Source organism: Schistocerca gregaria, chromosome X (assembly GCF_023897955.1).
Source record: "Schistocerca gregaria isolate iqSchGreg1 chromosome X, iqSchGreg1.2, whole genome shotgun sequence".
Taxonomy (NCBI): Eukaryota; Metazoa; Arthropoda; class Insecta; order Orthoptera; family Acrididae; genus Schistocerca; species Schistocerca gregaria.
The window spans coordinates 519,502,895-519,647,073 of record NC_064931.1 but is presented as its reverse complement, the minus strand read 5'-3'; the positions used below and the strand labels follow the sequence as shown (position 1 = coordinate 519,647,073).

The 144,179-nt window shown below is 41.4% G+C and overlaps 1 protein-coding gene and 1 non-coding gene across 2 annotated transcripts; both read left to right on the top strand.

Annotated features, from left to right (window-relative positions):
- Positions 1-61,924: 61,924 nt before the first annotated feature.
- LOC126298036 (ero1-like protein) lies at positions 61,925-137,583 on the top strand. Its single transcript, XM_049989357.1, has 12 exons — positions 61,925-63,049; positions 66,136-66,255; positions 66,351-66,434; positions 86,426-86,497; positions 95,383-95,444; positions 106,117-106,305; positions 106,463-106,509; positions 106,595-106,687; positions 106,766-107,024; positions 107,146-107,299; positions 116,841-116,986; positions 134,809-137,583. Exons 1-12 carry the CDS (start codon positions 62,957-62,959, stop codon positions 134,882-134,884), a joined length of 1,395 nt encoding a protein of 464 aa, XP_049845314.1. The 5' UTR covers positions 61,925-62,956; the 3' UTR covers positions 134,885-137,583.
- Positions 83,743-83,847, top strand: LOC126300044 (U6 spliceosomal RNA). The gene has a single exon (XR_007552865.1). It is a non-coding gene; the product is annotated as a U6 spliceosomal RNA (small nuclear RNA).
- Positions 137,584-144,179: the final 6,596 nt, after the last annotated feature.

Here is a 144,179-nt window from a genome sequence, read left to right as displayed (position 1 = left end):
TTAGTCTTAGTCGTAGGAAAGAGGAAATTTTATTAAAAGACAATGAACGCGCGGTTGAACGATGGAATCAGGGGCCGCTGGTGGAGTGTTGAAACAGTCGAAAGTTAGTAGGCCAGGAAATGCAAACATGGCACTCGTGAGCGCGGTGCTGCGACGGCGCTATTGCGCGCACGAATTGCTTTGTGTGAAGCAACAATGAGGCAGCAAACCACAGCGTTGCTTGAAGTTATTGCGATATGAGGCGAGGAACTAGGCCAGAGCCAAGTCGAGACTTGAAGATGGCTGACGTTTGGGAAATGAGGTCTGCCATTGTTTCTCTCTCTCTCTGACACTACGTCAGAGGCGAGGGGAAAGGCAGTTTAAATAGTGAGGTACTTTTACCTTGGAACAAGGTATGCTAGGCCAATCGAGCGTTGGGATGGACCTGTGCTGGACCACGCTTACAGGGGCCAGTCTGGCAGCAATGCTGTAAACATCCTATGCAAATCTTACTTTATTTCTATGTACTTGTTTGGGCTGTATTCCGCTTCTGGTGATGCAACACCGGGGCGCGACCGAACGGCACCTGGGTACTTGGAGATAGCACGGCCAGCCCAAAGGAGGGCAGTGGCAGCGGTCTGCAGCATCCAGGATGGGCCAAATTCACTTCCCACCTGGCGTACTGGGGTCCAGGCGAAGCGTACGCTACGGGAGGCATGGCAGTGCTGGAACAGCGCCAGAGACAGCAACGGGGATTGCTATCTGGCAAGCACCGCTAGTGGCAAGTTGCAGCACAGCCCCCAGGAGAGCGCAGGTTCGAGTGCGGTCCTGTCCTGGGAGCAGCAGAGGCCGAGGGACACGGACGACCAGTACATCCACCTTCGTCACATGGTCAGACAGAGCAGGCCAAACGGGGCGGAGGGCGGCGAGGACCAGGGACTGTAGCAGTCCCTGATCCGAAATAGTGGGCAGCGGCATGGCGCCAGCCGCTATGCCTTGGCAGGCGAAGGCAACCAGGCGAGAGAGGATGAGTTCCAGCTGAGCGGCCTTGCAGACAGCAGCAGCGATGTTGTCATACCTGGAGTTGCTGAACCAGCTGGACTCGCAGCACAGCGCGCGGGCAGCTGCCGACACTATGCTGCACTCACCGAAGCACTGTAAATTATGAGAATAAAGTAATGTCACCAAATACCGCTGTATCACACTGCACTGCCCCTTGACACTCTTGAACGTGCTCGGCCTCATGAAGAAAGACAGCGGTAGATCCCGGCTTCATCTCGGCCATCTGGAGTCCCGGGTTCGACCATCCCGACACCCCCGCAACAGCAGAGTACAAAGCGTGTTTCAAACAATGATACAGGGTCACAGGGAGCGTTTCTTGTAACTTACTGTGTAGTCTGTGAAATACGGCCATCAGCCTATAGTAGGGGGGCATAAACCTTGAAATGCCCTCTGCAATGGATCAAAAGCAGTATCTTTAATAGGATCGTCCTACATTGGCAACAGCAGCAGTTTAACAGGTAAATTCGATGAGGGACGGGGTGTCCCATTAGGAATTCTATTCTGGGAAGCATTGCAACAACTCTCTCTCCGCCCCGGACCCATATCGCAGCAATGCGTCATCATGTTTGCAATGGCGCCTAGGTGATTTCTACATCGCATGAAGTTAGTGGAGCTTTTATGGTTCGTAATTTTTCTCTGTTGGATGGTGCAAAATAACGATGATAACATGTTGGGGAGATAGATGTGAATGGACGCGGATCTGCTTTGGATTGTAGTATCTGTTTCTAATTTGGAGGCGCATCACATTGCCCGCATTTCCATCAAATGGTCAAAACACACTCTTGTTGCACTAGCTCAGGTCGTCCTGTTTCTACATGTGTTGCAGAAAGTGGAGGATATGTCTTTCTCTGACTTCTGCTCAGTTACGTTCTGCTCAGATGCATAGTGGGGCTGACTGAAACTAGGTTGGAATTTTACTGTAGCAGACATGTTCGAGAAAGGTGTCTAGTTACGAGATATGAGACTGCCAGAAATAGGATTCACTTGTGACTGTGATACGACGCAGATATGTGGTTGAATGGGACATCATTTCTAGCAGATAGTGTAACAAGAGAGATCTGAAAAGCTAGTGTACATTTTATTCTTACAAACTCAATCAGCACATCATCTACTACTACTCTTTGTGTTCCTTCTCAACCAGTGATCGTCTATACCTCAGTGGATATATTGCAGAATCTCTGATATGGTTTTGAGTCATAATATGTTAAAAGTGCTAAAGAAATATCTAGCTGGGGGCATCTGAGAGAGTCGCAAATAACGATTACATACCATGTCCCTTAGCCGAATCACTTTCAAAATTCAGCGATTTTGTAATGAGGTTACATCGTGGGCTATGTGTAACTGGAGTGCTGGTCTGATAATATATACTCCAGTGATCACCGTCTCAGTATTTGTCAAGATAGAAAAATCGCCTCATAGAGAGGTAATGTCGTACCTCGATTTGTAAAGCCAGTATAGCTTTTAACATGGATATTTGTGTGCACCTGTAGAACCATGACCTCTTGTTACTACATACAGTAGTTGTTGGGATTGAGCTTTCTTAACATCTGGCCGATTACAGTATCTCTTTCTAGGACACGGTGGTAGCACTCGCAAGAAAAACTTATGAGGCATGTCCACCCATGATTGATTTTCTCTCAGTATTATTTCGTATTGCCAGCGATCAGTTATTGATGAAGTATTATACTTAGTAGTAGAGGGTGCGTGATATGTTGGCATTTGAGCATCAGGCTTATAGAGTATGTGTTTGTGTTCTGACATGTGCAAAGGAAATGACTGTTGTCCAGTCATAAGGAAGGTATGGATTTGACATAGAGTACTGTGATAGCATGGGAAGAGTATCTCAACTCATAAGAATGATGCTGAGATTTCTGTTCCAGACCACAACTGTCAACAGAGTGTAGTTCCAATACTTCGCTCATTGTCGAATGTTGTTCAACTGATACCACGATTGCAACATTTAGTTGTAAGTACAGGGATAAAATATATATGTGACCAATTTCTTCCTACGCATGTTCGGCCTCCAGTACCGGTAACCTGTGCGGGGGTGATTCACATTTCCCATTAACGGTAGAAGCTGTCAGACTGGAGATGCCTGTTGGAGTGTAGGAATGTAGGTGAATTAACCGTGTTGCCCTCTAGACGACCGAATAACGAGCTAATTCTTAGTATGTGTTGGATAGCTTTCGTGATTGCGTGGACATCTGAGAAGATTGAATATATGGGTGCGTTTGTGCTGGACCGTTATTCCCTCCCGTGTAAATTGTTTGCCTGACTGGTTCTGCACATTTTGCGCCTTTTTTTGGTTTAGACAAGATAGATTGTGACGTGTGCAACTAGCATGTCGAAGACATGCTTGCCGGTTCTCTAGACGTGAGAAACACCTTAGTTGACCTTGTAAATCATAGGGATGATTTGGAATCTGCTACATCGCTGGCAAGGGTATATGGTGGAGATATCAGCTGCCCCCCTTTTTTTTTTTTTTTTTTTTTTTTTTTGAGTTTGCGAGTAAATGTCTTTGCAGACATGAGAAGTTTCTAGTTAGTCAGTGGTTAACCTCAGGCCCCACCTAGCTAGAGTTTCGGGTTTCTAGAGATATAACTTCCAGTCTATTTCTTGGGAATTGTATTGTGCTAGCGATTGGTAGGATGCTGCATAGTGCTTGATATCGAGAAATACTGCGAAAATAGTATGATATTATGGCAAAGCATGCGAAATTAGATATGTTCTTGTAATCCTAAACTCTGGAGATGGGTGTAGAAAAGCGAGCAAGCAAGCAAGCAGGTCCGGACCAGAAACAGTAATACGTTTTTGTCGATGGGGGAAACGAGGCCGAATTTGTAGAACAGTTCTGAGAACGACTTCAGTCCACTGAGGGCGCTCAGGTGGCGCATTGGGGGTGGATAACTTGTGATTGTTGGCTGCAGGAAAATATCTAGTTCTGTAAGGAGTATATTCAGTACTGTCTATCTTCATGGTATATGTAAGAATGATGTAAAAGGGATGATTACGTTTGGTGCAGGAGACGAATTGTATGTTTACTGCATTGACACTGTACACGGTGATATATATATTCCTGGGCTGGAGATCGGTTTCGCGCTCTAATATTCAATCTTCTGTCCTCGGCGGGAGAGCAGTGTAATTGAGTGGGAGTCTCCTGTATTTGACGATATGTATGGCATTTTGCAAGGTTTAGTTTTAGGGGCAATATAGCGATCAGTGTAAAATAGTTTTTGCCACTGAAAGTCACGCCTGTAGAAAGAAAGAAAAGGAAGATGGTGCTTCCCTAGGACAGAGTAGAAACATGCCATACAGCCAGTGTGAGTGTAGGCATACCATAATTTTTTCAGGTGCTGTACAGATATAAAATATAACTGCACTGCTTGTGTAAAATGTGTATACAGGGTGGTCAGAAAATGTGTGAAATGCTTGTAGGGATATTACAGGGCAGGTTGTACTGAGGCATAAATGTTATGAAAAATTCGATACATTGCGTCGTTTCCGAGTTATTTAGCATTGAAGTTAGCCAATCGGGGTGTCGCGAGCTTAAATTCTAGTTTCAGCTAACGAAACAAAGCACTCGTTGGGCAAAACCGCCCCTGGCAGGCAGCTTGAGTGTGAGCGAGCGACGCCCCGATTGGCTAACTTCAATACTAAATAACTCGGAAACAGCGCAACGTATCGAATTTTTTTCTTAACATTTATGCCTCAGCACAACCTGCCCTGTAACATTCCTACAAGCATTTCACACATTTTCTGACCACCCTGTATAATGCACTGTAAAGTTACTGTGGCTTATATTGTGTAAAATGTGTGTATATTGATTGCATTGTAAAGTTACTGTGGTTTATGTTGTGGCATGACAAGGGAAGATGACTGCATGTATTATCATGAGGGATGCATAGATTCAACACATCGATAACCGCAAGGGTATGAGAGAGAGCTTTTACATGGAAAGTTATGTACACTATAGATACTGAGATTCGTTCCAGAAGCACAGCCATCACAAGGAGACATTACCTGTACATTGATAGGTGTCGGACTGTAGCGGCAATCGTAATATTTAATTGTAGTTACACTGGTAAGCATGTTCCTGGCTTCCAATATTCTCGTGAGTCTCGTATGTATTTGATGATCTGTAGACAACTTTGCGGGCTTAACTGTCAATGCAATTTAGCGAAATGTGCAAAATAATTTTACCACTGAAAGTCTTGTCTGCAGAAAGAAATAAATGGTGGATGGTGCAGTAATTCGGCAGGTAAATTCGATAAGAGCCAATCATAATCCTCGAGTCATTCACAAGACATCCTTTGTGCTGGGACATACGAGTCTCCACATAGCGGTGGGAACGTTTGTGTGTGTTGAAAGCAGGAAGGGTAACACGTGATGGACGGGGCATCACGTTAGCACGGCTGGTAAGAGTGCATTTGATGTTATTCTGCGCTATTTTCGTGAACAGGTTCTGTTAGGGCTAGAATTTCCGTACATACAAGCTGAAACATCATGAAAACTCCTACACAAGCTCACATTAAGTATGCGTCAGCTCCATTAGAATCGCTAGGGAGAAAGCAGCTTGTGCTATTCTGGAACGGATTTCTGCAGCGTCGCTTGGCAATAAGCTCTTAGCCGGACTGCAGGTAGAGGGAGGGTTCACGCCTGCAGCAGCAAACACATGCATGCATGGCCCACCTTGGAGCATCTGCACTTTGAATATAGGTCTTTGCTCCCATCCGCTCGCCTCATCAACGGTGCCTACGTGAACATGTATTTTGAGAGGAATTTCTCAGGTACCAAATATGAAAGGGATGTCGCTGCCTCATGCTTGAGGGCACCTGCACGTGGTTTTACAGCTGATGGCCACGTCACTTTGCTGGAGCTGCCTGTAGCCTCCTGTGCAGTCTAGTGGGTGCTTGCACGTGTTGATTGCAGGTCTGTTGCATCACTTTGTGAGCAGGTTTGTAGGCTGTGCTATGCGTTATTTGGACAGTTTACAATTTCGTCTCTGCACATCAGTGTATTGCGTTATTTAGGAGGAGGTTGCATGTCTGTGCTGAAATTATTTCGGGAAGTTAGGAGTTGTTTGTATGTCTGGAGAGCATTATTTAGAAGTAGTTTACAGGTCTGCAGATGTGCATTGTGGCCCCAAGCATCTTGGATGATGTCACAGCCGCCATCTTGGATGATGTTGCCAAGTATACACGCCGCCATATTTGATGACGTCATCGCCACCATCTTGGATACATCTAGCAACAGTGCAGAGTGTGCTAGAATCCGCCTTGCCCCAATACTTACAGAAGCTCATGGTTTCAGCTGCTGTCGGTAATACAGCTCATTCAGATGAGGCTGTTTTAATAATCTCTGAGAGAGAGAGAGGTATCATCAAATAATTGTGGAGACAGTGGTTCAAGAACTGCACAAACCAGCACACAAAACATACCCTCATAGGCATTTTATGATTAAGGGTTTGGATGTCTTATGGCAAGCTGGACTTGTAGATATGTGGGAATATTTACATGAGACTAATAGATTCAAATATATTTTAATGGTTATTGATACACACTTCAAATTTTGCTGGTCATTGCCTGTTAAAACAAAAATGGGTAGAAATGTCATGGATATTTTTGAGCCTTTGCTACAGACAGGGACGAATCGATGCCCACACGACCTCCAAACCAATCACGGAGGTTAATTTTACAATCGGTATTTCAAGACCGTGATGCAGTGATACGGAATACATCACTACTTAACATTCACTCACCTGAAGCCAAGAATCATGGAGCGTCTGAACACAACAATAAAAGGTTGAATGTGGATACGTTTTAGCCTTCACAGCTCATACAAATGGACAGATATCCTCCCAGAAATAATTGCTCAGTATAATCGAGATAAATATACCACAATAAAAATGAGACCAATCGACGTTCGTGATAATGGACTCATGGTTAAAGTGTACTATCGCATTAAAATGCTGGATCCACCCAGACAGAAATTTATTGTTGGTGGTTTGGTACATATCTCAAAATACAAGACGGAATTTGAGAAACCATACCTACCAAACTGATCAACAGAGATATTTACAGTTTCAAAGGTGCAAAGAACGAATCCTAGAACTTATATATTGACGGATAGTAAAGGTGAAGAAATTGCAGACTGCGTGTGCACAGAGGAGTTGCAGAAAAGCTCAGAACCGGATGTGTTTCTCGTGGAGAGAGTCATAAGACGTTGGGGAAATAATGCACTGGTCAAATAACTTGATTTTCCTACTACACAAAACAGTTGGATTGATGCCAACGCTTGCTATATAATGGGGCTGTGCAGTCCACAACCACCACAGTAGCATAACATGCGTCCTAGGGGACACATTAGAGGAGGTGTTGGTATTCTAGATAAACTGTCAGTGGAATTACACACCCCTGGGTGTATCTACTGTGTACCTGGGACAAAGCTTCAGAAACATTTGGCACGAGGTGATAAGGGGGTTAATCTGCTCGACAAAGCTTTTATGGAATGTGACATTGCATATGCTGGAAATAAAGATCTATGAAGTCGTCACATTGCAGATAGAATTTTAGCTGATACGGCTAAGGTGATACGGAGAAGAAAGGATATTGGTATAGTTCAATGCATTGCAGCATTTGCAGTTGATAAAGCCATATGAGGAAAAATTAAGTTGGGTTGAAGACTGATGAATTTCAAGCGAGTTATGAATGCTGCACGTTGTGCACTAAACGAGAAGGACAAGGGCGGGAAGCAGAGCTGACAGTGATGTATGCAGCTAAAACCGCACTGAAGCAGAAAGGTGCAGCAAGAAGAACAAGAGGATCGGTTAAAGCACCTCGAGTTCTACCAATACCCAAGACATCTGACAGTTTTCTTCCATTTCTCATCCCCGCCCTCTCCGCGCTCTCGGCGGTAAGGTCCCCCACTAGTGTTGCTGCAGCTATTGCTAGAATGGTCAAGAACGCGCAAAACTCCCAACCTCAGTTAGATTAGGCATGATAGAAGCCGCAGCCATCGGAAAAGGGCTATAACTGAAACAGCACAGGAAAGGCCTTGATCTATTCATAAATTTAAAAAAAAGTCCATTCGCGGTCCTACAGATCGACCACTCAAAAATACTGATCTTGTGTGTTTTTATGTGGGAAAGATTACCGAAGATTATATGGAAAATTGGTGATTGTGTCATTGTGAATTTAGATGCTGCCGGAGGCCCCGGTACCCACTGGGTATCACATGTTTTGAAAAATGCGAATACCGTCTACTATTTCGACTCATTTTGTGACCTGCAGCCACCAGAAGAATTACAACGCTATTTCGCTCACAGGAGACGTGTGTTCTACAATTATCTGCGCTATCTGGACTTTAATACATACCTCTGTGGACATCTATGCATCATGTTTCTCTAGACGTTTACAAAGAACAAGAAGCATGCTATATAAGGAGTAGCTTTAAACATTCCTTCATCAGTTGAGGTTCAGATGCAATGTCGTACACTTTGACATAAAAAGAACGATCATCTGTATTGCGTGCAAATTACTTCCCACCAGTTGATCTGAGCATTGGTGAATGGAGTATTGCATTGATTGGACTGAAGACGTACAAAAGAATCCCAAATATCACTGAGCCTGACAACAAACTGCATATGGATATTAATGGTGAAAAACACATTGTGGTTGTGGGTTGGTTTGGCGGAAGAGACCAGACAGCGAGGTCATCGGTCTCATCGGATTAGAGAAGGAAGTCGGCCGTGCCCTTTGAAAGGAAGCATCCCGGCATTGGCCTGGAGCCATTTAGGGAAATCACGGAAAACCTAAACCAGGATTGCCGGACGCGAGATTGAATCGTCGTCCCTCCGAATGCGAGTCCAGTGTGCTGACAACCGCGCCATCTCGCTCGGTAAAGACATTGTGGAAATAGAACCGGGTGCATACAGTATCAATGATTTAAACGAAGTTTTGAAACAGTCTGGAAAAGGTACAAAGCTACGTGCAAACATCAATACACTTAAATCTGAAATAAGGACTGTAAATGCAACGAGTGACTTTAACCAGGAAGGTTCAATAGAGCACTTACTGGGTTTCACAAAAGGGCAGGTTTTGAAGAATAATCCAAGTAAATTTTAGAAGTCAGATCAGTGTGCGGACATACTTCTCGTCAGGACAATCCGAGTCGATTGTAACATTGCAACTAATTCCTACCTCAACGATGGTCTGATTTATATTGTTTATGGATTCTTCCCCTCAGTTGCAACGGGGTATAAGATTGTTGAGACCCTTGCCAATGCAATATACCTTCCAGGGACAGCACAGATATTGTCGAAATTTCATCTCATTTTATTCACATTTTGTGGATTACAATGCATAACCACCTGTGGGAAAAGAAGGGTGTTCTGCTGGACCCATAGATAACAGGTTGTGTGCATCACCATTTGTCTATCACACTGGTGGAGGAATGCAATGATTTTGATACATCCAGGTGAACGTGGAATTATTATCTATTTTCCTCATCTTCACAATATTTTCCATCAATTTTAGAAATTTCACGAGGTTTTAGATAATTGACCCAATTACTCGTTGTTATATCTATGAGTAAAGCCAAGTCTGAACTGCATTATTCATAACAAGCAAGGAAGTGTTAAGGCATTTTAATAACAGAAAGAGGAAACTGTAAAAGAGACGATAGTAATGTGTTTAGGCATGGCGAGAGGAGCCGCAGACCCAGAAGCGGGCTGGGTGGCCGACGCTAGGCAGATGGGCACCTGTGCTTGATAATGAGATAAGAACTATAAGCTATAAAGACACAAAGAGTGCTCTGTATTTTGACAACGGAGTCCATGATAAGGCTTGAAATTAAAGTTAATAAGCTGACAGCTCTTCTGGTTAGAGAGAGAGCGTGGGACGAGAGGGAGAGAAAGAGATGGCCTTCAGGTGGGGACAGTACTACGTCATGAGGAACCAATACAGGGCTTAAGGCGCAGTGTGTGACCATATTAAGAGAGGTGTCTCTACCCCTCCACCCAGCGTCTGAAGAACCACTGAAGACTTGCGTAAAACGATAGCCAATAAGGAGGCAAATAGACCTCGACATTACGTCATGGCAACAGCCAGCGGGGTCGAAGGGGAAAATGATACAAAGCTCGGCAGCAAGATGCTCCATGAGACAGGCAGTTGGAGAAGAGTCAGAGGAGAGTTAGGAGCAGTCTATGCGTGAGGAATTGGTAGACCATCCGGAAATAGTCTGCAGGAGTCGATAGGGGGCAGCCATGGGACTTTGAGTTTTCGTGTGGATCGCATTCTAAGAGCAGACGGAACTGCAGTGTTATTACTATGTCTCTGTATCAGACTTGGCCGCTCATAGGGAACATGTCAGCCAGAGCAGTAGGATTTCATTCTGTACAATTTCAAATAAACATCAGATCGTTAAAACGTTTCTGGTTGCTTGATTATCTCCCAGCCTTTTGCTACTTTCACACCAGATATTGTCACTTCTTGCCCAGATCTAAGTCTTCCTCTCACTGCGGCCAACCAGCTAAGTTGTGGTTACGAACAGTGTTTCTCAATCACATTCAAAACCCGTACTGCTCTCGATGACTTTTCAGGTCAATAAAACAACTCATCGCATCAATCACGTGATGCTCACAACCAAAGACATTGCAGCGTGATTCTCAATTTCTGTGTAACTGCTAAACCACACCTTCATTACTAATGTATGTGTGATGTTGATTGAAATAATACAACAAACAGTGTCTCTCATGCAAACTGCTAGACTCTAAAACAGTGATGATGTACCTCGGTGCAACATGTGGAATCAATTCTCTTGGTCTCTTTAAAACTGGAACTCCGAGACATCTGCTGCATCGTCACTGTGGAACATGAGATTAAATTTGGAGGTCATCACGTTCAGACAGCAGTATAAATGCTCCATAACGTTGCAAACTCTTTCAGTTTCCATATGTTGTGACGCCGTCCTCATTTTTGCCGACACTGCCTGGGTTTTTCATTTCCACCACCTTGTGTGTTGTGGGAGCATCACAGCCTACACCATGCAATGTACAGCTTACCATGAGAACCAATGGATCAACATATGTAAAATGTTGGTTTAGCAACTGACATAGACGTCAGAGTTGTGATATGAAAAGAGAATGTATGGTGGTATACAAAGCTGTAGTCATACACTATTTGAATGAGTTACAGCAAAAAACAGTGTATCAACATGATTGCAAAATTACAGCACAGGAACTCCTTGTTGTGACTGATAGTCTGTTAGGTATGGTCTTCGTCCAGTAAAGGCGACAAATCCTTACACGTGTCTGTGGAAGGGACTTCAATCACTGTCCACGTGCTCCAATGGACCAATACATGTATTGTAATCTCAACCCTCCTACCTAATTCCATCTGTTGTCCACATTAGTCTTTTATGAAGATCTAACAGGAGCAAAGATTACAATAAACTTTCTAGGTTACTTAGCTTTTCATGTAGAGTTGGCTCCAGTTCTTCTTGTTTAGAGGTCGGATTCTTGAAGCTGAAAATGTCACAGTTGGGTTGATTTAAGTAAATTTGAAGATTGTTGTTGCAGAATCTTCCTTTTTACATTACTATTTTCTCATATTTTAGTATATCATACAGTCTTTTGATTTTTCACATCAACAAAGTCGATAATTATATTGTTCACACAAATACAAAAATACATCCAGTCACATCAGAGGCATGGTAACTATTATCACACTCTGTGGAATTAACCATATTCCCAAGGGTTTATAATTTTTCTTAACTAGTTTCTGTTACGTTTTTACTTTCGATCATAATTCTGTAAAAGAATCCAGAAATAAACATAGTAACCAATGCAGTATGCGTAATTAATAATATACACTCCTGGAAATGGAAAAAAGAACACATTGACACCGGTGTGTCATACCCACCATACTTGCTCCGGACACTGCGAGAGGGCTGTACAAGCAATGATCACACGCACGGCACAGCGGACACACCAGGAACCGCGGTGTTGGCCGTCGAATGGCGCTAGCTGCGCAGCATTTGTGCACCGTCGCCGTCAGTGTCAGCCAATTTGCCGTGGCATACAGAGCTCCATCGCAGTCTTTAACACTGGTAAGCGACAGCGTGGACGTGAACCGTATGTTCAGTTGACGGACTTTGAGCGAGGGCGTATAGTAGGCATGCGGGAGGCTGGGTGGACGTACCGCCGAATTGCTCAACAAGTGGGGCGTGAGGTCTCCAAAGTACATCGATGTTGTCGCCAGTGGTCGGCGGAAGGTGCACGTGCCCGTCGACCTGGGACCGGACCGCAGCGACGCACGGATCCACGCCAAGACCGTAGGATCCTACGCAGTGCCGTAGGGGACCGCACCGCCACTTCCCAGCAAATTAGGGACACTGTTGCTCCTGGGGTATCGGCGAGGCCGTCTTCCGCTCACGCCCCAACATCGTGCAGCCCGCCTCCAGCGGTGTCGCGACAGGCGTGAATGGAGGGACGAATGGAGGACACTGAATAGTGCACGGTACATCCAAACCGTCATCGAACCCATCGTTCTACCATTCCTAGACCGGCAAGGGAACTTGCTATTCCAACAGGACAATGCACGTCCGCATGTATCCTGTGCCACCCAACGTGCTCTAGAAGGTGTAAGTCAACTACCCTGGCCAGCAAGATCTCCGGATCTGTCCTCCATTGAGCGTGTTTGGGACTGGATGAAGCGTCGTCTCACGCGGTCTGCACGTCCAGCACGAACGCTGGTCCAACTGAGGCGCCAGGTGGAAATGGCATGGCAAGCCGTTCCACAGAACTACATCCAGCATCTCTACGATCGTCTCCATGGGAGAATAGCAGCCTGCATTGCTGTGAAAGGTGGATATACACTGTACTAGTGCCGACATTGTGCATGCTCTGTTGCCTGTGTCTATGTGCCTGTGGTTCTGTCAGTGTGATCATGTGATGTATCTGACCCCAGGAATGTGTCAATAAAGTTTCCCCTTCCTGGGACAATGAATTCACGGTGTTCTTATTTCAATTTCCTGGAGTGTAGATTTTAAGTGTGCCAATAGTTCGTAATTTAAAATGTTTCTAAAAATAGTAATTTTAACTGTACATTCAGAACTAGTGCTTATCGATTATAACATCAGCACTAAAACATTTAATAAAGTAATTCTTTTTCATAAATGTTAGCGTGAAATATAACACACTGCATATAAAATTATATGAAAGTTATCAGAAAAGCAACACTGGTATCAACAAATAGTGTTGAGGAAAAGTAATGCTAGAGGAGGATGTCCTGTTACAACGTCCCCCTCACATACTATGGAAACAATGAGTACGCAATATTTTGTGACCTGCTATAAGGTTTGCCAAACGGTGTACAAAATGATACCAAAAGATAGAATACAGATGCATATAAGTATCTGATACATAACATTTTACAGAAAACGTAAGAAAAATGTCTACTATGCAAGTCATAATCTATTCATACATGAGGACATGGCATTTAGATTTTCAGATCTGTGGAACATTCTGTCCCAAGACAAATTATACAAAGTCAAAACTGCAATATTACAACACTAAACTATAAAAATAATTGCAGAGACAATGTAAAGTACTATAATTACAAATTGCAAGTTTACATCTATAGAGCCACACTTTCAAAATCATCAGAAGAGGAGAAACAAATTCAGAGCCTGAGTGTACAAAGAGTGAGCCGACTCGAAAAGCTCACAGTGACAGGTACTGCCTGGAAGAATATACTCAGTCACAAGTAGGAGTATAGCACCAAATCAGCCAGACACATATACCAGAGTATGTTGACTCATTAAAAGAGAAAATAATGAAAAAATATTAGGGGCTATGGTTACGATTTGGTAACTGAGGCATGAATCCAAACCACGTGGAGTACACACCAGAAGAACTGTTTCGACACAACAAAATGAATACAATTCATAATCATATATAAGTAACTTCAATCATATGTAAAGAATAATTAGAGGCAGCATGTAGCCTCAATCAATACTTGCACACTCTTTCCGACTGCACATAGACAGTTGCTATGACTAGGAATTCCCGAGACCGAGTTAAGCATGCGTTTTCACACAACTCACGTTCCAAGGAGATACAATGATGTAGTACTCACTATAAATACAGTTAAGCAGAGCCATAAATAGATTTCAATGACGACATAATTGTGAAGCATGAGGACGAAAATCAGTATATGAAATCGGAAATGTATACTTCTTGTTATACAGTCTATACACGATTTATATAGGCAACATCTATGATATCTTGAAATTCAACTACTAGACCAACAAGAGTGCATCCATACAGGGGTGTGGGAGTGGATCCATCCACATCTTTCACTTTCCTCATTAGATTTCTAGTCACACACTCCAACACATAGGTAACTTCCTGTCTAGCTTTCACATCGAAACCTGAAACATTGTTTTATGCACTAAGTATGCTGTTCAATACCTCCCTCACATCACAGAGCATATGTTTTGTCTACCTATATTGAAAAAATAAGTATTCAGAGTTCAAGTCAGAATGGATTAAAAAGTGTTCACATATATGGTACATTAAAAAAACAGAGCTAAATGCAATGGAAAAAAATGAACTGGTAAAATAATATACACATATATGTTAAAGATATTTCAAAATAACATTTACTTAGCAATCAGCACAGTAAAATAAATTATGTACACAAGCAAGGCAAATTGGACTGCACTAATGCAGCACCCAACAAATGCACACAAAATGAGGCATGTACCACAGTCCACGATGTACTGACATAAGGATTCTATGTTTAACACACACATTTGTTTGATTTGCACATATGAAATTCTACATACGATTCCTATATATTTACAATACACATGAATAAAACGAATCTTCATTCAATTGACCACAACAGTCATGACTTTAACCAAAAGAGTTCCTGACAATTATTTAGGTTAGCTCCTGCAGAGCACACAAGAATAATAATAATATTTAACATTAATGGCATTCTAAAACAAGAAATCTATCACTAGATATTTAATGACATTGTCACATTTCAAAATTGTAAAAGGATCTACCCATTTAGTCAAATGGCATATTTGTTTCAAAATCTAAAGCACAAATCTGTTACACAACAGAATTATATACACTCCTGTAAATTGAAATAAGAACACCGTGAATTCATTGTCCCAGGAAGGGGAAACTTTATTGACACATTCCTGGTGTCAGATACATCACATGATCACACTGACAGAACCACAGGCACATGGACACAGGCAACAGAGCATGCACAATGTCGGCACTAGTACAGTGTATATCCACCTTTCACAGCAATGCAGGCTGCTATTCTCCCATGGAGACGATCGTAGAGATGCTGGATGTAGTCCTGTGGAACGGCTTGCCATGCCATTTCCACCTGGCGCCTCAGTTGGACCAGCGTTCGTGCTGGACGTGCAGACCGCGTGAGACGACGCTTCATCCAGTGTAGGAGATTCCTCCCCACACCATGATGCCGGGTGTTGGCCCTGTGTGCCTCGGTCGTATGCAGTCCTGATTGTGGCGCTCACCTGCACGGCGCCAAACACGCATACGACCATCATTGGCACCAAGGCAGAAGCGACTCTCATCGCTGAAGACGACACGTCTCCATTCGTCCCTCCATTCACGCCTGTCGCGACATCACTGGAGGCGGGCTGCACGATGTTGGGGCGTGAGCGGAAGACGGCCTAACGGTGTGCGGAACCGTAGCCCAGCTTCATGGAGACGGTTGCGAATGGTCCTCGCCGATACCCCAGGAGCAACAGTGTCCCTAATTTGCTGGGAAGTGGCGGTGCGGTCCCCTACGGCACTGCGTAGGATCCTACGGTCTTGGCGTGCATCCGTGCGTCGCTGTGGTCCGGTCCCAGGTCGACGGGCACGTGCACCTTCCGTGTAACTTGGGCTGAATCCACTAACCTAAGTCATTCGACAGCCACCTCTTCTTAAGGATTGGCGGGAAATTTGAATTTTTGTGGTAAAGAAAGGCCACATGGGCTATCTCTACTAACCTAAGAAAATGGCAGGAAAATAGATCACTTGGGCTATCTCCACTAACCTAAGTCATCCGACTGACACCACTTCCTAGGGATTGGCAGGAATAGGATTTGGCCTGTGCTGGATGTAAGTCTTTATCTTGTATGCAGTTATTTATTTAAACAATTGGTGGCAGTATCACCATCAACACAAGGTCTAGAGTCCAACTTACCTAGTACACAGTACTGCAACCAGAGGGCGCTGTCCGTTCCATGATGTAATCCAAGATTGTGGGGGGAAATGGAGGGAAACAGTGTGGTCACCATGTGGCCTCAAATCCAACTGATCTAGTACACAATACCGTCTCCAGAAGGTGCTGATGTAACCCATGGTGGCTGTCTGGACGGGAAAATGACTCAGCCTCGCTGGGCTGCTGGAGAGAGGAAGGAGTGTATTTTATTAATTTTGGAACAATTTATTTAACAATGGATTTGAGATAGCACATTTATTACACTGATACAAAACACATGCACTGACATGCTTAGGGTCCCCGCCACACAGCCTACAGACATATAAATTACTCCTAAATAATGCATTACAGACACACAATAACTCTTAAATCACCAAAATAATTCCAGTACACAGCAAACTGAAATGCTAGCTCCTCCTAAATAATGCATGAATAATGCTCTGCAGACACAAATTCAACTCCTAAACTGTCCAAATAGTGCATAGCACAGCCTACAGAGCTGCTTGCAAAATAATGCAACAGACACGCAAACAATGCGCGCATGCACTGCCTGCCGCCACATGTCCGCTGGACTGCACAGGACGCTAGGTCTTCTCTCCCGTCCGGTTGCATCAGCAACGATGCCTAGGTGAATATGTATTTCGAGAGGAATTTCTCAGGTACCAAGTATGAATGGGATGTCGCCACTTTATGTTTGCAGGACACGAACGGGTACTAGTGCGTCACTTTGTGGGCGCTGCTGGTGCATCCCGACTCCTGGGAGCGTGTGCAGTAGCGTCCCGTGTGGTCCAGTGCACTGGAGGCAACAGGCGGTGCATGCGCTCGTTTTTTGCGTGTCTGTTGCATTATTTTGCGAGCAGGTCTGTAGGCTGTGCTATGCGTTATTTGGACAGTTTACGAGTTCATTTCGTGTCTGCAGAGCATTATACATGCATTATTTAGGAGGAATTTGCATGTCTGTGTGCTATGCACTGAAATTATTTCGGTAATTTACAAGTTGTTTGTGTGTCTGTAATGCATTATTTAAGAGTAATTTACGGGTCTTTAGGTTGTGTGACGTGACACGAAGCATGTCAGAGTGTGTGCTTTGTACGAGGTGCATTCAAGTTCTAAGGCCTCCGATTTTTTTTCTAATTAACTACTCACCCGAAATCGATGAAACTAGCGTTACCTCTCGACGTAATCGCCCTGCAGACATACACATTTTTCACAACGCTGACGCCATGATTCCATGGCAGCGGCGAAGGCTTCTTTAGGAGTCTGTTTTGAACACTGGAAAATCGCTGAGGCAATAGCAGCATGGCTGGTGAATGTACGGCCACGGAGAGTGTCTTTCATTGTTGGAAAAAGCCAAAAGTCACTAGGAGCCAGGTCAGGTGAGTAGGGAGCATGAGGAATCACTTCAAAGTTGTTATCACGAAGAAACTGTTGCGTAACGTTAGCTCGATGTGCGGGTGCGTTGTCTTGGTGAAACAGCACACGCGCAGCCCTTCCCAGTCGTTTTTGTTGCAGTGCAGGAAGGAATTTGTTCTTCAAAACATTTTCGTAGGATGCATCTGTTACCGTAGTGCCGTTTGGAACGCAATGGGTAAGGATTACGCCCTCGCTGTCCCAGAACATGGACACCATCATTTTTTCAGCACTGGCGGTTACCCGAAATTTTTTTGGTGGCGGTGAATCTGTGTGCTTCCATTGAGCTGACTGGCGCTTTGTTTCTGGATTGAAAAATGGCATCCACGTCTCATCCATTGTCACAACCGACGTAAAGAAAGTCCCATTCACGCTGTCGTTGCGCGTCAACATTGCTTGGCAACATGCCACACGGGCAGCCGTGTGGTCGTCTGTCAGCCTTCGTGGCACCCACCTGGATGACACTTTTCGTATTTTCAGGTCGTCATGCAGGATTGTGTGCACAGAACCCACAGAAATGACAACTCTGGAGGCGATCTGTTCAACAGTCATTCGGCGATCCCCCAAAACAATTCTCTCCACTTTCTCGATCATGTCGTCACACCGGCTTGTGCGAGCCCGAGGTTGTTTCGGTTTGTTGTCACACGATGTTTTGCCTTCATTAAACTGTCGCACCCACGAACGCACTTTCGACACATCCATAACTCCATCACCACATGTCTCCTTCAACTGTCGATGAATTTCAGTTGGTTTCACACCACGCAAATTCGGAAAACGAATGATTGCACGATGTTCAAGTAAGGAAAACGTCGCCATTTTAAGTATTTAAAACAGTTCTCATTCTCGCCACTGGCGGTAAAATTCCATTTGCCGTACGGCGCTGCCACCTCTGGGACGTATTGACAATGAGCGTGGCTTCATTTTAAAACAATGTGCATGTTTCTATCTCTTTCCAGTCCGGAGAAAAAAAATCGGAGGCCTTAGAACTTGAATACACCTCGTATCAGTGTGATAAATATACCATCTCAAATCCATCGCTAAATAAATTGTTCCAAAATAAATAAAGTACACTCCTTCCTCTCTCCAGCAGTCCAGCGCAAGTTGAGTCATTTTCCCCTCCAGATACCCATCTTGGGTTACGTCACAGAACAGACGACAGCGCCCACTGTTGGTGGTACTGTGTACTACGTCAGTTGGACTCTGGACCCCATGGTGACCACACTGTCTCCCTCCATTGTTCCCCACCATCTTGGATTATGTCACAGAACAGATGACAGCGCCCTGTGGTGGCAGTATTGTGCACTAGGTCAGCTGGACTCCGGACCTCGTGGCGAACACACTGGACGGTTGTACTGCCTCTAATTGCTCGAATAAGTACTGCACGCAAAATAGAGACTTAAATCCAGCGCAGGCCGAGTCCTTTTCCTGCCAATCCCTAGGAAGAGGTGGTGGTCGGATGACTTAGGCTAGTGGAGGTAGCCCAAGTGACCTATTTCCTCCCGTTTTCTTAGGTTAATAGGGGTGTGTTGCATTGTCCTGATGGAATTTGTACTTCCCGCCATTTTCTAGGGGAGGGGAAGAGTAGAGAGGGGGTTAGGTTGGTGGAGGTATTCCAATTGACTTATCTTCCCACCAAAATTCAAACTTCCCACCATAATCAGCCATTTTGGATAACGTCAAGGCCGCTGTCTTAGATGACATCATCGCCGCCATCTTGAACAACTGTACTTGGGATGGCACTGCCCTTGTTCTGGTACTGCAAGTAGACAGTGCTCTAAGTCAAATACAGAACACATTGTTGTATATGAGACGAATGCAGGTTATGTCACCCAACTGATATATCCTGACAGAACAGCGGAAAAATGGTCAAATGACCTGCGCCAGTATCTCCCTCCCTCTCTAGAATGCATCATCAGTCTGCCATTAAATTGTGCTTCGTTACAGCTCCATCTCAATCGATTACCCTGTCCACTCCTGTTCTTCAGTAACAAAGATGCATTTAAGTTTAGAGGCAGATGGTACTCCGTTTTCCTTAAAAGCATTAAATAGAGTAGTCAACAAGAGTGTATCACTGTTACCTGAATAGACATACAATTGGATGCCACCTTGACAGAAAAAAGAATAATTGTTTCCCTGTTTCCCTTCACTTCAATGTCGACGTTTTCTCGGATTCCTCTTGCTGTAGTATACTTGTTCCCATGTACAAGAACTGTTCTGCTCCAACCAGAAGACGCACAATTACTTCCTCAACCTCCCCTCGTATCGGCATAATTTCCCTCAATTTGTACTGATTTTATGTCATTTTTCTGAATTGTATCGATTTTTTATGTTTATTCTACTCAAGCGATCATAGTAAAACCTCTCGTTCCGTATTCTAAAACTGCTTGTAAATGTACTACAGCTGCCAACACCTAGCGCAAATTCACTATTTTTCTGATCAGGAGGCGTAGTATAGCACTCGATTGCATCCAGTCGCCTCCAACCACATATTCCACATTTTCAGTACCTTTGCTCTGTTTTCTGTGTGTCTGTGTATGAGGAATCACTCGAAACAGGACGCAGAGCCATCAGCTATTCCGTCACTGTGACATATGAGTTTAAATGTAGAGGTCGTAACTCACCTTTGGACTGCAGTTTGGAAACTCTCCACAACACCGCCAAACTCTTCCAGTTTCGTTAAGTTGTAGCTGTCTTTTATTTAAAATCATCCAGTGTGTATGTGGTGTTTATGGTAGCAGCAGTAACAACATGACTTATACAGTGTGACGCCTAGTTCACTGCGAAAAGCAATGGATCAGTACGTGTTAATGTCAGTTTAGAACCTGACACAGACCCCGAAGTGGTAGTGGAAAAAACAAAATGTATGGCAGTGTACAAAGTGTGTTACAGGAGAAAAAAGAACAATGTGTCAAACAACGATACAGGGTCACAAAGAGGGTCTCTTCAACTTATGGTGTAGCTTGTGGGATACAGTCATCCTCCTGCAGTACATGTGATGAAACTTCAAACTGTTCTGTGCAGTTGATTAGTAGCTGTATATTTAACAGGATCGTCACATGTGCTCGATGCTGGTACGGATGCGGTATTTTTTTCGGTATATAGGAGGAGAGAGATGCGGTAAAAATCTTATCGAGTTCTCTATCGGATGAAGTTAGTGAAGCTTCTATAGTTCGTAATTTTTCTCTGTTGGATGGTTCAGAATAATGAAGATAGAATGTTGGGGTAATAGACGTGAATGGGCCCTGAGGGGCGCGGACCTGCTTTGGACTGTAGTATCTGTATGTAGTTTGGGGATGCACCACAATGCATTTGCAAAATCCTTGTGCTTCTCCCAATTCATGTACTGTCTTCTATACTATCTAGTGCTGCAGGAGCAGGCTTCATTTGCATCGAATGGCCAAAACACAGTTCCGTCTCAGTAACTCAGCTTCGCCTGTTTTTACACAGATTGCAGTCAGGTCCGACTTACATTGGAGCGATCACATGCGGCACGGATGGTAGCGCAGAGTCTGATGGGACAGTTGCAGGATGCGTTGGGGCTACCTAAAACAAGGGAATTTTAATGTAGCAGATAGGTTCGAGGAAGGTGACTCGTTTCGAGACATGAGAGTGCCAGAAATATAACTCAATAGTGACTGTAATCATTAAAGGACTTTTCCATAGGATCGAACGCAGGTATGTGGTTGAATGGAAAGACTTGATTCGAAATCCCAGACGGCATTTCTACTGGAGAGTGTCACACTAGAGATCTGAAAAATGTGTGTACATTTCTTATGACCTAAATCAGCACACCATCTGCTACTGTTTGTGATCCTTCTCAATCACCCGTCTCCCGTAACGCAGTCGATATATCACCGAATCTCTAACATGGATTTGAGACAGAATATGTCACAAATACTGGAGAAATATCTAGCGGTCCTATGAGGGAGTTGAAAATACCAAGTTTATACCACGTTCCTTAGCTGAATCACTTTCTAAATTCGGTACTTTTATCACGAGGTTGCACCATCGTTGACATGTAATCACACTGCTGGTCTGATAATATACACTCCAGCGATCACCATCTACACTCCTGGAAATTGAAATAAGAACACCGTGAATTCATTGTCCCAGGAAGGGGAAACTTTATTGACACACTCCTGGGGTCAGATACATCACATGATCACACTGACAGAACCACAGGCACATAGACACAGGCAACAGAGCATGCACAATGTCGGCACTAGTACAGTGTATATCCACCTTTCGCAGCAATGCAGGCTGCTATTCTCCCATGGAGACGATCGTAGAGATGCTGGATGTAGTCCTGTGGAACGACTTGCCATGCCATTTCCACCTGGCGCCTCAGTTGGACCAGCGTTCGTGCTGGACGTTCAGACCGCGTGAGACGATGCTTCATCCAGTCCCAAACATGCTCAATGGGGGACAGATCCGTAGATCTTGCTGGCCAAGGTAGTCGACTTACACCTTCTAGAGCACGTTGGATGGCACGGGATACATGCGGACGTGCATTGTCCTGTTGGAACAGCAAGTTCCCTTGCCGGTCTAGGAATGGTAGAACGATGGGTTCGATGACGGTTTGGATGTACCGTGCACTATTCAGTGTCCCCTCGACGATCACCAGAGGTGTACGGCCAGTGTAGGAGATTGCTCCCCACACCATGATGCCGGATGTTGGCCCTGTGTGCCTCGGTCATATGCAGTCCTGATTGTGGCGCCCACCTGCACGGCGCCAAACACGCATACGAACATCATTGGCACCAAGGCAGAAGCGACTCTCATCGCTGAAGACGACACGTCTCCATTCGTCCCTCCATTCACGCCTGTCGCGACACCACTGGAGGCGGGCTGCACGATGTTGGGGCGTGAGCGGAAGACGGCCTAACGGTGTGCGGGACTGTAGCCCAGCTTCATGGAGACGGTTGCGAATGGTCCTCGCCGATACCCCAGGAGCAACAGTGTCCCTAATTTGCTGGGAAGTGGCAGTGCGGTCCCCTATGGCACTGCGTAGGATCCTACGGTCTTGGCGTGCATCCGTGCGTCGCTGTGGTCCGGTCCCAGGTCGACGGGCACGTGCACCTTCCGCCGACCACTGGCGACAACATCGATGTACTGTGGAGACCTCACGCCCCACGTGTTGAGCAATTCGGCGGTACGTCCACCCGGCCTCCCGCATGCCCACTATACGCCCTCGCTCAAAGTCCGTCAACTGCATATACGGTTCACGTCCACACTGTCGCGGCATGCTACCAGTGTTAAAGACTGCGATGGAGCTCCGTATGCCACGGCAAACTGGCTGACACTGACGGCGGCGGTGCACAAATGCTGCGCGGCCAACACCGCGGTTCCTGGTGTGTCCTCTGTGCCGTGCGTGTGATCATTGCTTTTACAGCCCTCTCGCAGTGTCCGGAGCAAGTATGGTGGGTCTGACACACCGGTGTCAATGTGTTCTTTTTTCCATTTCCACGAGTGTATATTCAGTGTCGCCGTATTTGTCTGCAAAAATCACTTTATTCGGAGGTAATGCCATACCTCGATTATAAATCCAGTATAGCTTTTAACATGGATACTTGTGTGCACCTGTAGAACCAAGACCGCTTGTGACAGTAGTATGGTCATGGTTTTTAACAGATGGCGGTTTGTAAGACAATTGCGTCTCTCTTTCTAAGATACAGTGGTATTACTCACAAGAAAAACTTATGAGACATGTCCACCCATGGTTCATTCACGGGCAGTATTATTTCATATCACCGGGAATAAGTTATTCGTGAAGTATTATACTTAGTAGTAGGGGGTTTGTGATAGGTTCACCATCAGCATCAGGCTTATAAAGTGTGTGTGTGTGTGTGTGTGTGTGTGTGTGTGTGTGTGTGTGTGTTCCGACATGTCGAAAGAAACTGACTACGTCCAGTCGTAAGGAAGGTATGGATTTGACGTGGAATAGTGTGATAGCAAAGGCACGAGTATGTCAAGTCATAAGAATGGTACAGATATTTCTATTTTCAGAGCCACAGCCGTCGGCAGGGTGTATTTCCGACACTTCGTTCATTGTCAAATGTCGTCCAATTGAAACCGCGATCGTAATATCTAATTTTAAGTACAGGGATAAAATATATAGAGGCAGTTTTTTTTTCCTAGGACGATTCTGACTATGCATGCATGGCGTGCAGCACTGGTGACCTCTGGCGGGAATGATTCACGCTTCCGGGTAAAGATAGTAGCTGTCCAAATGGAGAGGCCTGTTGGGGTGTAGGAATGTAGCTTGTCTTAACCTTATCATCCTGTAGACTTCTAATACTTAGTATGTGCTGCACAGCTTTCATGATCGCGTGGAAATATGAGAAGATTCAGTATGGGCGTGTGTTTGTTGACTGCTTTTGCACATTTCGCTCCTTTATTTAGTTGAGACAACATCGATTGTGGTGTGTGCATCTAGCAGGTGAAAGGTGGGTGGAAGACATGTTTGGTGGTTCTCTAAACATGAGAAGCACCTTGACTGACTTTGTAAATTGTAGGGATAATTTGGAATCTGTTACATCAGCGACATCGGTATTCACAAGTGGAATTATGAGTTTCCTCTATTTTTTTCGAGTTGTCATGTAAAGGTCTTCACAGACTGGGTAAGTTTCTAGTTACTCAGTGGTTTACAGCACACTCACAAAAGTTTCGGGTTTCTAGAGAAATAATATTCAGCCTACATCTTCGTAATTATATTGTGCTAGCGATACTGTTATGTGTTGATATCGTGAAGTATCGCGTAAATGGTATAATATTATGGCAAGTCATATGAAAATACATGTGTTCTTGTAATCCCAGAGTCTGGAGGTGTGTGTGTAGAAAAGCTATCAGGTCGGGTCCAGAAACAGTAACGCGTTTGTGCCGAGAGAAGCCAACCCCGAATTTGTAGAACAGTTCTGAGGGTCACTACTGTCCACTGAGGGTGCTCTGGTTACACGTCGGGAGTGGTTGACTTGTGACCATCAGCTGTGGGAAAATATCTAGTGCTGCGAGAGGTACATACAGTGCTGTCTGTCTTCATGGTATAAGTGTCTGGTGGTTGATAGCTATAAGAATAATGTAAAAGTGGGGATTTTGTATGCTGCAGGATATGAATCGTATATTTACTACATCAATACTGTACGTGGTGATATATAGTGCCAGGTTGGAGATCTGTTTCACGCTCTAATATTCAAGCTTCCTCCCTCAGTGGCAGAACGATGTAATTGAATCAGTGTCTTTCTGTATTTCACGATCTGGAGGCCACTTTGCAGGGTTTAATTGTCGGTGCAGTATGGTAATATGCACAAAATAGTTTTTGCCGCTGAAAGTCTTGTCTGCAGAAAGAAAAAAAAGCGAACAGTGCTTCCACACCTGCAGAATCTGTAATGTGGATGGTAAATCCAATAACGGCCAATCAAAATGGTCCATTCATTCACAAGACGTCCTTCATGCCGAGGCATAGGGGCGTCTACAAACTGATTCGAAGAAGATGGAGGTAAGGTATCTATGGAAAGTTCTGAGAAATCATGTGTTCAAAGACAAATTGAAGCAGACCATCAGTGTGTAGGGGGGATGCTGTCAGTCATCTGCCACTGCGGCATTAGGATATCTCCAGACATGTAGCTGTACGACACTGAAAATTCCAGCCATTTTTCTCTTGTGCAGGACAGTGCTTCGAATTCTGTTTGCATATTTGTTCTGATCCCCCCCCCCCCCCCCAATCTGTGCTTAGGCAGTGCTCTATTTCCAAGCATTGGAACAGATTTCTATAGTAAAATCTGTGATGTCAGTGCCCACAGGTGGAGAGAGAGTTCGCACGCTTGGCCCAGAGGGTGAGTTGGCACTTACTTAGATAGACATGTGATGTCAGTATAACATTGTGAACCTTTTAGCTGCTATACAAACATCTCTCTCGGCTCTGGACCCCCACCACAACTATGTATCATCACGTTAGCAACGCAGCCTAGGTGAACATATATTTCGACAGGAATTTTTCAAGTGTGAAGTATGAAAGGGATGTCGCCGCCTCATGCTTGCGAGACCCGAACGGACATCTGTGCATTTCTCAGCAGCTGATGGCCATGTTGCCACTTCGCAGGGGCCTCCTGTGCATCCCAACTGCTGGAAGTGTGTGCGGTAGCATCATGTGCAGTCCAGTGGACAGGGGGTGCGGCCTTGCATGCGCATATTGGTTTTTTTTTTACAAGTTGTTTGCGTGTTTGTTGCATTATTTTGTGAGCAGGTCTGTAGGCTGTGCAATGCATTATTTTGACAGTTTAAAAGTAGTTACCATCTCTTCAGTGCGTTTTACATGTGTTATTTTAATAGTTTGTAATGTTGCTGCTTTAATTTGATATAAAAGCGGTGCTGATAGACAATAAAAGTGGGTTAAAAGCTGTGAGCTGTCTGGAGAATTTAACCTTGCATTACTGAGCAACTGTTTCACTAGGTAAATAAGAACACCGTGAATTCATTGTCCCAGGAAGGGGAAACTTTATTGACACACTCCTGGGGTCAGATACATCACATGATCACACTGGCAGAACCACAGGCACATAGACACAGGCAACAGAGCATGCACAATGTCGGCACTAGTACAGTGTATATCCACCTTTCGCAGCAATGCAGGCTGCTATTCTCCTATGGAGACGATCGTAGAGATGCTGGATGTAGTCCTGTGGAACGACTTGCCATGCCATTTCCACCTGGCGCCTCAGTTGGACCAGTGTTCGTGCTGGACGTGCAGACCGCGTGAGACGACGCTTCATCCAGTCCCAAACATGCTCAATGGGGGACAGATCCGGAGATCTCACTGGCCAAGGTAGTTGACTTACACCTTCTAGAGCACGTTGGGTGGCACGGGATACATGCGGACGTGCATTGTCCTGTTGGAACAGCAAGTTCCCTTGCCGGTCTAGGAATGGTAGAACGATGGGTTCGATGACGGTTTGGATGTACCGTGCACTATTCAGTGTCCCCTCGACGATCACCAGAGGTGTACGGCCAGTGTAGGAGATCGCTCCCCACACCATGATGCCGGGTGTTGGCCCTGTGTGCCTCGGTCGTATGCAGTCCTGATTGTGCACGATGTTGGGGCGTGAGCGGAAGACGGCCTAACGGTGTGCGGGACCGTAGCCCAGCTTCATGGAGACGGTTGCGAATGGTCCTCGCCGATACCCCAGGAGCAACAGTGTCCCTAATTTGCTGGGAAGTGGCAGTGCGGTCCCCTATGGCACTGCGTAGGATCCTATGGTCTTGGCGTGCATCCGTGCGTCGCTGCGGTCCGGTCCCAGGTCGACGGGCACGTGCACCTTCCGCCGACCACTGGCGACAACATCGATGTACTGTGGAGACCTCACGCCCCATGTGTTGAGCAATTCGGCGGTACGTCCACCCGGCCTCCCGCATGCCCACTATACTCCCTCGCTCAAAGTCCGTCAACTGCACATAAGGTTCACGCCCACGCTGTCGCGGCATGCTACCAGCGTTAAAGACTGCGATGGAGCTCCGTATGCCATGGCAAACTGGCTGACGCTGACGGCGGCGGTGCACAAATGCTGAGCAGCTAGCGCCATTCGACGGCCAACACCGCGGTTCCTGGTGTGTCCGCTGTGCCGTGAGTGTGATCATTGCTTGTACAGCCCTCTCGCAGTGTCCGGAGCAAGTATGGTGGCTCTGACACACCGGTGTCAATGTGTTCTTTTATCCATTTCCAGGAGTATATATATATATATATAAGAGAATTTAAATAAAAAGAAATAAATCGGTTTATATTTGGAAATTAATTTTAACATTGATCATTGACATTTGAGCATATTAAACTTGATTCATAACTAAACTGGTGCCTTATTTAGGATTGTGAAAATGTGAGTTTGTAATCTTATGGAACACATCAAATAGGGAGCCAAGATTGGGAGACTACATACAACACTGCATTCATAAAATAACACACGAAGAACGTTGAAACATATGCAAGATGAAATGAACTACAACCAACCGATTCAATTTTCACCCAAAGAAGTTACGTTCATAGCAATCCTGTCAGTCGTGTAATTACCACACACTGGTATACTAAATTCATACTAACTCTCTGTGAAATCTTCCTGAAAAGAATAGCTGAGAGCTACTTTGATGCTTACACCACATGCTTCACGTGGTCAACTTGGTTTACACAAAGAGCGTAACTCCACAATAATTTTGATAATTAAAATAAATTAGATCGAAAAGCAATTTACAAAAAAATACTTGAACTGGTTACTATCGTCTTACTATTAACCTGATGTGTGAAACAATTGTATAAGCACGTGGTACTGGTCTCAAAAAGTACACCCCACGTGGGTTGAACATAAAGAAAAGTTGCTATATAGAAAAATATTGTCAAGACGACACGTTATAATCTGACGCACATTCGCATTTAAGATTGATGATCTCAGTTAGAGTTACTGATCAACACGTGGTTCCACTTTACTCACAAAGTAGTGACAAACCAACTACCGGAAGGTATTCTGAACTGTACACTCGAATCACACTGCGTTGCAATTTAAGATAACATTAGATATTTTAGAGCTAAACCTGAAATAAAGGTGATGAAATTTTCAGTTAGGCTGAACTTAAGGAATCCATTGTCCTACGGACTTAGCAAACACGCGCTTAGCCGGAGATCTTACCACTTCAGACGCTCGCCGCGGACAGACTGACTTGCTGGACTCCTACCAAGGGTGCTTCCGTATACAAAACGGAAGTGACCAGAGAGGCAGCTTCCTATACCAACATGACAGGGGACGGACAGGACCATACTAAGGATAGAAACCTCTTTGCTTTTAGAAAGCATAGCTAAACGTTCAGACGTTGGTCCTACTGTTCTCTAGCAGACAGGATTGTCTGCTACCATCCAGCATGCAACTACAAATACATTTGCTCATTCATCCTCTCACACAGAAGGGAAGGGGGATGACAGTTTCTTATCATATACAGTATATAAAAGAAAGCGGATGTAGGTTCCGTATGAGACTGTGTGACATGAATTACATATAAACTGTGTTTATAGTGTAGTATTGTGACAGCTCGTTCTTGTTTATGTGTAAAAGTAACACGTTTCACTGCTCAGTCTCCTCCCAGATAGTCAGAAACACCACAGTAAGTTTAGAAGAGGAATTTATGCCGTAAATGACAACAGGTTTAAGAAATTAACATGAAAGGAATCCAACAGAGACCTTTCAAGTTTACGAGTTGCTTTCGTGTCTGCACTTCAGTGTACTGCATTATTTCGGTAATTTACTAGTAGTTTGCCGGTCTTTATGCTATTTACTGCATTATTTCGGTAGTTTACGAGTTGTTTGTGTGTCTGTACATCAGTGTACTGCATTATTTCGGAGATCTACGAGTTGTTTGCAGGTCTGTGTGCAGTGTACTGTATTCTTTTGGTGATTTACGAGTAGTTTGCAGTTCTGTAGGCTGTGTAGTATGACCCCAAGCACGTCAGCGTGAGTGTTTTGTATCAGTGTTCAAAATGTTCAAATGTGTGTGAAATCTTATGGCACTTAACTGCTAAGGTCATCAGTACCTAAGCTTACACACTACTTAACCTAAATTATCCTAAGGACAAACACACACACCCATGCCCGAGGGAGGACTTGATCCGCCGCCAGGACCAGCCGCACAGTCCATGACTGCAGCGCCTTAGACCTCTCGGCTAATCCCGCACGGCTTGTATCAGTGTAATAAATATACTATGTCAAATCCATCCCCTCCCTCGAGCATGGGTGTGTGTGTTGTTCTTAGCATAAGTTAGTTTAAGTAGTGTGTAAGTCTAGGAACTGGTGACCTCAGCATTTTGGTCCCATAGGAATTCACACACATTTGAAATCCATCCCTAAAGAAATTGTTCCAAAATAAATAAAGTACAGTTCTCCCTCTCTCCGGCAGTCCAACACAGGCTGAGTCATTTTGCCGCCATTTTCCACCATCCTGGACTGTCTTCTTGGATTATGTCACGGGAGGGGCAATGGCGCCCTCTTGTGGCAATACTCTGTACTAGGTCAGTTGGACTCCGGACCCCGAGGTGAACACACTTCATGGCAGTACTACCTCTAATTGTTTTAATGAAGACTGCTCGCAAAATAAAGACTTATGCCCATCCTATACAGCACAGCCCAATTCGTTTTCTTGCCAATTCCTAGGAAGAGTTGGTGGTCAGGTGACTTAGGATAGTGGAGGTTTCCCAAGTGTCCTTTTTTCCCTCCATTTTCTTAGGTTTGTAGAGGTAGCCATGGTGTGTTGCATTGTCCTGATGGAATTTGAACTTTCTGCCATTTTCTGAGGGGGAGGGCAGGAGAGGGTAGGGTGTTAGGTTAGTGGAAGTAGCCCATTTGACCTATCTTACTGCCAAAATTTCATTTCACACCATGACGTCGTTGCAACGTTGCCATATCTATTGACGCCATCTTGGGTCCGTCATCTTGAATAAATTTGGCAACAATTGAGAGTGGGATGGTGTCCGCTTTGCTCTACTACTACTGTGATCTCTCTCTCTCTCTCTCTCTCTCTTAGTCTATGTGTGTGTGTGTTTGTGTTTGTACACAAGTTCCTCAGAGCAGCTATACACTTGTAGATCGGTATGTGGTTGTTCCTCCATCAGCAACGGTAGGACATTTTCCCACCAATTTCGAGCGTTATCATGGACTAGGTCACACAGCAACATCAACATATAGACATACGCGATCGAAAAGGGGAACAAGATCCATTTGTAGTATCATCAGCCGATCCCTAAACACCAAGGCGAGCACCTTTGGTTCATTCAGTCTGGGGTAGTGGAATAGTACGACGTTGTCCCCTGCACTGCGGATTAACTGTCCATTTTAAAAAACACAAACAGCTCCAGCACAAGCAATAGTCTGTATACTTACAGGTAATACACTTAATAAACTCCTCTCTGTCCTTTACAAACATCTTGTCAATTGAACACATTTCCTACCAAAAATAAATAAAAAAAAAGTACCTTAGATCCGATCTCTCCAGCCTTCTTCCCGCCATTTCGCAAGTGGAGGAGGAGAGGCCTCTGTAGGAAAATCCAATACATCCTTACTGTTTAGCATCTCAGCGCAGATTGAGTCTTTTTCCCGATAATTCACAGGTAGGGAAGCAGAGGATAGGGGGTTTGGGAGAGGGGAGATGAGGGAGGGAAGAGGAGGTGGGAAAGTTAGGAGGAGTGCAATGGGAGGGACATACGCATTTCCCAGAGGAGTGAGGTAGCGAGAGAGGTGGTTTCATTGATCAATTTAATTAATTAGTCAAGTAATTTGATATCAATTTGATGTGACAATTGCGCCTGGACAGCTCTTATTCCCCTACTAATGCATTCGCTATGCTGTTCATAGTAGCTTGCCTGCATTACTAGTTTCTTATTCATTATTAAACTACTCCTGCATAACTCCCATTTAATTTTGTATTTATAATCCTGTATTCATCTAACCATAAGTACTGTTCCCCACACCATAGAACTTCACTAATTTCCACTGTACATAACTTCAGCCTATCCACTTCCCTTTTTATTTTTTATAACCCACCTGCCCAATTAAGAGATCTAACATTCCATAGAACACCTGTTTTGTTTCTCCTGATGATGACATCCTCCTGTGGAGTTCCATCCAGAAATCCAAATAGGGGACTATTCTACCTCTGAAATATTCTACTCAAGAAGATGCCACCATTATACATTATACAATATATATCATTATACATACAGTAGAGCTGGATGCCCCTGTGCAAAATTTCAGCTGTAGTTTCCCCTTGCTTTTGGCCATTCACGTTACCTGCACAATCAGGACATTTTTGTTGATGTTACAAGCTCAGATCAGTCAATCGTCTAGACTGTTGTCGCTGCAGCTAGTGGAAAGACTGTTGCCCCTCTTCTGGAACCACACATTTGGCTGACCGCTCAACAGATACCCCTCCATTCTGGTTGCACTTACACCATGGCTATCAGCATCACTGCGGCATGCAAGCCACCCCATCAATGGCAAAGGTTCATGGGCGGCGTGAGGATGAGGGGGAGGGGGAGGGGGGGAGGGTAGTGCGGTCATAAAATGTATAAACAAATGTTTCAATTTGAGGGTAAAACTTGTACATCGCATAAAATGATGGGCACAGCGTTTAAGTGTATATCAACAGCGTTTCCTGTCAGATTACCATAGTTAAGTGCTGTTAGGCTGGACTAGTATTTGGATGGCTGACGATCTGGTCTGCCGAATATTGTTGGCAGACGAGGTGTACTCAGCTCTTGGGAGGAAAACTGAGGAGCTACTTGCCTGAGGTGTAGCGGCTCCGGTCTCGTAAACTGACGTATAGCTGGGAGAGCGGTGTGCTGAGCACATATATATCTATTTAAAACAGCAGATACAAATTTGCTTGATGCCCTCCTAAGAGAGAGTCCCCATTCGTTCCAAGCTAATTATGTAAGTATAGACCAAATTCAAAGATATAGTAAAGTTGATAGATTCATATAGGATAATTAAATAATAAGAGACGGGACTGATCCACCATGGTACACAAAACACGTCAGAACACTGTTGCAGAAGGAACGAAAAAAGCATGCCAAACTCAGAAGAACACAAAATCCCCAAGACTGTCTAAGTTTCACAGAAGCTCGAAATTTATTGCAGATGGCAATGCGAGATGCTTTTAATAGTTTCTACAACGAAATATTGTCTCTAAATATGATAGAAAACCCAAAGAGATTCTGGTCGTATATAAAGTACACCAGTGGCAAAAAACAGCAATACCGTTACTGTGCGATAGCGATGGAAATGTTACCGATGATGGTGCCACTAAAGCGCAGTTACTAAATACAGTTTTCTGTCATTCCTTCACGAAAGAAAACGACGTAAATATTCCAGAATTCGAAACCAGAACAATTGTTAGCGTGAGTGACATAATAGTAGATATCTTAGGTGTTGCGAAACAACTCAAATCATTTAAGAAAGTCAAGTCTTCCGGTCCAGATGGTATACCAGCCAGGTTCCTTTCAGAGTATTCAGACACAATAGCATCTTTCTTAGCAATAATATACAACCGCTCACTTGACGAAAGGTCTGTTCCTAAAGATTGGAAAGTAGCACAGGTCACACCAAGAAAGGAAATAGGAGTAACCCATTGAATTACGGACCCATATCACTAACCTCAATTTGCAGTAGGATTTTGGAGCATATACTGTACTCGAACATTATGAATCACCTTGTAGAAAATGACTTATTGATACATAACCAGAAAATATTGTTCTTGTGCAACACAACAAGCTCTTTATTCCCATCAAGTAATGAGTGCTGTCGACAAGGGATCTCAGATCTATTCCATATTCCTAGATTTCCAGAAGGCTTTTGATACCGTTCCTCACAAGCGATTATCAATCATATTGCGTACATATGGAGTATCGTCTCAGTTGTGTGACTGGATTCGTGATTTACTCTCAGGGAGGTCACAGTTCGTAGTGATAGACGGTAAATCATCGACTAGAACAGAAGTGATATCTGGCGTTCCGCAAGGTAGTGTCATAGACCCCTGCTGTTCCCGATTTATATAAATGATCTAGGTGATAATCTGAGCAGCTCCCTTAGATTGTTTGCAGATGACGTTGTAATTTACCGTCCAGTAAAATCATCAGACGACCAATTACGATTACAAAATGATCTAGAGAGAATTTCTGTATGGTGTGAAGTGTCAATTAGCACTAAATAAAGAAAAGTGCGAGGTCATCCACATGAGTACTAAAAGAAATTACTCACTGCAAAAGAAACATGTTTTTTAAACAACATAGGATAACTAGACACAATGAGCCAAGGAGATAAAAGTTTGTACTAAGCATAATACAAACTGTAGTCGATTTCTGGATCGGTTATTCTCACAAACTGCGACGTTCGAAATGTGAAATTTCTTGCCTCATTACAGTGTCACTTGAGCGAATTTCTTTCTGTATCGACGACAGCAACCTTTCAAAACAACCCATGGCGATTCTCACGAAGTTCCGGAATCTTCGGGCCTCATCTTCTGCATTATCAGGTAATATATGACCCAGCCTTCGTCCCTTCCTACCATTCAAGCTTAAACGCAATAATGTCCAGCTGTACAACGTCATAGTCGTTCTGCCCTTCTCCCAGCGATCTGAGCCACTGCCAGGGCAATATCTGCAAATATAACTGCGTTCTTCAAGTACAAGACGCTATAAAAATGTAAATTTAGACAAATATGTGATTGCAAAAACAACTGCCATAGCATAAAATGAACAACTGAGTCCATAATTTCGAACAGTAATATCGCAATTCCGTGATAGCTATATAAGAAAACGATAATTACTTAATACGTAAAAACCTTGACTTCTCAGAAGTTGTTCATCTAAATAAACAACGACTTTACAGAAAGAAGAAAAAAAAACACAATCCACTTCGAGTTTTTCACAATGAATATCTCTCGTGTATCGTGTAACTGGGCGACAAGAACCAATTTGCAGCTACAAACATGTATGTGCACTTGGGGGCTGCTGCACAGCTGTACACCTTTGGTGCACCATTTAATAAGGGCTTTATAGATAATGGTCAAGTGAGGTGAGCGAGTAAAGATAGACTCATGCTGGATATCAATGAAGTGGATAGGATGGAGACATCACTGTCAGATGGTGGTGTTTTCATACTTGACGGAATGTGGGCACTACATTGCTTCACAGTGAAAGTGAAGTTGAGAGGTACCATCTGTGATACAAAATGTCGGAATGTATGAGGGTCGTTCAATAAGTAACGCAACTTCTCAGAACATATTTATTGTTAAGAGTCAGATGGTGACAATATACATCAACATGTCTTGTCCATGTCCTATTTTTCTACGTTGTCTGCATCACGTTCTATGGCCATACGCCAACATTGTGGAAGAGCATGTATTCCATGCTGGTAAAAGCTCTTCTCCTGTGGGCGTAGCCATGTTTTCACTGCATGACTGACATTCTGGCCAACTTCAAAGTGTGTACTCCAGAGAAAATCTTTAAGTGGCCCAAAGAGATGGAAGTCCGATGGCGCCAGGTCTGGACTGTAGGGTGGATGAGGCAATGATGTCCAATCCAATTTCACAGCAGTAGTGGGGCTACAGGGCCGTCACCCCACATTCCATTGTTGCAAAATTTATTCAAGATTGCGGCACTGACGTCATCCAAGATGGCGGCATGTAGACTTGGCAACAGCGCATGACGTCATACAAGATGGCGGATTTTGGTGGGAAAATAGGCCAATTGGGCTACGTCCACGAACCTAACCATCCAGAAAAAATGGCGGGAAGTTTGAATTTTGGTGGGAAAGTAGGTAAATTGTGCTACGTCCACTAACCTAAGCCTACAGAAGAAATGGAGGCAAATTTGAATTCCAACAGGATAATGGCGTGCTTCTCATTATTATTTATTATCATTTATTATTATTTATGTTTATTTATTATCATTTATTGTTATTTATGTACATTTATTATAATTTATTATTATTAACGTTCATTTATTATCATTTATTATTATTTATGTTCATTTATTATCATGTATTATTATTTATTATTATTATTGGCCTTCCTCCACTAACATAGAAAATCGCGCCAAGTTCAATCATCTATTATTATTAACTATTATTTATTCAATACGCCTGATTCTGGCGGCAAGAAAGCCATTTCCGTTACAACCATAACAAAATATCGCTCACAAGTCCAAATTCCAACACGATAATCGGTCACACATACGAAATAGGCCACCTCATCCTACTAAGTTTGAATTTTTTCGCGGTCACTTATTATTTCACTCGTAAGCTATCAAAATCGCCTCAAATAATAATAATAAACTGCACTTCCACTCATCTAAGTCACATCCTGTGAATTCATAGGAAATGGACTCAAGTCTTTATTTCAAACAGTACGGTCATCACTTGTTCTGCAACATACTTAGTACACATCTTCGAGATGGTCACACCACGAACTCCAGAACTCCTGAGCCCAAATGGTGTAGTTCACGTCGTCGACAGCAGAGGGATCTACCTCCCGGCCCCAAAGGTCAGCGGTAGCCCACGCGCGCTCCCTGTCCAGCGAGCAAACCGCTGCTGACGTCATAGGCGCCACTCAGCTGGCGTAAACATAGGCCGGTCGGTTCGCGATCCACCACGCGGTTTTGTGGGACAAGCAACGCCCCGCCACATGTTTGTCGCCAAAGTTGTTTGCTCAAGAGTGGAATCTGCCCTGGCGTCACACCCCTCGATAGGCCAGACGCAACCTGCTTTGCTGGACACTCGAATTTGGCCACATATATCTAAATCAGCTCCTGGACATACATTATTAAAATCTCATCACTTGTATTACGCAAAGCCACAAGGTGGGGAACAGGACTCTTTATTTCAGGCATTACGGTCATGCAGGTGTGCCCCAACTGACTTTGCGATAATGCCACAACTAGCTGCAGAGCGCGGCTGACGTATGCACAGCCTACCCTGTTCGACTGAGGCGCGGGACTCTCTCCGAAGGTCCGGGGCGTCAGGTAGGGGCCTACCGGCGTCCCAGCCCGCGCTAGCCACGGCTCCAGAGGCTGCTATGTAAACATTCTGTCGCGCCCGCGAGCACTTAACGCTGGACAGGATGGAACCTGTCGACCACGTGCCGGACAAAGGACACATTCTACCCCAAATTTATTTTTCTGAACAGATTCGAATCTGCCGACACCTACCTCACACAACCGCCCGAGATGTTTGGAAAGTTCAATCATGTGACACACTAAAAGCTTAGTACCTCTGCCAGTGAATGTAACAAAGTTCGCATGACTACTTAATTAAATTAATCAATTAATTAACCTGTCTGATGCGGAAAAGGGCCACATCCACCTAGACTTGGAATCAATTTTCGCCAGTGCCACGCCCACCTGGACTTTGAATGAAATAGTTCAAGTCCCTACCGACAATCACGTCCCCTTACCGACCCATGTTCGTTGGCCAACATGTACTAATGTGTACTGCCATTTACTAACGTGTACTAACCTACATTAACCTATATCACATTTTGTCTATACAAATAAGCCAAGTTTGAATTCTGATGGTCAGTTCATGTTTCTCTACCAACACAAGAAAATTGTGGCAAATGAAGCCACTAACCTAACTCACCTGTGTTGATTCAAAATCGTCGGCTTTGCCTCTCTCACACATCAAGAGCGCGAGACCGCCCACATCACAGCCTGGACCTTTATACTCGTGTCGGACATACTCCTCTGTAAATATTCTAGCTAAACTATGACCCAAATGCTGTTGTTCAATCCAAACGGTCTAGGACATGGCCAGAGCACACCCCAAGTACCTAAACCGAGAACATCGCTCGCCCCACCTGTAGTTAACTGCTGAGAGATGGAGATATGCTGCAATCACATCCCTCACGCTCTCGTAGCTTCTTGCCTCAGCAATTCGATCTAACAAAACCTCCAAGTAGAAAAAAATAGCAACCAACTCGAACTCTCTCATATTCTATATCGTCCCACAAATACTTAACGTACATTTTATTTAGGCATCGAGTATATCTATCACTCTCGTACAAAAAACTCTAGCCTTGACGTACTTGGTGTCATGCTGCACAGTCGGCAGACACGCAAACAGCTCCTAATTTCAGTCCACAATATGAAACTGCTCCTAAATAATGCAGTACACATAACTGTAAACACCATCAATACTCGTAATCTGTCCAAATAACGCATAGCAAAATAACTCAACAGACGCCCGCAATGAACCTGTCCCGACAGCTCTCAATTCGCTCAAAGGTCTCCCTCTGTTCGACCCCTCAAACATGACTTGATGAGAGCCGCATTCACACTTAACACCTGAGAAATTCATATCACCTAGACGCCCAACATGACTAACCAAGCCAGGCCGCACGTGTCGTCTGTCACCGTCCTAGCTCAGTGTGGTCCAACACACATCTTAAGGCCGCATTCCATTGCTTGCGGGCCTATTTGCGACACATCTACACCTTCACGTCTGTTGTCAGAATAGCCGAGAGCGAGTTCACACACCCACCGTCCGCATACATCCCAGTGATGCCCTCCCCTCACAATCCAAAACGATCATCATACTATGTTAAAAAAAAAAGAGCCCAGTCAACCTCTCCGAAATTGTATAGTGCCCACCAGAAATAGTTAACGCTCCCTTTCGTGTTTTCTCAGCTTATTTGTAAATTCAAATTCTTACCCTAACAGAACGTGCTTATGAAAATAATACTGAATGCGCTCCTAACCTCCTACCCTTCCAGCTCTCAACATACGCAAATGTTCCCAACCCACCTATATCCCAGAACAACCGATTAATCATTCTTATTCCTTCTTATCGAATTTACAGGCCTAATTTCCTAAGGATCCGTTATTAAAGTACTATCCTGCTTTTCTTTCTGAGGCTTTTTGTGCTTACTTTTACAGAGATCGCTAAATTACCTCCACAGCCCACTCAATTTCCACACACACACACACACACACACACACACACACACACACGCGCGCGCGCGCGCGCGCGCACACGCACGCACACGCACACACGGTCATCCTCTCTACTCATTCCATAATATAAGCAATACTAACTTTACAATCCATTATATACAAACCCTACACAATGTAAGCCACAGTAACTTTACAGTACCCAATGCCCTCCATTCCTAAGGAAGGGCTGTGAACCTGCTCTTTCTTTCCACACACGTTGACACTCAGCTGTAATCAGCCCTTCTACATCAACGGACAAAAGTCGCTCTCAGAACTGTTCCACAATTTCGGCGATCGCTTCCCCTCAACACAAATGCGTTACTTTCTCTTCTTACTTGCCTTCTCACTTTTTTTCTACAAACATATCCAGACTCATAAACTACAAGAACACACCAAAATTTCTCGAAGTACAGCATCCTGTAAACCACTGAGTGTAACGAGAAACAAACAGAGCAAAAAATGATATTCGCACTCTCGAATACCGAAGTCGTTGATGTCATTATACTTTCAGTTAAATGCTACGATCGCGGTCTGAATTGATTGGCATTCGACAATGAGCTAAGTATCGGAAATACACTCTCTTGACCCCTGGTACTCTGGAAATATCTCTACCGTCCTTACGACTTCCTCTCTACTCATCACATAACATAAACAATATTAACTTTACAATGCAATATATACAAACGCTACACAATGTAAACCACATTAACTTTACAATACAGTATATACACATTTGACACAAAACAGTGCTCTTATCCAGTATATCTCTATAGTACCCCAATGCTCTCCAATCCTAGGAAAGCACCGTCAACCTGCTCTTTCTCTCTACAAACCCGACACTCAGAGCTAATCTTCCCTCTTACATCAGCGGACCTAAGTCACCCTCAGAACTCTTTTTACAAATTCAGTATCGCCCCCCCCCCCCCCTCCTAAGCACAAACGCCTTACTGTCTCTCCTTCCTTGTCTGTTCACTTTTCTACAAACAATCTCAAACTCATAGACTGCAAGAACACATGTAGTTTCTCCATAATATTACACGATTTTAACTGTACTTCTCAATACCATGCACTAGGCTACACCCTACCGATCCCAAGATATAGACTTCAAATTAATTCTCTACAAACGCCGAACTTTATCTACGTGCAGCATGCTGTAAACCACTGACTAACTAGAAACAAACATACGCAAAATGATATTTCCACTCTCGAATACCGGTCTCGGTCATGTAACATATTCGAGATCTTGGCTATAATTTACACATCAACTAAGGTCTGTCCCAGGTCTAGAGTACAGACAAGCATGTAACCAAGACACCACAATCGATCTTCACTCAACTAAATAAAGGAAGCAAATGTGCAGAAGTAGTCAACCGAACAATCTACATCCCATTGAATAACACTCCAACCCAAATCAATCATCTTCTCAAATTCTGACCTGATCACCAAAACCGCCTAACACATACTATTACTTCGCTGTTCGGTCGTCTAGAGGACGTCAAAGTTAACTCTTACAAATCGATACACTCCAACAGGTCTCTGCATTCGGACAGCTGCTTCAGTCATTTATTATTATTTTTATCATTTATTATTATTTATTATAATTTATTATTTATTATTATTTATATCATGCGTGTGTTCGTCATGAGGTCCATAGTCCAACTGGGTTAGTACTTATCGCCGCCAGCAGAGGGCCTCATTCAAGATGTCCGATTTTGGTAGGGAGTTTGAATTTTGACGGAAGATCATACAATTCGTTTGTCGTTGTTGTCGTTGTCTTCAGTCCTGAGACTGGTTTGATGCAGCTCTCCATGCTACTCTATCCTCTGCAAGCTGCTTCATCTCCCAGTACCTACTGCAACCTACATCCTTCTGAATCTGCTTAGTGTACTGATCTCTCGGTCTCCCTCTACGATTTTTACCCTCCACGCTGCCCTCCAATGCTAAATTTGTGATCCCTTGATGCCTCAAAACATGTCCTACCAACCGATCCCTTCTTCTAGTCAAGTTGTGCCACAAACTTCTCTTCTCCCCAATCCTATTCAATACCTCCTCATTAGTTACGTGATCTATCCACCTTATCTTCAGTATTCTTCTGTAGCACCACATTTCGAAAGCTTCTATTCTCTTCTTGTCCAAACTAGTTATCGTCCATGTTTCACTTCCATACATGGCTACACTCCAAACAAATACTTTCAGAAAGGACTTCCTGATACATAAATCTATATTCGATGTTAACAAATTTCTCTTCTTCAGAAACGCTTTCCTTGCCATTGCCAGTCTACATTTTATATCCTCTCTACTTCGACCATCATCAGTTATTTTACTTCCTAAATAGCAAAACTCCTTTACTACTTTAAGTGTCTCATTTCCTAATCTAATTCCCTCAGCATCACCCGATTTAATTTGACTACATTCCATTATCCTCGTTTTGCTTTTGTTAATGTTCATCTTATATCCTCCTTTCAAGACACTGTCCATTCCGTTCAACTGCTCTTCCAAGTCCTTTGCCGTCTCTGACAGAATTACAATGTCATCGGCGAACCTCAAAGTTTTTACTTCGTCTCCATGAATTTTAATACCTACTCCAAATTTTTCTTTTGTTTCCTTTACTGCTTGCTCAATATACAGATTGAATAACATCGGGGAGAGGCTACAACCCTGTCTCACTCCTTTCCCAACCACTGCTTCCCTTTCATGCCCCTCGACTCTTATTACTGCCATCTGGTTTCTGTACAAATTATAAATAGCCTTTCGCTCCCTGTATTTTACCCCTGCCACCTTTAGAATTTGAAAAAGAGTATTCCAGTCAACATTGTCAAAAGCTTTCTCTAAGTCTACAAATGCTAGAAATGTAGGTTTGCCTTTTCTTAATCTTTCTTCTAAGATAAGTCGTAAGGTCAGTATTGCCTCACGTGTTCCAACATTTCGACGGAATCCAAACTGATCCTCCCCGAGGTCTGCATCTACCAGTTTTTCCATTCGTCTGTAAAGAATTCGCGTTAGTATTTTGCAGCCGTGGCTTATTAAACTGATAGTTCGGTAATTTTCACATCTGTCAGCACCTGCTTTCTTTGGGATTGGAATTATTATATTCTTCTTGAAGTCTGAGGGTATTTCGCCTGTCTCATACATCTTGCTCACCAGCTGGTAGAGTTTTGTCAGGACTGGTTCTCCCAAGGCCGTCAGTAGTTCTAATGGAATGTTGTCTACTCCGGGGGCCTTGTTTCGACTCAGGTCTTTCAGTGCTCTGTCAAACTCTTCACGCAGTATCGTATCTCCCATTTCGTCTTCATCTACATCCTCTTCCATTTCCATAATATTGTCCTCAAGTACATCGCCCTTGTATAAACCTTCTATATACTCCTTCCACCTTTCTGCCTTCCCTTCTTTGCTTAGAACTGGGTTGCCATCTGAGCTCTTGATATTCATACACATGGTTCTCTTCTCTCCAAAGGTCTCTTTAATTTTCCAGTATCTATCTTACCCCTAGTGAGATAAGCTTCTACATCCTTACATTTGTCCTCTAGCCATCCCTGTTTAGCCATTTTGCACTTCCTGTCGATCTCATTTTTGAGACGTTTGTATTCCTTTTTGCCTGCTTCATTTACTGCATTTTTATATTTTCTCCTTTCATCAATTAAATTCAATATTTCTTCTGTTACCCAAGGATTTCTAGCAGCCCTCGTCTTTGTACCTACTTTATCCTCTGCTGCCTTCACTACTTCATCCCTCAGAGCTACCCATTCTTCTTCTACTGTATTTCTTTCCCCTATTCCTGTCAATTGTTCCCTTATCCTCTCCCTGAAACTCTGTACAACCTCTGGTTCTTTCAGTTTATCCAGGTCCCATCTCCTTAATTTCCCACATTTTTGCAGTTTCTTCAGTTTTAATCTACAGGTCATAACCAATAGATTGTGGTCAGAGTCCACATCTGCCCCTGGAAATGTCTTACAACTTAAAACCTGGTTCCTAAATCTCTGTCTTACCATTATATAATCTATCTGATACCTTTTAGTATCTCCAGGGTTCTTCCACGTATACAACCTTCTTTCATGATTCTTAAACCAAGTGTTAGCTATGATTAAGTTGTGCTCTGTGCAAAATTCTACTAGGCGGCTTCCTCTTTCATTTCTTAGCCCCAATCCATATTCACCTACTATGTTTCCTTCTCTCCCTTTTCCTACACTCGAATTCCAGTCACCCATTACTATTAAATTTTCGTCTCCCTTCACTATCTGAATAATTTCTTTTATTTCATCGTACATTTCTTCAATTTCTTCATCATCTGCAGAGCTAGTTGGCATATAAACTAGCTCTGCTGATGATGAAGAAATTGAAGAAATGTACGATGAAATAATTCGTTTACCTAAAAAAATGTCTCCAAGTTCAACTGTGTTTAGCTCCGATCACAACCATCAGAGCGCTCTGTCATCATGTCAGTTGATTACACAATTACCATTATTCAAGATGGCTGTACACAGTGCAAAACGTATCACCTTTCCCGAACCTGCATGCTACAGTAAAATTCCAACTTGGCTTTATTCACACCCTACACATCGTTCAGCTGATCCCATTTCCAGATCTTTGCGCATCTGATATCTGCAATTTAAGTCCGAGAAAGACATATCCATTACCTTCTGCAGCCTGTTTAGAAACAGAACGACCTCATTTACTGCAACAGGACCTTGTCTTGACCATTCGCCGGAATTGCGAGCGCCGTCGGCGGCATTTCAAAGCCCAGTATCTGTCCATCTAAACAGCCGTCCACTCAGCCCCAAGACCAGCATGCCGAAGTGGGCTCTCTCTATACCTACTCTCCAGTTACTGTCTAACCACATACACTGAACAAATGGATTCCTGAATAGCGCAGATCTCTATCCTCCCCTGCATCTCCAACTCGATATGTAAACACTCTCTCTCCCCCAGCCAGCAAACCCGACGTCATTCACACTGCGCTGACAATTTCCACTCACAAATCTTAAACACTCTCATATATAAAAGCCTATTCACTCCTGCCTTAATAATGAAAAACATTCTCCCTTTCTAAGCATATATTGGTATGCATTTAGAACAAATATGTCATACATATGATTAAAAAGAAAAAAAAGACCTCAATTTAGGTTATCCGACATTTATTTACATGTCGTAATGATACAGTCGTAGATGAAACGCTCAGTCCTTCAACACACTTTCACAGAACTTGTTCTACTTATATACCACCCACCCCGTTATAATAATTTATTACAAGCATTTACGCCCCCCACAAACAACCCAGCTCAATAGAACATAATTCCTGTTTCCTCAGATAGTCATAATCGATGAACAATTAAACTTACTGAATTACATATACATGTAGTCAAATACGCAAATACTTTTACCTACACACACACCCCTCTCACCGAGGATAGGGCATTTAATACTATACACTTAAACACAGACAAATGATAACAATATTCCAACTCGCACCTCGTCCTTGTAATAAAGATAAAATTCATTTTCCTATACAAAATAGCCATTGTACATCAATGCACCCTCAGTCGACCCAAGTCGCCCTCAGAATAGTTCAGCTAATTCGAGAACCTTTTCCCGTTAGCAGAAACGCGTTAGTCTTTCTGATCAGAGCCTGCTCCCTTTTGTACAGACATTTCCAGACTCGCGTATTAGGAGACCAAAAATATTTTTGATACAATATTATAAAATTCACCTCGTACTCGTCGATATTAAGCACAGTCCTAGTACTTTAGCGCGCCATAGACCTCTGACTATTTAGAATTCCTGCCCTGCACAGACATTAACACGGACTGATGCACGGCCTCTCACAGCAAACTGTACATTGCACCTTGTTAATCGTATTCTTAGAGTCGATAGCATAACATTGAATGATTTTAAATAAAGGATAGCCACAACAAAAGGAAACTAGAAGAGCCTGGTGGCGTTGTGGCGAATTTCCAAACTATCCCCTAAAAGTGATTGATGGCCTCTACATTTAAACTCATATGTCACAATGACTCAATAGTTGATAACTCTGCCCTCCATCCCTAGTAATTGTTCATTTTGCGCACAAGTACGGGATCACCGTTTTCGGTGCTAGCAACCCTAGCAGCTGAGGTCCATCAACCAAAATATGTTCCCCCAACTCATACAAGCATTGTCAATCAGTCATTATGTGGTACCCAATGCACGGATGGTATGGATAAAACACCACGGATCTACTGTAATATTATCCATCACAAATGATATCGCAAAAAATTTTACAGCAAGTCCAACAGTGGCCAATCAAGTGACAGCATGTTTTCCTAATTTCAGTATCATAGCTAAACCATACCTTGTTGACTTTGCAAGTATCATTGCGAGCATTGATTGATGCTCAGTACTGTTGAGTGGTAATTTTTTTTAATCTTATGGGACTTAACTGCAAAGGTCATCAGTCCCTAAGCTTACACACTACTTAACCTAAATTATCCTAAGAACCAACACACACACTCATATCCAATGGAGGACTCAAACCTGCGCCAGGACCAGTCACACAGTCCATGACTGCACCGCCTCAGACCACTCAGCTAATCCCGCGCAGCGAGTGGTAATTAATATAGGTAAATAAATTAGTGAAAACAATGTGAAGTGAAGTAGAAATTAGAAAATAAATGAAAAACTTAGTTTAGTTTAGCAGAATTACGCACTGGCAAATAGCGGGGCAGAGCAGGAGTGACAACGGCCGGTGCTTGCACGTCAGCACGTTCAGGAGAAGCCATCGCCCTCCCCACATAAGCGGAAGCTGTTGATTCAGCCGTAGGACCCTTTAATGGCAACGATGTGAACTAAACCATTTGGGCTCTGGAGTTCGTGGTGTGACCATCTTGAAGATGTGTACTAAGTATGTTTGAGAACAAGTGATGACCATACTGTTTGAAATAAAGACTTGAGTCCATTTCCCACGACTTCATAGGAGGTGACTTAGATTAGTGGAAGTGCAGTTTATTATTATTATTTGAGGCGATTTTGATAGCTTACGAGTGAAATAATAAGTGACCGCGAAAAAATGAAGTGACCTATTTCGTACATGTGACCGATTATCGTGTTGGAATTTGGACTTGTGAGCGATTTTTTGTTATGGTTGTAACGGAAATGGCTTTCTTGCCGCCAAAATCAGGTTTCTATGTTAGTGGAGGAAGGCCAATAATAATAATAAATAATAATAAATGATAATAAATGAACATAAATAATAATAAATGAACATTAATAATAATGAATTATAATAAATGTACATAAATAATAATAAATGTACATAAATGATAATAAATGAACATAAATAATAATAAATGATAATATATAATAATGAGAAGCATGCCATTATCCTGATGGAATTCAAATTTGCCCCCATTTCTTCTGGAGGCTTATGTCAGTGGACGTAGCAGAATTACCTATTTTCCTGCCAAAATTCAAACTTCTCGCCAAGTCTACATGCCACCATCTTGGATAACGTCAGCGCCGCCATCTTGAATAAATTTGGCAACAATGGAATGTGGAGTGACGGCCCTGTAGCCCCATTACTGACTGCATTGTCCCATTTCTTAGACGTGTGTGAGCGTGCATTAGCGTGTTGGCGCAAGATTTCTGCTGGATTCTTGTCTGATCGAACACATCGAAAACGGTTCTTGAGTTTATTCAGTCGCCACGTATGCCTCTGAATTGGTGGCTGACCCTCTTGGCATCATATCCACGAGAATGACACCATCACGATCCCAGAAGACTGTCACCTTGACTTTTCTGGCGGAGGGGGTTGCCTTGAATTTCTTTTTTTGTGGTGAATGGAGATGATGCCACTCTGTGGACTGCCTTCTTTTTCTGACGCAAAGTGGTGCACCCAGCTTTCGTCCCCCGTAACGTACATGACAGAAAGGTCTCTCTGTCAGTCCCAAAACAGTCCGGCAATTCAGAGCAAATGACCTTACTTTGAGTCTTGTGGTCTGCTGTGAGCATTCGTGGAATCCATCGTGAGCACTTCTTTGAACATCTGAGAGTCTCGATCAGTGCAGACGCACTTCCAATGCCGACTGACAACCGTATAGCCAATTGTAGAATTGTGATGCGCCGACCAGCACGAATAATGACATCCACACGATTCAGCATGTCTGGAGCACTGGCTGTGACAGGACGCCTCGAGAGTGGATGATAATGGAGCTCTGTTTCTGCATTTCTTGGACTGTAACTTTCTTTACCCATCGTCCAGCTGTACTCCTATCAACTGCAGCATCGTCATATATTGTACACAAACGTTTATCGGTGTTCAGGGTCAAGATTTCTCGAGAAGGAAGTGTTGACATTGATGGGAAGGATGGTGGAGTTGTCTACTGGCATTAGAAGTTAATCTTTTCTCACTGCACACACTTACAGTAACAGATATTTGTGCTTTTGTTTCTTGTTCGTCTTTATTTTATTATTTACTATGTTTTCCTGGCCAATTTCAAAGGTTCAGTGACAACCTGGATTTTTTGATATGAGTGTTCTTCCATAAATAAGAACAAAAATTTATGAAATGATTTTCATTAAAAATTTTTAATACAGTGAAAAGATCATTCATGTTGAGGAAGAAAAATACTGTTGTTTTTGACATTATTTGTCATCAGAAAGAAAAATACACAATAGTTAAGGTTTGCAAGGATCGAACGAAGGGTAGAGCCACAGGTCGTAACACATGTGAAATGTAACGTCCACTGTTCAAAGTGCCATCAATGCGAACAAGAGGTGACCGAGATGTGTAACCGATGGCACCCCATACCATCACGCCAGGTGATACACCAGTATGGCGATGACGAATACACGCTTCCAATGTGCGTTCACCACGATGTCGCCAAACACGGATGCAACCATCATCATGCTGTAAACAGAACCTGGACTCATTCGAATAAATGACGTTTTGCCATTTGTGGCCCAGGTTCGTCGTTGAGTACACCATCGCAGGCGCTCCTGTCTGTGATGCAACGTCAAGGGTACCCGCAGCCATGGTCTCCGAGCTGATAGTCCATGCTGCTGTAAACGTCGTCGAACTGTTCGTGCAGAAGGTTGTTGTCTTGCAAACTTCCCCATCTGTTGACTCAGGGATCGAGACGTGGCTGCACGATCCGTTACAGCCATGCGGATAAGATGCCTGTCATCTCGACTGCTAGTGATTCGAGGCCGTTGGGATCCAGCACAGCGTTCCGTATTACCCTCCTGAACCCATCGATTCCATATTCTGCTAGCAGTCATTGGATCTCAACCAACGCTAGCAGCAATGTCGCGATACGATAAACCGCAATCGCGATAGACTACAATCCGACCTTTATCAAAGTCGGAAACGTGATGGTACGCATTTCTCCTCCTTACACGAGCCATCACAACAATGTTTCACCAAGCAACGACGATCAACTGCTGTTTGTGTATGAAATCAGTTGAAAACTTTCGTCATGTCAGCACGTTGTAGGTATCGCCACCGGCGCCAACCTTGTGTGAATGCTCTGAAAATCTAATCATTTGCATATCACAGCATCTTCTTCCTGTCGGTTAAATTTCGCAACTGTAGCACGTCATCTTCGTAGTGTAACAATTTTAATGTCCAGTAGTGTACACAAGAACTTGATAGTTGGTCCCTCTGGATTCCCTTTCTCTGGAAGTTCCTTTGATAGCTGCGTCCAGTACATTTGTACCAGCACAGGAAACTTGGCTGTCTGAGTTTTCACCGTTAAGTTCACAGCAGACAGGTGCTGACATTCCGGAACACATAAAGGTGACACAAAAATTACACAGTCACGACATTACTTGTGTTGGCTGTATTTCTTTTCTGTGGCTGGCACCTGGAATTTGTGCTGAGTGTGAACAGTTCGTTAGTGTGTTTTTACTTCAGAGAATTTTTAAGAAGAGTGAAACAAGGAAGGTAACTGAAAGAAAGTAGTGCAGATCGAAAGCGTCTATTAAAAATCGCTGGTACATTTGGAGACAGATAAGGAAGAGAGGGAGGCAGAAAAAAAGAGTAGGACGCTAGGAAAGCACAGAAGGAGGCGAAGAAGGAAAGAGATGTGGTCGAGAAGAGAGCAAAGAAAGAACATAACAGGAAGCAACTGGAGGAAGAAAGAAAGATGACGTTATATCCAAGCAGTTCATATTATGGCAGGAAGCACCTAAACAGAAAATAGAGGAACAAGAAGATGAAAATTCAGCGTTAATAGATTGGAAAGGTGATGATGATAATTATTCAAAAGATGATCTTCCCCAAGAAAATTTGGAGAATGATAATGTTTTAGCCAGATTAGTAGTTGAAGAGATGTTGCCTCTTGCCACTAATATTAAATGTAGACGACATAAATTCTTCAGGATCAGAGCATGAATTAAAAATGTGTGGTGGAAAGGCTGTGTTAACTTATTCTAGTGCACTTTGGCTAGACTTTTGTGATGATGATGATGATGTTTGGTTTGTGGGTCACATACAAATTCCAAAGCTTTACACAGCTCAATCTCGCCACTTTCACGAATGATGATGAAATGATGAGGACAACAGAAACACCCTGTCCCTGGGCAAAGGAAAAATCGCCAACCTGGCAGGGAAACGAACCCAGGACCCCGTGATCCAGAAGCAGCAATGCTACCCACTAGACCACGTGCTGTGGATTAGCTACATTTTTGCAAACTAATTCAAACAATGGACAGAATGGCCAATGGCAGGAACAAAAACAACTGTCTAAAACTCTATCAGAGCAATAGTACTAAACATCAATTGAAGACGCATCAATGCATAATAGAGATATATGGAGACAACGATTCGATAATGAAGTTTCAGCAACTCTGTTCATTGCATTTTGATGTAAGTAGTGGAACATGAAAATTGTGTACAGGTTGGTAGTACACCCTTAGGCTGAAACACCAGAGCCTTCGGGACGCTCATAAGAGATGTACCACAGTCTAAAAAAACAATCGCGACACTCGTCTGTTTCTGTTACCCACAGCGGTAGCAGCGCGCCAAGAGGCCAGCAAGTGACACTTCTGAAGACGATATCGGATGGATGCGAATACTATCGTTTATACTGATTTGTAACATACACTCCTGGAAATGGAAAAAAGAACACATTGACACCGGTGTGTCAGACCCACCATACTTGCTCCGGACACTGCGAGAGGGCTGTACAAGCAATGATCACACGAACGGCACAGTGGACACACCAGGAACCGCGGTGTTGGCCGTCGAATGGCGCTAGCTGCGCAGCATTTGTGCACCGCCGCCGTCAGTGTCAGCCAGTTTGCCGTGGCACACGGAGCTCCATCGCAGTCTTTAACACTGGTAGCATGCCGCGACAGCGTGGACGTGAACGGTATGTGCAGTTGACGGACTTTGAGCGAGGGCGTATAGTGGGCATGCGGGAGGCCGGGTGGACGTACCGTCGAATTGCTCAACAGGTCTCCACAGTACATCGATGTTGTCGCCAGTGGTCGGCGGAAGGTGCACGTGCCCGTCAACCTGGGACCGGACCGCAGAGACGCACGGATGCACGCCAAGACCGTTGGATCCTACGCAGTGCAGTAGGGGACCGCACCGCCACTTCCCAGCAAATTAGGGACACTGTTGCTCCTGGGGTATCGGCGAGAACCATTCGCAACCGTCTCCATGAAGCTGGGCTACGGTCCCGCACACCGTTAGGCCGTCTTCCGCTCACGCCCCAACATCTTGCAGCCCGCCTCCAGTGGTGTCGCGACAGGCGTGAATGGAGGGACGAATGGAGACGTGTCGTCTTCAGCGATGAGAGTCACTTCTGCCTTGGTGCCAATGATGGTCGTATGCGTGTTTGGCGCCGTGCAGGTGAGCGCCACAATCAGGACTGCATACGACCGAGGCACACAGGGCCAACACCCGGCATCATGGTGTGGGGAGCGATCTCCTACACTGGCCGTACACCTCTGGTGCTCGTCGAGGGGACACTGAATAGTGCACGGTACATTCAAACCGTCATCGAACCCATCGTTCTACCATTCCTAGACCGGCAAGGGAACTTGCTGTTCCAACAGGAGAATGCACGTCCGCATGTATCCCGTGCCACCCAACGTGCTCTAAAAAGTGTAAGTCAACTACTCTGGCCAGCAAGATCTCCGGATCTGTCCCCCATTGAGCATGTTTGGGACTGGAAGAAGCGTCGTGTCACGCGGTCTGCACGTCCAGCACGAACGCTGGTCCAACTGAGGCGCCAGGTGGAAATGGCATGGCAAGCCGTTCCACAGGACTACATCCAGCATCTCTACGATCGTCTCCATGGGAGAATAGCAGCCTGCATTGCTGCGAAAGGTGGATATACACTGTACTAGTGCCGACATTGTGCATGCTCTGTTGCCTGTGTCTATGTGCCTGTGGTTCTGTCAGTGTGATCATGTGATGTATCTGACCCCAGGAATGTGTCAGTAAAGTTTCTCCTTCCTGGGACAATGAATTCACGGTGTTCTTATTTCAATTTCCAGGAGTGTAATTGTTACAGTAGGGAGCGTGTGTATTGGCACAAAAATTGACAATAACTAAAAAATGGCAACAAGTTTGTCATTTCTTAGTGTTCTGAGGACCTTGGGAGGTATGAAACGGTCGACTAGAGCACAGTTTATTTACTATTCTCTTTTTATACTCACTGAAGAAAGCAATTTTCTTTTAATAACAAAAAATTGCCAGTTAATCACAGAAGATATGACTTTTTATTACGTCCAGCCTTGGCATCAAATATGGGGTGTCTAGGAATCCTTCATACTAGGTTTGCATGACAGTCAAAGCAAAAAAATCGTATTAATGAGTTTCATTACAGAAAAGTAAATGACAATACTTAACTTTGACAATTGCACATAATTGTCGCAGACAAAGGGCGACATAAAAAATAAGCAGTCTTCTTCAGTATATGAAATCCCAAGTCCGAACTTCAGTACAAGCGAAGTAACAAGCGGTGACACTTCTATCCACGTCGCTAGTCTTGAAGCTACTGTTCAAATGGGGTGTCGCCAGTCGGTCGCGGCACTTATGTCCTCTTGACATAGGGCCACAGCTGTCGCGTTGTCGTCCTGCAGAGGGCTTCGTCAGCTTGCGATTGGCTGACGTCTTCTCACAGCCATCTCTTCTCTGTCGTTCCCGACTTGCGTGCCGGCACCAACTTTATGCCGTAACGTTCCTCCTCTCCAAAGCGACGGACCGTCGTTGTATATGGGACACGACAACTGGAGGAGAGGCAGCAGCGTGGATACTCATTTGGACCGGAAACTGTGGTTGCAGGGGATGTCGGACTTACAGTCGCACCCCGCCATCCAGCCGTCCCTCTGGTGGAAACGTCCAGCAGAAAACGCCCAGAAGGGTATGTGTCCACCTCCTGAGGCCCATAACCAGATGTAGAAGGTGACGGCTGCTATCGTGTGGGCAGGTCCAGCTCCATCGGTAGGACAAGAATAAGTGGAGGAGGCGAAGGCTCCATCTCCGTGGCGCCGTCCCGTGGTGTCGTGATGACACCCTCTGGTGGCTGCTGTGGCCGCGCTGTCCTCGGGATCCACGAATCTGGGGGAAGAGATACAAAAGGATCACAGTGCACGTAACAGTGGCGAATTTGAATGTGATGTCGGCGCTGCAATCCGTGTGGACCTGAAATGAGATACATACATGCACCAAGTCGACGAAGGATGTCGCCTCGTGCCCACCGTTTGCTGCCACTAAAAACCCTGAAAAACACGATATCATACGGCGCGAAGCGATACTTGTGGCTTTCCTTCGGCGCCGGATGCTGAGGGTGGTGGAGCAGGTGGAGCAGTTTGAGATGGCGGCAGCCGTGAAACAGTTCCGCCAGCGATGGTCCATCTCGTTGATAGGAGGCTAGGAAAAGTTGCAATCCTTGATCCCTAGTGTTTGCGGTGCGAAGTTTGGCCATCTTCTGCTTGAATGTTCTGACTGCCGTTGGACTGTGGATGGAACGGTGCACTAGTTAGATGCTGTATGCCATTGCGTTTACAGACTGTTTCAAATTCATTTGACGTGAACTGAGGTCCGTTGTCTGACACTATGACTTTCGACAAACCTTCGAGTCAATAAATAGAGGACAACACCCGAACTGTGCTGCGTGGTGTTGTCGAGTTCATTGGCACAGAAAAACGAAACTTGCTATAGGAGTCTACCACAATCAACCGACGAGTGTTCCAAAAAGGTCCAGCAAAATCTATGTGCACACGTTGGCATGGTGATTGCGATTTAGGCCAATTAGAGAATTTTTGTGGTGGAGAGGACTGATTTTCCGCACATGCGCGACTCTGTAACGTTATCTGTTCTAGTTAGGTGTCCATACCCTGCCAAGTATAGTGTCGACGAGCTAACTGTTTCTTGTGAACAATCCACCAGTGCAACACTTCTTTTTACAAAGCTTTGTGGATCACCACACGTGACTGTCCACTGTCATTCGGAACAAGAATCACACCATGCTATATAGCGAGGCTATGCCGATGTGCGAAGTATCGGTGCACTACCTCTGCCAGGCACTTAAATGTGATTTGCAGAGTATCCATGTAGATGTAGATGTGGTGAGTTCTCTATGCAATACAATGAGCGAGGCCAAGATGTGCGAATATATCTTAGCAAAATGTTCAAATCGGAATCAGCTTCCGTGGCCTGTGCAATTTTCTGATAATCCAGAGGAAAGGATTGCCGCAATTCAGAATCCTGAGCATCAGTGTGACAAAACGCAGTAGAAGCGTCAGAGTGCGTAACAGGGCCAATCAGAAGATATGAAAGTGTGTCCACATTACCACGCTGAGGTGTCGGACGATACACAATCTCGCACTGGTATTAAGACAGTAACAAAGCTCATCTTTGCAATTTTTGGGCAGTTCTTACAGGAACCGCCTTTATCGGATGAAACAAGGACTGCAATGGCTTGTGATCCGTTACTAAGTAGAATTTTCTGCCATATAAATAGTTGTGGAATTTGGTGACACCATATACAATATCCAATGCCTTTTCCTCTATTTTTTAATAGTTACACTGAGCTTTTGACAACACTTTTGACTCTATAGCGATATGCCTATCTTTGCCACAAATCAGTGCGAGAGCACTGCACCAATTCCGTAAGAAGCAGTGTCAACTTGCAACACAACTGGTTTGTTAGGATCAAAGTGAACCATCATCGATCACTGAACAATGCATGTTTCAGTTTTTGAAAAGCTTGTTGGCACTCATCAGTCCAAACAAAGGGGACGTTCTTGCGACGCAACTGATGCAATAGAGCTGCGATTTGTGCAGCATTTGATATGAACCGAATGTACTAGTTCATTTTCTCTAAAAATGACTGCAATTCCGTGACATTGCGAGGAACTGGCGGGTCTCGTATGGCTAACAGATGAGACTGAAGAGGATGTACACCCTGACAATTCATGACATGTCCAAAATAATGCAACTAAGGTTTTAAAAAAATCACACTTGTCCAGTCTACACTTTAGTCCTGCATCAGATAACACACGAAACAAAGCAGGCAAATTTGCAATGTGTTCTTCAGGTGTACTACCTGCTGCGACAATATTGTTCAAATTGTTTGAACAGTTTGGTACTTGGGCAATCAGCTGTTCCAAATACTATTGGAAAATGGCGGGTGCGGAAGCACCGCCAAAAGGCAAACGCAGATATTTAAACAAACCCAAAAGAGTGTTCACAACACACACGGTTTGAGATTCTTCATCTAGTAGTATTTGAAGATATGCATCATGCAAATCAATTTTTGAAAAGTAGCGACCAACGCCTAATCCGTCCATGGGATCCTCCGGGCGTGGCAATGTATAAGTATCAATCACAATTTGTGGGTTGACTGTAGACTTAAAGTCAACACTGAGGCGAATGCGACCTGAAGGCTTGAGGAGGAAAAAGAGTGGACTTACCCATTGACTAGCTTGTATGGACGCAACAGCTCCGCTATCATGCAATTCTTTAAGTTTGGCAACTCCTTTGTCACGTAATGCAATGAGAACAATTCTGGTACGGCAAAATTTCGGCAGAGCATTGTCTTTCATTGTAATATGTGCAACAAAATTGTTATTATCCTGTATTTGAAAGCCAAGCAAATCAAACGAATCAAGACCAAATATGTTCTTAAAATAGCGTGATTCTAGACGGTGAAAGTTACAGTTCGCGCATGCGAATGATACATTGCAGGCAAAGTACATTTTCTGAGAACGGGAATGTCTTGTCCATTACAAGCCGTCAGGTGCGTGCTAGTTTTAGACAGGCATGGGGAGCCTAACAGTTCATATGTGTTACGATTCAGCAATATAACAGAGGCACCCGTGTCCAACTGAAATTTCCACTAATATGCAAATTAACGAAAAGTTTGTTGAACTGGCGTAGTACTGAAGAAACTGTTTGCTTCCTACTTTTGCTAATACCACCAGCAGGCTTTGAATACACTGCATCAATTACATGGGCCTTATGACTAGATTTTTGTGAGCGGGCTGATTTCTTATGTTTGTTCTGTTCCAAACATACGGATTGTACGTGACCTTTCTTGCCACAAGCATAACACTGTGCTTGTCTTGACAGGCAATCTTGGTATTTGTGCCATGAATAGCGCCAAGGGCGTGACTTAATTCTGTTCGCCTGTGTCGAGGACTGTATATGCAGCTTGACGCCCACGGGCTGTTGCTGTCTACTGGGCAGATTGTAAGCAAGGGACGCCTAAGCTCAACAAATTGGTGGCTGCTCAAATTTATTGGCCGACACAGCACCTGAATCACACTGATCTAGAATTTGCACTGCATGCTGGAATGATAGATCTGTACACAATAACATCAGGCAATATAACGTCTGAATATAAAGCATCACAGGGGCATTTGAATTTGCGTTTCCTCGTTATAGCCTGCAAATCTGTTACGCATTCGCGATGAGTTTGTTCTGACCGTTTCTTGCAATGACATGCATCACATTCACTTGTTGGTAACAATAGTTAGTTAGAGAATCTACAACCTGATCATCGGAAATTTCACTTGGCCTGGCGTTAGGGAACAATTTCTGAATGAGGTGAGAGACTGCACTGCCTACCCTTGACAAAAAGTAATGTAGTTTCACAGTACCTGGTACGTTGTGAGCAGTGATGTGGGCTTTATACTGTTGCAACCACTCGAGCCATTCCTCTTCGTTTACGTTAAACTGGCAAAAATCTGGTACAGCACCCAAAGCTACAGTTGTTTCCTGTTGCACTATACTGGTGGCTTGATCGGCGAGTAGCTGCTGTAGGTACTGTGTTTAGCAGCGTGGCTATCTGCTGTGTCTGAAACTGAAACATTTGTGTTAGCAGTGTTGGATCTATTGCTTGCAGCTGATGTGACTGAGCAGGGGGCGGGAGAGGTGGGTTGCTCATTTCAGAAGCGGCAAATGCAATAAACAAACAACGCAAGCAATAAAAATAAGCACATAAGCAAAGAAAATTTCTGCAATGCCCACCTGCAAACTCTGACTGGCAAAAATACTATACTGTTAAGACATGCAAACGCACCCCTGCAAAGAACAGAAAAAGTAGAATTATGGCGACATCGAGACGCAAAAGCCCACAGGAAAATAAAACTGTGGCAGCCAGACACTGGGTTTTCGCGTTGGTGTTCTCAACCTTCCCTTCTCCAAATATTACGTCCAGCCTTGTCGTCAAATATGGGGTGTCTAGGAATCCTTCATACTTTGTTCACTAGACAATCAAATCAAACAAATCGTATTAATGAGTTTTATTATAAAAAAGTGAATGACAATACTTAACTTTGACAATTACACAGAAGTGTTGCTAACAAAGAGCGACATAAAAAAACAAGCAATCTTCTGCAGTATACACAATTCCAAGTCTGAGTTACATAGAGTGTACAAGCGAAGTAATGAGCATTGACGCTTCTACCCAACTCACTAGTCTTGAAGGTATTGTTCAAATGAGGTGTCGCCAGTCTTTTGGGCGCTTATGTCCTCTTTACATAGGGGCCGCTGCTGTTGTGCTGCCATCCTGGAGAGTGGTTGGTCAGAGTGCGATTGGCTGACATTTTCTCACAGCCATCTCTTCTCTGTCGTTCCTGACTAGCATGCCAGTGCTTGACTTTACACTGTAAAACGTTTTGCAGAAAGACGTCAGTGTCTACCCACCAACACGAAGTTTTGTTTACTAGACATCCACGCTAATTCACTCGATGTGGAATGTATGAAACCTGTATGAAATGTAATTGTTACATTATTTAACGTACCACATTACTCAGCAAACATGTTGCAGAAGGGAAAACCCCACAGCCATCATAATAAAAGGTCAAAAAGCAATAAAAGTGTTTCTCAACAGAAAAGAGACCAATTCCACAATTGTCACTGCATCTGAACCACAAATGGATAGAATCTCCAACATATTCGGTCTCGAAACAAAAGTAATTACATTTACAAAAATATTACTCTATCAGAAAGTCGAATAAAGTGTAAGAATGGGTGAATCATTGGGATCCATAATTTTTTTTATTTGACAAAGAAAGTGCCTGTCGCTATAAGACACAGCAACTGAAATATATACTGTTCATGCATGAAATATGTAATTATTTTCTCTCGCTGTCAGCGAAGTAATCTGAAATTATCCACATAACTGAAAACATTTCTTCATGAATAACTAGTATCTTATGTCACTAAATCAGTGAAATTCAGTTGTTTTTAAATTTATTTCAGAATGATTCATGACCCTGGGTATCTTAGAAATGCACAGAACGCAAAAATATAACAATTATTTCGTTAATTAAGTAGAAAAATAAATAAAACTTTCATTATGTAAAACTTTCACATCAGAGAGTGCTGCGATTGTTATATTAGACTGTGGCTGTACTCCGTGGACACCACACCTTGAAACCTCTGCTACAGCGAGCAAAGTGGGATTTCAAGGTGCAGCCATAAAACTAGCTACTAAGTGCTCGGAAAATATCATGTCACATCACATATCATTGTCTAAATATGTGACGTGTTCTGATAATTTAAATTCTTTAATACATTATTGAGAAATTCATTTTAATCTATATTTTGGGGCAGCAGCACCGCAGAGACTTTAATTACGAGCTGCACCAGACCATAGCATTTGCTTGGAACAATTTAGGGAAATCACAGAAAACTTAAATCAGGGTGACTGGATGTGGATTTGAATCCAATCGAGTCTAGTGCGAGTTCAGTGTGATAACCACTGCACCAACACACTTGGTGCCACTCTGTGGAACAAATATCCAAGTCGTCATGGAACATTTGAAACTATCACGAAAATCGCAAAAATCACGAAATACAGTAAAATAGTAGTAGAAGCAGTTATTCATCTGTAGATGAAAGGTATTGGACATGTCTAGTATCCAACAACATAATGCATGCTTATGCAGGCAATTACATACCTGCAGGTCTAGTTTGGGACAAGTATCTAGACATGGCTTATAGTAGGAACTGTCCCAGCATTTGCCTGAAGTAATTTAGGGAAACCACAAAAAACCTAAATGTAGATGGCCAGGTGAACATTGGGCCTCCACTCTGCCGAAAATAAGGCCAGTCTGCTTAAAACAGTGCTATCTCTTTCGGTTTATCCCTTGTGCACAATACTTGTTTACAAAGTTATTTAATAATATAAAAGGCTAGTACTCCACTATTCGTTTATTTCTCACTCATAGTCACTGCACGGACCACACACATTGTTCCATAACGTAACATTACACACACTATCAGCTGATGTCAGGACTACAATGGTGTTGCCCGGTTAGCATTTTGTGTGCCGCAAGTTCCCATTTGCTAGCTTGAAAAACCGAGTCACTCTATGATGAGTAAGATGTTGAGCTCAGAAAGAGAATAAGGTGTTAGTATTACACATTGTGCAGCTCTTGGAGTAAGTTTTTCCAGGAAATAAAATGAGAAGCAATAAAGAAGTGTGAAAATGTCGTACAAAATAATAAATGTTTTATTATCATTGTTTTTGTTGCCTACATGTGTTATGTTTTACCAAACTGCTTCGCTGTGTTGTCTAAGTAATCCGTCAATGTGCAGGCCTATAACATCTTGCTTAACAGGTATTTTAACCTCTTTTTAAATAAGTTTTTTAGTAATCTCTTTAATCTCCTTTGGAAATTTATTGTAGTTTTATTCCTTAATGCTATTTTGAGTTTTATGTTTATTCTTTCTTGGTAAATATAAGTTCAGTGTACTGTAAAATAGGGTAAATAGAATCAGCAGGGTGAATAGAAAAAAAACTTCATATAAACAGTTACTTTGAATGCTATAAGATTGTACTGGACATTAATTTTAACTATTTTTTTGGGTTGGCAACACTTCATACTTACAAGGAAATTATGTTTTGTTTCGTCGGTACCATTGTAGGTTGTTTATCTTTGTGTCAGGGTCTATAGTTTTTAAGTTGTTTTCCTACCTACTTTAAACTTCTCTAGTAGGTAAACATGTATTCTACATATGACAGTTAATGTCATTGTAATTATGAGGTATAACATCTATATAAAAGAGTAAAGGCTGGTTTTTGTTTCACTTTCAATGAAATCAGGTCTGCATATTTTCAATTTTTTTAGATTATGCTCAAAACTTCGTAGGATGAATAGAAACATTGTAGACAAATTGAAAATATGCAGCGAATGGGGCTATCCTATTGACTTTACAACCTTAAGACTTCTAGCAAAGGATTCTCTGGACAGAAGGGGGGAAGGAAGTGAAAAGATTTACGAATAATCTCTGTGGTCGTGATTTTGTGGAATAATTTACGAGGCGACACAAAGATCAATTAGCAGTGCAAATGTGCCAAAACATAAAACGCTCCAGAGCTGGTGTTACACCAGAAACTATCAACAGTTACTCTGATGAACTGTCAAAGAAATTGGAGAATGTTCCGCCATCTAATATAATAAATTATGATGATACAAACCTTACAAATGATCCAGGAAAACGAAAGGTAGTCACACGGAGGGGAAGTAAATATCCCAAAAGGGTCATGATCTTGTCAAAGGCATCAAAAATGGCTCTGAGCACTATGGGACTTAACTTCTGAGGTCATCAGTCCCCTAGAACTACTTAAACCGAACTAACCTAAGGACACAACACACATCCATGCCCGAGGCAGGATTCGAACCTGCAACTGTAGCAGTCGCGCTGTTCCAGACTGTAGCACCTAGAACCGCTTGACCATCCCGGACGGCCTCAAAGGCATCAATCTCTGTAATGTTTTCAGCAGCTACAGATGGCACTATTACTACCCCCTTATGTCGCGTATAAGGCTTTGCATTTATATCGAAGCTGGACTGAAGGTGGGCCAAAATATGCAAGAGACAATCGGACAAAATCTGCCTGGTTCGTTTCGTTCTGCTTTGACGATTTAGTCCTTACAGTTCCTGTGTTATACCTGAAAAAGATGAAAGTTAAGAAATTTCTCATTGAGAAACAATTTATGTTCGCATCTGTTCATACAATCAGTTAACCTGTGTCAGAACAATCACATTAGATTTATATTCCTAGCAGCAAATTCAACACACTTGACACAACCACTGGATGTGGCATTTTTTTCGTCCTCTTAAAACTACTTGGTGCCAAATATTAGAAGAATGGAAGAAAGACCCCGGAAGAAATGAGGCAACAGTTCCTAATGATAAATTTCCTGTGCTCTTGAAAAAGGTATGTGACTCTCTGAAGGAAAAATAATGTTATTAGAGGTTTTACGAAATGTAGGATTGTACCTCTATACCACAATAAAGTGTTGTCAATGCTCCCAGGCACTGGTACCGGTATACCAATAAATGGAAGCCAGGAAGAGAATACTGAGCGAGGTGGTGCAGTGGTTAGCACATTGGACTCGTATTCGGGAGGACGATGGTTCAGTCCCACTTCCAGCCATCCTGATTTAGGTTCACCGTGATTTCCCTAAATCGTTCTGAGCAAATACTGGGATGGTTCCTTTGAAAGGGCATGACCGATTTCCTCCTCCATCCATCTCTAATCTGATGAGACCGATGACCTCGCTGTCTGGTCTTCTTCCCAAAAACTAACCCAACCTCAACCCAGGATAACAACAATCTTGAAGAATTCACTAATGCTGTTGAAAATACTTTTAAAGAAGTCTTCCAGAGTCATAAACAAGGCCAGACTCTTAAACAAAGGAGAAAAAGGCCAAAAGTTAATGTCCAATCTGGCAGAAGTGTTAGAGTTGATGACTTTGAGGACGTGGATGGGGAGGATGTAACCCCCCATTCTTCACTTTACAGTGATCCAAGCCCTTGTACATCTAAGCAAGCCAAGACAACGGAAATAAATACCATGATAAACAGAAAACATCAGAGGATGAAGATGTATATTCAATGCAGGGCAATGATGAAGACTTGATTTTGTCCTCTTCAGATTCTTCAGACCAAGATTAAAGTACTGGTATCTCCGTAAGCCAAGGTGACTATATGGTGGTCAAAGTATATCGTAAAACATAATCTTTTCGATGTTATGTTTGGAAAGTTAATTACCTTCTTCACAATGGTTTTTATGGAACATTTTTAAAAAGAGTTCCTCAAACCAAACAGTTCACAATGACTGATGAAGAATCTTTTGTCTCAAGAAACGGTGTCGTCCTAAAATCGTCGCCGCCGATTCTCAGATGCTATGTTTTGAGGATGATCTGTCTGATTTAACAATTTGTTAATAATACAGTACGAAGCTCGTGGTAAACAGCTGTGTTCAATTTGTTCACCTTAAGTTTGAATAGATTAGCCATGTGATGACACAAACATTATTGTATATTTTACTTACTTTTAAAATTAATAAACCATTATCTTTTGAAATAAATGTTTATCTGTTTATTTTATAATAGAAAAAATGTATTCCATACCTTTTATCAACCTCACTTTGCTTTTAAAAGAAACAGTGATAGTTTTATATACATGTTTCTATTCACCACTACGTGTGAAGTGATGAGAAACACCATGTTTAATTTTTTAAAATTTATTGAAAGAAAATAATTTCATAATAATATCATAAGCTGATAAAAGCAATGCAGACCTGACTTTTGGGTAGTGCTTTTTTGTTTAAACTTGACGAACAATGAGTAAATTTTTCAACCACAGTTCAGATTTGTTGCTATTCACCACTTTTTACGGTAGCTCTTGTTCCATGATAATAGGCAAAGCTGTTTGTGCAATAATTAGCAATGTAATTTTTTATGTGTGCAATTGATTGGTAAATGTACTCATACTAAGTCGTTAATATCCCACAGGTTTTTGAACAAGTATTTACATTGTACTCGACTACTATTTTTGGCTATTATTCTTCTTGACCTGGATGTCTCTTTCCGTTCTTTTGACAGCCTAAGTGAATTCCGTCATTTGAAATGCGTTGTGGAATGTTTTGATTTTTGATTCTGTTCCATTAAGTAGGAATCGGTCTTTACTGAACGATTAAGAGTGAGACCAACAAGAAAGTCGAAATCTTGCAATATGAATCTAATAACGGTAGTGAAACGTAAAATTCGTATTTGACGTTCTTAATAAATAGAAAAACAACAAATAATACTTAAAAGTATTAAATATATTGTTTCTGCCTTTATCCTTTTGCATCTCATTTTCTTTATAATTAAATAATAGCGCATAAAACTGTTTTAATGATTTAGCGGCACTTGTGTTCAAACAGTATGGAAGCAGATGTAGAATTTTAAAGTAAGAAGAACATTAAAAACTATCTCTGTTCTTATAAATAAACAGTGTACACTCTTCCTTTGTTTGGATATGGTAAAACTTTTGCCTTTTAGATATTGGGTCTTTTTTGGTGGGAAAACGATCGGACATAGAAAGAGAAATGTCGGTTTCTGATGCAACCTTTGTAGTATGTTACGGGAAAAAGGCAAGCAATAAAGGAAATTCAAGCAAATGTGCACTACAACTACATGGATGCGGCTAAAATAGGTTAAATTCCTGGGTAGCAGACGACGCCACCATCAAAACTTTTTTCCCGAGCACATTTGTGTCTTAACGCTTAAGGCCTGTGCAAATGTCACCATTTGAAATGCATTGCGCAATGTTTTGACGTAGGTGTGGCGTGAAGCCTAGTGTGATTCGCCCGTAACGTGGAAATCTTCAAAATAATAGCTGAGAACGTCATAAACGCGTCACCACCGTCGTCGATTTCCATGGAGATAAACCTACTGTAGCTGTAAATGGAACCTGATTGGTGAAGGTGAAGGTTATGGGGGGAAGCTGTGTACAGAATTCACCAATGAGCGAGGAACACATGATAAATACGTAAACATAACTGTATTTACGTTGATGTGACAGTTTACGCGTTGGTGTGGTAGACGGGTGAAGAATTCGTTTGTTGCGTGCGTTTGCAGGACTTTTCGCTGATAATGGTTGATAAAGTGGTTGCTTCGAGTTATTGTGTATGAGTGAGTTCAAGTGGCGTTTTCGTGTGCAGCACGAATAGAAACTTTAATCTCAAAACTCGGACTGCTATTACCTAGTATTGCAACAGCTGATGTAAGGTGAAGCTGTTCTTCCAGGTATTAATTTCAGGAACAGCGTTACAGGTTGACACCAGTGTCTGTTTCGTGGTATCAAGCACAAGTCATTCCAGACAATATTGGGTTGCGCTTACACGCGTTTAAGCAGTAACGTTTTATTTACGAAAGAAGGCATTTATTTGTTTCGTTGATGTGAAGTAATAAGATTCTCATTCAGTTTTATACAAACAAATTCATTATTGCTGCGCCTAGTTACGATGAACAGGTGTATCCTCGTTTTTGCTATTTTCGTTCATGCTACAGGTATACACGGAGATGACAGTGTTTTACACAACCAGTGCTTTTGTCAGGTAAGTTGCTAAATGGCAGACAGTGTAGTGTATATATGACAAACCAAATGGATATGTACTGTTATAAGTCTGTTAACACGTGTGTGTGTCGCAAAAAAGCTTAAGAGAATAACCCACAAGTGGAGGAGGGATGGAAAACTGTTCACATGTTTAAAACTTAGCCCTATTTGAAGAAAGATTATATAGCCCCTTTCGTAATTTGTGACTGGGTGTTGTGTGATGTCCTTAGGTTCGTTAGGTTTAAGTAGTTCTAAGTTCTAGGGGACTGATGACCATAGATGTTAAGTCCCATAGTGCTCAGAGCCATTCGTAATTTGTGCATGCTTAATTGAAAACAGGTCTGTAAATGCTTCAGTTATACAAAAGAAAATGACCATTCTGGTGTATGAGCAAAGATGCAAACATACCATCTCAAAAAGATGTAATAAATTGTTACACCACAATGTTTCTAGTTTCGTAAGAGCAAACTATGGACAAGCTACTGATAATTTGAGCCCTCATCTAAACAGTGACCCACACAACTTCGACTTTACTATGGCTTACCCTTTGTGAAGCAGAATGTTTGGTTAAGTGCTATGGTGACAAAGAAATGTTGTGTATTGTGGGAATCTCGCTACTAACTCCTTTTAAAAGTTCTTGCAAAGTATGTTTAATAATTTTAGTAACTGTGTATAGTGTTTGATCTTACAGTTTGGCTCTTAACAATAATGAAAACATCATTTGTGATGAAACTTCCTGGCAGATTAAAACTGTGTGCCCGACCGAGACTCGAACTTGGGACCTTTGCCTTTCGCGGGGAAGTGCTCTATCAACTGAGCTACCGAAGCACGACTCACGCCCGGTACTCACAGCTTTACTTCTGCCAGTACCTCGTCTCCTACCTTCCAAACTTTACGGAAGCTCTTCTGCGAACATTGCAGAATTAGCACTCCTGAAAGAAAGTATATTGCGGAGACATGGCTAAGCCACAGCCTGGGGGTGTTTCCAGAATGAAATTTTCACTCTGCAGCGGAGTGTGCGCTGATATGAAACTTCCTGGCTGTGGCTTAGCCATGTCTCCGCAATATCCTTCCTTTCAGGAGTGCTAGTTCTGCAAGGTTCGCAGAAGAGCTTCTGTAAAGTTTGGAAGGTAGGAGACGAGGTACTGGCAGAGGTAAAGCTGTGCGTACCGGGTGTGAGTCGTGCTTCGGTAGCTCAGTTGGTAGAGCACTTGCCCGCGAAAAGCAAAGATCCCGAGTTCGAGTCTCGGTCGGGCACACAGTTTTAATCTGCCAGGAAGTTTCATATCAGTGCACACTCCGCTGCAGAGTGAAAATCTCATCATTTGTGATGTTTATGCCATGCTTGCTTGTGGCATGTATTTATGTGGTAATTCATCAAAGTGACTTGGTGGCCAATTGGGTGAGTATCAGACTGCCAACCTAAAGGTATGGGACTCAGTCTGCAGTTACCCCTGTTACTTTTGGGCCAACTGAAACTACAGAAACCAGATACTGACATTGTAACATAATGTTACAACAATATGGCAGGTGAAGACATACATGCACTAACAGATAAAGAACAGAATGCTGACAATATGTGCTGCTATATTATTTGTAGGATGTTTTAGGCTTCTAGGTTGTGTTGACATGCTGATCTGTAGTGTAGGCCGAGTTCTAGGTTTGTTTGAAAGGTGAGATTTTGCATGTGAGTTTGCAAAGCGGTATCAGTTGCTTCAGTTGAAGCACGTTAACTGTAGCTAACATTATGGATGTGCGTTTCCTTGTCACATTTCAGTTTGTTGTAAGATACGAGAGCCCCTGGGAAGATATCGAGGGTGCAAGGAGGATGTTCCTGGTCTTCTTGGCCAGTAAAGGTACTTTCCCAGCCTTCAGGGCAGAGTGGGCTTCTTTGGATAAGAGGAGCTGAGATGCTGCCACTCCATGCTCATCTGTTTGGGGGCAGGTTTGAAGTGGTGACACCACGTTTATCGCATACCACAATCTGAGTAATGGAATCTGTTCCTAGCTCCGTATATCTCAACAGATGGGTCTGGCAGACATCAGTTCTTGCCATCTTATGATTCTCTGAAAGACGGTGTGGCATCCATTGTGCACAAACTTTGCCGTAATGAAACTCCTTGTGGATTATGTGGTGCACAGCTTCTTTGCTCATCTATAGTTTAGCAGTAGTTTCATGTGCAGTGATTCTACAGTTTATCCATATGAGCTGCTCCACAGCCGAAATTGTGGCACTGGTGGTGACAACATGCACCTGCCCAGGGTATGGCCTGTCCTTGATGCTAGCATGTCTTCATAACACAGACACATCGGAATGTTGTGCAGGGATAATGGGTGTCCAATTCCACCCCTCCGCTTTGGGTCAAGGGAAGTGATTGATTCCAGTAGATGTTTGTGTGTAGTGGAATTTGGAAAGGCTGTGGGGTCTTGTTATTTTTGTGTTTTTTGTCGTTTGGTGTATTGGTGTGTGTTTATATTTAATTTGGCCCCTCCCAAAAAACCCCAATTTCCCCCGCTTCTCCTGTCAGTTTCATTATATTTTTGGAGGAATATCTGTTTGGTGGTTTTCCAATATATTTTCGTGTTTGTTGGCATGTTTACGTGATGACATCATAGGAGCGGTATGGGAGTTGTTGTGAATGGTCGTTTCCGCCCTATTGGTGACGTCATCGGTCAAAGCTGATGTGTGGAATCGGATGCTTCCGTTGACCCTTTTGTGCAACGTGAGGCATACTGCTCTCAGCACAACTCCATCCTGTGATGAATTTGTGAAGCATTCTCCCTTCTGCACCAAGAATGCTCATTGTGTTGATCAAGAGCAATCCATCATGCGAACTGCGTAAACTCGTCTTGAGAAATGAGGAAATTGCTGTGAAGCTGTTGTTCAACTAGGAATACACCACACCCTCTTTTGACAAACACATTCACCGATTGGGATTACATACCATGATGTTACAGTGAAGGTCTCCTTTCCAATTGGGCATATTTTATAGCTTATAAAAACAATAAATGTGTTTTGGAATAAAACTATATTTCAGAAAAAGAACAAATTCTCTTTCTAACTGTCCTATGTTTCCTTTCTCACAGCTGAAGGGTCGAATTGATGACTGCAACTGCACAGTGGATACAGTTGATCACTTTAATAATGTTAAAATATACCCAGTATTGCAAAGTTTGCTGATTAAAGATTATTTCCGGTTTTATAAGGTATGTATGTGAATGTAGATTCTTTTTGAAAGCATTAAAGTTGAACAGCTGCAGTGCTTATGTTATTGGACAATCTTTTCTTTTTCACTCTTTAGGTGAACCTTAAGAAAACATGTCCTTTCTGGGCAGATGACAGCAAATGTGCCATGCGCTATTGCCATGTACAACCGTGTCTAGATGTGAGTACCTTTGACAACATTTTTTGGGGTAAGAGGATGGCTTACAATTTTTCACTACCATTGGATGCGTGTGCTAATGCTGTGTGTTTGATAGACACAAATACAAAAATCATTTTTGCCATTATATTGTGAATTATGATGAGTGTGTGCATTTCTTTACTAGACAGAATACACCCTTCCAATTTAGGTAATATGTAACACTATGTATAGATTTGCAAATCAATTTTAGATCTGAATTCTGCAGAGCATCTTAAGAGAACATTCTTGAGGATGTTTAGTATTCCCTACTCTTTCATATCCCATCACTGCACCTGCTTGCTATTGACTAGCCCTTGATGAGTTCCTTGTTGATATGATGATGTAAGGAAAGGTGTAGAGAAGTATGTGGGAGTCTGTGTATTATTCCACTCAATGGAGAAGACAATAATGTGATGACTGTTCCCTGAGGTAAATTTGTAATCTCACTTTATATCCATATTAACTTTTGTTTTCATTTGTCAGTTGATTGGTGTTCAGATGTGTCTCACACCTACTGGGAGATGTCAGTGTCAGGAGACTCTTTCAGTAAGTGAAAGGAAATTTGTGAATGTAAGCATGGGCCTGTGTGAGAGAGGGAGGATGTGTTGCCCCATGCCTACATTAGGGCTTTGCGCAACATAAAAACGGCGTCCAGCAGTGAATGGATTGTAATACAAATGTGGTCCGTCACCACCCTGGTGCATCACTACTGAAGGCTTTTGATCTATTCAGAAGGAAGCCACTTTTTCAGCTAGTTAGATACATGTTCCACATATAATTTTGCATGAGATAGCAGTGGTGTGGAATTGGTCATTTTACATTCACATTGCAAATTAATTTGTACATACAGTTACATTCTGAACATTTCTAAGGTTTTTTTTTTCATGAAAAGAGAAAAAGATATGTAGGTGCAAGTTAGTAATTTGTATCCACCACCTTTTACACATTACAATAATAGAAACTTTTCTACTGAATAGGAGAAGTTGTCAAGGAGAAATTTTCTCAGTATGTTATCAAATTTTACTTGCTGCCTGTCAGATATTTTATATCACTGGGTAAGTGATCAGAAATTTCTGTTGCAGCATTGTGCACCCCATTTTATGCCAAAGACAATCTTAATGTGGAGTAATTAATGCCATTTTTCCTTCTGGTACTGTAATTATGTACCTCATTGTTCCTTTTAAACTGTTGTGGATTATTAACAACAGACTTCATCAGGGAATGAAGATACTGGGAAGCAGTAGTCAGAATGCTCAACACCTTACAAGATGCCTACAAGATGATTGTGGGTGAGCACCACATATTATTTGTACAGTACATTTTTGCACAATGAAGACTTTATTTCTTAAAGATGGGTTACCCCAGAACGTTATTCCATACGACACTATTGAATGAAAGTATGCAAAGTTTGTCAACTTATTGATTTGTGTCTCCCCAAGGTTTGCAATGATTCCAAGTGCAAATGTGTCTGAACTAAGTTGTTTTAGGAGTTGAAAAATGTGTTTTTTCCAATTTAAATTCTCGTCAGTATGAACCCTTAAGAAACTTGATGTTTCCATCCTGGTCATTGGTGTAGTACCTCTAGATGAGAAAATATGTTGTGTCCTTTTAAAATTGAGAGTGAGACAATTCACAGAATACCAATCAGTGATACTTTTAAGAACTTTGTTTACCATTTCTTCTGTTTCTGTACAGATGCTTGGATTGATTACAATATTAGTGACATCTGCAAAAAGAACTAATTGTGCTTGTTTGCTAGATGGAAGATCGTTTACAAATATGAGGAACAGTAGCGCACCTAAGTCTGAACCTTGGGGAATCCAATATGTGATTTCTCCCCAGTCAGAATTGTCTCCGGACGATATTACTTGAATTATTATGTACAACTTTCTTCATTCTTTCTGGTTGGATATCACACTACCCACTGGTTGGTTATACCATCAACCCCATAATATATCACTTTACCTAAGAGAATACTGTGCTTCACACAGTCTGTTCAGTGCTTGTAAAATCTGGTGAATGAAGTGTAAATGGCATTATCAGTAGAGAAACCCAAACTCTGATTTACTAAGAATATATATATATTGTTGCTAAGGTGAGATATGTTTTTAAAAATTTTGGAGAATGATGTCAGCAGTGAAACAGGTTTGTAGTTAGACATCTCCCTTATCACCTTTCTTAAAGTTGGGTTTAACAATGCCATATTTCAGTCTCCTTGGAAAAATGCCTTGAATTAATGATGCATTACATATTTCAGATATTACACGGGAACAAATTTTTCGTACTCTATTGGAAACACCATCAAAACCAGATGAGATTTTATTTCCGGGAGAATGTATAATTTTCTTAATTTTGGAAGGAGAAATAGTGATACGTTCATATGATTGAATTTTACAAAAGTTACATTTTCAACATTCTGCTATGATTTTACTCTTGAACTGTTTCCCCTAAGCTTTCTGCTATATTTAAGAAATGATTATTAAATGCATTTGCTTGTGACTCGTCATTCATAGCCTCTTTCATTGAGTTCAGTAGTGATGATGTATTCTTCTGTGGGTGGTTGTTCTGTCTCTCATTTCACTACATTCCATATAGCCTGCTGTGCTGTTGGAAGTACTGATTTCTAATGTTATGTGCATGTTCTTTGATTTTTTAATACTCTTTGTTAGTAATTTTGAGCAGTTTTTTACTGTGCAATTACTGCAGGTTCCCTGGTTGTTTTTGCCAAAAGGTACATTTGCCTTTTCTTTTCACACCATACTTTAATCCCTCTAGTGATCCATGGTTTTTTACCTGGCTGTTTCGTGTCCTTTTTGGTTAGCTAATGTGGACAGCTATTTTCAAATAATGACATGAAATTATCATGCAATAGATTAAATTTTATGTTTGCAGTTGGTTCATTATAAATTACATCCCATATCACCTACTATAAACTATTCTTAAAAATGTCCTGGAGTCATTAGTTATTTTAACTGAGGAGTATCCATACTGTAAGGCACTGTGTTATTTATCCCAACGTAATGTGCATCATGATCAAAGAGAGCATTTGTTCCTTGGTAAATTTTCTTACTTTGTGCTTCATCAAGGAAAACATTTTACATTAGGGTTCTACTGTCTTTATCCACTGTTTTGGAAATTTAACTTCTGAGACAAAATTTTGGGATACAAATAAGGTTTCCAGATCACTTTTCATACCAGAACCCTTTAGAAACTATACATTGAAGTCACCACAGACTATTAACTGCTTGCTGCTGTCTAACAGATAGTGCAGTAAGGAATCCAGATTCCTCATGAATAGTTCAAAATATCCCAGTGGGTTTCTATAGACAGTTGCAATTAAAAGTGAACTATTTTTCAGCATTAATTCACAAGCACGTACTTCCGCATGCTGATCAGTATAAAGTCTACTCGTCTCCAATATTTCTGAACTTGTGTTCTGTTGTGATGTATGTAACAACTCTTCCTTTTCCTGTGTTATTTCTGCATGGGTAACCCGCAATATAGTAATCATTCAAATGTAACTTATCTAACCTTGTGGTTATGTGGTGCCCAGACAGGCACAAGATATCTGTCTCTTCACAGCTCTCTAAATTTTCCAAACAGACAAGAATCTCTTCTATCTTACTACTCAGTCCTCTAATATTTTGATGAAATAAGCTAACCTTACATTTCTGTCTATTATTAAGCATTTTGTGGGGCTCTTCTGCTATTTTCACTTCTTTCAAGACAGGGTAACTAACCGAAAAAAAGGTGCCCCAGTGGCACCAGTAAATACAGGAATCTTGCGATGTGTGATGGTGGCCCCCTGTATATTATCTGCAAGAAGCTCAGCCAACCTATCTTTCCCTCACCTATTCAGTGTAAGCCATGTCTAGTATATTCCCATCTCCCAATTGTTGCAACTGGCACTGCACTCATATGAGATTTTGTTTCAGTCACCAGCAGCCTGCATAACTCAGTGTTCTCATGGCTCAAGGCAGTGTTTACCCAGGTCTGGTCATGGCACTGCAGGAAATCCACAAAACTGAAATTTGTGTTTGTAGTTGCTACTGTTATATCATATAGGTCACCCCTAATGCAGTAATTACTGTTCTTAGCCAGGCTGTTCCCTGCTCCACCACCTAGAAGAACCTGATCCTTCATGCCAAAACCTTTGCACATGTTACCTGTGTCCTCTGTCGCCTGGCTAAGGCTAGCACTTGGCTTCACAATACTTGTCACTTGGTACTCTGGCCCTAATTCATCCTGTACCATCTGGCCTACACCGCTCCCATGACTACTGCCTCGCAGCAAGACTTTTCTTCCTACTCTCTTTCGGTACCGTCTACATTGAGTTTCTTTCCTAGAAGTTAGCTGCACCTGACTGAGACCTACAGCTGGATGAGACGCTTCCCCTCCTACTTCAGGTAAAAAGTCAAATTTATTGGATTCCGTTACCTTGAATGTAAATGAAGTTCAAGAGCTGCTCTTCTTTTGCTCATTGCTTGTTACGTTTACCTAATTCCCAAAAGCTTTTATCCCCTCTAACCTACGCAATTAAAATTTCATGTGATCTAGTTCAGCTCGAAGGGCACAAATCTTTGACCCCTGCTCAGTGATTCTCTTGTCTTTTTCTTGCAAGGCCTACAGTTCAGTGGGAGAGCCTCATTGAGTTCCCATTCAGTTTCCCACTACAGTCACACAAGTGAAATTCCAACCCACAGTCTACGCATACCACTCCCTCTTTGACTATCCTACAGCAACATCCACTCTTATCATGCATTGCAAAACAGATTACACACTTTCGGGTGGAATTGAACCACTTAACACTACACGAATTTTCGTTACTTGCAGAAATTAGGCCTATAGATCAACGCTTCAGGTATATTATACAACATAAAGTTATTTATTTCTGCATTCAACAAAAACTTAGTACTTTCTCAACTGCAGTATCCATTAAATTATCTTCATCACAACAGAATGTAACTTTATTGCATGCAAACTGCACATAAACAACGCAGTAGTGCAAGAGTTCTAAATCAAACAAATTAAGATTTATGCTACTTTCCAGAAATACGAACTTAACAGTGAATGGACAAGCTCAAATTAAATTGTTGAAAAAAAAAAGGAAAAAAAAAAACACCCCACACAGAACAATTAAGAGAGAGTCTCTAAGTTAATTGTGCCAAAATATAGTAAAATTTACTATTGCCTTATGATCTTTTCACATTGTAAAGTGATACCTTTATTGGTAAGCTTAATAAACACACTGATACACATATTTAATGAGTGGTTTGTAGTGAACTAACTGTTATTGTAATATAAATAACTTGTCCTTACAAGAGCACAAAAACTGAATGTCTTGCTGGGCACAGGGAATAGTAAGAACTGTCACATGGTAATTGGGGGTAGGTATTGGACACAGGAGGTTAAAGTGCTAGCTAACTGCAGAGGATCTCTGAACATTTCTCAGTGGGTAGTGTTGAGTATATTGTATTGTGTGGCTAGGATTTGTTTGTTTTGTGGTTGTTTACCAAAATGCAGCACCTGTCATTCCTGTTTTCTAGTTGACATACTCTGGTTGAACGTTAATAAACCCAACAAACTGCAGGATGTATTCCTGACTGGAAATGGAGAAAAAAGGTGCTTTGAAAATGTGTCTGGAAATGGATGGTGTGCGTGCAATGAAAACAAACTGTCCCAGAACACAGTACAGAGTTGCATCACATCCATGGCACAAGAGATGTTGAAAGTAATCTCCAAGGGATGCAAAGCATGAATTCATGTGTCACATTCTGGATTACTACACATTTTTCCAAGTTCCGGCCTCTCTCTGAATAGCATCACAAGCATTGTGAACTTGCTGTTGAAGGAGATGCACATCAGGAACTGGTTGAGCATACACAATGCTTTCCAGATGCCTCCAGAGGTAAAAATCCAGGGGTTTTAAGTCTGGTGACCTAGCAGCTGAAAAGTTCCCGCTACTTTGGGAAGCATTCTTATTACTATCGATGTAATCAGTGAGTTCTTCACATGTTAAAGATTGCATCAAATAGTAATATCCGCACTTACAGAATTAAGCACCTGTTTCTTTGTCCCCTCCACCACCAGATTAACATCTGGAAAAAAACTAAAAAAAACTTCTATTTATTGAGTCAGTTTTCTGTTGCTGGTTGAGGAGCACTTAACCTAAATTCCTTTGGATGTATGTTGCTCCGCTAGGAAAGAGAATCCTTGGTTTTACTGCAGCTGGTCTTGCTATATGTGTATGTTGCAATAATAACCTGCCAAAATTTTGAGTCATTGTCGTTTATTCATGAAAAATACAAAACATTTCCACTGCCAAATTGTTCCATCAATACTGTTGTTGTTGTAGTAGTTTGGTCTTCAGTCCGGAGACTGGTCTGATGCAGCTCTCCATGCTATTCTATCATATGCAAGCTTCTTCATGTCCCAGTACCTACTGCAACCTACATCCTTCTGTATCTGTTTAGTGTATTCATCTCTTGGTCTCCCTCTATGATTTTTACCCTCCACACTGCCCTCCAATACCAAATTGGTGATCCCTTGATGCCTCAGGACATGTCCTACCAACCGATCCCTTCTTCTAGTCAAGTTGTGCCACAAACTTCTCTTCTCTCCAATCCTATTCAGTACCTCCTCATTAGTTATATGATCTACCCATCTAATCTTCAGCATTCTTCTGTAGCACCAGATTTTGAAAGCTTCTATTCTCTTCTTGTCCAAACTAGTTATCGTCCATGTTTCACTTCCATACATGGCTACACTCCATACAAATACTTTCAGAAATGACTTCCTGACACTTAAATCTATACTTGATGTTAACAAATTTCTTCAGAAACGCTTTCCTTGCCATTGCCAGTCTACATTTTATATCGTCTCTACTTTGACCATCATCAGTTATTTTTCTCCCCAAATAGCAAAATTCCTTTACATCTTTAAGTGTCTCATTTCCTAATCTAATTCCCTCAGCATCACCTGATTTAATTCGACTACATTCCATTATCCTCATTTTGCTTTTTTTGATGTTCATCTTATACCCTCCTTTCAAGACACTGTCCATTCCATTCAACTGCCCTTCCAAGTCCTTCGCTGTCTCTGACAGAATTAAAATGTCATCGGTGAACCTCAAAGTTTTTATTTCTTCTCCATGGGTTTTAATACCTACTCCGAATTTATCTTTTGTTTCCTTTACTACTTGCTCAGTATAAAGTTTGAATAACATCTGGGAGAGGCTACAACCCTGTCTCACTCCCTTCCCAACCACTGCTTCCCTTTCATGCCCCTCGACTCTTATAACTGCCATCTGGTTTCTGTACAAATTGTAAATAGCCTTTCGCTCCCTGTATTTTACCCCTGACACCTTCAGAATTTGAAAGAGAGTATTTCAGTCAACATTGTCAAAAGCTTTCTCTAAGCCTACAAATGCTAGAAACGTAGGTTTGCCTTTCCTTAATCTAGCTTCTAAATTAAGTCTTAGGGTCAGTATTGCCTCATGTGTTCCAATATTTCTATGGAATTGAAACTGATCTTCCCTGAGGTCAGCTTCTACCAGTTTTTCCATTTGTCTGTAAAGAATTCGTGTTAGTATTTTGCAGCCTTGGTTTATTAAACTGATAGTTCAGTAATTTTCACATCTGTCAACACCTGCTTTCTTTGGGATTGGAATTATTATATTCTTCTTGAAGTGTGACGGTATTTCGCCTGTCTCATACATCTTGCTCACCAGATGGTAGAGTTTTGTCAGGACTGGCTCTCGCAAGGCCGTCAGTAGTTCTGATGGAATGTTGTCTACTCCCGGGGCCTTGTTTCGACTCAGGTCTTTTAGTGCTCTATTTAACTCTTCACACAGTATCGTATCTCCCATTTCATCTTCATCTACATCTTCTTCCATTTCCATAATATTGTCCTCAAGTACATCGCCCTTGTATAGAACCTCTATATACTCCTTCCACCTTTCTGCTTTCCCTTCTTTGCTTAGAACTGGGTTTCCATCTGAGCTCTTGATATTCATACAAGTGGTTCTCTTTTCTCCAAAGGTCTCTTTAATTTTCCTGTAGTCAGTATCTACCCTACCCTTAGTGAGATAAGCCTCTACATCCTTATATTTGTCCTCTAGCCAACCCTGCTTAGCCATTTTGCAGTTCCTGTCAATCTCATTTTTGAGACATTTGTATTCCTTTTTGCCTGCTTCATTTACTGCATTTTTGTATTTTCTCCTTTTACCAATTAAATTCAATATTTCTTCTGTTATTCAAGGATTTCTACTAGCCCTCGTCTTTTTACCTACTTGATCCTCTGCTGCCTTCACTGCTTCATCTCTCAAAGCTACCCATTCTTCTTCTACTGTATTTCTTTTCCCCATTCTTGTCAATTGTTCCCTTATGCTCTCCCTGAAACTCTGTACAACCTCTGGTTTAGTCAGTTTATCCAGGTCCCATCTCCTTAAATTCCCACCTTTTCGCAGTTTCTTCAGTTTTAATCTACAGTTCATAACCAATAGATTGTGGCCAGAGTCCACATCTGCTCCTGGAAATGTCTTACAATTTAAAACCTGGGTCCTAAATCTCTGTCTTACCATTATATAATCTATCTGAAACCTGTCTGTATCTCCAGGCTTCTTTCATGATTCCTGAACTAAGTGTTGATTAAGTTGTGCTCTGCGCAAAATTCTACCAGAAGGCTTCCTCTTTCATTTCTTAGCCCCAATCCATATTCACCTACTATGTTTCCTTCTCTCCCTTTTCGTACTACTGAATTCCAGTCACCCTTGACTATTAAATTTTCGTCTCCCTTCACTATCTGAATAATTTCTTTTATTTCATCATACATTTCTTCAATTTCTTCATCATCTGCAGAGCTAGTTGGCATCCATCAATACCAGCCACGTGTATTCAACTGCGTTTCCAACTTCCCTCCAAAAACACATCTCCCCCAAAGAACAAACAATTGACAAAACATTAACACCTTTGGAAATGGAAGATTAATGAATTAACAACTAAAATTAGTAAAAGTAGTTGTCACACCAGAGAATGGATAATTAATATCTGCACATAATGTAAAAGTTATTTGAATAACAATTAAAATTAATAATTTGTAATTAAGATCTGCACATAATTTGCATGAAACCTAAAGCAGATACTAAGATCTGCACATAAAAATGGGAAAGTGGTTCCATTTGACAGCTACAGGGCCTCTGGTCCTATCCAGTGTTGGGGAATATGGGATTGAGGTGTTGATGAACTGTAATGTGGACTTGGTGTGGTGCCCCATTGTGAAGAAACGACATAACCTGTCATACTGCGAAAGGCACATCCTTAAGCAGCCCCTGTAGAGTATTACATAGGAAGTCGATGTATCTTTCTTCAGCAAGGTATTGTGGAATAATAACCAGTCCAAGTATGTGGTTGCCAAGGATCCCTGGCCACACATTGATGCTGAACTGATGCTGATGGGAGTTCACAATTTCCTGAGGATTGTCTGTAGCCCACAGTTGTTGATTATGCAGGTTGATTGTGCCAGTTTTGGTAAAGGATGCTTAGTTAGTAAGGAGGACTGATGACAGAAATCCCATAATTGTAATAGTCTCGTACAGAAACCACCAGCAAAATCCTTCCTGTAGAGGGAAATCCACTGCTGATTATCTTTGCTCTCATTGCAGGTGATAGGAGTAGTAGCGGTTGTCGCAGGTGATTGGAGTAGTAGCGGTTGTCATGCAGGATACACACAATCGTACTTTGGCGTACACCATGTTGACAGGCTACATGCCTGAAGGTTGTCCAAGGGTTCGTCTCAATATCCTGCAGAACCTGCTCCTCCAAATCTGGTGCATGCACAGTCCACAGCCTCCTTGCAGGTTCAACTGTCTAAAATGATCCATGATCATACAAACACCCAAAAAGGGCTTGAAATGTTGTGTGATGGGGTTTGTGTTTGCAAGGGCTGTCATTTTGATATAGTCGTACTGCCCTTCGACTATTTCCATCTGCTTGGCCATACACAGACACCATTTCAACTTGTTCCCAGCATGAATACCAACCATTCTGTTTCAGTACACTGTGTCAGTCATGTAGCCTGCAACAAACAAGGAACATGTGGCACATTGTTAGAGATACTTCCATTCATCAGTGCCATCTATTGTGTCAGTGATGCATTTCTGAACACATTTCCAGTCAGAAATCTGTCCCTGCAGTTCGTCGGTTATAAAAATATTCACCATGTATATGCACTGAATCTGTAGCAGATTTATTGCGTTTTATTTTCTACTGCTGTATCTTCTGTGCCATTATTATGCACCAACAGTGATGTACAGCAGCAGCATGTATAGGTTTAATGATGAAGATTTTGATGATATGCACCACATATAAGAGTTCGCTGAATGGCAGCATCTGAAGGCTGTTGCATTACTCTGTTTCTTGTGTTGCATGTTGTAGTGAGTATGTATTTACAGGATTTTTAACTTTTGTGAAGGTATTTTCACAAAAACAAAGGCAATTAAGGAAACAATGTGAATAATTCAGAATAAAATTATTACTCTGTAACAAGATACAGAAGACCGCATGTCTCTGATACCAAAATACTGAACAACCTCTGAAATTTTTAAACTTCTTGGCTGATTAAAACTGTGTGCCAGACCGATACTCGAACTCAGAACCTTTGCCTTTCGTGGGCAAGTGCTCTACTGACTGTGTTGCCCAACATGACTCACAACCTCTTGTCACAGCTTTACTTCTGTCAGTACCTCATCTCCTACCTTCCAAACTTTGTATAAATGGATGCATCAAGAGTTATCTGAACCCATAGATTTGCTGTTTGATCAATGAGTGGCTCTTGGTTTACCCGTAACTCTTCCTGCTTTTCTAGATTCTTAAGAACAGGGGCCAATATGTGATCCTGGAAATCTCTAAGTGGATCACTAATACCTGTGCGTGCAGTACAAACCATTTGTGAATGTATAGTGAGCATTGTGTCACCTACTTTTTGTCGTAAAGCACAAACAATAAAAGTTGAACAAAAACATCCAGGGGGGGGGGGGGGAGGGGGGTTTGGATGTCGGGACCCTTGGCTAGATGGATCAGTGGCTGCAATGCAGTGCTTAGCAATATTTTCATTGAATGGAGCTCAATATGACAGTGAGACTCGGACAGTAACTTGCTGTGACCCATGAATGCTCCATTGCCCACAACGGCAGCAGCACTAGTTCAACACTGTGGCCTGGCAGCATGTGTTAGGTGGTGGCATGTAGTGTTACCTCTTGCCGAACAAATTAGGTTTTGGACATGTAACTCGTGGTGTATATTGTCACAAAACATAAAGACCTGTGTTTTACACTTGAAGGTGGGGAATTCCACTTCTGACACATTATATGCAGGTGCAGAATTCCTGGTCGGGTTGTACAAGGTGTGGAATCTTTAGGAAGCTTTCAACTAGAAATTGGTTTCTTATGCACCACAAGTAAGTTTATTCCCGATACAGGGTGCAGTTGGCCTCACCCAGGTTAGTTAGGAAGGCTAACAGGCAGTCTTTACATAGCTGAGAAGTGATAATTTTAAAAAAATTGTAGTTTTAAGCCCTAGGTCCACAACAGTCAGAAAAATCATGAGTCCTAGCTAGCCTGGTGCCAACGCAGTTGAGAGGTACTGGGTTTGACTGATGCTCTGTACCAGCAGTTAGCAGTCAACATGTGATGCCTCCCATACATCCCCTATTGGCTATTCAAACAATGGAAAGGCCAGTTTGGAATATCAACAGTTATGAAAATGATGGATTGCTACTTACATTAAAGATGACACATTGAGTTGCAGACAGGCCCACAAGTGTGTGTTTTCCTTTCTTTTATGAAGAAGGTTTTGGCCAAAAGCCTACTGTGTAACAGTCTTTTAATTGCACCTGTCTGCAACTCAGCGTGTCATCTTTATGGTGAGTGTGTTCTATCCTTTTCACAATTGGCTTTTTCACTTAATGTGGAAGGGGCAGGTTCATTGTCAGCATGCCAGGGGAACAAAACCTCAGCTGAGGTAATGGTCTTACATGGCACACAAACCACAATGAATTATTATTGAATAATACAAGAAAATATTTTTAAGAAAAATCATAGCTAATAATTGGATTGCTATAATACAAATAAATGCTGCATATCTGGAGACTGTAGAACGAAATGTCAGAAAATTAAAATCAAATAGCTTCTTTCTAGTGAAATAGACATGATCAGTTAAACAGTATGTGGAGGCAAATCTCTGGCTAAGTCACACATTGATTTTTTTAACAACTGATGAGTTATGATGAGAGTTCAAAATCAACTTGATTTGAACCATGGTAGGGTAGTTTTTGCTGTTTTGGTGGTACATTTAAAATATTATTGATGGGCACATCTGTTTCGCATACAACCAGCAGATTGTTTCTGCATAGTTAATTTGACAGTTCCCATCAAGTCTTCTAAAAGACATCATAGTCAGCTTTGACTATAAAAGTTATGTATTTGCCCTACTGCAGTTCGGTCATGTGGGTGTTGTGAAGTGCTGTAATTGCACATGTAAAATCTAAAAATCTGCTAATATGTACTGTATTTACTCGAATCTAAGTCACACCTGAAAAATGAGACTCAAAATCAAGGGAAAAAAAAATTCCCAAATCTAAGCCGCACCTGAAATTTGAGACTCAAAATTCAAAGGGAGACAAAAGTTTTAGGCCGCACCTCCAAATCGAAACAAAGTTGGTCCATTGTAATATGAGACACAATTTAGGTTGAATGAATGACGATACAGCTACAGTAGTTTGGTTCGAGTCGTAAGCTTCGCAGTTAAGCTTTACCAGGTAGCCATTGCTATGCGTCAGGCGCTCCATCCGTATTTATACGGGTACCCTTCCTTTTTCACATGCTTCGTCTAGTTTGAATTGATTGCTTATTTTTCTTTGATCTGATAAGTGCCGTTCTCTTTGTTATAGGTGTTTGCGCCACTTTAAGCTGAAAATGCAGTACTGTACTGTGTCCTGCATTGTTTGTCGCATTCTGATAATGAGTCTTTACGGCCTGCCGCCGCTCGTGGCATGGCTTGCTTTTCTGTGCGCTACCGCCGCTTAAAAAAAAAAGAAGAGGAATTGTCTCATTAGCGAAACAATGGCAAGAGACTGTTATTTGTTGTTACTTACACTGCTGCTTTCTTTGATAATGTCAACAAGAACAAAATAGTAGACTGCGTATGATAGAAGATGTTCTGAACGATAGTTTAGCGAAAATTTTTCTCCGTTTGAAAATCTTTGCAGATGCCTCTTTAGTACATTACATTCTGCACAGAAATTAGTCATCTTAGATTTAAAAATCTAGTCAATTGCCGTGCTTCATTTCTGACTGTATCACTATTAGGCATAAGAGTAATACAAATATAAACATGACATGATACGTATATTCTTCCATGTTTACTGTTGTCTCACTCTAGTGTCGTAGTTTATTAGGCAGACAGGATTTAAATGAGATAGCAGCAAACACGAAAGAATACATGGCAAAATGCTTATATTCGTATTATTCTTATGGTGAAGAGAATACTGGATGTGATTCACAATTCATAAAAGTTCCTATTAGCAACCATCTCTTCTCGCAGGTAGGAAAAAATTCAGAACATAGAGTTGGCCATATTGACAAACATCCCAAACAGTCTTGCCAGTCGGATTTTCGTAGTACAATGAAATGCTGCTACATTCGAAGATGAGCAATACGGAATTTGTATTTACTTCGTTGGATAATGTATGAAAATACAGTGGTCGAAACTCGGGGCACTGAAAAAAAGCTCGTCTTCCACCTATTTTTTTTAAATTTATTTACTGACGCAGAGGTTTTGGCACCAGTATTTATCTTTGTGCCTGCGAAGCATGCCTGTGCAGCCCTACATATATTCGACGGCAGAAGTTAGTTGTGGCGGCACCTACCAACTTTTTTCAGAACTTCTGCTTACTTTGCATTCGATTCTGAGCCGCAGGCGGTTTTTTGGATTACAAAAACCGAAAAAAAGTGCGGCTTAGATTCGAGTAAATACGGTATTGATATCATTGTCATATACCTATGTTGGGTCTTTTAACATTGTTAACATTGTTAACATCTTTAACATGATTGTCACATACTGAGTCAATTGCTTTTTAGAAGACAAGAAATATTGCATCCATCTGAAAGCCTTGCTCCATGGCTTTCAAGATGTCATACGAGGTATGAAGAAGTTGGGTTTCTCGTGATGGATGTTTTCGGAATACTTGCTGGTAGGCATGAATGGAGTTATTCTGTGGGACTCATGTTAAAGATGCTAACAACATTAAAAGGTCCAACATACAGACACAATGATGACAAGTATACATGTCAGAAGATTTTTAGATTTTGACACATGCTAAAGCTCGAGTTTACCACATGACAAATGGCCACATGGCCAAGTCTGCAATACTGCAGATAAATAACTTTTGTAATTAAAGAACAATCACCCTTTATGAAAGTAATACATAACTTTTACAGTTGAATGTGAGTACGTTGACTTTTACAAAATTTTACATGACTTTGAACCTCAACCACGAGAAGTTAATCAATGAATTCGAGAGAAAAATGGTGTGCTTTAAATATGTTGCTCTTAGATGATTGATTGATGTGAAATTCCTCTTTCCTTACTGCTTGTACCAGCTTGTCCATAAACAAATGATATTTCAACAAGAGCCTTGAGATTATACTCATTGCAAATTGCACTGCGCTGTAATATTAACTCAACTTGTAAACACAAACTGCTAACTCTTGTGTACATTAACATGATTTGGATCAAAATGAATACACTGAAGTTTAGATATCAGTGTCCCCTGAAAATTATTACGTGAACCAATGATCAAACTGAATTGTAGAGGTCCTGTTCACCACATTTCATCATGTACTAACACGGTTCGTCATTCGGAAGCTGTATGCAATTCTTTTGGCTTATAACTTTTGAATCTAGACTAAGGTTCCTGCTCTTCTTGAGCTCCTTCTGATGCTCCTAGCCATGCTTAAAAGTTTTCCCCAATGATGTCAGATATGCTCCGTGTTTTATGCAGTGTTGTTTGTTGTTTAAAACTCACTGGTATGAGTTAAACTAGTTCCCATCTGTACTAGCATATCAGTAAATAATCTTGATCATGTTGAGCACCACAGCTGAAACTAATATTAATTAAAACCACCTCCACTGCATTATTACAGTTGATTTTTGTTTGTTGAACATCTTCAGCAGAATTGTCAGTGGTCAGCAGAAAGTTTATGATCAATGTTTTGGATTTGGTCTTTAACATTACATGTGACAACCAGACCCTTTGCATCATTAATTTAGCACAACTTGGCAACCTGAAGATGTTCATTGAAAAAATACGGTTGTAACACAGTAAATATGTAAAAATACAGCTGAGGAGATTTTCATTAATTATTAGTACATAAGTGTTGTGTTGTGGTAACTAGTTCCAGTAGACAAAACAGACTGAAATATCATGGGCACTTTCCTTGTCTAATCACGGAAAGATGTGTATTTAAATGATACAAATTAAAGTCGGTCATGAACCAGCTAAGGATTTCTCTCTGCCTTCCTGTGAAATGTCGTTTCACTGGATGTATGACACTAGAGGAATGTGTGCTTGCAAATAAAAATACATCAGTCTGATCATTTAACCTCCTCCTAGCCTATTGGGCTAACATTGGCATGCTTCCACCAATGTTTTTATGCTGCAAGAAAAAGTTACTTAGATTGTGATACTTGCACACCAATTTAAATGTGTCAGTCTGAAATGTTATACTCTCTTGATGAATGATTTACATCCATTTACTTTCTGTTTCATGGTGCACTGTAGAATATTCTTACAGAGTATGTGTTGTCTCTCCATCCTCCCCTCTGAATAGACATTGTCCTCATTTGAGTTACTCACAATAATTAAAATCAGATTTTGTTGTAGGACATTTGTTTTCATGTTGCACAATGAGTGATGCCACTGTAGATGTGCTAACTCAGTATGATAAAAACAGCACCCAGTGCTTAGCAATTATTCTACATATTCATAATCTGCGGACCACTGTGAAGTGCATGGCAGAATGTGTTTCACATTGTTACACATGTACGGTTTTTTCCTCCCGTTTCATGTGTGTGAGGATAGTGGGAAGAAGAACTGCCAAAATGCCTCTGTGCATGCTAGGGGTCTTTTGCATACTCTTAGACTGGGTTGCACAGGATAGTTGACATCTGTGTTCATCCACCTGCCACTTCATTTATTTCAGCACTACCTAGGACCATTTGTGCTGCCTTTCTGTGAATATAATTGGTATCCCCACTTAGTCCTATTTGGTATGGGTCTCTCACATTTCAGCAAAACTCCAGAATGGATCAGATAAGGGTTTTCTAAGTAATCTCCTTATAGGCTGATAGTACTTCCCCAGTATGTTGTAAGTGAACTTACTATGTGATCATTTGTTTCAAATTCCCACAAATTGTTACACCCAAATATTTCTATGAGCTGCAGTCAGTCCAGTTGTGACCCGTTGATACTGTAGTCATACTACCTTTTATGTATCTTGTGAAGTGCACAATATTACATTTCTGATAATTTAAAGTAAATTGGCAGTCTTTACACCACTTCAAAACATTATCAAGATCTGGTCAAATATTTGTGCAGCTTTCTCATACACTACTTCACTGTATGTACTGTATCATATGCAAAAAACGTCTGAGGTTACTGAGAATATAGTCTGTCAGGTCATTAATAACATGAACAGCAAGCTTCCCTGGGAAATAACTAAAGTTGCTTCTACATCTGTCAATAATTGTTCATCAGAGATAACATTGTGCATTGTCCTTACCAAGAAATCCTCAACCCAATCACACATTTGATACTAAATATAGTAGCAGTTGAGTTAGTAATTCTAAGATTCTACAACAGAGGGATGTGAATAGAATGGGATGGTAGTTTTGTGAGTAATTTCTCCTACCTTTCTTGTAGATGGGTTTGACCTGTGCTCTCTTCCAATGCAATCTGACAGGGATTAAATCAAGCCCTGTCCTCAGCTGTTTCTCTATGCCGGTACCACTAATATCTATATCACTCATTTCTGTACTGGTACATAAATTGAAATAAAGGAGTATTGCTGGAGTTACTCATTGCTGGAATTACCTCATTGAAGGACTTGTCTATATTGAGACACTCCATAATTATGATTATTAATAAACTTTAGCTCTTAGTGAGGAGTACAATACTGAATATTCATAGTATTCTTTTCCCAGCAAGAATCCAGAAAAAGTGCAAAAAAATTGTTGTACTCACTTTGGCAATACAAATTCTAAAATTGTAACGATACAAAGAAGATTAGCATTGCCCCTGTTCTAGGATGACACACAATCACAAAGCATTCCAAATTTTTGCTGTAAGGTCCAAATCAAGGGCTGGATTATAGGACCCCCTGCCTTTGAAAGAGTCCCAGGCTACTTGTTGAATTGACTGGATACTGGAAGAATTGTACCTCAGACTATATTTTTAAAATTAAATGTAATGACATTTTTAAACCACCACCTGGATGTTGTTAGTATTTACGTGGATGGGTCTGAGCATGAGGATTTTATTGGTTGCTCTGTCATGTTCCCTGGCATAGTCCTCCCATAGCAGTTTTCAGTTTTTTATGCGGAATTGTATGCTGTATTGAGGACACTGGAGCAGATGAGATGGCATTGTGGCAAGAAATGCCTCAGCTGTTCAGATTCCCAAAGTGCCCTTTGTCTGTTGGTCAGATGGACCCAGCATATCAGATGGTGCAAGACCTACAGGATGCTTTTTCTTTTGCAAAGGCGGGAAAAGGAAATACGTGTGCGAGTCAAATGAAAACCTTAAATTTGTGATAACAAATCGAAATTTCACGCAGTTATCGTGTAAGTTGGTAAGTGTGCTACAGACAGTGTGCAGAATGGCCTGTAGGTGGCAGCATAGTGCAGATGCACACATATCATCGCAGTATCAGTATAAAAGTGGTGACTTGCACCAAGGAAGAACAGCGTTCTGTTATTCAGTTTTTGCGTAGTGAAGGTGTGAAGCCTATTGAAATTCATCGACGAATGAAGGTTCAGTACGGTGATGCATGTTTGTCACAGCAGCAAGTCTACAAATGGAGTAGGAAGTTCGCAGATGGTGTGACTTCAGTGGAGGATGCTCCTTGTCCAGGTCAGGCACAAGAAGTTGTGACTCCATAGAACATTGCAGCAGTTGAAGCCATACTGAAGGAAAACCGCTGAGTGACACTGAATGACATTGCAGCATGTTTACAGATTAGTCATGGGTCAGCACACCACATTGTGCATATGTGCTCCAGTTTCACAAAGTGTCTGCAAGATGGGTGCCACGGCAGCTGCTGACTCCTGAAATGAGAGAACGATGTGTTGATGCATGTGAAGAACTTCTTTGGTGCTTTGAACGAGAAGGTGATGGCTTCCTTGCAAGAATCGTTACTGGGGACGAAACCTGGGTTCACTTCCACCAATTGGAAATGAAGAGAGCGAGCAAGGAATGGTGCCATTCCTGATCACCAAAACCAAAGAAGTTTTGAACAGAACCTTTAGCAGGGAAAGTTATGTGGACTCTGGACTCTATTTTGGGACAAAAAAGGTGTCGTTTTGGAGCATTACATGCCTAGAGGGTCCACTGTCACCAGTGCATCATACACACATCTCCTAAAAAATTGTCTGCGACCTGCAATCAAATCAAATTGATGTGGATTGCTGTCAGCAGGTGTCCTTTTGCAACATGACAATGAAGGCCCCACACTGCCCGTACAACAGTTGCAACAATCACAGACCTGCATTTTGAGTGTCTTCCTCATCCACCATACTCACCAGACCTTGCCCCAAGTGATTTCCATATGTTTAGACCACTCAAAGACGCAATGGGAGGAAAGAAGTTCCGTTCTGATGAAGAGGTACACCTCGTGGTGCGCGAGTGGTTGCGCAGACTACCAAAAGAATTTTTTCTCAAAGAATTTGTGTACTTTGTAAGCACTGGAGGACTTGCATTGAGCTTGGGGGAGATTATGTTGAAAAGTGATACAGATTTGTACCACTTCTGCACAATAAATCATATTTTAAAAAATATTTAAGGTTTTCATTTGACTCACCCTCGTAATTTTCTGTTGGGTTCCAGGGTGCCCAAGGATCTGGGGAACTGAACTTACTGATGCAGCTGCCAAAGAGGCTGGATTCCTTTCGTCTCCTGCTCACTGTTCAGTTCTCTTGCACATTTGTGACTAGAAGACCATATGGTTGTGGGAGGCTCAGTGGCTGGAAATGGGGAATAAGAATCGGTATTCAGTGAAACCAAAGTGTGACTGCGTCTTACCTCCTACCTACCATGATGAGCTGAAGAAGAAACCCTTACAAGACTTAGAGTAGGAGATTACCCATTAACATATGACTTTCTCTTACATTGGGGGAGCCCCCAGTGCGCCATGGATGTGGTACATAGCTATTGATACGACATATTTTAATTGAGTGTGTTTATATAATGACCTGTGAGCAAACATGGGTCTCCCACAGGACCTGCCCTCTATTTTCATTGAGTTCATGTTGTAAATTTTGTGTAATGTCCGGGCTTCTTCCCAAAATACTGTGTGTGAGATTTTAATGCGTCACAGATTGGCTCGGCCACACATTATTTCTAAGTAGTCACCCAGCCACAGTCATCTGCCTCTTTTTGAACTATCTATGTACTAATACTTTATTTTATCTAGTTATTCTGCTGATTTGTCTGACATTTATAGTTGGTCTTTTATGAATCTCACCATCTCAGGGTTGTGTTTTCAATTGTTGTGCGCGCATACAAAAAATATCAATGCACTTAGCATAATGCTGTCTGTATTTATAAGACATCTGTAGAAAATGTCTCATTTCATTTCGTTGGTCTGCTAGATAGCTATATATGCAGATTTGTTTTTGCTGACAACATTAATCTTTTTGTAGGAACATATTCCACCTGGACTGAAAGGCCATTTAGCAAACCAGAAGCCGAATACAGCACATGCTGCCTACAAAGTGAGTAACAGTAAACTATCTCAAAATGTATGTGTGTTATTTGGACTATATGTTGCTCTTAAGTAAAATGAGTCATCTTGTGATTATCTGTCTTATTTATATCAAAGTTCATATCTTTCTGATTTCACTTAATCATTTGCGATGAAATTTATATGTCTCTTACCTAGTGCAGTAATGCAGTGGTTAGTATTAATGATCCGTTAATCACAGCTAGTTCAAACATTCAGGAACTTCATTCAGTATGTTTAAAATAATATCCCAGCCAAAATTAAAGGCACTGGTTGCAAACAGTTGCAGATTGTTGCCCACCTCTGAACAAATGGTGCTGTTATGTTTTCTGAGGCTACACTAGGTCCCTGCTGACATCTGACAAAAGTAGAGCAATCAGCCTTGCTTGTAGTACATCATTGCTCACAATCTTGAGAACAGTTCTCAGAACTGGTTGGGTCTTGTGCTTTTGAGCAAAGCTGAAATCCTGCACTAAAGACTTTGGTGATTCTGTGATCATTGAAGTGTCTAGGTTTGAAAGCTAAAGGGTCTCACTAAACAGTGGAGAGATGAGTTCCCACCAGAGGAAGCTACCAATGTCTGTCCACAGAATACATACATTTATTTTAATTTATATGTAAAAGGTCAGTCTGATCATGGCCCTAGGTGGCCATCCAGCTCACCTGATCTGTCAGTATGCAATTACTTCATGTGGGGAGCTCCCAAGCCTAACATGTTTTGCAACAACCCTCAAAGTCTTAAAGAACTGCAGCAGAACATTTCAAATGAGACTGCAAGAATTCCAGCAGTCCAGTTTCGATCCATCTTCTGCAATTTGCTGACTGGGGCCCAAAAGTGCCAAGATACGAATGGTGGTCACTTTCAACATCTGCTGCATTTCCTTTCCTCCGCTGTGATTCTTTGTACGCTGGAACTCTGTTCTCAGGACCACTTTCATTTGCCCCACCCTGTATAAGCTTGTAGTGAAATGATTGATATTGACTGCTGAGAAAAAGTGTGATTCGTTCCCTGTCACACATTACAAAGAAAACTATTTTCTACCTTTCTTAACACTAGTTTTACAGTCTATAGTCACTGATGCAATAATAGCCTTATTGTCACAGATTCCCTTTCTTTGTTACCCAATTCAGAAAGTTTGGGTGTGTCCATTGCTAGACAGTCTGAGACCTTGCTCTCGGTAGTAGGTTTCCTAACTGTTGTAAGTAATATTCAGAAAAGATATTCAAAACTGTCTCACATGGTACCCATTTTAATCATGTGACTGTCTCACATGGTACCCAAGTTAATCATGTGACTTGCCTGTTCAATAGTTGGCAAGTAAAGTAGTCCCCTATTACAATAACATATTACTGAGCTTTCCTAACAGTTAAGCTCAGCTACTTTCGCTCTCCATACATTTGCTAATATTGGAAACAAGCGATCAACCTCCTGGCACATTTCCATTCAATAATTTTGTATGGAATCATTTTCTTGGGTAACTCATCATGCAGAAAGAAAGTATTGAGGAGTTCAGTATGCTGCAACAAAAATCTTTGATCATTTACCTAATAATGTAAAATGTCTGACAGGTACCGAAGCAAGTTTTAAATTTAACATAAAATCATTATTCCTGGGAAAACTACTTCTATTCCATTAATGCATTTCTACTTAAAAACTAGCAGCCATTTAAAAGAAAAAAAGAAGCTTTTCTTTAAGTCTAGTTGCTTGAGTAAGAATAAAAAAGGTGTTCATTAATGTTAACGCTAATCATACATATGTATCCTGTAAACTGACTTGTTCCACATCATTTTGATAAAAGAATAGTGCAAATGACATATGGGACATGTAACTAACATGTCAGGAAACTTACACCTCATATCTTCCAAATTTCCTGTGAGGCACTAAACCATGAAAAAAGAATCTAATTACTAAATTTACTCACCTTTGATGCTTACTTTCATCCCATTAATTCACATTCAGGATCTTTAATAACCTCAATAGATATTGCTGAGTTCTTTATAGTAATAAATATGCCTCCAACCTCTGTGCCCTGTAACAGTGAATCTTTGAAGACTGGCACTTGGCAGCCACTGAGGTGACACGACTTCATTTTTCCCTCCTCCCCTTTCCGCGTCATGACTCTTCTCCAATGGCATGTTCATGGCCTTTGATTCAACTAAGATGACTTATGGCTGCTCTTGGAGTCGCATTGTCTGCTTGTTCTCTGCCTCCAGGAAACAAAATTGTGTCTTCACGACCGCTTTGAGCTCCTGCTTTTCTTCCCGGTCCACTTTGACCTTCTCCCCCCAATGGATGGCATTCCTTCTTGTGAGGTAGTCATGCTGCTCATCTGGGATGACATTCATAGTCAGCCCATCTCCCTGACTATCTGGCTTCAAGCTGTTGCAGTCCACATTTTCCTTCCTTACTTGACCTTTTCCCTATGTACAGTTTACATTCCTCCGTCATTCAGTGTCACCAGGGCAGACTTCCTCCAGCTTATTGGGCAACTCCCTCACTCCTTTCTGCTGCTCGGTGACTTTAGTGCACACCATCCCCTTTGGGGTTCTCCCACAGCCTGCCCAGGAGGTGTCCTTTTGGCTGACTTTCTCAATCAACATAGCCTCATCTGCCGTAATGCTGGAGCACTCATGTTACTTTCAGACTCCATGAACACCTATTCCCATTTGGACTGCTCCTTCTGCACTGCCCAGCTTGTCCACCGTCTCAAGTGGCCCAGTCTCTCTGACACATACTCGAGCGACCATTTCCCGTGAGCTATCTGTTTGCTGACTCCTACACCACCTACATGCACACCAAATGCCAGCTTTTTAAGGCTGATTGGAGGCTTTAATCCACCCAGCGACCTTCAACAAACAAAATTTCCTGAGTTCTGATGACCAGGCAGAATATTTTACAGGCGTTATCCTTACTGTCGCAGAACATTCCATTTCTTGCACTTCCTCTTTACCACACCGTATCCCGGTCCCTTGGTGGACTGAGGCGTGCCACAATGCAATTTTTGTGCGAAGACATACTCTCCACATTTTTAACCATCATCTTACGGTTGCAAACTGCATTTGTTATAAATAGTTGTGTGCACAGTGTCGTGTTCTTCAGGATATCAAAAAAAGCTAGCTGGTTTTCCTTTACTAGTTCTTTTAACAGTTCCACTCCCTCTTCAATCATGTGGGGCAACCTGCGATGGCTCTCTGGGACCAAGGTCCATTCCCAAATTTCTGGCCTGACAGTACCAGATTATGTCATAGTGGTCCCTATTGCTATCTCCAACACCTTGGGTCACTATTTTGTGGAATGTCACCTTTATTGTGAGTGAGCTAGATTGAGCTCTCATTTCATACTGATCCTCTGCCCCAGGACTGGATGATTTTAACATTCAGATGTTGCAGAACCTTTCTCTTATGGGAAAGCAGCTTACTTATAGTTATTGCCCCATTTCTCTCTTGAGCTGTGTTTGCAAGGTGATAGAACATAAGATTTGTGCCCGAATCGTAGGGTGGTTGGAGTTTCACAATTTACTAACTGCTGCACCGAGTGGATTTCGAGCGTGCCATTCTGCAGTTGACCATGCCGTCACTGTGTCAACCCATGTTGTGAATGGTTTTCTGCGGAAATAGCAGACTGTAACAGTGTTTTCGATTTGCTGTAAGCCTGCAACACATGCTGGAAGACTGGTATCCGCTATACTTCCGTGGCTGCATGCCCCGTCCCCTTCAGGAATATTTAAAAAACAGAGTTTTCAAGATACATGTGGGTACTGCCTTGACGGACACCTTATTCCAGGATAACGGCGTGCCTCAGGGTTCCATCCTGAGAATCGTCCTCTTTGCTATCGCCCTTAACCCTTTTATGGCCTGTCTCCTGCCGGGCATCTATTTTGTGATCTATTGCAGTTCTCCATGGACTGGTTTCCTGGAGTGGCGTCTTTAGCAATGTCGCAATCGTCTTTACTCGTGGAGCATCGACAATGGCCTTCGCTTTTCCGCTGACCAAACTGTTTGTATGAATTTCTGGTGGCACAGTTGGTTTCTTCCACCAAATTTCTGATGATGCAATTGGTTTCTTCCACCATCTTTACACCTTGGGCCTGTTGCTCTTCCGTTCATTGAAACTACAAAATTCCTTGGGCTCATGCCTGATAGGAAACTTTCTTGGTCCTCACATGTGTTTTACTTGGTTGCCCACTGCACGCGGTCCCTCAGTGTCCTCAGCTTTACTTTCTGGAGAGCAGATCGGACCACACTACTCCTTTTGTGCTGGTCCCTTGTCTGTTCAATACTAGAGTGTTTTGTTTATGCTTCTGCACATCCATCCCTCCTATGCCATCTCAATACTATCCGCCATCATGGCATCCGTTTGGCCAGTGGCACCTTTTACACTAGCCTGGTCAAGAGTCTGTATGCAGAAGCTGCCGAAGTACCGCTGTCATGACTTTCTCCACAGCAGATACACATGGTGTTTGTCTGCCATGCCTGGTCACCCATCCTGTGCTCCCTTCTTCGATGGCTCCTTTGATCGCCAGTATGGGGCACGTCCTTCTGTTACGTCTTGGAGTTACTTTCAGCTCTTGCTCTGGCTGCTTAACTTCACGGTACCCGCCACTTTGCCAATGGGTGTGAGCCCTTCACCAACTTAGCTTCATTTGGCAGCCCATGTTCACTTTGGCCTTCATTTACTTCCTAAGGACGCTACTCAGCCTCGCTCTATCACCAAAATTTCATGACCTTCACATGGAACTTCGTGATAGTACCTTTGTGTAGAGTGATGGCTCTCGGACTGACCACTATGACAGTAACGTGCAATGTTGCAAGGTGATGGGGCCTAAAATTATACTCTTTGACAAAGTTACTGATGTCAGTGCATTTCCCCATTTGTGGTCCCGTATCATCACTGTAACCATCTGGCTTTATCTCTGTTTCATTTTATATGCTTTCTTTATGGTGTCACATAGCTGCGAGGACATGAGGCAGCATTCACTCTCACTGTGAGAAGCTGTCATAATGTTTTGGCTCACCAGTGTTTTGCAGTCTTAATTTATGATTTTGTTGCTGCTGTTCACTTCTTGCAGTTTTCTGTTCCTAGTACTACTTGGAAATTATTATCTTTAAATAAGTGAAACCAGTTCTAGGAAGTTACCATGGACACTCTTGCAGTTAATTAACCCCACATTAACATTTTCTCTCTTTGAGCTGCCAAGACAAATGTTCCAATATTAACTTGAAAAACATGCACAAAAAATTGCCATAATTTGAACAATATTGAGAAGCTGTGGGGCCCATCATATCAATGACAGCAGGAACTGATAGCCACGAGATCTACAGGACAAAAGACAGGCTTCATAAGATGAGGTGTGACATTCACAGCAATATACAACAATCATAAATCATCTTGGGTATAAATTGTCTGGCCTTGAATAGGTATCAAGAACAAGATAAAAATTTGTAGTTTCAGCCTTGTATTGCCCACTGGATGTTAGCAAAAGTAATGCAGATATTTGTGGGCAATAAAATGGGCAAGGAAGATTGTACCTCATCTTGGACAAGAGCTAGCATCATTTACTTGGAATAGTAAACATGTAATGGAGCTGTTGGTAAAGTTCAAGTGAATAGTTACTCATGCTCCAGAAAAATATGAACCTAGCAACTTTATTAAAGACGTATAAGAGAACCCTTGCTGTACAAAACATCATGAAGCATCATATGAGATAATCCAGTAATTATAAGTCATAACATAAATTTATAGATAAAAAGGACAGAGTCTGAGTTAAATTGGGGGAGGTTATAGACTGACAATGAATGTTCACATGCGTTTGGCACATCATGAGCTTCTATATTGCAAGTAGTGTTTGGGGTCCTGTGTCTTGATATGTGTGTCAGAGAAAGAGCTGCTATATACTAGATGAAGAAAAACTGTCCAAAAAAAGCAAATGAAATACTTGAGACTTGTGAAGATAATAGCATCCCCATCACAAAGTGTGTTATGGATTTTTGGCAGGAGATGTGGTACTCTTCTGCCACTGTAAATATTGCTTCTTCCCAAATGTTGGATAGAGACTCCAAATTGTGTAGAACTATAGATATACATAATCACATCCTCTGGAATGTCCAGTTTGAGTCCTTGGTGTTGGAGAAGGGAAACAGCAACTTCAGGACATTCCTGTCTGCAAGGCAGACTTGGAAGTCAGCTTCTTGAATGAAATAGCTTGATTCTTCTCAGAGCCAGCCAAAAGGGAGAGTGCAAACCAACTAATACGCACCCAGGAAGAAAGGATGGGACATGCTATGTAGGAGGGGGAATGGCTTGATACCAGGATTGGAATGCAGCAAAATGGACTTGATAAACTGACAACTTGTCTTACTTTCCAAATCAGAGTTTTCTTCTTATCTGAAATTGAGCCTGAAAGGGAGACAAGATCTTCAGTACAACAGCCATACTTTTTATACAATGTGTTTAAAAATACAATGAAAAAAAAACTGTCCCTTAGTTGGCTAGATGATGGATAATCAGTGAAGTAATAATTGTAATAACAGTAATGGAAATGAAGTGCCTAAGACAGATCCAAGGAGTAACCATATGAGCTAGAGAACAAATGTATCGATAAGGAATCGACGTGGAATCCAAGATATAAATAAATGGATGAAGACAAGGAAAAGAAATTGGAAGGATTATGTGGAAAGGGCGGGTGGCAGTAGGACCAGGTGGTTATAATGAAACTGACAGTGTTGTGAGTGCTACAGCACATGCTGTATACATCTTCGGACACTGAAACATTGTAGGTATGTTCATTGATGTACATGGTATGCTGAAAAAAATTAATAGTTCCACTTTCTGCCACCAGGTGAAAATGGCACTGTAAGCTGTCAGAATGTAGTGTGGGTGGTAGAAACTTGAATTATTATTTTTTTCAGAATACTCTGAGTGTACACCAATTAATCAACATACATAATTATGATGTTTCACTATCCTGCAATGTATGCAGCCTGTACTGCAGCACTCGGCACACAGCCAGTTTGATTGTAAACACCCGACAGTATGCCTAGTCGGGCACCTGCAGGCAGCTTTCCCTAGATTTTACTGTAAGTATTTGTTGTTTGTAGATGATTTCTCTGTCTTTCGTTTCTCCTCCAGTCGTTCAGCAACCCACCAGTTGTTGCTGACAATTTAACTTTCACCGAGCAAGGTGGTGCAGTGGTTAGCACACTGGATTTGAATTCGGGAGGATGATGATTCCAACTTGACAGGCCATTTGGATTTAGGATTTCTGTGATTTCCGTAAATTGATCCAGGAAAATGCTGGGACGGTCCCTTTGAAAGGACGTGGCCTATTTCCTGCCCCATCCTTGTCACACTCTGAGCTTGTGCTCCATCCCTAATGACCTCGAACTTAATGGGATGTGGAACCTAGTCTTCCTTCCTTCCTTAGAATTTAGCTTTCCTCAGTAGAGGATGAGAGACACTGTTCTTAATATTAAAGAAAACAGTGAGGTTTTTGTACTCTCATTTGATTTTAAGCTCACCCTGATCTGACACTTTAAAAAACTGAAAGCATGGTCCCTTTAAGCACTAAATATTTTAAAATGCATAAATCATAGTTTGTGGGGAGCAAACCCATCCAGTCTGCTCCAGTTTCACAGAGCCTTCTTGTGATACTGGCTTGATCAGGAGTGTGTGCTCTATGGGTCTGCAAAATACACACATTTAAGTGACATTGCACACCATGAGGGAACTGAGCTAACAACCGGAGCCTTTAGGACTAGCCATATTCCAAGCCTATCTGCTGAGATTGGTGAACCGCCAAACTTCAGGCAGTGACTTATCGTGGAGCAGCAAGGCTATAAAACAATACCCATGCTTAGATGTCTGCGTACCATTCTCACTCATTGTTGGAATGTTTTTTCAGGTGGTGTGGAGGTGGTTATTCATATATGTAGTTTATTTCTAAATAGTTTCATACATAAGGTTTCATGAACACCAGATATGATCTTCACAGTGCATTTCTGTGCAGTGCGTACTTCATGCCTGTACGTGGAATTGCCTGTGAAAATTAATTCCATATGACATTGATGAATATAATTATGCAAATTAAACTAATTTTGATTCTTTCATCACCAATACTGGTAATTACATGTAGAGCAAAAGTTGCTGAACTCACATTTGTGAAGATATATTTGATTGCCAGTTCAAGTTTTGATTAATATGTACACCTGGGAATTTTGAAATGGAAATATACTGTGAAAATGTAGATGAACGGTAAGAATATCAGTAAATCCAAAGAAAACAATAAAAAGGAAGAAGTAGTACCCACTTGCTCTGGAATAGGTGTAGATACAATCAGGATTTGATTGAGGAAGCCATACTGACAAAACCTTTCAAAGAAGATGGATATTGAGTCGCATTGCACCTGTGAATGAAGAAGATTAGTGGTAAAGTAGGTGGTGGATGCAAAGTGTGACAGCATCAGTGCTTGCTAAGGTTGTAGGCTGGATGTTTGGATGTGTTGCGGTGTGGTTGGCTTATGAGTCTTCAGTTTGATGATCCTTAAGACCAGTATTCTCACAACATGAGTGCTGTATCCTGACTGACATCAATACTGCTTCAGTGCGTGGTGATCTGTGTGAGTAAGGCGTGCCAACTGTTTTCATTTTTTACAAATGCACTGAAGTATATGTGTACATTTAAATATTTGTGGTAATATTTTTAATTAACATGTGAATAGTGATAGTTTCTATAGTTGTTTTGCTGCGGCTCCTTCACTTTACCACATGCTGGGAATAAGAGAGTATTAGCTCCCCATGAATATTTACCAACTAATTTTACCATCTATTATGTCATTATTTGAATGTGTTTAATGGCATTTTGTTCTCTTTTTGTTCTAGTACTTAGAGAACACACAGAGTGATTGTGACGATGAGTTGAGCTATATAAACACAACCATTAGGTGAGTGTGTCATTCTGTATTTCTTCTTTGTTATTTGCCATTTCTTATAGCTTTCAAAGTATTTTCTCATACTGCCTTTTTTTGTGGCAGTGTAAGATCAGTATTTGAAAATTCATTAAAATTGGGCTTAAGAACCTGTAATTAGACATCATTTCATTCCAGATCTCTGATTTTTATTGTGTGTCTGCAGTTAGCTTCAACAGGATGTGTACTGTGTTCCAGAGGGACGTGTAGTGTTGTATAGAATATTTTAACTACACCATCTTATTTTTTAATGCTAAAAGCTGTCAAATATTTTTTCTATTTCTGGTCATAATTTTGAGTGCTAGTAACTTTTTATGAAATATGTAGAAAAAATCTTGTATTGCTGTGTGCCATGACCATAAAATGGAAAATTTTCTTACTTTACATCTACTGTGAATTGCAATTATAAGATGCAACTTGTGGTTCATGTTAGTGTTTTCTTATAAATAAATGGAATAGCTGGCCAGTACTTATCTTTTTCATAGTGACATTTTTAGTTTTTCTGATAGAAATGCTTTAGGAACTTGTATATCCATTCTTTGATGGAGGGATTGGGATGTTGGGAAGGTGGTGTAGATACGCAGGTCTCTTGAGTCATTCTGTACAGCATGCTTAGCAAACGGGTGCCGGGTGTCGGGTGTCCTCAGGGCAGACAGTCCTGTGTCCGTTCATGTACTCATCCAGTTTAGTGGTAATCATTCTTATATAAAACATAGTGCAGTGAACACTTTAGTTGGGAAACAACAAGAGTAGGTTCTTTTGTTGCTCTGCCTTTGCTGTATGATTTGTTGAAGGTGTAGTGATGGGTAGTGTGCAAATGCGTGAGATACATTATACAATGTGAATAATTTCAAGGATGAGAATATTTGTGTAATAGTCTAGGATGCTCATATGGTTTATCAAGGAAGTTGTAAAGTTTTGGAGGGTGACAAAAGGCAATAGTGAGTGGTGTGAGAAGTACAGGGTGAGGGCAAGATCATCTCATTTCGATACTTGATTTGAGAAAGTCATAACATTGGTGGAGTAATGTATGAGGCATTTGTGGACCGGCAGACAGGGTGCTTATTTGTGGGAGAGGAAAACCTGGGATAGGTTATTTGTATAGCTGTTGAAGAATTTGGCTTAGGACAAGATAAATTTACCTTGGATGCTTGAACTGCATGGAAATTGGGAGGCAACTGTTGAAGGAGAGGATCTGTTGCTTGTCGGGTGGTTTTATAAGAGTTGTGTTTTGTGTGTGAACCGCAGTAAGATGTAGGTAAGTTAACGAAGGTGGCTTCAAATTTGAGTTTGATCATCAGCAAGTCTACCAAACCAGGAGGCAAAGATTCTGGGTGTTCAGAATTACCCCTTCCATGTAGCCCAACAAAAGGTTGCTGTAGAACAGGGTACCTTAGCTGTCACCCTTAGTTGTTTGTCTGTCTGTCCATCAAAGGAGAAATAGTAATGAGTTAGGACGAATTTGGCTTTTTGAAGAGTTTCTGGTGGGTGTTTGTGTAGTTAGTGTTAAAGTGCGGAGAGGCTGTGGGTATGCTGGTTGTTGGTGTAAAGAGAGGCTGCATCAGTAGTGACATTGTGGGCTTCAGGTAGTAGAGGAAATGGAAGTGGGTTCAAGACATTGCAGGAAATGGTTGGAGTTTTTTTCTGTGGGATGGGAATCTCTGCATGATGAGTTTTGAGGTGCTGGTATAGAAAGGTCAAGATGTGTTCAGTTGTAACTTTGAAACATGCTACACAGGGATGGCCACGATATTAATTTTGTATAATTGGGGAAGTAGAGGTATGTAACTCAGGGGAGGCAGAAAAGTCTATGAAGTCAGTTGGGAGACCTTGTTAGGGGTCTAGGGTTGTTAGGATTTTTGCAACTCAGTTTGGATGGAAGGAATGGGGTATTTATGAAGTTTGATATTTCAATGTGTTCAAAAGCTGATAAAGCATCTTTGCCACAAATTCCCCACAGTAGAGGTACTATAACTACAAAATTATCAATTTCATGTATTGACTTACAATTGACAATAACCATCAGAGTATAGGTGCATTTCTTTAAAGAGTTATTTCTTAACAAAAGGCATAAAAAACTTTGGTTTCAAAGAGCGGAACTACAAATTACGTTTACTTTCATTCAGATTTTATATTATTTTCAAGTGGCCATAAATTGCATCTACATAAAATTCAGTTTTCCAATAACTGAATCCATTAACCATGTAGGCATAGTTTGCTCTTCTGAAATTTTTTTTAATTTGAAGGAAAATTGCTCAAGGCACATACATTATTATAAAAATGTTTTATTTTATGAAATATAATATGGATAGATAAAAATCTGTTCACCAAACTGTGGCAGGAGAAAACACATAATAAGTATGGAAACAAATCAATTTCGGAGCCAGTGGCTTCTCCTCATGTCAGAAGGGTTGAGGTGATGAGGGAATAGGAAGAGGTATGAAGGAAAACAACAGATGAGATGTAGGAAATAGGAAAAGTTATTAGAAAGTCACTGAGAATTCCAGGTCAGGAGAGACTTAGTGGATGGGATGAGAAGGAAAGAGTGATGATGCCTGCACCATCTAATATTTGAAAACATGAGAATGTAAAGGTGGTAGATACGATAATAAGTAAGACAAAGACTGTATTTAAAAAAAGGTGGAAGTGTCAGTAATAGCATAAAGCTAAGTACACACACACACACACACACACACACACACACACACACACACAGAGAGAGAGAGAGAGAGAGAGAGAGAGAGAGAGAGAGAGAGAGAGAGAAATGTTGAGAACCAACCACATATTGTAAGGAATTCTGAGGAACTGTTGTCATCAGAGGGAGTATCCAGATGGTCACGTTGTACAGTGTGCTCTGCAACAGGGTATTGTATATTACTAGCCTACACTCTCTGTGATAACTTGTCATAACAATGCAAAAGGCCGAACAGTGTTTACATAACAGCTGGTACACAACATGTTGTTTCACGGGCAGATCTCCCCTTGATAGAAAATGTACTGCCAGTTACAGGGCTTGTGTACATAGGATAGGAAGGTGCATGGGCAAGTCTTACAGTGGGGTTAGTCACAGGGCTAGGAGCCATTGAGTAGGGGAATTGGCACTGGAGCAACATAGGATCTGACCAGGATATTTCAAAGATTGGTGGTGGGAGGCGTGGGGGGAGGGGTGGAAAGCTATTTTCTGTTGGGTTTGCAAAATATCAGACAGAACAGTGTTTCAAGGCAAGATTTTAGGAAGTCATAGCCCTGTTGAAGTAGTCGATTTATACACTCAAGACCAGGATAGTCCTGAGTGACAGAGATGTATTCCTAAGTTGTTTCCTTAGAGCATTCAGCAGAATGAGATATCAGAATGAGATATAATTGCTTGGAAATCTGCTTTTGAACTAGGCTGGTGGGGATAATTATGTAGGGCAAAGCCAGATGTGAGATAAGTGTTGGATTGCTGTAAAGAGTCTGCATCTGAACAAACAAGTTTGCCTCGGATATAAAGGCTGTATGAGAGGGAATGTTTCACATGAAAATCCAAAATCCAGGTCGGACCTGACTTTATAAAATTGCCAATCTAAGACACTTGTTTCATAACAGATACATCAGTAATTTGTACAGCTTCATAGTTCTTGACCTTTTTTTGTGGTGATGGTGGAGGGGGGGGGGGGGGGGGGGGGAGAAAATTGCGCTATTTTATTCAGGGTAAGATCTTATGTTTGCTATTGACCAAAGCCAGCACTCTCATGCTCATCAGTGTATAGGTTACATGAAATAAAATAGTGTTGATACGTTACTAGTAAATATAAATGTTCATACACCTGAAAAAGTACATAAATTAAATCTGCATTATCACATACTCCCCCACATATTTATTCTCTTTCTATCTTTTACACTTTTATATATGAGGTGCGTTCAATAAGTAATGCAACACTTATTTTTCCAGCCAATTTCAGTTGAAAAAAAAAAATGCAGAATTTGTTGTGGGATGTCATGGAATATTCCCACTTCAGCCCCTGTTATTCCATGTAGTTCCAATAGGTGGCAATGCTATATGTAGCATTCAAACTGGTGTCTGTAACAGAGGTGCATTTTAAGTAGAGTTCTATTGGCAGAAAACCAGAGCATCAGAGATATTCGTAGGTGCTTGCAGAATGTTTATGGAGACCTGGCAGTGAACAAAAGTGTGGTGAGGCCTTGGGTGACGTGTCACTTGTCATCATCATAACAAGGTTGCACAAACCTATCTGATGTCCCGCATGCTGACTGGCTGCCCACAGCTGTGACTCCTCTGTTGTTGGAACGCGCAGACACACTCATTGAAGGTGATTGAAGGGTCATTATCGAACACCTCAATGCACAACTGGATGTCTCTGTTGGTGGTGCGACACACTCATCCAGCAGTTGGGGTTCCCGAAGGTGTGTGCGTGCTGGGTTCCTCACGCTTATCAGAAGACCATAAAGATTAATGAAGGACCATTTGTGCGAAATTGTTTGCACCTTATGAGGCTGATTGTGACAAATGTTTGTCGAACATCATCTCAGGTGATAAAACATGGATTAATCACTTTGAACCGGAAATGAAACGGCTATCCATGGAATGGCACCACACCACGTCTCCTCCAAAGGAAAAGTGATAGTCATGGTGGCAGTCTTCTGGGACTGTGAAGAGGTCCTTCTGTTTGATGTACTCTCCAATGGTGCAATGATCAACTCTGAATTGAATTGTAATATCCTCAGGAAACTGAAGAAAGTACTTTAGGCATTTGCAGTTTTGTGGCCACAAACATGCTGTCATTGTTTCTACAATTTCCTAAGAGTTTTACAATAGACGTCTTTGTTGATGGTTTTCCTATGAGGGAGTACACTGAACAGAATAACATTTTAATCATCCCGTAAGAGTGTAGCCATGATTTTACCAGCTGAGGGCACTGTTTTGTACTACTAATACTACTACTACTACTACATCGAAGGTGATGGGTACCATCACTCAACAAACTGCTGTTTTGTTTCTAGCTCAAAGTAGGGATCCACGTTTCATCACTTGTGGCAGTGTTCAACATGAAAATTGTCACCATCAGCTTCATAACAAGCAAGCTGTTTGGCACAGATGTCCCATCTTTCCTCTTTATGCTCTTCAGCTAGTCTTAGGGGAACCCAACATGCACAAACATTTGAATACACTAACTGGTGGACAAATATGTTGGCACTACCAACAGAGGTGCCAAGTTGAACACTGAGTTATTCAGTTGTCATTCGTTAATAACCTTGAATAAGTGTCTCCTCATGTTGCAACATTGTATGCATCATAGCTGTGTGTGGTTAGTCTACACATAGGTGATCAGATTTCCTTTCCCTTCTCCTTTTTCTGATGATGACAAATGATTAGCTCTGTGACTTACTGTACTTTTAGCCATTGCCCTGTGTTTGTAGCCATTCTGTAAATGCCTGTGAATATTTGTGATGGTCTGGTTTTTCACCGAATGAAGTTCAGTGACTGTTTTTTGCTTGCAACATGCCTCAGTTGTAGATGCCATTTTGAAGACTAGTTATGGGACTGCCATCTACTAAGAGTTATTAGTAGTACATGAGATGATGCAGGAATGTTTAAGTATGTCACAAACGAAATTACTATAAGATAATTCTGTACCTTACTATTGGGTGGCCTGCAGTCCTGTGCAACTGACGTGGAGACACAAAAGATAATGTCATTACAAATTATACATTTTTTAATTTTTTATCAGTTTGTGCGCATGTCCAAAATATGAGAAAATCTGTTTCCATTAAGCTTCTGGTTTTTGTGGGTAATTAGAAATAAAACCAAATGTGAATTCTTTTTAGTGTTAATTGTTAGCATTAAATAAAGACAGAATGCTGAAAGCAATTCAATTTGCTGTGGGTATTGCACATTGATGGCACTTGAGCTAATAAATGTGTGATTCACATGTTGTTTTGTGATCATTAGCATGTCTTCTTGAGATTGAACATGTGATAGTGGATCATATATTTTATAAACAGTAGAGTAAAAAGAATTCAGGGGTCACAGGCTGTTCGAGCTCTCACACCCACTCACAAGCTCCATGTGCCTGGAGGCACAGGTGGCTTAATGCCATCATGCAGACAGTCAAGGAGCTTGGGTGCAGCGTATGCTGTCATATATGTTTGCCGAGTGCCTGTCAGCAGGAGTGGACAGATGGCTGGTGCCAGGGGCAGCAAAATGTTGCTTATTTTTGTAATCAGCATCACTGAAATCCCACAAACCCCTATGCAGAGCATAGATATCCAAAATGCGAACATTAGTCTTCATTTCCCACTTCATATTTCAGTTTGTTGACACCCTATGAAGACATGCAAACTCAAAACTCATGCAACTAGTGTCGCCAAAGATGGAACACGCTGAAAGTGTTTAGTTTGACCGAGCTGGGCAAATGCGCCGCGTGCATGCGCAGTGGCCAGTAGCGCAGTTGCTTGCAACCTAGTGTCGTGGTATAAACTAGGCTTTACTTTCAAAGTAAATTTGCTTTTACACAAGGTGAACTATGTGTGAGAATGTACAATGAATTTCTTAAATCATAGAGCGTTTGACTCTCATTTAAAAATCGACTCTTTGACGATGAGCCAGTTAGAAGAATTTCAAGCCCAAAAGATCAGACATTTATGTCATTATTAAACAATTTATTGGCACATTTGTGTGATATATCTTAAAGTGTAACAGTTGCAAAAAAGATCATCATATGTGAAAGCTTAGCTTCTCGTGTAGCTTATTAATCTATAGGTAGTGGAGAGAAGGTGTGTCAATTACGGCGATAATCACTCGCACTCCCATCACTTATGAATATTTTTATTCTCGCAGCATATAAACAATGCGTGTAGCTTAGAGTGCATACTACAGAGAACTAATCTGGCAAAGATACAATTGTTCTCGCTGCGGTATGGTAGTGTTATTATTGGGGGGTGAGCTAGTCTGCACATATCTTAGACACCAATATTTCATCTGAAAGCTTTTCTTTCCTCGTAGCAACACTATGTATATTAATTTAAACCATTAACTTTTCCTACAGGGTGTTTCAAAAATTACCGGTATATTTGAAACGGCAATACAAACTAAACGAGCAGCGATAGAAATACACCGTTTGTTGCAATATGCGTGGGACAACAGTACATTTTCAGGCAGACAAACTTTCGAAATTACACTAGTTACAATTGTCAACAACAGATGGCGCTGCGGTCTGGGAAACTCTATAGTACGATATTTTCCACATATCCACCATGCGTAGCAATAATATGGCGTAGTCTCTGAATGAAATTACCCGAAACCTTTGACAACATGTCTGGCGGAATGGCTTCACATGCAGATGAGATGTACTGCTTCAGCTGTTCAATTGTTTCTGGATTCTGGCGGTACACCTGGTCTTTCAAGTGTCCCCACAGAAAGAAGTCACACGGGTTCATGTCTGGCGAATAGGGAGGTGAATCCACGCCGCCTCCTCTATGTTTCGGATAGCCCAAAGCAATCACACGATCATCGAAATATTCATTCAGGGAATTAAAGACGTTGGCCGGGCACCATCTTGCATAAACCACGAGTCTAAGGCAGTTTGTACCGCCACAAATTCACGAAGAGTGTCCATATATCGTGATGCAGTAATCGTTTCGGATCTGAAAAATGGGCCAATGATTCCTTTGGAAGAAATGGCGGCCCAGACCAGCACTTTTTGAGGATGCAGGGACGATGGGACTGCAACAGGGGGCTTTTCGGTTCCCCATATGCACCAGTTCTGTTTATTGACAAAGCCGTCCAGGCAAAAATAAGCTTCGTCAGTAAACCAAATGCTGCCCACATGCATATCGCTGTCATCAATCCCGTGCACTATATCGTTAGCGAATGTCTCTCGTGCAGCAATGGTAGCGGCGCTGACGGGTTGCCGCGTTTGAATTTTGTATGGATAGAGGTGTAAACTCTGGCGCATGAGACGATACGTGGACGTTGGCGTCATTTGGCCCGCAGCTGCAACACGGCGATCGGAAACCCGAGGCCGCTGTTGGATCACCTGCTGCACTAGCTGCGCGTTGCCCTCTGTGGTTGCCGTACGCGGTCGCCCTACTTTTCCAGCACGTTCATCCGTCACGTTCCCAGTCCGTTGAAATTTTTCAAACAGATCCTTTATTGTATCGCTTTTCGGTCCTTTGGTTACATTAAACGTCCGTTGAAAACTTGGTCTTGTTGCAACAACACTGTGTTCTAGGCTGTGGAATTCCAACACCAGAAAGATCCTCTGTTCTAAGGAATAAACCATGTTGTCCACAGCACACTTGCACGTTGTGAACAGCACACGCTTACATCAGAAAGACGACGTACAGAATGGCGCACCCACCGACTGCGTTGTCTTCTATATCTTTCACATCACTTGCAGCGCCATCTGTTGTTGAAAATTGTAACTACTGTAATTTCGAAAGTTTGTCCGCCTGAAAATGTACTGTTGTCCCAAGCATATTGCAACAAACGGTGTATTTCTATCGCTGCTCGTTTAGTTTTTATTGCCGTTTCAAATATACCGGTCATTTTTGAAACACCCTGTATTTGTGTGTTCATGCTACTCAATAGTGATGTTCCTATTGGCTGACCACATCACGTACCCTATACTCTGAATATCCGCTGTCATTGGCTGGCGAGATCACATGACATGAGCTGTAACTTTCTTACAAAAGTACGTTGCAATCTCGATTTCAATGCTTCGGAAAGTAACATGCAGTGTTTGGTGGAATTCACATTTATACTTCCGTAATACGAAAATATGCAACATACATGTTGCTGCACATCAAAGATCTTTCCAAAACCTGTTTTTTTGCCCCCGAGTTTCATTTTCTAAAGTGCTGAGAAGTTCTATGCTAGCGTATAAAACCATAGCCATTCAAAGGATTGATGACTTCTACAATTCCAATGGAATGTATACTGCCATTTGACATGGAAAAAGTGTATTTTCACCTGGAAGAAAATGTATTTTTAACCGAGAAATCTGGGAAAATCCATGATTTTTTTTCCTTGTCCACGTATACACCCTGATTGTATGGGAGAATAAGTGTGTTAGTGGTACATCATGAGAAAGATTGGTGTCATTGGAACAAAAGTTAAATGAGTCCATTTGAAGAAGTTTAGAGTCCATTTGAGTTTGTAATAGTGATATACTATGTACACTGATCAATCAAAACATCATGACCACTTACTTAACTTACTTAAGAGTGTGTTAGTCAATCTTTGGAATGCATAACAGCTGCAGATCTGTGTGACATAGATTTGATAAATTCATGGTAGACTTGTGGCCATATCTGTCGTGCGATTCCTGTAAATTATCGGCCGGTGACTTGTGGGTGTGGAGCTGGCATTAGATAGTGCTCTACATGTGTTTCACTGAGTTCAAATCAGGTGAATTGGGTGGGCAAGATACCAGCATGAGTTCACTATCATGCTCCTCAAACCACCATAATGATGATTCTCACCTTGTGGTGTGGACAGTTATCCTGCTGGAAGATGGCATTGCACTCAGAGTCAACATCAAGCGTGAAAGGATGGAGGTGGTTCACGATAATGTTTACATAGTCCACAGCTATCACTGTGTTTTGGATTACTGCTATAGGTCCCATGGAAACCCAGGTGATGGTCCCATATAGCATAATACTGTTCCCACTGACCTGAGTCCATAGTGTGGTCATTGTTTCAAACAGCCATCCACCTGAACGATGGTATATATGGACACAACCATCAACCTAGTTTAACAAGAAATATGATTCATATGACAAGACAATATTTCCATTCATCAATGGTCCAGTCTTGATTATCATGTGTCCACTCTAATTGTAATTGACAGTGTTGTAGGGTTGACATGGGAACACGTGGAGGTCACCCACTGCAGGTTCGCACTTCAGCAGTGCATCCAGAATGGTGTGTTTGCACACTTTAAGCAGCACCAGCTTTGTACTCAGTCATCAGGTCTGCCTCAGATGTCCACTTATCCTGTTTTACAGAACTTGAGCAAACCTCTGAACACCATATTTTGTCATAAGGCATCAATATCCAACAACAAGATACTTATTTGTGGTTTTACCGTCCTACATCCACTTTTTATAGATTATAACATCAGTAGCATAACTGCCAAACACATTCACCGTTTTTCAATATGCTTGTTCACAGGCACAGGGCAAAATGATCTACACTTTGATAAGGTCACTTATGTCAGTGTATTTCCTTATTTTCAGCCCCTATCAATGCTACAGTGATCCTCTGTTCATCTTAGCTCAACTTATATACTTTTCTTACCACAAGACCTATCTCCAGCATCAGCATATGGCAATAAATCTCTAGGTGGGCAGTGGTGGTAGTGTTTAGGCTTATTAGTGTGTGTCCGTATTTGTTGGAAATGTTGCTTTCATCTATTATCTCTGTACAATTAAGATGTTTATGTTTTTCATCTTGTACTAAATAAGATTTTCTAGTATTATTTTGCTCTTATTTCGAAACCAAAGTTTTCCTTATTACAGGGTCTGTGTAGCATAAAATATATTCTTGTTATGAAATCTGTGTTCTTCACCCAGTATTAGATGATTGATGTTCACATTGGGATAAAAGATCCAAAGTTTTACAGTAAACTTGTTACTCTTATAGTGCTTCTACATATGAAGATTTCAAACGATGGCAAGAGTATGACAATAAACAAGACAATTTCTGTATGTATGATGATGAGGATGATGAAGAATATGTAGATCTTCTTCTTAATCCTGAACGTTATACAGGATACAAAGGACAGTCTGCCCACCGTATATGGAATAGTATATACAAGGAGAACTGCTTTCGGTAAGTGTGTCATTGAAATAGTGCAGTGATGATCCATATTTCTATCTCATATCTTATGTATATACAGATTTTTCTGTAGAGATCCTTTTTCTCTCTCATTTTCACATGTAGTGTATTCCTTTTGAACTTTCTTACCATGGATTCTTTTTTTCTGTAGCCCAAAGGACATCTATACTCCATACATACAGTCCTCACATCTTAACGGTAAGCAAAACAGATGAAATACAGATGAACTACCTCGTGACAGCATTGTAATTGCTGTTGTCAAATCATGATGATTACATTTCAGGCATGTGTCTAGAACAGAGGGCATTCTACAGAGCTATATCAGGTTTGCACACAAGCATTAATATTCACCTGTGTGCAAAGTATTTGCTTTCTGGTAAGTGTTTGCAGATATTAATGGAATTACTACAAAATCTGAAGTTAATGTTCTGATAATATTGTTTAAGTATTGCAGACAGAGTTTCACTTGGAATTGATGAACCGGGAGGTAAATGGGGACCAAACTTGAGCGAATTCAAATTTCGCTTCAGTCCAGAAACTACAAATGGTGAAGGTCCAAATTGGCTAAAGAACTTGTACTTTTTGTATCTGTTGGAACTAAAAGCAATATATAAAGCTGCACCGTATCTCCATGATGAGCTTTATTATACAGGTAATGAGGAAGAGGATCTTGAGGTACAGGAGGCCATGAAGGATTTTCTGAAGATTGTCCAGTAAGAACAAGACAAATTTGTATAATGTTTATTTTACCGATGGCTTTGAAGTATTGTATTTTGAAGTTTTTAATTTCATACTCATGTTTAAGTTCAGTACTATGTGTGTTTTATCTTGTAGACAGTTTCCAGAACACTTTGACGAGTATGTGATGTTTTCTGCTGGTAAACAAGCTGAAAGGCTGAAAGCTGAATTTCGTGAACATTTCCGCAACATTTCGAGAATAATGGACTGTGTCGGATGTGACAAATGTAAGCTCTGGGGCAAATTGCAGGTAATTGATGTCTTTAGCCTGCTGCACTACGCTAGAAAAGTTAAATTGTGCTGAGCCCTTTCAACAGCTGAATGTCACTCTCATTTTTGTGTTAAGTTAGCATCTGGCTTAAAATAAGTAAATTATTTGTTCTGATATGGCAAGTTGTTCTTTGATAACAGTCAACAGATACTTGCATGAGGACATATGTGCTTCTTAATTATGCTGTGTGCATTGTAAAGGATTTTGACATTAGTGATGTGTTTTGGAAAAGTGTCTTACGTGCAAAAATCTCCACATGAAATTAGAGGACACTTTGTTCCCACAGGCATCAGAGAAACTTGAAAGGAAAATGAAACAATAAATGGAAAAGTTCAGTTAGCATATGGTTAAAGTAGTAACACCTCTTGATTATGGGCTACATATGCTTCTGCCCAGAAACTGTGCATTGAAAATATTATATGAAATTAAAATATTCTTTATGCATTTGCTAAATTGGTTGTAGTGTAGATTTGGCAAAATTTTGTATGCTAGCTGTCACATTTACACAACTAGAGAGTGTGAAACTGTTGTGAAAATTATAGAAAGAGGGCGATGTAAGGTCTTTCATTTTACAAATGATAAAGATTTTTGGTGCTGCATTTGTGACCATGTTGTTTTTATTAATAATGCTCTTGTTTGACTGATTCCTGAGTATCTATCATCAATCTGGTGCCCTTACCAGGTAGGGTTGACTGTGTGTGTGTGTGTGTGTGTGTGTGTGTGTGTGTGTGTGTGTGTGAGAGAGAGAGAGAGAGAGAGAGAGAGAGAGTGAGAGAGAGTGAGGGAGGGGGGTGCGGAGATCCAATGAATTGTGGAGTGTTTTGTCATGGGATTGTTTAGTTAGTGCAAAAACTTTACAGAGATGCTCAGCAAACGCCAATGGCAGACACTAAAAGAGGGGCATTGTACTTCATGCTGAAGTTTACTATCGGTTTCACGGAGAGGTTTACTATTGAAAATTTGAAACAGTACTTTCTTGGAAGAGTCGGACAACAAATTTCTTCCTCCCACATACATCTCACAAAATGACCACAATGAGAAAATTTGAGAAATTAGAGCATCAGGGATAATACAGAGGCTTGCTGACAATCATTCTTCCTAAGCACTCTTTGATAATGGAGCGGGGAAGGTGGGCAATCAGTTAGTGGTACCAAAAGTACCCTCCGCCACACACTGTCAGATGGCTTGTGGAGTATTGACGTAGATGTAAAATTTAGAGTGGTAAGTAGTGTCTCCCTGTGTTGAACAGTGTACAGGCAATTAGAAAAGTTTATAAACAGCTGTGTCCAAAAGCTAAACAGTTTATCATTATTTCTGTATGCCTGCCCAATGCTCGGTGCCTTCTTTGTTTTGTGAGTAGTGATATATTCACCTATCAAGACATCACATCTGTACTGTCTTTTGTAGGTTGTGGTAGTAATTTTGCTATAAGTTTTGTCTGTGTCAAGGGTTTCTTGGTTGGACTGAATGGTAAATTTTTGTGTGTCCAGTATTTCTTTAATCGGGATTGTTCTTTTTTGAGAGGCCCGCAGACTATTTCGTCATGTTCAGTTCTCCAATCCAAACTTGTGCACAGAATAATAATGACATTGTTGACCATACATTGCTCTCACCTTGTCCGTGATCACCAGATAGTACTGGATATACTCCTGGGACTTCCTACCTCTTTTGATGTACATTTATTATCTGGTGCACATGCTGGCATTCTGTGAAATTTATATCCCCCTTGAAGTTTTGGCTTTGATTGATGAAAAGATTGGAAAGATTTTAGTAAATTCAGTGCCAGTTCCTGTACCTTGTTTTCTCCAAGGATATGTTCGACAGACTGGCTACCTGCAAACTTTTTCTTTACCATCTTTAGTGATCTGAGCATTTCTTAATGAATTAGAATATCAGTATCACTGTACAGATCAATCTGCAGTACAATATTTTATAATTTTTCACAGTATGTCTGTATTGTGAAGAGGGATTGATAAAAAGTAGTGGCAACACTGCTATAACATGAAGGATGTGCATCAAATGGCATGTGTGATGTCTGTAGCTGATAGCAGAAGGTCAGCTGAAGTAGTGCAGTGAGTGACAGTGGCTGTGTTTGAGATGGCTGTAGTGAGTACTGTCTGAGAGTAAGAGAGGCCAGTTAAACCACCCTAACAGGATGTTTAGGAAACAGTGTGTGTGGATAAAGATTGAAGCTGCACATGGTTGTAACACATAGAAATGTTTTCAGGGACTGTGTTTGCTATGGCAATGCTACACCACCACATGCCTCACAGTGGTGAGATGGGTGAAAGTGTTTTGCGATGGCAGGGATGTTATTCAAGATTGGTCCAATTTGGGACAACCCCAATGAACAACATGGCAGTTGGATGCCTTGTGTCCCTAATGGATGTGGATCATTGATGGACTGTGCACAAATTAGCCACAGAGCTAGGTGTCGATCAAGGTGCAGTAGTGGAATTTTAATGCTCAGTCACTACTGCAGAGAGGGTGAAGACTTGCTAGAAATGACAGTCACTATGCTCAAAACCTGGACTCGGTCATATAAATTGTGTGTACGTGTGTAAAGTGACAATCCAATGAATGGAAATGTTCGTGCTTTTCCTTGCCCACAGAATGTGCACTGTGAACCAAAGTGATCGTTATTGTGCCTTTCGATATCTGTGAGTTAATCCTGCATCATTTTATATTGAGAGGGCAGACAGTCACTGCAACCTACACCTGCAATTCCTTGCAACATCAATCCTCATCCCACACTGAGAAGAAAGCAACAGCACCATGTGGCACTGCATCCCATCAGCCTTCGTAACAATCCACTATGCCACAGGGTGAAGTTCGTGCATGCAGGAGTTCCTGTGTATATGGGGATGGGAGGTACTGTAACATCCTCCATATTCACCCAGTACGAGTCTGTATGATCTTGACCTGTTAACCAAATGAAGAAACCTCTTTGTGACATGTGCTACGACATGGGGGAGACATCATCCGTCCCCACAGGGGTCCCACAGCTCTTTTGAGGGTATGTACCATACTGCCATTGCTATTGACCCTCATATTGTACAGGCTTGTGTTTGTTTTGGTTAGTATAGCTCAGTGTTGGATAGACCGTCAGTGCCAGAGCATCTCGTGTTCCTGTTGCTAAGAAACCGAGTACACTGTTCGTTTGTTGTATATTTTTACGAGCTTCCAGCAGGAGCGACTTACTTACTTATTTACAGATACCTGTGTAGTTACTAGATTATTTTTGTAATTTCATGCGTGTTCGAGTACCTACTAGGCACAAGCTTTTATTTTAATAACAGTGTAGCATACTGTACCGCCACTGCTATCGACCCTTATATCAACACTTGGATCGTACAGGCTTTTTTTGTTTTGGTTAGTGTAGCTCAGTGTTGCTTGGACTGTTAGTGAGAGAGCACTTTGAATTCCTGCTGCTAATAAGCTGAACACACTGTTGGTTTGTTGTATATTTTTACAAGATTCAAATGGGAGCGACTGCGGTAATGTATAGGAACTGTGATTGCTGTGTACAGTTGTGAGCCGAGTTGGCGACCCTTCTCTCGCAGCTCCAGGCTGCGTTGGTTTCTGTCACACAGCTTGAGGCTGCTGCCAAGGGGCATCACTGTGAGGGGTCCGATGCAGGGATGCAAGAGATGTCGAGCATGTCCCACGTGTCCCCCATTTGTTTGGTCCACTGCTGTGGCCACCCTGGGCACTGCCTGCACTGAGGTTGGCCCCTTCCTGTGGTCGAGTGGGAGATCATTATAAAGTCTGGCAGGCAGTGAAAAACTTTCTGAGGAGCCGATTGTAGGGCCTCCCCGGTTCATTTGAGGAACAGGTTTCAGCCATTATCTGTGGCTGACGATGTCTCTGAGCCAGATGCAGTCGTCCACCCTGTTCCAGAAGAAGCTTCTCGGCCTGCAGTGTCTGGGCACTCACAGAGGGTGGGTTTGCTGGTAATTTGGCGTTCCAACATTAGGTGCGTAGTGGGGGCCCCTTAGGAAAAATGGCTAAATGGCTGCCAAGGGGGGGGGGGGGGGGGGGGGAGAGGAAGACAGTGTGCTCTCTGTGTACACACTGGGGGGGGAGTCATTTTGGATGTGGAAAGGCTGCTTCCAAATGCCATGAAGAGTACAGGATGCAGCCAACTGCAGGTGGTGGCTCATGTCGGTACCAATGATGTTGCTTTGGCTCGGAGGAGAGTCTCTCTGGTTTTGGGTGGCTAGCAGAAATGGTAAAGACTGCCAGTCTTGCTTGCGAAATTAAGGCAGAGCTCACCATCTGCATCATCATCAATAGAACCGACTGTGGTCCTTTGTTGCGGAACTGAGTGGAGGGTCTGAATCATAGGCTCAGGCGGTTCTGTGACCGTGTAGGCTGCAGCTGCCTTGACTTCCGCCATTGGGTGGTGGGTTTCCGGGCTCTGCTTAATAGGTCAGGAGTCCACTACACACAGGAAGTGACTACATGGGTAGTGGGGGCTGTGTGGAAGAGACTGGGCGGTTTTTTAGGTTAGAAGGCCTCAGGGAACCACAGAAAGGGCATCCGTCTAAAAGGGTACAATTAAAACGCAGTAAGTAAGTTAGTTGTAGAAACAATCGGTGTTGCAGTTGTAAATTGTCGTAAGTGTGTTGGGAAAGAACCAGAGTGCCAACCCCTAATAGAAAGCACTGAAGCTCAAATTGTTATAGGTACAGAAAGCTCAGCAGAAATTTTTTCTAACGATCCAACAATGTTCAGAAAGGATAGATTAAGTGCAATTGGTGGTGGAGTATTTATTGCTGTCAAAGGTAGTTTGCCTTGTAGTGAAATTGAAGTAGATAGTTCATGTGAAATAGTATGGATAGAGGTTATACTTGGCAATCGGACTAAACTATTAATTGGGTTGTTTTACCAAACCCCCGACTCAGAAGATATAGTTGCTGAACAGTTCAAAGAAAACTTGAGTCTCATTTCAAATAGGTACCCCACTCATAGAATTATAGTCTGTGGTTCCTTTAATCTACCCTCAACATGCTGGAAAAATTATACGTTTAAAGCCGGCGGCAGGCATAAAACATCATCCGAAATTGTACTGAATGCTTTCTCAGAAAATTATTTTGAACAATTAGTTCATGAGCCCACTCAATGCGTAAATGGTTGCAAAACCATACTTGACCTTTTAGCAACAAATGATCCTGGACAAATAGTGAGTGTTGTGACGAATACAGGTATTAGCAACCACAAGGCAATAGCTGCTAGGTTGAATACCGTAACTCCTACAACCATCAAAAGAAACACAAAGTATATCTTTTTAAAAAAGCTCATAAAAATTCTCTTAATGCCTTTTTATGAGACAGTCTGCACTCCTTCCGATCTGATCATGTAAACGTAGAAAAGTTGTGGACCGATTTCAAAGAGATAGTATCGACAGCAATTGAGAGAGATATACCATATAAATTAATAAGTGATGGTACTGATCCCCCATGGTACACAAAACGGGTCGGATCGCTGTTGCAGAAACAGCGAAAAAAGCATGCCAAATTTAAAAGAACGCAAAACCCCAAGACTGGCAAAGTTTTGCAGAAGTTCAAAATATAGCGCATATTCAATGTGAGATATTTTCAATAATTCCACAACAAAACTCTGTCTCAAAATCTGGAAGAAAACCCAGAGAGGTTCTGATCATACATAAAGCACACCATTGGCAAGACACAATCAATACCTTCACTGCGCGATAACGATGGTGGAGTCACTGATGACAGTGCTACTAAAGCAGAGTTATTAAACACAATTTTCTGAAACTCCTTCACCAAAGAAGACAAAGTAAATATTCCTGAATTCCAATCAAGAACAACTGCCAAGATGAGAAACATAGAAACAGATATCCTGGGTGTTGCAAAGCAGGTTAAATCACTTAGTAAAAGCAAGGCTTCTGGTCCAGGTTGTATGCCAGTCAGGTTCCTCTCAGAGTATGCTAATACAGTAGATCCATATTTAGCAATTATATACAACCGCCCACACACAGGAAGATCCATACCTAAAGATTGGAAAATTGCTCAAGCCATACCAATACCCAAAAAGGGAAGTGGGGAGTAATCCGTTGAATTACGGGCCCATATTACTAACATCAATTTGCAGTAGGGTTTTGAACATATACTGTATTCGTTCAGTATGAAGTACCGTGAAGAAAATGATTTATTGACACATAGCATGGATTCAGAAAATATCATTCTTGCGAAACACAACTAGCTCTGATTGCTATCAACAGTGGATGTCAAATTGATTCCATATTTTTATATTTCCAGAAGGCTTTCAACACCGTTACTCACAAGCATCTTCTAACCAAACTGCCTGTCTATGGAATATCGTCTCAGTTGTGCAACTGGATTGGTGATTTCCTGTCAGAAAGGTCACAGTTCGTAGTGATAGATGGAAAGTCATAAAGTAAAACAGAAATAATATCCGGCATTCCCCAAGGAAGTGTTATAGGCAATCTATTGTTCCTGATCTATATTAACAACATAGGAGACAATCTCAGGAGCCGTGTTAGATAGTTTGCAAATGATGCTGTCATTTACCATCTTGTTAAGTCACCACATGACCAAAATGAATTGCAAAATGATTTGGATAAGATAGCTGTATTGTGCAAAAAGTGGCAATCGACCCTGAATAAGGAAAAGTATTTATTTATTCACATGAGTACTAAAAGAAATACACTAAATTTCGATTATGCGATAAGTCACACAAATCTGAAAGCTGTAAATTAAACTAAATATTTAGGGACTAAAATTGGAATGATCACATAGATAACATTGTGGGTAGAGCCAACCAAAGACTGCAATTTATTGGCAGAACACTTAGAAGGTGCAACAGGCCTACTAAAGAGACTGCTTACACCATGCTTGTCCGCTCTATTCTGGAGTATTGCTGTGCGGTGTGGGATGTGCATCAGATGGAACTGATGGATGACATCGAAAAAGTACAAAGAAGGTTAGCATGTTTTGTACTATCACACAGTAGAGGAGATAGTGCCACTGACATGATATGTGAATTGGAGTGGGAATCATTAAAACAAAGTCATTTTTAGTGGCGACGGGAAATTTCAATCACTAGTTTTCTCCTCAGATTGTGAAAACATTCTGTTGGCATGCGCCTACATAGGGAGAAATGATCATCATGATAAAATAAGAGAAATCAGGGCTCACAAAGAAAAATTTAAGTGCTCATTTTTCCTGAGTGGAACGGTAGAGAGACAGCTTGAAGGTGACTAATTGAACCCTCTGCCAGGCACTTTATTGTGAATAGCATAACATAGATGTACATGTATGTGGAGTTCCCTTTTATGATGACTCGGCTATTCCCCACGTTCTGCTATTCCTTGATGGTCTTGTCTTGCTTTCTCACTGTCCCTTTTTTACGGCTTTTCCTGGTGATCATTGGGGTTTGACCTCCGATTCTAAATTGTTTCTGTAGTGTGAGTCTTTTGCGGATGAACTACCTCCCTAGCATCCATGGCATGGTTCCTCTCACCTCTCTTCCTCCCCCCTACCCATTCACTGTAGCCCCCATTGCCGCCCTCCCTCCCGGCACTGTTAGGTCACCAGCATGGTAGCCAGTCAGTGTAGTGGGGCTGTTATGTACCCATCTGGCTGAGCCCCCTGACGACATGGGGATCACACTTCTGGTTCGTGAGCTGTCAGCGCCTCATGTATGTCCGGGAATGGTTGCTCATTTTTTTTTTTTTTTTGGTGCATCAGAACTCCTGACAATGACCACCATGCCAGATGGCCCTTGCTGCGGCTGGATGGCACCCATGGGGTGAGCCCCTGATGAGACTTCCCACAATTCCCTTTTTGCCCTTGTACAGTGTGTTCGTGAGGTGTTCTTTATCTAGGGCCCGGGTCACAATGGGATCCCAGAGAATGAACTTACTGACAGGTTGGACAAATTGGCTACCAGCAAGCTCTTGAGATGAGTATTCTGGCACCAGACCTTCGATTGATACTATGTTGTCATGTCATGAGGATTTGGGATACAGACTGGATACTGTGACTTTGCTAAACATGCTAGGGCAATGAAAGAGACCATGAATTTGTGAAGGTTCTGGTGTTAGGAGGCAATGCTGCAGCAGCTGACTCGGTTTTATGGTTTATTCATGAAGGGAGTTTTGATCACTCTCTCTAAGGGAGGGCACCTCTGCTGTTTTGGTCCCCTCTGCCCCAACCATTCAATGGCTGGCTGCACTTGGTGGTCTGCCCCAGCCCTTACCCTACCCAATCTTTTTTTGCTCTTCTTCTCCCTTCTTGCACATTGTGTTTTACTTGGTGTTCTTCCTGTGCTTTTCTCACCCTGTCCACGTCACTTGTCTTTTCTGAGTATTGTTGGGTGGGGTGCTTCTGGTAAGTGATGGGGAGTTTGTTCCCCATTGCACTTTCTGCCTTTGAGGGCCTGTAGTAGGCATTGGTATTTTCTTTCCTTTGGTTTTGCGCACTGGGTTCTTTGGTGTGCAGTTTTGCTGACTTGCCTGTTCCAGGTAGGAAGCATTGAGGACCTTGTAGTTCGGTCCCTTTAATTATTAAACTAACTGACCGAGACATCATCTGTGCCATAGGACAGCCCTTGCAAGACATCGACGGAGATAGGTGGACTGACGGTGCACAGCACATTCCATTTTTGTGGGACAAGGTTATAGAGATGTGAGGCAATTATGTCGAGAGCATTTAATACTGTGAATGTCTGCTAGTGAAGTCTGGTATCATAATAGTTTTGTCACTAATTTTTCTCCAACTCATGTAGTATGTCAAAAAATTTGAGCTCTAAAAGAGTCTTCTGTTGTTTGATCCTTAAATCATTTGACATCCACCATCATTTGAAAGGCAAGTCCTTATGTAAAGCCTTTGTTGTCCAAATTTTTCAAAGCTTTTGATCTGATATGTTAAAACTGTGTGCCATCTCATGCACAGTGACATATTTAAACTTTTAAGTTTATCCATGAGGTTTATTGAACAAGGTTAAGACACTAGACCGACATTTGCAGGGATTCGCCTTGAAGCCTCATCCAGCCATCAAGATTTAGGTTTTCTATGGTTTCCCTAGTTAATTCATAAAACCATTGATAAGCACATGGGTGTTTTCTTTTCCCAGCCTTCTCTTTCCTGAACTTGTTCGACCTCTTTGTCGATGAGATGATAAACCCTAGTCTTCCTCCTTTCCATTACGTAGGCATGGGTAGTGCAAGAGGTATTGTACTTCTCGTGATGGACAGTGATTTGTATTAAGAATTGCAATCTGGAACCTATTTCTGTCTAGTCACAAATTTTCAAAGTATGTTTTGTCATATTCTCATAAAAACCACCATTTTGGGAAGTTGTTACTTATAATTACAAAGGATAAATATAATTCTACATATCATAGTGCCTTTTTTTATCTTGGCACTGTTTTGTATGGAACCACTTTCAATAGTTAGTTAAAGTTGGTGTGAAATAAAATGCGACACAATTTTCCTGTTATAGCTTCAGGCTGGACGTATTTTCTGTTTCAGATTAAAGGACTTGGAACGGCATTGAAAATACTTTTCTCTGGTAAATTTGACAAGAGAAATACCCCTTATGGTGCTAAATATTACAATAATGTCAGATTTCAGTTGGAAAGAGGAGAGATTGTTTCTCTTATCAATGCCTTTGGAAGGTATGTTCAGTAAATTATCCACATCTACAGTATGTCTGTTTTGATTGCTTGGATTCTATTATATTAAGAAAGTATGTTGAGTGTCAAAATGTAAAAAGTATTACAGAAGGAGGAATCTTGTTGCACTTCAGAAGTTGACAAGAGGGAATGACAAGGTTCCGTATGTATCTTAGCCTCAGTATTGGTTATACTTATTAAACTGAATGTTTGTGGAACACATTTGCATGCTGAGCAGTTGCAAAGCTACAATGACAGAAATTATGTAGTACCAGTGAAATCTCAAGGTTTGTTAAGCAGCCTATAAAATGATATTTGACATAGACTTGTATCATTTTTAATAATATAGTTTACATTAATAGCTGTAGGTGTTTAGGGACCATAAGAGTTGTTCTGGCTATGTGCAAGAATATCCATTCTTGAAGATTCATTTATACCAAACATTACTAGACTGTCTTGTTGGATTAACTTTTTTGATGAAATAAATTGTAGTTCATGTTGAAGTGTCTTATCAATTCTGCAGTAATGCAAAATTAGAATTGCATTTTATCACAACCTGAAGAATATACTTCAAACTGAAAGTATAAAGTGGAATCCATGTAAATGGTCATGGAAAACATAATGAAAGTAAATCGCAGCCTGTAATTTTATACTTTCGTTCTGTAAGTAGTGTGCTCTGATTGTTCCCATTAGTTGTCTTGGCAGTTATTGTACTTTGGTGTCTTCTGTTCTGTAGCCAAATAGCCACATTTCCATTGAGTGAAACTCTGGCCAGTTTTATGGTACTGATCAAGAAAATTCTGCACTTTATGGTGCAGTATTTTGTAAAGTGACTTAAGTAGACTTTCATTGGAGGAAGAAGGTAAAGTTCAGTGTTACATCAGTATAGGAATCCTTAGAGATTGGTAACTAATTCATTTGGGAAGGTAGCAAGGAGCTATCAGCTGTGGCATCATTGAAGGACCTGTTGCATTTACCCAGTTGATACAAAGTATCTGCAAAAAATCTAAATTAGGATGAACAACTAGATACTTGAACTTAACTCGTACAGTGTGTGCATGCTGTACCATAACTACTGTAGTTCTTTATAATGTTAAGGTTCTGCTCTCCAAAATAATAATGTATGGTGTAAAAGCCACTAGCAATTCAAATTGTATCTCCAGCCTCCTCGGAGACCTACTCAAATTGGATCGGATTATTTAAATTTTTACTGGTCAATAAGCCAGTGATCTAAATTGTACTACATTATTGTATTCTAAAACATTTTTTTTCTCAGAAATCCATCACAAGTGACTGTACAATGTTATATCCATGGTTAAGACTTACCACATGTAAGGTTGTTCCCACAACTACTTTTCATACAGCATTTATTTAATTGAAAGATTGTGTTATTTGATATCATAAAAATAGTACGCAATTGTTGACTGTGTTGCAATATGGTGCAACAGAAAAGTGAGTGGAGCCTTCATATGCACTCGGATCCCTCATACTGTATTCTCATGGCCCCTATGCAAGACATATGATGGAGGCAACAGAATTGCTCCACAGTCTTCCTTGAATATTATTATTTCCCTAAATTTAGCAAACATAATATAGCAAGAACCAGTTCTTTCTCTCTTTTTTTGAAACATTCCCATTTAAATTCACTGAGCTTCACTATAGTGCTTCTGTATGGACTATACCAACCTGTTATAGTCCACTATTATCAGTAGACATAGGAGTACTACTAGGCAGCAAGTTCTGCAGTGCTATGGAGAGTGGAGGGAAATACTGTGTGATCTTGACAGCTTTTCTTGCACAGAACAGGGCTGTGGCAAATAGCAAAGAAATCATCTGAAAAAAAGTCAGTTCTAAAAGGTATGACAATCAAAAAGTGATAACATGGGAATGAAAAAACAGTTAGTAGATTTTATGAAGAAATAAAACATCAAAATTTGAACACAGAATGTGAGTTGTGTGAAGGAAATGTTATTCCTCGAACTTTACACTGTAAGTAAATGTTAGTTGGTCAGTGTGTGAGGAGTGTTGTTCAGTGAAAGTGTGTTACTGTGCACCTGTCAGAATCTGTCCCCCAAGAATACCTGAGTGTACATTGCTCCTCCCCCTCCTCTCTCTCTCTCTCTCTCTCTCTCTCTGAAAATGTTTTTGTTCTCAGTCTGCCTGCAGTCACATTGCTGATGGAACATTCTTTAAGTCATTGAAATATAGCTTTAATCAGGAGAACTTACTTCACTTGTAGCAGCTATTCTATACGCACGACCAGGCTTGATGTATCAAATTTCATTTTCAAGTGCATCTGTACAAATCAACACCATCTTCCATATCATCACGATATGATTCAGCCACATGTTCATGACATCCAGGCCTTAAGTACATGCTAATGATGTGAAGACTTCAGCACATTTTAACACTGGGATGTATGTGTACAATTTGAGTGGCAGTATGCTAATTCTGTATTGGTACTCCTATGGTATGCATGCATATTTTCTTTTTACTTTGGCAATATTTATTTACGGCTTGGATATTATGAACACCAGACCAAGCCACATTGTGATGTCAAGAAAGATGTTAATTATTTCTAGAGGTGTACTAGAAAATGAAAGTTGATATTTTGAAAGCAGTGGAATTAAAAAAGGGAGCAAATAAAGTAGCTCTTACAAGAAAACTAAGTGATTCATTAAAGGCTTAGGAGCTGTAGCTTCTGCACCCTGTTGTCAGTGATCTGGAAAAAAACTAAGCCAAACGTAACTTGCCATGCACTGTTACACAAGATATAAGTGGAGTCTTGTGATACTAATAAACACATGCAAGCAAACTCAGGGTATACACTGCTTGTTATCATTGCAAGAGCCTCAGGTACTGCCTCATAATGTTCCAGCATACATTCTCAACTTCACATTCAGGCAACCTGAAGAAAAACTAACTACAAAATGCTTAACATGTTACCCAAAGTTCATGCTTGATGCTGTCCTGGAGCTAACTGAAAACAAAATGCAATCGAAGTTTGAAATTCTGTTTGCTCATTTGATAGAGTAATGTCAGATTAGTTTGGCATGATATTTGATGCAAGGATACTTGTTTACAACATTATAAAAGCATGAACAACAATCACTGGAGTACTGATCTCATGTTGTCAACCGACCAACTTCCTTGTTACAGAATGTGCCTCGGCATTGTGTCAATTGATTCATTCCTTCCCAAGCAATGTTTTCCCGGTAATGTGATACTAATCAAGGCCATTTCATTTCCACTGTTTACACTTAAAATAAGAGCTATGGAATAGCTATTTTCAGCACATAGAAAAAGTTCCCATTTGGCTAAAATTCTTGGGAGCTTTGCTCTTTTATTACATTGTCATAAGTTATTTCATAATGCATACTTCACACACCAGTCTCGGAAACTGACATACAGCCAGGAGAACGGTGTGCTGACCACATGCCCCTCCATATCCGCATCCAGTGATGCCTATAGGATGAGGATGACACGGCGGCCGGTCGGTACCATTGGGCCTTCATGGCCTGTTTGGAAGGAGTTTAGTTTAGTTTTAGTTTTATACTTCACACATATATGGAAAAATACCAGTGGTGGTAGTGGTGAACAAGCAGTGCAGAATAATCACAAAATGTGAGCAAACCCAGGCTGTACATAGCATTGCCTGGAGGTCTTGACAGCTTTAAATAGCAGCTTGATGTTATTGGAAAGAAATAAAACTAATGTCAAGTATTATTGTGAGTATTAGTGATAAAAGCTGTAGAGACTAGGGATGGGCAATATTTAACTCAATTATTAAAATAACTTTGTTATGAGTCATACGTATCAAGCAAATAATGAGTTCTGTGCTAGACCCTTTTTAATTGTTTATAGGGTAAGTTCCGCAAACAGAAGGGTGTATTTTCACCATTCACCTAGATTTTGGATAGCAAGGAGAAAATTATTTAGTTGCACACAAACAGTTTTGTGTGGTGTGTGTGTGGTGTGTGTGTGTGTGTGTGTGTGTGTGTGTGTGTGTGTGTGTGTGTGTGTTACTTGCGCACCTGCAGTGTCTTAATTCCTTCTGAATGTTTCCTCACAGGCATTTCATTCAACAATTGTGACTCATTAATAACTCCATGTGTGTACTGTGTCACTCATAGCTGGAATGTATGTGTTTGTTCAGTAGCTGTTAACAGGGCAGACTGCCTTAACATACAGTATTTATAGCTTCAAGTGTGTTCTTGACTGCAGTTCAGTACTCATGTATTATACAAATGTGTCATAGTATTGGAAAGTGAAGTATAGGAATTTTACATTCAATTTTGTGTGTAGTTGTGTATGGTTTCCAGTAATGAATAAAAGAGAGAAATACCCTTATTTTTGGCGATTTTTTTCAATTGGAGATAAAATTAACTAAATTTCTCTTGATTGTACATGCTAGCAACATCAGTGACTTGCAAGAGGATTTTTTTGAAAACAGGCATGTAATAAATGAAAGTTGCGCCCTCTGAAGCCAAATGCATCAAAGGGCATCAGGGTCATCCATGACCATATTTTTTGTAAGTGGTCAGCCAGCTACATGTTCTTGTGTAATTATTTTAGTTTTCCTCTAGTGTTACTTGCAGTTTAGTTGTGTACGTAATGCTCTGGCTGAAAATCTGGATTATTTGGGAGTAAATGAGATGACTGTCCGAAAGGCAGAGAAGCACTATTCATTCATAGGTACGCAAATAAAAGGTATGGAGCATAGCTAGCTTCCGGAATGCACTTCCTTTTTCTAGCTGTAAGAAAAACATGCATGTGCGTGTGTGCCTGTCTCCCTACATTGTGCTCAGTTGACTGCCAGCTCTTTACATGTGTGAATGAGTGAGTGTTTGTGTGCCTGTTTTTTCTATAGCTAGAAAAAGAGAGTGCATTAAAAAAAAAACCAGCCAAGATCTGTATCTTTTGTTTGTGTGCCTATCAACAACACAATGCTTCTGTCTTTCATTGCATTTCAATTAAGAAGTTTTATGACATCTGACCCTATTAATGTTATCTTGAAGGCTGTGAGACTGCGTGATTCTATTGTTGATAGTGGATGAGGTTGGGAGAGACGGGGTACAATTGTGTAATACTTACTCTTCCTTCTTTTATAAAATTTTAGACATTTTAACCCCATTTGTTTCTTCTAATTTTTGTAATGGGAACTGATAACCTGGTTGTTGAGTGTCCATGAAGCACACACAGCAAGTGTTGTAAAGATTTTGTTTTTAAATATGAACTCTTATTTGTTGAAGGAAGCATGAATACACTGTTCTTGGATAAATGATTTCCTTTACCGCATAAAATACCTATGAGACCTTCCTACACTAATGTGATTTCAGGTTTTTGTGTTCTACATGACCTATCCATCAAATAATTAATAGGTTTCTGGTTCAGACTGCAATGATGCAATCTATTATTTGTAATTAATAGTGTAGCCCATTTCTAGTAGAGTCCAATAAATTTCTGCTGCAAAAGTGATTTTATTTAATCCCAGTAGAGTCATGAGGCCGTGAGGAATACAGCTGGTGGTGTGGGAGAAGTGATACTTTGACACATGGAAGGAAATACACATTTAAGGTGGAGACTGTAATGAATCTAGGTGACAGCTACTATACCTCAACAAAGTATTAATCCAGTAGTTCTATTTTGATTCTACAAGATTAAATTTAAAAGCATTTTCTGTTTTCCAGTGCCATGTGCAGTATGTAGTGTTTTGACTGGGACACAATTGAAAGTTAAAGTGCAAAGTTATGTTTTCAGTGAGCCGTTGATTGCTGATGTGTGCCTACCTTACAGCTTTACATATGTTACCAGTGCAAAAATATTGAATCTTGTATGGGTAGTGTTAAACTTTTAATAAATACCCCATGTACTGAACCATGTAAACCTGCCAACTGTCAATTTGCTGATATCGAACCAGGAAATCAATATTGCTCTTTAATTCATAATGACCAGTTAATACAACATGATTGCTAAGCAGTAATACAAGCAATTATCTTACTTTCTCAGGCAGACCAAGAGCAACGGGCAGTGTCTAATATTGACTGTATCAGTTGCATTTGAATTGCCTTCCCACAGATGGGTCATGTCTGTTGTGAGCATCTGTGTGGGCCCTGGCCATTGGAGCATCTCTTCCTCTTCTGTGCTGCCGTTATATTATATGACCCATTTTTCGACTTCAGGTCTATTAAATGATTCCACTCAGTGGTGACCTTGCCATTCTGGAAGTTCATAATTCTGGTCTCTCCTTTTCTTACCACCTAATTTTTCACCTACTTTTGTGAGATTAAGTGTTGCCACTGCTGCCAGGTCTAATTTTACCATTTCTGAATTTTCTAGTCAATGACCCATGTGGGGAAGGTCACTTAATGTCGTGTGTGTCCCACCCATTGTGCAACTCCATCTTGAGCACCTTTAGCGCGAGTGGTTACAGCAATATGCCTAAAACTTCACATGGTAGCCACTCCATTGTGAAAGGGGGGATGGTGTGGATTATCAGGTACCTGCATGGTAACTGAAATAGATTCAACTTTTGCATGCTAGTGGCTGAAAAACACTCAGCAGTCTCATCAAAAGTAAAGGATGGTTCTAATATAGAACAATATAACTCTGACTTTTCTCTCACAGTGTAGCCAAGGAAGATAGTCAACTCAAGAGACAACCTAGAGATATACTCCCACAGTATATGATTTGATCTGGGACCAACAGAGAGCACTTTCTGAAAACTGTTAATTCTTCGTGGTTTCAGTCAATAAAATGAAAAAGAGCTTCATCTCGATGTGTCCACCCAGCTGATCATGGGCATTGCTCTCCTGTGATGAGGTCAAGAATATTCCTGTTATTATTACACTCAATGACCACCTAACTGTTGTTTGGGGCATTAAATTTAGCTGCCACTAGATACTGCAGACATACAAAAAACTGTGCTGCAGTAACATAGAATGACGTCTGTCCATTTTGTCTGCGATGTACAGCAGGAAGCGAACAATAATAGTCAATACCATTGCTTTCATCTTGGCCTATTAGGGTGCCACTTTTTTTGAACTTGTTAAAAGAATGACACACAACTATGTGAAAGCATATCTACATCTACATCCATACTCCGCAAGCCTCCTGATGGTGTGTGGCGGAGGTTACCCTGAGTACCTCTATCGGTTTTCCCATCTATTCCAGTCTCGTATTGTTCGTGGAAAGGAGGATTGTCGGTATGCTTCTGTGTGGGCTCTAATCTCTCTGATTTTATCCTTATGGTCTCTTCGCGAGATATACGTAGGAGGGAGCAATATACTGCTTGACGCTTCGGTGAAGGTATGTTCTCGAAACTTGAACAAAAGCCCGAACCGAGCTACTGAGCGTCTCTCCTGCAGAGTCTTCCACTGGAGTTTATCTATCATCTCTGTAACACTTTCGCGATTACTAAATGATCCTGTAACGAAGCGCGCTGCTCTCCGTTGGATCTTCTCTCTCTCTTCTATCAACCCTATCTGGTGCAGTATTCAAGCAGTGGGCGAACAAGCGTACTGTAACCTACTTCCTTTGTTTTTGGATTGCATTTGCTTAGGATTCTTCTAATGAATCTGTGTGGCATCTGCTTTACCGACGATGGAATTAACTGCTTCCAGTTGCTGACCTGCTATTTTGTAGCTAAATGATAAGGGATCTATCTTTCTATGTATTTGCAGCACATTACACTTGTCTGCATTGAGATTCAATTGCCATTCCGTGCACCATGTGTCAATTTGCTGCAGATCCTCCTGCATTTCAGTACAACTTTCCATTGTTACAACCTCTCGATACACCACAGCATCATCTGCAAAAAGCCACGAGGTCATTTATGTATATTGTGAATAGCAACGGTCCTATACACTCCCCTGCGGCACACCTGAAGTCACTCTTATTTCAGAAGAATTCTCTCCATTGAGAATGACATGCTGTGTTCTGTTATCTAGGAACTCGTCAATCCAATCACACAATTGGTCTGATAGTCCATATGCTCTTACTTTGTTCATTAAACGACTGTGGGGAACTGTATCGAACGCCTTGTGGAAGTCAAGAAACACGGCATCAACCTGGGAAACCGTGTCTGTGGCCATCTGAGTCTCGTGGACGAATAGCGCGAGCTGGGTTTCACATGACCGTCTTTTTCGAAACCCATGCTGATTCCTAAAGATTAGATTTCTAGTCTCCAGAGAAGTCATTATACTCTAACATAATACGTGTTCCAAAATTCTACAACTGATCGACGTTAGAGATATAGGTCTATAGTTCTGCGCATCTGTTCGATGTCCCTTCTTGAAAACGGGGATGACCTGTGCCTTTTTACAATCTTTTGGAACGCTATGCTCTTCTAGAGACCTACGGTACACCGCTGCAAGAAGGGGGGCAAGTTCCTTCGCGTACTCTGTGTAAAATCGAACTGGTATCCCATCAGGACCAGCGGCCATTCATCTTTTGAGCGATTTTAATTGTTTCTCTATCCCTCTGTCGTCTATTTCGATATCTACCATTTTGTCAACTGTGCGACAATCTAGAGAAGGAAGTACAGTGCAGTCTTCCTCTGTGAAACAGCTTTGGAAGAAGATAATTAGTATTTTGGCCTTTAGTCTGTCATCTTCTGTTTCAGTACCATTTTGGTCACAGAGTGTCTGGACATTTTGTTTTGATCCACCGACCGCTTTGACATAGGACCAAAATTTCTTTGGATTTTCTGCCAAGTCAGTACATAGAACTTTACTTTCGAATTCATTGAATGCCTATCGCATAGCCCTCCTCACACTACATTTCGCTTCACGTAATTTTTGTTTGTCTGCAAGGCTTTGGCTATGTTTATGTTTGCTGTGAATTTTTCTTTGCTTCCGCGGCAGTTTTCTAACTCGGTTGTTGTACCACGGTGGCTCTTTTCCATCTCTTATGATCTTGCTTGGCACATACTCATCTAACGCATATTGTACGATGGTTTTGAACTTTGTCCACTGATCCTCAACACTATCTGTACTTGAGACAAGACTTTTATGTTGAGCCATCAGGTACTCTGTAATCTGCTTTTTGTCACTTTTGTTAAAGAGAAAAATCTTCCTACCTTTTTTAATATTTCTATTTATGGCTGAAATCATCGATGCAGTAACCGCTTTATGATCGCTGATTCCCTGTTCTGCATTAACTGATTCAAATAGTTCGGGTCACTTCCTTTGTCCATCTGTGATCTGTTTTGGAAACGTATCTTCATACTGGTGCATGTGAACATCCTCTACAATGAATCACCAACCTGCATCAACTGTGGGGAGCATCATTCCCTGAGATGACTGATTTTAGCTGTTTTTATTATAATGTAAGATAAAGGTAATACATTACTTTTGGTTATCTGACTTGCCATAAGGCCAAGAATCAACATGTTTACATTTTGAGATGAGTATTAATTTTGCTACAACACTGAACATCTCATTTGGAACAGAGGTGACTACATCCTCATGCCACATAACATCCAGCCCTGGTGGCCACCTGCATATGCTAATTCACATGGGGGACAGGAATGTCCCTCCCTGTGTTCCCTCTACACCTGCATTAGGAATTTCAGTTTTCAGTTTGCCACCCCAACCAGAAGTGTGTCCCACGGGAGCTACCCTCCTCTGGTCTCTCACAAACCGCTGTCTTATGGCCAGACAAAAGCTTGGAGCTGAAGTGGACACAGTCTACAAAGTGAGCCTGTTGTCCTTCATCTCATATTCCTGCCTCGGCACCTCTCAACTAGAGATAATATATTAGGAGAAAAAGGATGAAAAGTGAAAGAAAGGTTAGGTTAGGGTAGATATGATAGCTTTATGGACACTGGAGTCACTACTCCTCCTCCCCCCTGTCCCCTCAAAAAAGAACCATTAAGCTATATGTGAAGGGGTGTGCCAGTAGTGGTGCAAGTAGAATCTGAAACTTGTCCCCCTTGTTGTTTCCATAACCTCTGGGTACATCCACAGATAGCAACCAGTGGAACTCCTATCACTAATTTAGCCCTCCCAGTGGTCTCTGGTGACTATCATTTTAGCCAGCAGTTTGCACTGACCTTCAGCAAAGCTATTTTACTATATCTCTGCAAAACACACACATACCTTACCATATACAGATACTGAGTCGTTTTACAGTATCGAGCGTTGGGCCAAGGGTGTGTATTGATACAAAGACCATCTACAGTGGAAAACTATGGCTCAGTAATCCATTGGAGGCTACAGCTGTACACATAGACTCTTATCTTGTGTTAAGAGTATCTCTTTGTGGATAGGTAGGTGACATATCAAGAGAGAACTGTGCTGATTTCTCAGCCATACCTGCATCTTTCATCATATTAGGTGACTTCAATGCCCATAACCCTTTATGAGACCTCAGCCTGAGATAATCTAATGGAACAAATGTTCTCAAATCATAATCTGCGTCTACTGAACAACGGTGCCATAACTCACTCTAGAGTAGTTCCTGAAATATTTTTGACTGTAGATGTCACATCATAGTCTTCTCCTATCCATCCACATCAGTGCATGACAGTCGATGTCCAGATTGTCTTGCCTGTAACACCCACACCTGATTAGATGCCAAACTCGATGAACCCTCAAGATAAGCTCCTTTAACTGGGGCCGATATCCATAAAATATGGGTGTGATTGGCCTACCTGAAAGTCTGCTGCCCCTAGATTTATGGGTTCACTTCTTAAATGTATCTCTTCCTTCCTGTGTGAATCTCATGATTTTTAAGCTAGTGACATAGAATTTTTGAAATATGATTTGCAGACAACTCTCGGGATGACATGAATTATATTCAAGAAGAACTTTCATAGAGTTCAGGCAAATTACATTTACAGGAAAATAGATGATATTCTGCTGAAAGCACTTTTAGTACATAATGCCAAAGTGGTTTAATTTCCAAATATGACTTTGTGCAGTAGAATCAGCTTTGTAAGGTTGACACTAAATCACTTAAACGGCAAGCAGTGATATTATTCCACTGGGCATTGTGCATGAAAGACCAAGGTTGACAGAAATCAGTGAGGAAAACTAGATGACCACTGATCATAAGCCAAATACTGCTGTATTACCAGAGTAATCCGGACAGGGCAGTGCAAATTTTAGATACTTAAAAACTATATAATTAGTATTGTATATAATTAGTATATAGTTATTTATTAGTATATAATTAGTATTGTACTGAATGCAAAGTCACACTGTGTGAACTGCAGTGCTTCAATATTTACCTACAAAGCAGAAACTTTCCATAAAAACTCCTCAAAGATGATTACAGTACATAAGGCAAGCTTTATGCTTAATTTTTATATATTTTGTGTCAAAGAACCATGATGTTTTCTCAAATTCTGTGCATGTGCAGTTGACCAATTTTTCCTCTCCTGAAACCAATGTTAGAAAAGATATTGCTTTATACATGTCAATTCAAGACCAGGGTATCTCGCCACTTTATATAAGAAAGTCAAGTGTTTCCATTAATTCAAGTATTATTAATAGGCTACAAAAATTTTAATGGTTTATGAGCTGAAAATGTGGTAAAAAAAGGCAGGTCTATCAGCATGGGTTTCCATGTTATTGCTAGCCAGGTTTCAGTGTATATGTGACTGTAGGCTTTCCCGGCGTAAACTATTGAAGGTTTCTCAGGTCTCTAGCCGGGTGGTAGTGTTGATATCTCGCAATGTTTTGGGAAGTGCCATACTACCCATCTTCTGGCGAAGTGTCGAGATTCGGATTCGCTGAGAGCGGGCTATTCATATGCACGGTCGCCCCTCCCCTCCACTAGACCTAGGGTGGCTGCGGTGGACCAGCAGCATGTGCACAGGGGTGGATATGGTGGCCGCGTTCGATTCTGTCTGCGTCCGCAGCGGAGGACATCGATGGGTGTGCTCCCAACGGATTGCCGTTATCGCAGGGTTTCATGCTGCGCTGAGTTGGTATCCGTCATTGCTGTTGACCAGTGGGGACATGCAACTACAAAGGGAGGACCTATTCATGAGCTTCGACGTGGCGTCGCTTTTCACGAAAGTGCCCCTTCAAGACTTCTTGGCACTTTTAGCCCAGCACTTTGAACCACAAACAGTCAGCCCCTTTGTACACACACTAACAACCACCTACTTTCAGTGCAACGGGGAATTCTTTGAGCAGATCAAATGTGTGCCCATGGACTCCCCGTTGGCTCCTGTGATTGCAAAACTATATGGAACATTTCGAGGAGGTGGCCCTTCAAACTGCCAGACAGAAACCAAAGCACTTGTTCTTCTATGTCGACGACACTTTTGTCGTATGGGGACTACACCTTCATGCAACAAGCTGCCACGATCCACCACGAAGATAAACAGTACTGATCACTCTGGTACGTAGGGCGTGCGCTGTCTGTGACAAAGACAGCCTACCATCTGAGCTGCAACAGCTGAGGGAAGTCTTCCAACAAAATGGCTACAGTGAAACACAGATCAACAGAGTGCTTAAAAGGAAGAAGGATGGTGGTGATGATGATGAAGAGGAAGAAGAAGACAAACGACTCGCATTCCTTCCATACATGGGTCTGCTCTCGGCCAAAATTGCATGACTTCTGGGCAAATAAAATATCAAAACCGTTCTCCGACCACGGCCGAAGACAAGGGAGCTGCTAGGTTCTGCCAAAGACACGCTGAACCTTAACACTCCAGGAGTATACAGCATCCCATGCGAATGCAGAAAACAATACATTGGGCAAACACAGTGCTGTATATTGAAACACTGCGAAGAACATATCAGATGTGTGCGACTAGGTCACACAAAAAAATCAGCCATAGCAGAACACAGCATAAATGAAGAACACACCTTCAACTTCGAAAACACGAAGGCACTGTGCTGAGCATCTGGCAAAGGATCCATAGAAATATGGATTCACGACAATCTGGTCAACAGAGATGAGGGATACTAACTCAGTTCAGCATGGAACACTGCGATAGCGGCAATCTGTTGGGAGCACATCCGTCAACGTCCTTCACCGCAGATGCAGACAGAATGCTTACAACAAGAACCGAATGCGGCCGCCAGGGGTGACTGCCATCTGCAGTACCGCGCACACGCCGCTGGTCCACCACAGCCACCTTAGGTCTAATTGGGGGGGTGACCACGCGTATAAATAGTCTGCTCTTCGCGAATCTTGACATTTCGCCAGAAGATGGGTAGTATGACACTTCCCGAAACGTCGTGAGATATCAACGCTACTACCCGGCTGGAGACCTGAGAAACCTTCATCAAAGGTTTCAGTGTGTTAACACTGCACACTGCATTAATCTTCAGCCTTACCCCACATGTGAAAATGGATGTTACTTTACACGACAACCAGTCAGGAGTGCCTTTTCTACAGGACTCCTACCCTCTCCTCCACCCAGTGGAACCAAGAAAATGCTACAGCCACTAAAGAGTGTAGATTTGTGCTCTGATGGTATAAATGCCACCTGTTGTTGGTTAACCTAATGACCTTAAAAATGCTTTTGCCCCAATCTGTTACATTATCAAAATAACACTGACTATACGTAGCTACCTTAGGGACCAACACCTGTTCTCCACAGGTGTGTACCAAGGTACATAGCACCAGTTGATGACCAATATGCATGGCATCTACCTGGATGGTGCTACACACACTGACCTGTTACCTTTAGCTAAACACTTGCAGTGTACTTCAGCAGAATCTCAACTACCCTTCCACTTTCCAACTCCATAAAAGGTGGCTGGCATATACTGACCTGATTTTTATAGGAGACCACTTGATACTATGCAACTTTCCTTTCAAGTACTGGAAACTTATCAGCATTCTGATGCTGACTTGGCACCATGCCTTGTGATTGTAATCACAATCAAATGTTACAGCATGTATCTAAAGAAGTCAGAGACCATTTTCTTTCAATCTATAATAGTTTAGCTCAAAGGAGATGTAACAAATGAGACTAAGGAAAGTACTGGTGTCCCAGTATTGAAACTGGGTATGAGATAGGGAGTTATAGACCAATCAGCCCCACAAAAATACTGTTCACATTTCTGGAATGAATGCTAATATAATGGGTGTGCTGAAGGCACCCGATGTAGATTTACACATGGCCAGTATACCAGTGGACGTTTAGTTCACTGAATGTGTTCCATAATCACAGCTTTCACTTGTTGCCAAAAATAGATCACCGTCTTCTCTGATCTCTGATATACGAAAAGTCAGACAGCTCACGGTACCACTCTATCCCCACTACACTGCCTGAGTAGTGTTGCAGAGGCTCCCCTGCCAATGTTTATTTGGGATATCTTATCCTACCAGACATTTCAGATTCGAGTTGATGTTTCCCACACTACTACTCATGCACTACAGGGCTCTGTGCTGTATGTGCCCTCCTTTTTCTGATAGTGATCAATGTTCTTGCTGGGTTATAGGACCGTCAGTCTCACCCTTCTTGTTTGTTGAAGACTTCTTCATTTACTGTTGCTCTTGAACCAAGAGTACTGTGGGATGTCACAATAAAAACACAATCCTTGACTCTCGCTCATGGCTTACAGTTTCTTGCTGCCAGAACATGTACACTGTCTAGTCACATTAATGTGGCCGTTTGTCGAAAGCCTGAATGACCACCTTTTGCAGTCTGGACCATTGTGAGATGTGCAGGAAGAGATTTGGTAAGATACTGGTAGGTACTGACAGGACTGTGGAGTCATGCTGACTCCAGTGCTGTGGCCAGATGCTCTAGGTTTCTCAGTTAAGACTCTGTGGCACTAACAGCTTGATTGAGTTGGTCCCACAGATTCTCAGTTTGTTTTAAATCCAGGAGTGTGGTGACCAGGGGAGTATGGTAAACTCATCCTGGTTCCCTTCGAACCATGCACTGACACTGCAAGATGTGTGACAAGTTGCATTGTCCTGCTGGTAGATGCCATTGTGCCAAGGAAAGACAAACTGAATGTGTGTGTGTGTGGGGGCGGGGGGGGGGGGGGGGGGGGGGGAGACGACATGGTGCCTTAATGATAGATGCAAACTTGTGTTGATCTGTTTTGCCTTCCAGAATGATGAGGTAACCCCTGGCCTGGACCCTTTAAATGAGTTTTGGAGAGTTTTTGCTTTCAGATGTTTCAGGCTGTTCACACCAATGGCCATCTGTCCGCTGGAGCATAAAGCATGATTCATCTGAATAGACCATGTGTTGCCATGCAGGAGATGTCTGGTTGTGGCAAATTCCAGCCTGTGTCACTGATGAATAGCAGTCAGCATGAGTGCATAAACCAGGCTTCTGCTGCAGAGGCCCATACGCAGCAACGTTCACTGAACGGTCATTGAAGAGACAGTGTTGGTAGCCTCTTGGTTCATGTGGATGGTCAGTTGCTCAACAGTTGCATGTCTGTTCTCCCATACACATCTCTGCAGCTGTCTTTCATCCCTTTTATCTGTGGCCCAAGGTGCAGGGCAGTTGTCTCGGCATCAGTTTTGGATAGTGCCATTTTGCAATGCAACAGCATACTTTAATCATGGTGGCACATGAACAGTTTATGAACATAGCCATTTCAGAAATGCTTCCACTCTTGGCATGAAAGCCAGTGATCGTGCCCTTTTGGGCATCAGATAAATCGCTCATTGCTCCGTTTCCACATTATGACAATGGCTGCACTGTTTATGGGTCCCCACAACCAGCTTTATACCCTCCACGGCTAGTGCTGCATCCTATCATCTGTGAGTGGTTATTGCACATTGATGCTGAGCGTCGGCAGTGGTCACATTTAATGTATTGGACCATGTATAAGGCATTTTTCCCAGTGTAAAATAGTTTGCCTGCATCCAGAACTTAACTTCCCTCATGTCTTGTCCAATGGTGTAGTCGTCTCACTTTATTGGACTCGTATTTGATACCCAGTTGTCGTGGATTCCCCATATTCACCAGCTGAATATTGTGCTGGTTAAAACATGACACTATGCACTGCCTTGGCTGCATCTCCTTGGGTGCAGACCACTCCACCCTTTTGAGGCTTCACACAGCCTTTGTTTTATCTCGTCCAGGTTATGGGAGCCTGACTCACAAATTTGCAGCTTGTTGGCACTGGCTGCTGGAAATGACACACCAATATGGGATCAGAGTTGCAGTTGGTGCCTTTTTTGGAGAAGCATTGTGGACAGCCTCCTGGCAGAGGAAAGGGTTTGTTCCTACAGCTTATATGTCTTAAGTTGCTACTCTGTTATGCAATCCAGGTCTGCAGCTTCGCTGAACATTTTGATCACCCCATCCTTTTTCTTGGCTGGGGCATTAGACTGCTATAAAAGAGGCCCTGTTCTGGAGTTCCAATAGTGGTTTGCGTACAGTCCCTCTGCTTAAACTGCTGCCTTTCCCCACTCCATAGTAAATGACACAAACTCTGTTTTTCAGCATTTGTTCCTTTCAGTCCTTGGTGGATATCCCAGTTTAAAGACTGTTTACACTGACTGCTTAATGGTTAAATATTGAACCAGTTATGCATACACACATACCAGAGGCATGAAGTAGATCCTCTACTGGCAATGTCTTACTGGTAGAACTGATGGCCATTACCTAATTACCTATTAGGATCTATATCTGCAATACTTGATACTTAGTGGCTGTGAACCTTGTTTCACCTTTTATCTGTGAATGAAATTAGTATATCCTTGGCCACTATGGTTTTGTTGTCCACTGGATTGATGCCTGCTATTTCTACTGCATAATCAACTTTGGGGAGGAGCTGGTACGGGTTAGGGATTTGTAAGCTGAGGATATTTGTCTGGTTCCCATTTCTCATATGTTTGCCATTGTAAAATGTCATAAAACATCAAGTGGGAGAACTAAATTAATTTCCAAAGGAGTGTATGTGTGCTCTATTTGGAATTAATATGTTACTGTTATAAATTACATTTACAGAATGTAATGCCGTTAAAAAAATGGAATGACCTTGAGCTGTTTTACAGTACTATTGATGGACCAAGTTTCTTTTATAAATTTCATCACTTAAAATTTCTATTAGGTCTCCAGTGTACTATTCAGAACCCTTGAAATTTCAGTGGGGTATGTTATGTCCTCAGGAAATATTAAAAACCATTATTTGTTACCAAAATAAAAAATATAAAAAGGAACAAAAACCCCATTAATGTGATTTTCCCAAGTGATAGCCCATGCTTTGAGGATTAGTTTGGAAAAAAATAGGGATTGTTCACTTCCCTCAGTGTTATGTTCAATGTAATGGTTAACCATTTTTTTTTTTTTTTTTGCAAAATAAAATACAAAGATGTAAGTAAACATTTTTCCTGTCTTTGTGATTTTATTTAAAAGTTAGAGAGAGGTGTTTGTTTTGTTTTCCTAGAATCCTTATATCGTAGAATATACAACCTCAAAATTTCAAACTGTATGGGTGACAAATAAAATGTGGTACCTTCAGCAAATGTCATTATGTACCATCACAATGTTAAAAACAACAAAACTTCCTATCTTTGAAGTGACATAAAGTGGAAGCAGTGATAAAAGGCTGAAATTTGTTGGGGTTCTCCCTAAGAACAAAACATAAGCCAATTTACATCGAAATCTGAGTAGTAGTAGAGGGGTTTTGGGCGCACGTCGAAATGGTGGGTGAGACATCCTGGATAACTTGACATAGAACTGAGCTCTTATTACCTCATCAATGCAGTATATTCAGTTAATTACAGGAGACATACATAATTTTATTTTACATAACTATTCATATATTATTAATGAAAGACCATACATGTGTAAGATCAATGCAGACAGTTTTTATCAATACATCTTTGTAATTTTGTATTAATATACTGTTATATCTAACACATTGTTATGGAATTTACAGATTATCGACAAGCATATATGAGCTGGGACACTTCCGCAGTATGATGAGCCGTCATGCTGGGAAGGATTTTGCTTAAAAAAGTCTACAACTGAAGGACTTCTGAGGAGGGCAAAACATCACAATGTTGTGCAGACAGTGTTATTTATTTTTAGTGTTAAATGTAATTTAAGTAAATGGTGTATTTTTCCTTTCCTAGCTTGTTCCTAAAACATGGTCTCACAAGTGATGGAGCCCTCGGGTGTCATCAGTGACTCTGTGAAATCCTACTTGTCAATCAGTTCTGCCATCAGTCATGCATGTCCGAATTTTGACAGCTTCCATACAAGACTGCTCTGCTGACCTTATCAGTGATTGAAAATTAAACCTTAATCCTCCTTCATTACTTCCATACAAATATACCTCTCCTACATATCATTCACAACTTCTTGCTGTAGTGATAAACTGGTTTCTGGATTATATGTCATGATGCCAGTATTCATCCAATATTTTTGTCACTCTTTCTTTTGATCTGTACTTTGGCTGACTACTGTTTAATATGTGCACTAATCACGGAAATTGTGTTTGTGTGATTGGTAGATGATGACTGGAAGTTCAGATTGTGTCAATGAAGTGTACACTGCTCACAAATCTGTTTTTGTGTGGGTATGTGTTAGTCCACCACCCAGTTAATCCTAAACCAATTGAAAATCTTAAGCTAATACTGTGCAGTACTGCTGACTAACTTGTTTCTCACTGGGTGGCACTGGTGACTGAAGTTGACAGGCTTCTCTTACAAAACATTTCATGGTCTTCTTTGTGAGTTTGTCTAAAGACACTGTACACCAAACTATGGAAGTATAACAACTTGAGAGAGTAGCAGTGTCATGTATCAGCTTTTTTGTACCATAATTTATGTTTACTGTGGCTAACAAAATCTCCCTGTGAAAGCTAATCACAATTGCTAAACAATTTTCTGCACCAAAGGTGGACCATATGTTGGTTGGATGTTCTGCACAGTCCAACACCAGGTGCTTCAGCATTTGCCTTACCATTGCTTCAGAGTCTTTCTTTCTGACAATTTGTTTCAAATGTGCAGGAAAATAATTTACTACTTAACCTATTTTTCCATAATCCACCTGGCATGAACAATGAATAGAGGGAAATGAGCATTTATTTGCTGTATTTACTTACATAGGAACATAAGAATATCTCCATCAGTTTTATTTAAATTACTTAGCAACAGAAGAATATCAGTTTTATTAAAATTACATAGTAACGGAAGAATATCAGTTATATGTTCCTTTCATGAAAGTAACTCATGTAAGTTATGTAATACACTGTACTGAAAGCAAATGATAGTCAGATAATTAATGACACAAAAAAGGATACAATTTTTATTACGAAGTTATCAGTATAGTTGAGTTTTAGGAGCATGGCTGATGTGAATACCTTAATTTCCATGATCTCTTAGGAAAAGGTTTTGTTTACCTATGTACAATTTCAGATAGTGTGTGTACCGGTTCTTGTACTGTAAGCAGTTGCAGATTACATTGTTGTTGTATTTGTACATAGTTTCAGAATGGTGATAGCTGTTTTTGTTGCCATTCATTGTTGCTCATATTGTGCAGTTAAGATAATTTATGTACAAAGGTAACAGTAAATTAAAAATAAAAATGTACCAAATTAGGGACAACAATCTGAACTATGACAGCAGGAGAGCGCTGTTCCACATCTCCTGCTTTTAGATGCAAGGATTTCTTCTCCAGGAATTAAGGGCAGAAGAGTTTGCATTTGAAAAAGTGAAAATACAGTAATACAATGGATAAGTTGCATGGATTGTTATCTTTTTTTATAACAACTTTCTTGTATTTTCAAAGGAAACAATTTGCCCACTTTTATAACCTTTGAGAAGTGGCACCTAGAAACTCCAACTTTTGGCATCTGTTTCATTATCTGAAAAATAGTAAATACTGTATTTTACAAGCTAATTTACTTCAATATTTATTTTGGGTCTTTATTATTGCATAGGAACATTGTTGCAAATAATGTTATTGGAAATTTACAGAATAAGATAACTATTTTGCATTCTTGGTTGGAGAGTGCTCTTAAATGGTATTTTTCAGTATTTGTTGCTACAAAAAGAAATAGTGTGTTCTTTTGACTCGTGTAATTTATTGCACAGTATAGATCTTCCACTTGGTGCAAAGCATCACAAGAGAGAGTGAGTGAGTGAGTGTGTGTGAGTGTGTGTGTGTGTGTGTGTGTGTGTGTGTGTGTGTGTGTGTGTTTGTTTTATAGTGTAGTATATAGATATAATGAGAGCAGTAGTGGTTAAAGTAGACCAATATTGAACCCATGACATCTTTAATTGTAATATTACAGGACATACTCTGTTGAATGTGCAGTACAACTGCTCAGCAACTGCTACTGTTGTACTGAAGAAGTGTATTGTATGTGTGTGAATTACGCAATTACTGCACTGATAGTACTTATTATATTCACATGTTACTTACATTATGGTGCTCTGATTTATATTTTATTTCTGTGCATATCATTCCTGAACATGAAGTACTGGTTTTCTTAAAATGATTTACCAACTCTTTATAGTATCACTAAAAATAACTTTTTCTTTTATCAATATATGATAAGGCAAAATTTAATAGTTACTGAAATGAAAATCTTGTTTTATGAACATAATTAAAGCCATGTTATTTCATTTGTCATATCTGCTTTGGAAGTCAGATGTATAATGTATTGTACTTCGGCAAAAATTTGAAATAAACAACAGAAAAAGTCTTTATTCATTTTGAAATAAAAATAAAAGTAGTCAAGATAAAAAAAAAACTTCTACTCCACATTTGGGAACAAGCCTATGCTTTTGAGAACTAGTGATTAATTCATCTTGTAAATTTAAGTAGGAAAACCACAAAAGACATCATAGACCAAGAGAAGTATTGTAAGGTAGCACAATAAATTAAAATCAGTCATGAAATTGATTAATGGGTTGTGAGGTAGTCACAAATTTCCTTGTGGGCAAGTAGGGGAAAGGAGGGTGGGGAACATATTCAACAAGATTGAAATTGTAATTGTTTCAGAGGAAAATTGTTGTTTTCCAAAATGTTCTGGTACTGGATTAATAAAGTTAATCAATGTTAATATGGTGGTTTTAAGGCTTCAGATGTTTAACGTAGTGTCCGTACAATTGAGAACAATGCACAGTACATTTATAGGGCCATGTAAAACTGTCAGATAAGTCCTCTTTTGGGATGCTGTTCAACTTGTGCGTCACATTGTCTTGAATGTTGTTTATGTCTGCACTTTGTCATTTTGTGGTAGGTCCATGTTGATAACAGTCTCATCACCCGTGATGTTTTTTTACAGAAAAAAATTGTCTGCTTTTTGCATTGAAATCAAGTCACAGCAGTTGTCCGCACGTCTTTCATGTTTGGGAGTCAGTGTGCTGGACAGACTTTGCACATTCTATTCTCTCTGTCAAAAAGTTCTGGACAATGTCTTGAAAACTTGATGTAGATGTGCAGTTCGTTGCTCCATTGAAATTTGTGACAACAATGTTGACATGCTACGCCCACATGCCTACTACTTCACACTGCCTGCTCGCAACTGATTGGTCGAATGCACATCTTTTATTTAAAGTTGCTAGTTGAAGCTGCCACTTTAGTCACTGTGCTGACTTTGCTTACACGCTGGGAATGAAATCAGTCAGAAATCTTTTTGAACAGACAGTTTACGGCAATTCATAAATTGTAATTATAGTTCTTAGAAAAGAACAAAATGTAAAATTTGTTACCGTACTTTATTACCATACTTTCGTTACTTCCTTATCATGGGTCACGTTTTAATGGGGAATGGGTTATCTTTCAGTAACCTAAACTCCGATTGGAATGTGTACCGCAGAGATAGGCTGGACAGTGAAGGGGGAGGAGTGTTTATAGCGATAAGAAGTGCAATAGTATCGAAGGAAATTGATGGAGATCCGAAATGTGAAATGATTTGGGTGAAGGTCACGGTTAAATCAGGCTCAGACATGGTAATTGGATGTCTCTATAGGCCCCCGGGTTCAGCAGCTGTTGTGGCTGAGTACCTGAAGAATAATTTGGAAAATTTTTCGAGTAGATTTCCCTACCACGTTATAGTTCTGGGTGGAGATGTTAGTTTGCCGGATATAGACTGGGAGACTCAAACGTTCATAACGGCTGGCAGGGACAAAGAATCCAATGAAATTTTTTTAAGTGCTTTATCTGAAAACTACCTTGAGCAGTTAAACAGAGAACCGACTTGTGGCGATAACATATTGGACCTTCTGGTGACAAACAGACCCGAACTATTTGAAACAGTTAATGCAGAACAGGGAATCAGCGATCATAAAGCGGTTACTGCATCGATGATTTCAGCCGTAAATAGAAATATTGAAAAAGGTAGGAAGATTTTTTTGTTTAGCAAAAGTGACAAAAAGCAGATTACAGAGTACCTGACGTCTCAACACAAAAGTTTTGTCTCAAGTACAGATAGTGTTGAGGATCAGTGGACAAAGTTCAAAACCATCGTACAGTATGCGTTAGATGAGTATGTGCCAAGCAAGATCATAAGAGATGGAAAAGAGCCACCGTGGTACAACAACCGAGTTAGAAAACTGCTGCGGAAGCAAAGGAAACTTCACAGCAAACATAAACATAGCCAAAGCCTTGCAGACAAACAAAAATTACGTGAAGCGAAATGTAGTGTGAGGAGGGCTATGCGAGAGGCGTTCAATGAATTCGAAAGTAAAGTTCTATGTACTGACTTGGCAGAAAATCCAAAGAAATTTTGGTCCTATGTCAAAGCGGTAGGTGGATCAAAACAAAATGTCCAGACACTCTGTGACCAAAATGGTACTGAAACAGAGGATGACAGACTAAAGGCCGAAATACTAATTGTCTTTTTCCAAAGCTGTTTCACAGAGGAAGACTGAACTGTAGTTCCTTCTCTGGATTGTCGCACAGATGACAAAATGGTTGATATCAAAATAGACGACAGAGGGATAGAGAAACAATTAAAATCGCTCAAAAGAGGAACGGCCCTGGACCTGATGGGATACCAGTTCGATTTTACACAGAGTACGCGAAGGAACTTGCCCCCCTTCTTGCAGCGGTGTACCGTAGGTCTCTAGAAGAGCGTAGCGTTCCAAAAGATTGTAAAAGGGCACAGGTCATCCCCGTTTTCAAGAAGGGACGTCGAACAGATGCGCAGAACTATAGACCTATATCTCTAACGTCGATCAGTTGTAGAATTTTGGAACACGTATTATGTTAGAGTATAATGACTTCTCTGGAGACTAGAAATCTAATCTTTAGGAATCAGCGTGTGTTTCGAAAAAGACGGTCATGTGAAACCCAGCTCGCGCTATTCGTCCACGAGACTCAGATGGCCACAGACACGGTTTCCCAGGTTGATGCCGTGTTTCTTGACTTCCACAAGGCGTTCGATACAGTTCCCCACAGTTGTTTAATGAACAAAGTAAGAGCATATGGACTATCAGACCAATTGTGTGATTGGATTGACGAGTTGCTAGATAACAGAACGCAGCATGTCATTCTCAATGGAGAGAAGTCTTCTGAAGTAAGAGTGATTTCAGGTGTGCCGCAGGGCAGTGTATAGGACCGTTGCTATTCACAATATACATAAATGACCTGGTGGATGACATCGGAAGTTCACTGAGGCTTTTTGCAGATGATGCTGTGGTGTATCGAGAGGTTGTAACAATGGAAAGTTGTACTGAAATGCAGGAGGATCTGCAGCAAATTGACACATGGTGCACGGAATGGCAATTGAATCTCAATGCAGACAAGTGTAATGTGCTGCAAATACACAGAAAGATAGATCCCTTATCATTTAGCTACAAAATAGCAGGTCAGCAACTAGAAGCAGTTAATTCCATAAATTATCTGGGAGTACGCATTAGGAGTGATTTAAAATGGAATGATCATATAAAGGTGATCGTCGGTAAAGCAGATGCCAGACTGAGATTCATTCGAAGAATCCTAAGGAAATGCAATCTGAAAACAAGGGAAGTAGGTTATAGTACGCTTGTTCACCCACTGCTTGAATACTGCTCAGCAGTGTGGGATCCGTACAAGATAGGGTTGATAGAAGAGAGAGAGAAGATCCAACGGAGAGCAGCACGCTTTGTTACAGGATCATTTAGTAATTGCGAAAGCGTTACGGAGATGATAGATAAACTCCAGTGGAAGAGTCTGTAAGAGAGACACTCAGTAGCTCGGTACGGGCTTTTGTTCAAGTTTCGAGAACATACCTTCACCGAAGCGTCAAGCAGTATATTGCTCCCTCCAACGTATATCTCGCGAAGAGACCATGAGGATAAAATCAGAGAGGTTAGAGCCCACACAGAAGCATACTGACAATCCTTCTTTCCACGAACAATACGAGACTGGATTAAAAGGGAGAAGCAATAGAGGTACTCAGGGTACCCTCTGCCACACACTGTCAGGTGACTTGCGGAGTATAGATGTAGATGTATGTAATAACTTCCCTTTTTATTTTTAAACAAATAGATCGTATGTTTTATTGATGATGTTAGAGTCCAACGGTATACAATGCAGGCCATTAAGATTGCAAAACCCTGAAGATAGCATGAAACAAATTTGTGATTTCCTGGTAGCAAGGTCACAGTTCGTAGTAATAGATGGAAAGTCATAAAGTAAAACAGAAATAATATCCAGCATTACCCAAGGAAGTGTTATAGACCCCCTATTGTTCCTGATCAATATTAACGATATAGGGGACCATCTCAGGAGCTGTCTTAGATTGTTTGCAGATGATGCTGTCATTTACAGTCTTGTAAAGTAATCACATGATCAAAATGAATTGTAAAATGATAGCTGTATTGTGCGAAAAGTGGCAATCGACCCCGAATAAGGAAAAGTGTGAAGTTATTCACATGAGTACTAAAAGAAACCAGCTAAATTTTGATTATGCGATAAGTCGCACAAATCTGAAAGCTGTAAATTCAACTAAATACTTAGGGATTACAATTACAAATAACCTAAATTTAAATGATCGCATGGATAATATTGTGGGTAGAGCAAACCAAAGACTGCGATTCATTGGCAGAACACTTAGAAGGTGCAACAGCTCTACTAAAGAGACTGCTTACGCCATGCTTGTCCGCTATATTCTGGGGTATTCCTGTGCGGTGTGGGATCCACATCAGGTGGGACTGACAGATGACATCGAAAAAGTACAAAAAAGGGCAGCTCATTTTGTATTATCACGAAATAGGAGAGATAGTGTCACAGACATGATATGTGAATTGGAGTGGCAATCATTAAAACAAAGTCATTTTTCGTTGTGACGGGAGCTTCTCATGAAATTTCAATCTTCAGTCACCAGTTTTCTCCTCAGATTGCGAAAACATTCTCTTAGCACCCACCTACATAGGGAGAAATGATTATCACGATAAAATAAGAGAAATCAGGGCTCGCACAGAAAAATTTAAGTGCTTGTTTTTCCCGTGTGAGGTTCGAGAGTGGAACAGTAGAGAGACAGCTTGAAGGTGGTTCATTGGACCCTCTGCCAGGCACTTTTATTGTGAACAGCAGAGTAGTTGCGTCTGGCATAATTTGTACAACATGCTTTGATGTCCAAACGATTAAAATTGCAGCCAAACTGTACAAAATAGTTTGGAGTAAAGCCATCTAAATTTGGTGTGTAAGGAAGAGTTATGCCTTGGCTTTTTCATTCAGAAACTGCATTTGAATGTTTGTTGTGTTTGTACTCAGGTGATTCAACTCAAAAGGTCTCCAATGTGATTATACTCACATGACGAGAGTTAAGACTGAGCATGGAATGGTAGTTGGAGCTAGATGCATGGGACATTCCATTTTGGAAATCGTTGGGGAATTTAATATTTTGAGATCCACAGTGTCGAGAGTATACTGAGAATCCAAAATTTCTGGCATTACTTCTGACCATGAATAAAGCAATTTCCTTCACTTAACAACTAAGAGCAGCGATGTTTGCATAGAGTTCTCAGTGAAAATAGTCAAGCAACACTGTGTGAAATAACGACAGAAATCAATGTGGTATGTACAATGAACATATCCATTGGAACAGTGTGGCAAAATGTGGTGATAGTGGGCTACAGCAGCAGACAACAGACATTACTGCCTTTCCTAACAGCACGACATTGCCTGCAGTGCCTCTGCTGGGCTCGTGACCATACTGGTTGGACTCTAGATGAGTGGAAAACTGTGCAAGCCGATGGTGGCTGCATAATAGTGTGGGTTGTGTTTACACGGAATGGACAGGATCCTCTGGTCCAACTGAGCCAGTCATTGACTGGAAATGGTTATGTGTGGCTAGGAGACCATTTGCAGCCATTCAAGGACTTCATGCTCCGAAATGACGATGGATTTTTTGTGGATGACTATGTGCCATGTCAGAACATTATGGAAAATTCAAGCGGCTGATTTGGGCACCCAGGTGGCCCGACATGAATCCAATTGAACATTTATGGTTAGTTTACTGAGCACAATAGTAACCATATGAGAGAAATTAATCAACAATATATTCTCTAACATCATCTAAAAGTCCGACAATGCTCAGGTGAAAGCTATTCTTTCCGAGTTAAAGATGTTGTCAATGACGGTTGTTCGATAAGCAGCTAGGAAGGCAAACATTTGAGGGTGCATGATCAGAAGTATAAGTGCTTAAGGGATGATTTCCCACACAAACTGGATAGTTCTGTTTGTGAAATCACCATAGTGCATTATCGTGCAGCAGTGACAACTGAAGCTGTTCTGTTCGTCTTTTTCTTATACAGCAATCGAAAGGTGTCTTAGTTGTTGCAAAAAATGCCAGCTGCGATGGGTACACTTCTGCGGAGGACTTCATAGTGCACAGCACCCTTTTTGTGCCACTAAATGCCAAATATTATCTGCTCACACTGCCCTTTGCTCGTGAAGATGTCGCTTGCTGGGACTGTTACAAAGTTAACATAAAGGCATTATAGCTTGTCACAAAGCAACAATACTGCATATGACTGCTCAGTGAGCGAACTGGTGACGTTCGAGCAAAAATGTAATAATAGTCACCTAGCCCACTGACAGCAAATGTCATAATTCATCACTCATGTCAAGTATCAAGAATTCTTGGGAAAACATTCATGCCAAAAGGATCTTTCTTGGAACAATCATGTTTTTTTTTTTTTCTGGTGTGATTTGCCCAATAGCATTCGAGTCACATACAATACAAATGCTTCGAGCTGCTGCCGCCTGCACGCCTCCTTTATACCGAGAGCGCCAAACATGTCGCAAATATTAGACTTTTTCCACGTGTGACTATATTTTATAAGCCTTAAACAACTTTCGAAAGAC

Bases quoted from the DNA above. Each gene is read 5' to 3' on its own strand.
- LOC126298036 (XM_049989357.1), top strand. From the start codon at position 62,957: ATGAACAGGTGTATCCTCGTTTTTGCTATTTTCGTTCATGCTACAGGT. The intron at 106,510-106,594 runs GTAAGCAAAACA...ATTACATTTCAG, and splicing joins ACAGTCCTCACATCTTAACG to GCATGTGTCTAGAACAGAGG. The intron at 106,688-106,765 runs GTAAGTGTTTGC...TAAGTATTGCAG, and splicing joins TGCAAAGTATTTGCTTTCTG to ACAGAGTTTCACTTGGAATT.